Source organism: Giraffa tippelskirchi, chromosome 14 (genome assembly GCF_054371585.1).
Source record: "Giraffa tippelskirchi isolate mGirTip1 chromosome 14, T2T-mGirTip1v1.2.pri, whole genome shotgun sequence".
Classification (NCBI taxonomy): Eukaryota; Metazoa; Chordata; class Mammalia; order Artiodactyla; family Giraffidae; genus Giraffa; species Giraffa tippelskirchi.
The window spans coordinates 39,654,612-39,798,790 of record NC_137288.1 but is presented as its reverse complement, the minus strand read 5'-3'; positions in this window follow the sequence as shown (position 1 = coordinate 39,798,790).

Below are 144,179 nucleotides of genomic sequence, written 5' to 3'. Positions count from 1 at the left end.
GCTAAAAATTCTCCAAGCCAGGCTTCAACAGAACGTGAACCATGAAATTCCAGATGTTCAAGCTGGATTTAGAAAAGGCAGAGGAACCACAGATCAATTTGCCAACATCATTGGGTCATCAAAAAAGCAAGAGAGTTCCAGAAAAACATTGCTTTATTGACTATGCCAAAGCCTGTGTGTGGATCACAACAAACTGTGGAAAAATTCTTAATGAGATGTGAATACCAGACCACCTGACCTGCCTCTTGAGAAAACTGTATGCAGGTCAGGAAGCAACAGTTAGAACTGGACCTTGAACAACACACCGGTTCCAAATAAGGAAAAGTGTACGTCAAGGCCATATATTGTCATCCTGCTTATTTAACATATATGTAGAGTACATATTGTAAGGTGCTGGACTGGATGAAACACAAGATGGAAACAAGATTGCCGGGAGAAATATCAGATATGCAGATGACACCACCATAATGGCAGAAAGCGAAGAAGAACTAAAGAGCCTCTTGATGAAAGTGAAAGAGGAGAGTGAAAAAGTGGGCTTAAAGTTCAACATTCAGAAAACTAAGATCATGGCATCTGATCCCATCACTTCATGGCAAATAGATGGGGGTACAGTGAGAGACTTAATTTTGGGGGGCTTCAAAATCACTGCAGATGGTGACTGCAACCATGAAATTAAAAGACGCTTACTCCTTGGAAGAAAACTTATGACCAACCTAGACAGCATATTAAAATGCAGAGACATTTCTTTGCTAACAAAGGTCCATCTAGTCAAAGCTATGGTTTTTCCAGTAGTCATGTATGGATGTGAGAGCTAGACCATAAAGAAAGCTGAGCACCAAAGAATTGATCCTTTTGAGCTGTGGTGTTGGAGAAGACTCTTGAGAGTCCCCTGGATTGCAAGGAGATCCAACCAGTTCATCTTAAAGGAAATCAGTCCTAAATATTAATTGGAAGGACTGATGCTGAATCTGAAACTCCAATACTTTGGCCACCTGATGGGAATAACTGACTCATTTCAAAAGACCCTGACGCTGGAAAAGATTGAAGGAGGGAGGCGAAGGGGCCAACAGAGGATGAGGTGGTTGGATGGCATCACTGACTCAATGGACATAAGTTTGAGTAAACTCTAGGAGTTGGTAATGTACAGGGAGGCCTGGCGTGCTTCAGCCCGTGGGGTTGCAAAGAGTCAGACAAGACTAAGTGACTGAACTGAACTGAATGTGTTGTTACCTTTTAAACATTTAGAAAATTAATTTGGCACTATATCATCATCCCCCAGACATTTAAACAAACCTAAATTAACTACTACATTGTGGTTTGAATTTGTATCTCTGCCTCTGTGCTGGGGAAGGGAGCTGGGAAGGCCAAGGAGGTGGCAGATAGAAACTTGCTTTTCACTTTCCACATGCTACTATTATCACTGTAAAATTTCAGTGAATATTTGTTGAATGCAATGCATATTCAGAGGTTGTTTATAAATGAGGTTATTTTTATTAATTTTTTTTTTAATATTTCTGATTTATTTTTTAGATTCTCCCTCTCGTTCTCTCCTTGTCCCTCCCAGCTTTCCTTCCCTGCCTCTCTCTTTTCCTCCTCTTTCTCCCTGACTTTAATTTTTGCTACTGTAGGGCAGAAAAACATGTAGTGTATATCTATTGTCCAAAATTAATACAATTTCCTGGTTATAAATCTTATATAAATAAAACATGAACGTGAACAGAAACACTACTATGAAACAAATAATTTCAGTTATTTTCTCTTATAATAATCACCTCCTATTAGGAAAGAGACCTATCAGTTCAGTTCAGTTCAGTCACTCAGTCATGTCCGACTCTTTGTGACCCCATGAACTGCAGCACGCCAGGCCTCCCTGTCCATCACCAACTCCCGGAGTCTACCCAAACCCATGTCCATCGAATCAGTGATGCCATCCAGCCGTCTCATCCTCCGTTATCCCCTTCTCCTCCTGTCCCCAATCCTTCCCAGCATTAGGGTCTTTTCCAATGAGTCAACTCTTCACATGAGGTGGCCAAAGTATTGGGAGTTTCAGCTTCAACATCAGTCCTTCCAATGAACACCCAGGACTGACCCCCTTTAGGATGGACTGGTTGGATCTGGAAGTTCACAGTTCACATATTGCTGAAGCCTGGCTTGGAGAATTTTGAGCATTACTTTACTAGCGTGTGAGATGAGTGCAATTGTGTGGTAGTTTGAGCATTCTTTGGCATTGTCTTTCTTTGGGATTGGAATGAAAACTGACATTTTCCAGTCCCGTGGCCACTGCTGAGTTTTCCAGATTTGCTGGCAAAAGCAAAGCTGGCAAACAGACCTGTATGTGATATTAAATAAAAGTGGATGACAATGAAGTTTTATTTGCCATAAAATAGTGAAAATGTTAGTTGCTCAGTCGTGTCCAATTCTTGCTACCCCATGGAACGTAGCCCTCCAGGTATCTCTGTCCATGACATTCTCTGGGCAAGAATACTGGAGTCAGTAGCCTTTCCCTTCTCCAAGGGATCTTCCCAAACTAGGGAAGGAACCTGGGTCTCCTACATTATGGGCAGATTCTTTACCAGCTGAACCATCAGAGAAGCCCTTATTTGCTATATTATCCCCTAAATCTCAACTGTTATTGGTGCAGAAATATGCCAACTTTTCCTAGATAGTGTATAGCTACTAATGCAATTTCAATAGAATACTCTGGATCATGACTTCCAGCAAAGAGTTTAATATTACATTGGTTGTTCTCAAACAGTGAATTAGAAATGAGAAGCGCTTTAAGAAAAGTGAACCTAGGTGAGCATTTCAGGCTTCAGGTAATCCCTAGTTTCTCTTTGAAGGCAACCTGAGGAAATACTTGTCCCTTCCACTTTGCTGCATGTCTTCTTTTCCTATCAAGATTTATCATTTTGGTTTGCTGACATGACCTTTTGCTACTGAACTTAAGTTCATAGACAAAATAAATATTACATTTTTCACCTTCTTACTCTGTGTACATTATGTTTCTGAAGATACTTACAACTCAACAGCATGACGAAAAATAACATTTTTAGTGATGAAGAAAAATAGGTGACAGAGTACTCCAATATACCAATGCAAATTAAATGAAAATTGAAAGAGCTAGTTTTTTTTTTTTTCACATTAATAGATATTTTCTTACAGAATAAATACAGGGTTGCTTGAGTGAAAAAACTACTGATTGGCAAAAGACAGGAGGAAGGTTGTCCTATTTTATACATAAATGAAGCAGTGATTTAAAAAAAAAAATGTGTAAATATTTCTTTAAATACTTGGAACTTAGAAAGAACTCCCTAACCTCTCCCATCAAAAAGTCTACCAATCTAATTAATGAGAATATGTTTTCTACTTATTTGTGGAAACATGTTGAAAATAAATTTAAGCATTATCCTTCCTGTGAAAATAAGCAAGATAAGCAGTATAAATTAAAACTTTACCTTCAAAAAAGAATAATTAAAAAAAAAACAGTAGAAGTGTTATGATTAATATTTTCACCATCTAAATTACCTAAGTTCATATATCAAAGAGATGTATTTCATTGTAACTTTCTGTAGAAGCTTTCTATTTTTAGAGAAATACAATTTCACGTGGGCTTCCATTGTGGCTCAACTGATAAAGAATCTGCCTGCAATGCGAGAGACCTGGGTTCCATCCCTGGGTTGGAAAGATCCTCTGAAAAAGGGAAAGGTGACCCACTCCAGTATTCTGGCCTGGAAAATTCCGTGGCCTGTATATTCCATGGAGTTGCAAACATATTTGATATTTAATATAAAATAATGTTAGTATTCTAAAAATATATTTCATCTAAGGGCAGACATTAAAATTTCTCACCTTACAGGTTATATTGATGCATCTTAAATAGGAATTTTATAAATATATGTATACTTTAGCAATCTAGATTTGATAGTTACAGTTCATTTTTAAAGACTGTTGAATTTTTGTCATTTATTGCTGAAAAATTTCTGAATCTTGGCAGCTATCTTTTATTAATTTAATTTTAAACATATTTTAATCAGAAGCCTATGCTGACACATGTTTATTTTTATTAGAAACTGTACCCAAGTAAAATGTTCAGGAAGCCTATGAATTTCAAAATTGATATTTTGCAAAAAAAATATTTCTTCAGAAATTTAATTAAATGGTGTATTATCATGTATAGTAATTACTGATGAATGATATCAATATTGGTAGATACATAAATAGATAGACATAGATATAAGAGAGGTAACTGTTTAGTTTAGTTGCTCAGTCACGTCCAACTCTTTGTAACTCCATGGACTGTAGCCCGCCAGGCTCCTCTGTCCATGAGATTCTCCAGGCAAGAATAGATGTATATATTATGAGACCACTGTTATATCAAAATATTGCTGTATACTATTTATTATGCCACTAATTATTCTCTTAAGATGCTTAATGTAATGATGAATTGAGAGAGGGATGCACTTATTCCTAGAAATGGCACTGACGCTGTTGTTTGATTAAGGTAGACTGCACGCATGCAGGCTAAATTGCTTCAGTCGTGTCCAACTCCTTGCAATCCTATGGACTCTGTCCAGACTCCTCTGTCCGTGGGATTCTCCAGGCAAGAACACTGGAGTGGGTTGCTGTGCCCTCCTCCAAGGAATCTTCCCAACGCAGGGATCAAACTCTCATCTCTTAAGTCTACCTGCATTGGCAGGTGGATTCTTTACCACTAGCACCACCTAGGAAGCACTTAAGGGAGATTACGTTGCAGTAACTAGATGTATGTATTTTAAAGTCGTTCATTCATGTCAGCTTATTTTATCCCTCATCTCCTTCAATAAGGTTGTGGCATAATGTAAAATACTACTAATTATTTTCTTCCAGTCTTTGGTATGTCTTCTTATTCCTTTGGTGTTTTTTTACACAGAAGATGTTTTTAATTTTTATATATATATTTTTCTTTTCTCATCATGGGTCATGCTTTAGGGATTAGGGCTTCCATTGTGGCTCAGCTAGTAAAGAATCTGTCTCCAATGCAGGAGACCTGGGTTCGATTCCTGGATTGGGAAGATCTCCTGGAAAAGGGAAAGGCTACCCTCTCCACTATTCTGGCCCAGAGAATTCCATGGACTGTACAGTCCATGGAGTCACAAAGAGTCAGGCTTGACCGAGTAATTTTCACTTAGGGGTTATAGCTAAAAGCTTTCCAAAATTAAGGTCATATGGATTTTTCTCCTCTGTTTTACCCTGGAAATTTTATAGTCTTATATTTTACATTGAGGTCTATCACATATTTTGAGTTCACTTTATGTAAGGTATGAGATATGTATCCAGATTACTTTTTTACTTTATTTTACTTTATTTTTCATGTGGATACTCAATTGATCCAGCAGCACCAATCCTATTCCATTGGATTGATTCACATATTATCAAAAATCAGTTGACTACCTTTGTGCAGGTTTATTTCTGGACTCTTTATTCTAACTATTATGTCTATTTCTAATCTATTGCTTTGATCTTTGAAGGCTTATACTAGTCTTCAGGCTTCCAAGGTGGCTGAGATGGTAAAGAATGTGTGTGTTTGTAGATTCTTTGGAAGTTTTCTATGTAGACAATCATGTCATGTAGGAATAACCATAGCTTTATGGTTTTTTCCTTTCCAATCTGTATGCCTTGTTTTTCTTTGCTATTGCATTGGTTAGTACATCTAATACAACTAGTACATACACAACATACACAAACGAATATGTACTTCCCTTAAATAACACTTTACAAGTATAGGAACAACTTCTTTTTTTGGTATAATTCCCCTGCTCCTCTCACCAGGGTTTTTTGTTTGTTTATTAATACTCTATTTTCAAACTACAGCATCATTTTCTATCTGAACATGATTGCTTAGGAACACCTGATGTGTCATCATCAGGTGATCATCCAAGCCCACTTCTTCCCAATTCTTTTTTTCTTAAAATATGTTTTAAAAAGTCATTTTTGTAAGGTTAAATTTTTTCTTTACTATCTACTTTAAAAGTAAAGTGGAATACACCAAAGATAAAACCTTTTATTTTTAAATTAGTGTGAAATTTTTTATTAAGAAGTAATATTTTAACATTTTAATACTTGAAAATCAACCTGAATAGGCCTGCTCTTCATTCATTCATTCATTCACTATCTAGCTGAAATGTATCTACTCTGTCTCTAAAAGATTTAGATACTAATCCTAAAACTTGCTTTTTACATCTCAGCAAAACTTTTAAATTTATTATGCATTTAAAAAATTCAAATATGCAACTTAAATTTAAGACTATAGATAATAAGAATGTAATTTCTGTTCAAGTGCAACATATACTGAAATATTTGTTAACAAAGTGTGATGCTCAGTTCAGTTCAGTTGCTCAGTGTGTCCGACTCTTTGTGACCCCATGAACCACAGCATGCCAGGCCTCCCTGTCCATCACCAACTCCCAAAATTTACCCAAACTCACATCCATTGAGTCGGTGATGCCATCCAGCCATCTCATCCTCTGTCGTCCCCTACTTCTCCTGCCCTCAATCCTTCCCAGCATCAGGGTCTTTTCAAATGAGTCAGCTCTTCGCATCAGGTGGCCAAAGTATTGGAGTTTCAGCTTCAACATCAGTCCTTCCAATGCATGCCCAGGAGTGATCTCCTTTAGGATGGACTGGTTGGATCTCCTTGCAGTCAAAGGGACTCTAAGAGTCTTCTCCAACACCACAGTTCAAAAGCATCAATTCTTCGGCACTCAGCTTTCTTTATAACCCACCTCTCACATCCATATATGACTACTGGAAACACCATAGCCTTGACTAGATGGACCTTTGTTGACAAAGTAATGTCTCGGTTTTTTAATATGCTGTCTATGTTGGTCATAACTTTCCTTCCAAGGAGTAAGTGTTTTTCAATTTCATGGCTGCAGTCACCATCCGCGGTGATTTTGGAACCCAGAAAAATAAAGTCAGCCACTGTTTCCACTGTTTCCCCATCTATTTGCCATGAAGTGATGGGACCGGATGCCATGATCTTAGTTTTCTGAATGTTGAGCTTTAAGCCAACTTTTTCACTCTCCTCTTTCACTTTCATCAGGAGGCTCTTTAGTTCTTCTTCACTTTCTGCCATATGGGTTGTGTCATCTGCATATCTGAGGTTGTTGATATTTCTCCTGGCAATCATGATTCCAACCTGTGCTTCTTCCAGCCCAGCGTTTCTCATGATGTACGCTGCATATAAGTTAAATAAGCAGGATGACACTATGCAGACTTGACGTACTCCTTTTCCTATTTGGAACCAGTCTGTTGTTCCATGTCCAGTTCTAATTGTTGGTTCCTGACCTGCACATAGGTTTCTCAAGAGGCAGGTCAGGTGATCTGGTATTCCCATCTCTTTCAGAATTTTCCACAGTTTGTTGTGATCCACACAGTCAAAGGCTTTGATATAGTCAATAAAGAAGAAATAGATGTTTTTCTTGAACTATCTTGTTTTTTCTATGATCCAGCGGATGTTGGCAATTGGATCTGTGGTTCCTCTGCCTTTTCTAAAACCAGCATGAACATCTGGAAGTTCACGGTTCACGTATTGCTGAAGCCTGGCTTGGAGAATTTTGAGCATTACTCTACTAGCGTGTGAGATGAGTGCAACTGTGCGGTAGTTTGAGCATTCTTTGACATTGCCTTTCTTTGGAACTGGAATGAAAACTGACCGTTTCCAGTCCTGTGGCCACTGCTGAGTTTTCCAAATTTGCTGATATATTGAGTGTGGCACTTTTACAGCTTCGTCTTTTAGGATTTGAAATAGCTCAACTGGAATCCCATTACCTCCACTAGCTTTGTTTGTAGTGATGCTTCCTAAGGCCCACTTGACTTCGCATTCCAGGATGTCTGGCTCTAGGTGAGTGATCACAGCATCGTGATTATCTGGGTTGAAAAGATCTTTGTACAGTTCCTCTGTGTATTCTTGCCACTTTTTCTTAATACCTTCTGCTTCTGTGAGGTCCCTACCATTTCTGCCCTTTATCGAGCCCATCCTTGCATGACATGTCCCTTGGTCTCTCTCATTTTCCTGGAGGGATCCCTAGTCTTTCCCATTGTGTCATTTTCCTCTGTTTCTTTGCACTGATCGCTGAGGAGGACTTTCTTATCTCTCCTGCTACTCTTTGGAACTCTGCATTCAAATGGGTATATCTTTCCTTTTCTTCTTTGTTTTTCACTTCCCGTCTTTTCACAGCTATTTATAAGGCCTCCTCAGACAGCCCTTTTGCTTTTTTGCATTTCTTTTTCTTGGGGATGGTCTTGATCCCTGTCTCCTGTACAATGTCATGAACCTCCATCCATAGCTCCTGGGCCGGGCAGCCGCCAATGTGATGCTAGATCTATATTTTATTATGCTTTTGTACTTTATAGATGTTATCTGACATTGTTCTATTTCTTACATACTGAGTGTACATAATAGGCTTTAAATAATTTATTCTTATTAGGCACAAATGTACATTATTTACATTTCAATTTGAAGATTTGCTACTTTGTTTTTCTTGCTCTTTGAACTAATGTCAGTACTTTATGTTTTATAAATTAAATGATCAAATGATATATTATTGATCTTATTCTATTTGTCAAACATTTCCAAATAAACTTGTTTGGCAGTTTATAAAATCAATATTTGTGCTTATCATACTCATATTTTTTGATCACATGTAGCTTGGAAGCAATGGTTTCATCTAGCATAGGTAGCAATACTATTCTTATAGCCAAGACACAGTGTTTTGTTTTGTTTTTTACAGAAAAGTAAAGACCAAGTCATACTAAGTTACTTAGTTGTCTTCAACTCTTTGTGACCCTTTGGACGGACTGCAGCTTGCCAGGCTCTTCTGTCCATGGGAGTTTTTCCAGGCAAGAATACTGGAGTGGGTTGCCATTTCCCTCTCCAGTGGATCTCTTCCCAACTCAGGGATCAAATCCATGTCTCCTGTGTCTCCTGCATTGCAGGAAGATTCTTTACCTGCTGAGCCATAAAATAAAATATATCATTTTAACCATTTTAAGTGTGCAGTTTGAAAATGAAATGAATTGAAATGAAGTTGCTCAGTCATGTCCGACTCTTTGTGACCCCATGGACTGTAGCCTACCAGGCTCCTCCATCCATGGAATTTTCCAGTCAAGAGTACTGGAGTGGGTTGCCATTTCCTTTTCCAGGGGATCTTCCTGAACCAGGGGTGAAACCCAGGTCTCCCGCATTGCAGGCAGATGCTTACCATCTAAGCCACCAGAGTAGCCAGTTTAGTGGCATTTAAACACGTTCACATTTTATGTGTTTAGATTTTGTATGCAATTTTATTTACAGCATCTAAATACTCAATAAAATTAGATGTATTTATGTTCCTCATCTTTAGTTACAGAGTAACAAAAACCAAATGCTACTAAAATAAGACTGTAACTTTTCACACTGTTATATTGAATTTATTGCATGAATTCTAAAGCTTTGCTCTATCTTAAAATGCTTTTTTGTGAGTTACAAATGGAATTTTATTATACAAGTCTTTCTAGAGATATTGTAATAAAGCAACAAGCAATATTGACTTCAAAGATAATATACAATGCAGAAATATCAGGATCATAAGTAATTATATAAAGGTTACAGTATAAGATAAATAATATTTTCAATAGAGGTTTAAATCAAATTCTAGATATTATGTTAGAGTTTCCAAAGCCATTTTATGTAGGGCAGAATTTCATAGAAAATATTTTGAGTTTCCCAAAGCAAGGCTTGATTTTACAAAAGACGTTACATATTTCAAGACATAGTAGGTAAATAATGGTATTCTGGACTGCACAGAACCCATTTCACCCATGGAGAAAAGGCTGTGAACAGATACAGACAGGATACAGAGAAGTGCTCAGCTGCCAAAGCGTTTAGTTCAGATAATATTGACTCCAATGAGCAAAAATCTTATATCTCACTTGGATAAACACCATTTTCAAAGATAGACAAACTACAGAAACACTTTTCTAGTTTTAGGTTTTAAGATTACATTGTTTGAAATCTCTTGACTTCAAACAGAAACATTGAATTATTTAAAATACCTAAGGAAAACCATCAGATAAAGCATTTAACTGATTGTATTATCAGTTTCTCTTCTTCTCACCCAAGTTGGCCAAGTATGTTTTCTATTTCTTATCTCCTTCTAAAGAAACAGCTTGCAGGGAGTTGGGGGAGGGGGGGTGGTAAAATCTAGTTGAAGCTTTTACTGGAAGTCCTGAAGTTGTAATGATAGCCAGTAACTTGAATATCAAGAATAGCAATGCAGAAAATATAATCTAGAAGGCACTCTCCTCTATTCCTTTTGAGCATTTCAGTCACAACAGTTTCAAACTTTACTCCTTTTTTAAAGCTAGCCCATTCATGTCAGCAAAAATGTTAGTTCCACAACTGGAGAAAATGAATATAGTATGTATGATTTCCCTCAAGTTTCATCTCAACCTCCTTTAACTCTCTGTTTCACTCCCCCTTACATTTGTTACAGTTCCTTTAAATTCAGTAGAATGTGTCCTCAGGCACAAGGTTAATATCTTCCCTGTACTCAAGTCACCCCACTCTCTCCTTTCCCCTTGAATTATTTTTCAGATCATACTAGATCCGTGTGTGTGTGTGTGTGTGTGTGTGTGTGTGTGTGTGTGTGTGTTTATCCCCGCTCCATCCCCAGTGCCTCAATCAGTATCGGTATCCATGTCAGTACCGAAGTGCATGCCTGCTAAGTCGCCTCAGTAGGGTCTGACTCTGCGACCCCATGGACTGTTCGCCCACCAGGCTCCTCTCAGTCCATGGGAATCTCCAGGCAAGAATATGGAGTGGGTTGCCATGACTTCTTCCAGGGAATCTTCAAGACCCAGGAATCAAACCCTCATCTCTTGTGTCTCCTGCATTGGCAGGCGGGTTCTTTACCACTAGTGCCACCTTGGAAGCCCATATCAGTACCTGCATTATATGTATCCATATGTTTCCTTCTCTCTCCCATTTTTAATATAGCCCTTCTCAGATTTTTTAGTCTTCTTCATAAGGTCTTAACTTTCCCTCTTGCCTCTCTTTTCCAGTATCATCTCTTCATCTCTCTTTCTTATCACCTTCATCTTATTCCCTTCATTCTGCTGAAGTGTTTTTAAAGTTATCAATTACCTGACCTCCAAATGGCCACTTCATGTTTCCCCCTGCTTTTTTGTCTCTCCATAAACCTCAAACAATTTGTTCTTTATTTCTTAAACTCTTGATGTATAAAATATTAATCTCTCTTTATTCTTCTTCTACATATTGTATTGTTCTGTCTCATCTTCATTGACTTCCATCCTCCTATCAATCAAAGTTCCTCCCCAAAGTTCTCCCCTAAGTTTATTTTATTCTATTTATGTATTTTTTCTTGTGAAATTCCATCTACTTTCATAGCTTCAAATGTTTTAAAACTAGATGTTAATAGCTATTGCACTGAAGCCTGTACTAGAATGGTGTGTTTATCATCTCATATAATGCCTACACCATCTTACAACAGGAGCTGCTAATTTTCACATTTTAAAATAAAGGAAATGTTAATGCTCATATATATATATATATGGGTTTTTCTGGTGGCTCAGACGGTAAAATGGCAACCCACTCCAGTACTCTTGCCTGGAAAATCCCATGGACAGAGAAGCCTGATAGACTACAGTCCATGGGATTGCAAAGAGTCGGACACGACTGAGCGACTTCACTTTCACTTTCACAGACGGTAAAGAACCAGCCTGCAATGCAGAAGACCCAGCTTCTATCCCTGGGTCAGGAAGATCCCCTGGAGAAGGAAATGGCAATTCACCCCACTGTTCTTGCCTGGAGAATACTATGGACACATGAGCCTGACAGGCTACAGTCCATGGGGTCGCAAAGAGTCAGACATGACTGAGCACTTTGCATTTAAAGTACTTAGAAATGGGAATACCTTAGCTCCAAGGGAGAATTCTATCAGATGGGATAATACAGGAACCTTATAGGAAAGGAATGTTTATTTGTGTTTTGACCTGAGATCTAATTGGGAAACAGGCATAGAAATCAAAGACAGTTACATGTGTGAAAATCATCTTCTGAAATTAAATAATTTCTTATTGGTGACAACTACCTTCAGGACTCTCCAAAATACCACACAAGGTTATATGTGTTGAAAGTTCTGGGTAGTTGTTTCACATCCAGTATTCATTCTGAAAATAAATTTGCCATGTATCCATTGTTACCTTGTCTGTCAGAAATGAGTTTGGGTCTAGAGTTTTTAATAAAAATTCAGATGCCATATACGGTCAAAACTTGACCCTCAAGCGCTGATGACAAGCTCTCTTTGAGTCAAGAGAGCAAAAATACTGAATTTCAAATCTAAACATTTTCAGTGAAAGGTGTTATCTGATTCCCCTTATTAAATAGTTGATTTTGGGGAAATGGCTGATGCGGTTTCTTAGACAATAAATACACAGAACATCTAGCTGAGTAAATTGAATGGGGATAGGTCACCCTCAAGCACAGTTGTTCTCCAAACTCTTCATACTATTTATAATTTGTCTCTGAACAAACATCATATATTTGTATAAAGTGAAATGGAGCTATGAATTGAGATAAACAATAAGCATTTTTTATCTCCTCCTATTAATGTGCCTTATAATAATCAACACTGATACTGAGATTTGAGAGAAACTTTACAAAAAACAGCAAAATATTTTTTTTTTTTAAATCATCATTGAAGAAGTTTATTTCAAACACTCATTTTGAACATGTTATGGATATAAATAGCTAATATGCTTGCAAGGAGAAAGGCAGGTCAATAATGAAAAGCAAACCAGAAATCAATCATCTATATAATTATTAAGTTTTCTGGTATCTCAAAACCTTTGTGAATCTCACTGCTGAGTTGCTATGCTAATGTGTGAGTTTTCCTATCAAGTACAGAAAGAAAAGGTGCAGAATTATTTTGGTCCTCACAGAATCCAAGTCTTCACACATCTGACAACACTTTAATCAGGACACCAGAGCAAATGTAGAACTGTTTCCATTTTTAGTCTCACAACTCATTCCTTAGTGTTGCAAAAGAACAGAGTGTTATATGATATCCATTTGATGTTTATTTTAGGTGTGCATTATTCTTTATGTGAAAGTTTCCCTGATGCAAAACCTTCCTTATTCTTCATACCACCATCTGGTTGATGGTGCCTCAGTGGAAAGTTCCTGTAATCTGGCTTGAAGTCAGGAATATTGTTCCTAAAAGTTTCTTGTAGTTTAGCATCTAAAGATGTTATTCTGAATGTTTATTTTGGATACCTATATATCTAATAAGTTCAGGAACACCATCAAAGCCTTTAAAATTCAGTAATAAGGGAGAAAAAAGTAATTTTTCCTCTGGTTTTCTTTTAAGCCTTGGACTAGGATGTATTATAGCCAAATATTGGGCCAGATGCCTTAGAACTGAGAAATGAACATATTCCAGATGGTGATGACTTACCTCTCCTACTGGTAACATCCATTCTTCTTAATGTTATCACATCTCTAATCTCATCTGGCCACTAACTAAATCTCGTTTACTCCATTTTAAATAAAATTGTCTATATTCAAAATATACAATATGATGTTTTGAAATATATATATATATATATATATATATATATATATATATATATATAGTGAAATGACTACTACTCTGAAGTCAATTAATTATCTATTTCATCACATAGCTAACACATTTTTTGTGTGTGGTGAGAGCATCTGCGATCTACTCTCTGGAAATTTCCAGTATAGAATACAATATCATTAATTATACTTACTAGGCTTACACTTGAGCTCTAAAATTCATTCATCCTGAATAAATACAACTTTGTCCTTTAACCAATATCTCCCCATTTTCCCCACCTCCTCATGCATGGAAATCATCATTCCACTCTCTGCTCCTGTAAATTCATTTTCTTTTCCATATATAAGTGAGATCATGTAGCATTTTTCTTTCTGTGTCTGGTTTATTTCATTTAGCCTAATATCTTGCAGATTTATCCATGTCCTCCCAAAAGCCTATAAAGCTTATATACACATATGTATATAGGCTTCCCAGGTGGCTCAGTGGTGAACTCACCTGCCAGTGCAGGAAATGCAAGTTCAATGCACGAGTCAGGAAGTTCCCCTGGAGAAGGAAATGGCAACCCACTCCAGCATCCTTGCCTGGGAAATCCTATGGACAGAGGAACCTGTCAGGCTACATTCCATGCGGTGGCAAAGAGTCGGACCCCACAACTTAGTGACTGAACAACAAGAACAATAAAATATATATGTAATTAATAGCCAGTCAAAAAATAAAAGATAACTACAACACTGATAAACATCTTTTACTAGTGTGACTATGCAACTGTTACTCACTTAATACCATTATATCATGATTGGTCAACAAGTACCACACAAACTACCATTAAATAGAAAAACCAATAATTACTTTTTAAAATCCAGATGCATGTCAGAATTATTTGGAATTTTTTGAAAAATACAAATGCCCAGGTATTGTTTTTTTCACCAGAATTCCAGATTGTTTCTAGTGAGCAACTATGTTTAAAAACAACTGGGTTATGTGAGGATCTTTTACCTTCATCTAATTTGCTTCACTTTTTCTATTTCATATTCAGTGCTCCCATTTTATTTAGTTTATGTTTTCCGATATTTCCATCTCTTCTTTTTTTTTATGTTCCTTCTCAAGACTTTATCAAGCATTAGAAAGGTTTTTGTATACATATACATAAATAATATGTACAATATATATAATTTAGAAGACATGAATTTTTGGCTAACTAAAAAATATATGACGTTTGGATTCCATTTGTTTGACTTAGTACAAACAGAATGCTAGATTTCTAACTAAAAAAATAGATATGCAACAAGCAACAAAGGTTTACTGTATAGAACAGGGAACTATAGTCAATATCTTGTAATAACCTATAATGCAAAATAATTTCAAAAATAACATGTATATGTGTATAACTGAATCACAAAAAATCATTTTACTTTTTCAAATTTAGTAATGTTTATTTTTTTGCCAGATTTTCTAAATGTCCTATGAAAATCTAATAACAACATATAAGATACAAAATTTTAAATCTATTTGTGTAGCATATAAGATTAATATAAATTAATATAAATATAAATCTATTAGATTTAAATTATTAATGACATCGTTCAAGAGTCTCCTATTCTTATTTTTTATGCACTTGATAAAATTTTCTCAGAGAAACGTTAATATGTCTCACTATGATTGTATTTTTTTCCCTTATATTTCTTTTGATTTTTGCTTTATGTATCTTTATTTCATTATTGTTAGTTGTCTAATGGTTTATGATGTCTTATCTTCTTTGTGAATTGTAACTTTTATCATTAAAAAGATTCATCTTTGTTTCATTTAAAAAGAAATACATAAATATATAAAGTATGTTTGTGCGTGTGTGTGTGTGTGTGTGTGTGTGTGTATAAAACAATTATATTTAGCCATTAATCCATTGAAACATACTTAGGTTGTTGACAGATATTGGTTATTGTGAAGAATATTTCAGTGGACATAGGAGCATAGATCTTTTTGAGGTACTGATTTAATTTTCTTTGGATATATACCCAGAAGAAGGATTGCTGGATCAGATGATACTTTATCACTATCTTTTTAAAGATCCTCCATTCTCTTTTTCATGATGACTGTACCGATTTATATTCCCCAAACCAGTGAACAGGTGTTCCCTTTTCTCCACATTCTCATTGACACTTGTTGTGCTTTGTTTTTTGCTTTTTTTGATAATAACAGCAGTGCTAACAAGTGTGAGGTGATATCTCATTGTGGTGTTTTTTTTTCCTTTTCTTTTTTTCAGTCTTTAACCCTGTTTCAGGGCTTGCAGGATCATAGTTTCTCAACAGGAATTAACCCTCTGCAGTGAAAGCGTGGAGTTCTAACCACTGGACTGCCAGGGAGTTTCTCCTCGTTGTGGTATTGATTTGCACTTTCCTGAAGCTTAGTAATGCTGAGCATCTTTGAGTGACACCATTTTTAAGATACATTTTTTTTTCCCCTTGGGGCCTAAGTAAGGGATTTTTTGAAAGCTGAAAAGTTTTCAATTCTAAATAGTGATTCTGATGTGTGATATTTATGAAATTAGATGGAAAAAAAATATAATCCCTTCTGTATACACTCTTCTGAGGAAGGTTCAAATATCCTATTTGATCACAAGGAATATAATGACAGCATATTGGGTGACATGGGACAACCTCCACAGAGAGGAGATAGAAAGTAGGATTCTTTCCTTTTCCCAATACCTATCCAGCCAGGAGTCTGGACCTTAAGCATTATCTTCATTTCTGTGTTTCTTTATTTGTTTCTTAGGCAGGATATAGATTCTAAACAAAACAAGAACTAATAATAGCAAGTGGGATGTTTATTAACAAAATAAACCCTCATTGGATAAAATAGGCACAATGGATAAAATCTTTTGACTGAAATTAACTTGGCATATTGTTAGTTTTAAATTCTCACCCAGAAAACAAAGCCAAATGTCAACATTTTGTTATTCAAACTTTATTTTGAATCAGTGACTGTGTAGGTTTTGGGGGATATGGTTTTGGCTGGACCTGAAAGAGAATTAAGGTCAAATGAAATCATTAATGAAAGTGTTAGCCACTTAGTTGTATCTGACTCTTTGCAACCCCATGGGCTGCAGCACATCAGGCTCCTCTGTCCTCCATTATCTCCAGGAGTTTGTCAAACTCATGTTCATTGAGTCGGTGATGCCATCCAACCATCTCATCCTCTGCCGTCCCCTTCTTCTCCTCCTGCCCTCAGTCTTTCCCAGAATTAGATTCTTTTCCAATGAGTTGGCACTTCGCATCAGGTGGCCAACATATTGGAGCTTCAGTTTCAGCATCAGTCCTTCCAATGAATATTCAGGGTTGATTTCCTTTACAATTCAATGATTTGATCTCCTTTCTGTCCAAGGGACTCTCAAGAGTCTTCTCCAACACCACAGTTCAAAAGCATCACTTCTTTGGCACTCAGCCTTCCTTATGGTCCTACTCCCACATCTGTACATGACTACTGGAAAAACCATAGCTTTAACTAGATGGACCTTTGCTGGCAAAGTGATGTCTCTGTTTTTTAATATGCCATCTAGGTTGGTCATAGCTTTCCTTCCAAGGAGCTGCTGCTGCTGCTGCTGCTTCTAAGTCGCTTCAGTCGTGTCCGACTCTGTGCGACCCCATAGACGGCAGCCCACCAGACTCCGCCATCCCTAGGATTCTCCAGGCAAGAATACTGGAGTGGGTTGCCATTTCCTTCTCCAGTGTATGAAAGGGAAAAGTTAAAGTGAAGTCGCTCAGTCGTGTCCAACTCTTAGCGACCCCATGCTTCTAAGGAGCAACTGCCTTTTAATTTCATGGCTGCAGTCACCATCCACAGTGACTTTGGACCCAAGAAAATAAAATCTGTCACTGTTTCCAATTTTTCCCATTCTATTTGCTATGAAGTGATGGGACTGGATGCCAAGGTCTTAGTTTTTTGAATGTTGACTTTCAAGCCAGATTTTTCACTCTCCTCTTTCACCCTAGGAGACAGGGATCTTAATTTTGCCTACCACAGGAATTATGTTGAATTATTTTCTAACTCGGAACATGAGGATTTTCTTTTTCACTCCTAGAACATGCAACCTGACACAGTAAGATTATATAGGGGGGACCTTAGAGAGTTTATCTTTTAATTTCTGGATCACCCAGTCCCGGTTAAAAGAATTATGTAGTTCAAGAAGCAAAAAAAAAAAAATAATTTGACAAGCAATGCCTATTTTATTAGCACAAAATGTCATTTGGAGTTTACTTGCAATATAAAATTATTTGTAGAGCTGCTATATGTAGGAAAAGTAGGACTGACACTTTACTTTTAACTTGTAAAGTGAATTACTTCTTGTGCGAACAGTGTAATAATTTTATCCAGTAAAATTGGGTAGATGCCTTAGACCAGCATCTTTTGATTACAAACTAGAATGCTGATTATATCTTAAGAGACTTTCATTTAATTTGAAACTCACTTTCGAAGCAAGACAGATCAATTGCATAAATTAAGCTCTTTCCTTATATGGTTTACATAGTTAATTTTCCTGTTGATTTTCATTCCATGATTTGCAGCATTTTTTAAATTCTGCCTCAGAGGATGCTTGTGGTATTTCTTATCTATGCCTCAGTTACTTCCAAATTATTAGACTGCATTAACTTAAGAGGAAATTTTATTTGAAATAAAGCATTCCTAACATATTAAAAGCATTCCTCAGAAGTGAATTTCTTAAGTCACTCAAAATTAGTCTCTGACCCTCTGTCCAGTAGCCTTAAGACAGTTAAAACATGATTTAAGAGAAGTTGAGAGGGCATGGCAGTACATTCTCCCATTACTCTTCTTCCTTGCACCTAACTGTGCTTCTTTTCTGATTTTTTTTTAATTAACAGATCTATAGATTAGTGAAATTTAATATGTATTTGTTGAGTTCCTATCATACTTATCTGTGTATGATAAGTGTTGCTCAGTTGCTCAATCATGTCCAACTCTTTGCAACTCCATGGACTGCAACATGCCAGGCTTCCCTGTCCTTTGCCATCTCCCAGAGTTTGCTCAAACTCATGTCCATTGAGTCAGTGATGCCATCCAACCATCTCATCCTCTGTCATCTCCTTCTTCTCCTGCCTTCAATCTCTCCCAGCATCAAGGTCCTTTCCAGTATGATAAATACTTAATATTTATTAAATTTAATTTATTTTCTGTCTTCAGTTTTTAGGCTTTTTAACCCAGTTATGACTCATATTAAAAAGACTAAAATGTCTAGTTGGGAGAAAGAAAATGTAGATGGAACAATGCCAATTTGGGGTTATCAATGGGGTAAAATTTAAAAAAAAAAAGTTGGATTGGAAGAAAAGTAATTTTGATTTTTTTTCCCCTAACTGGTCAAAATGTTTCTGCTATCACAAACATCATCTTTTATTTGCCTTCACTTTGTACATTTTATTTTTTTTAATGTACCTCTTCTCCCTGAATACTATTTGCTCTTCTAATTCTAAAATGTATATTGTATATTTTTTATTTGACTGTGTGTATATTTTCTTTGTATATAATTTTTTTTTGTTATGGAGAGGACTTCTCCAAGAAAATACTTTCCTTAAAAGATTGTTTTAGTAATTGTTTTTACTTGTTGAGCCTCTCCAGTGGAAGTTTCTTTGAATTCAATGCCAATTCCTTTATAAAAAATACCACCGTAATACTAAAATTTAATAAGAGTAAAATAAAAGTAGAGTACACTTACAATTTTTAACCTGACAGATATAAGAGAAGTCTGGCAAAATGTAGAATTCTTTAAAAAAAAATTAAAATCTTCCTTATTTTGATTATTTGGTTAAGTTCAGTTCAGCCGCTCAGTCATGTCCAATTATTTATGGCCCCATGAACTGCAGCATGCCAGGCTTCCCTGTCCATAACCAGCTCCCAGAGCTTCCTCAAACTCATGCCCATCAAATCGGAGTGCCATCCAACCATCTCATCCTCTGTCATCCCCTTCTCCTCCTGCCTTCAGTCTTTCCCACCATCAGAGTCTTTTCCAATGAGTCATTTCTTCACATCAGATGGCCAAAGTATTGGAACTTCAGCTTCAGCATCAGTCTTTCCAATGAATATTTAGGACTGATTTCTTTTCAGCTTGACTGGTTTGATCTCGCAGTCCAAGGGACTCTCAAGAGTCTTCTCCAACACCACAGTTCAAAAGCATCAGTTCTTGGCGCTCAGCTTTCTTTATGGTCTAGCTCTCACATCCATACATGACTACTGGAAAAACCATAGCTTTGACTATATGGACCTTTGTCGGTAAAGCAGTATCTCTGCTTTTATTATGCTGTCTAGTTTTGTCATAGCTTTTCTTCCAAGGAGCAAGTGTCCTTTAATTTCATGGCTGCAGGCACTATCTGCAGTGATTTTGCAGCCAAAGAAAGAAGAAGAGGTGGCAAGAATACACAGAAGAACTATACAAAAAAGATCTTAAGACCCAGATAACCACAGTGATGTGATCACTCACCTAGAGCCAGACATCCTGAAGTGTGAAGTCAAGTGGGTCTTAGGAAGCATCACTTTGAACAAACTAGTTTAGGTGATGAAATTCCAGCTGAGCTATTTCATATCCTAAAAGATGATTTTAGGATTTTATTTTTGGCTGTGCTGGGTCTTTGTTGCCATGCGTGGGCTTTCTCCAGTTGCCTCCAGCAGTGGCCATACTCAAGTTGCTGTGCACAGGCTTCTCATTACAGTGACTTCTCTTGTTGCCGAGCATAGTCTCTAAAGTGTGCGAAATTCAGTAGTTGTGGCACCAGAATTTAGCTGCTTGCAGAATCTTCCCGGACCAGGGATCGAACCTGTGTCCATTGCATTCACAGGCAGATTCTTAACAAGTGGACCACCAGGGAAGTCCTGACTGTCTTTCAGTGCACTAATACAGTTCCTACTAATTAGTTATACCAAGAGACCATGGCATGCAGACAGTTGTAGCATAAAGCAAAACTAAATCCACTTTTCCATACTTCACCCCATTACTGTTTCTGGACAGCAATATATACAGATAAGTATGCAGTATATAAATTTCATGCTTAATAATATGAGTAATGTATTGGATTGGCCAAAAAATTTGTTCAGGTTTCTCCGTGGAAAAACCTGAACAAACTTTTTGGCCAACCCAATATAATCCAATTTTCTCCATTTCTATCCACCAATATTAAAATAATATTTATACAGCCTTACTATTGACCATCTTATTCTGATGTTTGTTTGAACCTCTTTTGTTTACATCTATAAATTCTACACATTGCAAAATTAGGTTTACAGTTCTAGTTCATGGATAAATTTTGAAATATGCAATTGGCAATAATTTAAAAAATATTTATAGCAACAAAATGCACATGAATCTATGAATTCACACAAAGCATAAGTTCTTATTAGATGTGCAGCAGTCAGTTCCCTTAGTCATTGGCTCTCTTTCTGCTTAACTGTGGTTGGTCAATCTATAGCACCCTAATGCTCTTTTTCATAATGTGAGTATTCCATATCTATCATACATGCATTTAACATCTTACCAGTGACATATAAAAGTGGAAAGAGAAGGCAAAAATAAATGATAATTTTCTGCTTGGGAAATCATGCCTTATTATTTTATTTGTGTGTGTTTATCTTAGTATTGCTCTGCTGTGCTCAGTGCTCAGTCATGTCTGACTCTATGTAAATCCACGGACTGTAGCCTGCCAGGCTCCTCTGTCTATTTTGCAGGCAAGAATACTGGAGTGGCTTGCCATTTCCTACTCCAGGGGATCTTCCTGTTCAGGGATCAAACCTGTGTCTCCTGCATTGGCAGGCGGATTATCCACCACTGTGCCACCTGGGAGCCCATTTTAGTATTACGTTGTTTAAAATCGAAATTATGGAAATTATTTCATGCTAACTTTTTCCAAAATATCACATAGATAGATATGTGTGTGCAGGGTCAGTTGCTCAGTTGTGTCTGACTCTTTGCAACCCCATGGACTGTGGTCCTCCAGGCTCCTCTCTATGGGATTCTCCAGGCAAGAATATTAGAGTGGGTTGCCATTTTCTCCTCCAGGGGATTTTCCCAACCCACTGATCCAATGTGTGTCTGTTGCATCTCCTATATTGGCAGGCAGATTCTTTACTACTGAGCCACCTGGGAAGTAGTGGCAAATATGTACATATATCACTGATATCTATTACCTCAATATTATTCATTAACATTCATTAAATAGACAGATTAACTGCAAATTTAGAGATTGGAGAGACACACTTTTACAATTAATTATCCTATGAAAGCAGTAATGAGCTAACAGAAATGATGAATTGCCAGCTTAATAATAATCATTTAGGTTAAAAAACAATTTGCCTATTAGTTACTGAAAATTTTAATAATCTAGTCCCTTGAGCCTCTTCCACATTCTTAACACTTATCATTACTTCTCAGTAAAGATATTTCATGGGGTCAAATTTTTTAACGCAAACAAAGCCATTCTGATTGTGAATAGAAGTAGATTTCCCCCTCCCTTAAAAGGCTATTTGAAATCATAAGAGAAGAAATGAAATGTGCTTGTAAAATCGAACAAATTGTCAATTGACCAGTAATACTGTGCTACTTTCCAGAGGGCAAAATGAAGAATTTTATAAGGTAGAAGAAGGGAAAAACACCATAAAATTGGCATGGATTCTTTCACTGGGTAGGGAAAAAAAAAGTGTCACAGACAAAGAAAAGAGACTTTGGACTTGATATATAATGAAAGTGATTTTTCTGAACAGATGAAGCAGATGGCATTTACAAAAGCAACTAAACTTTGTGAATAGTGTAGAGTTTTCTTTGGTTCTCTTCTTTTCAAAGAGCTAACACTTGAGAAACAGTGGGTCTAAAAGATGATTCCCAAGCCTTCACTCCTGTAGAACCAGCTCAAATTTAACCCTTGGTACTTCTAACTAACTGAATTCAATCAATAGCTAGTATTTCTTCTGAAAATAACATGGTGTATGTTTGGGGGACACTATTTTACATGGTTACCATTTGTTACTATTTTTATAAAATTCATGCTAAAACTAGGGCACCAGGTATAATAAATCAAGAAAAAAAAAAATGAAAACTCTGAAAATTTATACAATTGACCAGTCCTTCCAGAAAGTAAGGTATTTCAAGACTCCATTATCAGCATCCACCATAAAGCAGGTGATTGATAAATATTCTTTCCACATCATTTAAAGACCATCAGAGTAATTTGAATATCAACTATAGAGACTGGTAATAAATTTATATCAGTATTCCTCAGGCATAAATGCAATATATATTTAATATATATATGGGATTAGGAATATGAAATTCCTAGTTCATATAAAGACATGCCACTAAAAATATATGTATAACTTTTATCTTGTTCAACTAAGCTAATGCGCTAAAATCAAACAGGAAGGAAGAGTCTTGATTTCACTAAATTTTAGAATTTGATGTTCATATTGCTTAGACCCCTACATTTTACAGATAATAAAATTGAAGCTTTAGCAAGTCAAATATTTACATCTCATGGCTAATAACCACCATTCCTTGGAATAATAGCCAATTTATAATATCCTAAAATATAGGCATTCAAGTTTTTTATGTCTTGTTCTCTATTTCCTTCCATCAGTGGTTAACTTATTTGTTTCCATTGATGTATTTTCTATTTAAATGTTATTGACTCTAAATTTTTATGGCTTGCTCAGATATCTCCCCTCCCACTTAAACTCATATATCCATCTACTCTTCATGAGTTTTTACAAGCTCCTCAAAGTCACCTCGGAGAAGACAATGGCACCCCAATCCAGTACTCTTGCCTGGAAAATCCCATGGGCGGAGGATCCTGGTGGGTTGCAGTCCATGGGGTCGCGAAGAGTTGGACACGACTGAGCGACTTTACTTTCACTTTTCACTTTCGTGCATTGGAGAAGGAAATGGCAACTCACTCCAGTATTCTTGCCTGGAGAATCCCAGGGGTGGGGGAGCCTGGTGGACTGGCATCTATGGGGTCGCACCGAGTCGAGTCAGACACAACTGAAGCGACTTAGCAGCAGCAGCAGCAGCAGCAAAGTCACCTTACCCCAAAGGAAGCTCTTCCTCCTTATAAATTCAGCTTTTAAAGACAATATCTCTAACTGACTCAGCTTCCAAGCCAGAAAACTGGATGTCATCCTTGATGATGCCATTCCCTCTGCTCTTATATCTAGTCAATCATATACCCTTATTCTTTACCCTTAGTTTTATCCAACAACCTAGTAAGATAAAACTCTAGCAATCAGGCTAATTTGAATCCTCTAAATTAGTTTAACCAAACTATAATTTCTTGATCAAACTTTATCTGCCTGAATTAGATTCTTCTCTGTGTGCCTCTATATCTATCTGTCTTTTTTCTGATAGCATCTACCACATTGCCTTATATTTTATCTCTTCTTAAAATCATTCCTATCCACTTGCACTGCTCTGTAGTAAGGCAGGAATTATGTCTATCTTATTTACAATTGTATCTCTAAAGTCTGTTCTAAGACCAGAAAATTACTTGTCTTTCAGTAAATAATTATGAAATAAATATATTAGAAACTGAGCAAATGTCAAGGGGCCATCCTACAAAATCAAGGTAGACTATGAAAATTAAAGTTATATTTCTAAATAGCCCACACTTCTGTATGATTCAGTTAAAAATTAAAACATGCCCAACTCTTATTTAGTTCTTGATATTAAAGTAATATAATCCATAATATAACCTATTCCCTTGCACCATGATGTGTGAAGTTTGGCTAGATAATCCAATCCTTATAAATTAGGCCACCAAATGCTAAAATTTTTCCAGAGGAAATGCTTTAGATCTCTAGAACTAATTCATCCTGCAAAATTGTAAATTGTGTCCTTTAAGAATTTATATGTATATGATACTAATCATTTACTTTGGGTAATGATATATGAACAATTTTAAATATCTTTATTTTACATTTATTTATATGACCATTTAATCCCTTTTATTTATTACTGATCTTTCTGAAAAATGTTTTCAGTAGATACCGATCACCACACATCCTAGTTTAAGTAAGATTATAACAAAGCATAGCATATCACATCAATTTTTATATTGATTTTGAATTTAGTTGCATTCTGGGAAAACAATTTAAATTTTCTAGTTTCTCATTTAGTTTGAGATTACCCAGAAGCAGACTTGGAGACACATGGTACAAGTAATTTATTGCACAAGTATTCTATTAAGGAGATGATTCTACTAAACAGTGGCAAGAAAGTGAAGAAATGAGATTGGAAAAGGAAGGAAAAATAACACATAACTCAGAGGTCTCCCACCAGGGAGGTAATAGGGTTGAGATATTTGCATGGCTGAGGTACTTGTATGTCAGAGTTTCCCCTTAAGTTCTGAGGGGAATGGGGTCAGTGGTTAATGCAACTGCAAGGTAGAGAGAGAACAGATTTCACCAAAGAAATCACATACTGAAAGCTACAAGTCAGATCAACCCACACCAAGATATAAAAGCCAATGGGACATGGGTATTTGCTAAATTCATCATACAGTTCTTCAAGACAATACAAACTAAAATGCCATAATCCATTTCTAGGCTGCCTGGTGGCTCAGATGGTAAAAAATCTGCCTGCGATGCAGGACACCTGGGTTAGATCCCTGGGTCAGGAAAATTTCCTGAAGATGGGAATGGCTACCCACCCCAGTATTCTTGCCTGGAGAATTCTATGGACAGAGGAATCTGGTAGGCTATGGTCCATGGGGTCGCAAAAAGTCAGACACAACTAACTGACTAACACTTTATTTCTTTTTAGGAGGCACAAACTGAAAACTATAAATGGTAGCACAAAATACCAGACTTTCTCTTCAGGCATGATGGAATCTGTGACTGGATATACCCTCCTTCTGTGAAAAACTGAGAACTAGGACAAAGTATATGAAACAATTGTTTTTAGACACTGCACACCAGACTCTGCAGGAAGATGATCTCTGAAAGAAGAGAAACAAGGGAGTGAGCCCCCAAATAGCATAGGACCTCAGTGCAGAGAAAAACAAAATGAAAGTGTTAGTCACTCAGTTGTGTCTGACTCTTTGCTACCCCATGGACTGTAGCCCTCCAGGTTCCTCTGTCCATGGAATTCTCCAGGCCAGAATACTGGAGTGGGTTGCCATTCCCTTCTCCATGGAATCTTCCCCACCTAGGGATTAAACCCAAGTCTCCTGCAATGCAAGCTGATTCTTTACTCTGTGAGCCACCAGGGAAGCCCCCCAGTGCAGAGAAGCAGATTCTAAATACCACCACAATCTTATGGAGTTGAAGAAACTTCAGTTCAGGGAGACTGAGGTGTCTTTTATTTGCAGGACAATCTATCAGAAAGTTGGAATGTACTTAGAGAAATATGAAATTGGTTCTTCATTTTATGAGGCCAGAATTGCCCCATACCAATATTAGACAAATGTATGAGAAAATGAATCTACAGATCAGCAATCTTCATTAGCATAGATGCAAAAAAGCCTCCATAAAACTTTAGCAAGTCAAATCAAGCACTAAATAAAACACATGAGATGTTCTGACCATTATTACAGGAATGTAAGTATAGTATAATACTGAAAACCAAACCTGTGGAATGTTAACAGCAATAATCCTCTTGATATTTTTGTTAATAGACTAAAGAAGAATAAGCATGTAATTATCTCAATACAAACAGAAAGAAATAATTCCTGTCAAATGCTCTACACCTAAGCTGTTTTCCTTGGGATTCAGTTACTTTTTGTCACCATGTTTTCCCAACCATCCAGGAGTGAAATATAGCTAATGTCAAGTGGAGACCTGGGAAAATGTTTGATGGTAAAGCGAGGTTCTCATATTTTCTGAAAATAGCTAGAAACTGTTAACCTTGTGTCTTGAGTTAGTTTGGGCTGATATAATTGAATATGATAAACAATACAACTTGATTTCTTGCAGTTTTGGAGGCCTCACGTCCAGGATCAAGGTGCCAACATGGTCACATTCTTAGCGAAGGCCTCCTGGTTGGTTTGCAGATAGATGGCCGTCTTCTTCTCGTATCCTCACATAATGGTAAGGACAAGAGAGTTCTGTGGGAGTCTCTTCTGTAAGGAAACCAATCTCATTCATGAGATCTCTACCCTCATGAACAAAGCCCCCACCTCCTCAAACCTATTAGAGGTTAGAGTTTCAACCTATGAATTTTGGGGGACACAGATGTTTAGTCTGTAACACCTAGTCATGAGATACCACAGTGTGCAAACAGCTTGAGAAAGTCTGCTGAAGGGAAAGGTTGAATCCAGTGACTGATAGTCAGCTCAATGTCAATGTCTGAAGTTTTCTTTAGGTAAAAGGTAAATGACAGCAAGACCAGACTTGGCCATGGTGAGAGGAGAAATTGTCTTCCTCTCCCAGGTCACTACTCTTTGATTCTTTGTCTTCTGTCCATGCTTGTCCCTCACATGCCTCATCCCTCTCGCACCCAGCAGTGCCCCACAGCTGAGTGACAGTGATCTCTTATTGCCATGGACATGACTCTATCAGAGAAAGATGGGTGCATAGATGAGTCAATTTAGCTTGAAATTTTACTCCTTTCCTACCAACCTTCTATCATGCTAAATGAGATAGCCAGCATCCACTGAACATTAGTCCCTTATCCCAGTAGTATAAAGGAGGCAGAAGAGAAATGACAAAGGTCACAGATTGTTAAAATATAATAGTGAGTGTCACAAGGCTCATTGCTTTGAAATGCCAGCGCCTTTACATTTTTCAAAAGCCAGTTTAATGACCTGCCTAATTTTAAGAAGCAAAAGCGTCTAATTAAAAGAACTTGACAAAGATAAACTCTCACCAATAGATAAACTGCTATGTTACATGGAATGATCTGGTTGCCTTGAAGGCTCATTAATCTGTGTTACTCAAACTCACTGTGTATGGACAAAATACCTAACTTTAGTTTTGGGGAAGCACAATAGCTGCATAATCCCTGGTGTTCTTAGCTAACACCAGAGTTTACTTTTAAGATGTTAAAGTAAACTTAATTCTTAGGATAAATTTCACTTGGTCGTGGTGGGGTTCTAAGGCATTACTCTTGTCTTGAGCTAGACCATTCTTTATTGTGGGAGGCTGTTCTATGCATTGAAGGCTTTTAACCAGTATTATAGATGCTTTCCAACTATAAGCCAATAGCAAACCCAAAGTAATAGCAATTAAATATGTCTTGGGACATATCTTCTTTTTGGGTAAAACAAATAAGTGCTAAAGAATCCACTTGCCAATGCAAGAGACATAAGAGAAGTGGGTTCAATCCCTGGGTTGGGAAGATCCTCTGGAGTAGGAAAGAGCAACCCACTCCAGTATTCTTGCCTGTGAAATTCCATGGACAGAGGGGCCTGGCAAGTTCCGGTCTGAGGAATTGCAAACAGTTGGACATGACTGAGTTACTGAGCACAATAGCACACACATACATTTTCAGTTCAGTTCAGTTCAGTTCAGTCAGTCATTTGTGTCCAACTTGTTGTGACTTCATGGACTGCAGCACACCAGGCCTCCCTGTCCATCACCAGCCCCTGGAGCTCACTCAGACTCATGTCTATCTAGTCGATGATGCCATCCAACCATCTCATCCTCTGTCATACCCTTCTCCTCCTGCCTTCAATCTTTCCCAGCATCAGGGTCTTTTCAAATGAGTCAACTCTTTACATCAGGTTGCCAAAGTATTGGAGTTTCAGCTTCAGCATCAGTCCTTCCAATGAACACCCAGGACTTATCTCCTTTAGGATGGACTGGTTGGATCTCCTTGCAGTCCAAGGGACTCTCAGAGTCTTCTCCAACACCACAGTTCAAAAGCATCAATTTTTCTGCACTCAGCTTTCTTTATAGTCCATCTCTCACATCCATACATGACTACTGGAAAACCATGGCTTTGACTAGATGGACCTTTGTCAGCAAAGTAATGTCTCTGCTTTTTAATATGCTGTCTAGGTTGGTCATAGCTTTTCTTCCAAGGAGCAAGTGTTTTTTAATTTCATAGCTTCAGTCACCATCTGCAATGATTTTAGAGCCCAAGAAAATAAAGTCTTTCACTGTTTCCATTGTTTACCTATCTATTTGCCATGAAGTGATGGGACCATATGCCATGATCTTAGTTTTTGAATGTTGAGTTTTAAGCCAACTTTTTCACTCTCCTCTTTTGCTTTCATCAAGAGGCTCTTTAGTTATTCTTCGCTTTCTGCCATAAGGGTGGTGTCATCTGCATATTTGAGATTATTGATATTTCTCCCGGCAATCTTGATTCTACCTTGTGCTTCATCCAGCCCAGCATTTCTCATAATGTACTCTGCATAAAAGTTAAATAAGCAGGGTGACAATAAATAAGCAGAGTCAGAGCCTTGAAGTACTCGTTTCCCAATTTAGAACCAATCTGTTATTCCATGTCCAGTTCTAATTGTTGCTTCTTGGCTTGCATACAGATTTCTCAGGAGTCAGGTGGTCTGGCATTCCCATCTCTTGAGGAATTTTCCACAGTTTGTTGTTATCCACACAGTCAAAGGCTTTTACATAGTCAATAAAGCAGACGTAGTTTTTTTACATTTTAGTTTACCATTTTAATTCTGTTTATTTTTTTAGTGTTTATTGTTGAGTTTAAAATATTCATCTTAAATTATCACTCCTAACTTCAATTCAGTATAGGTTTAATATGGTAAAATAAAGCAACTTTGTCTCCATGTAGCTCCCCCTCCTTGGCAATATATATATACAGCATAAATTATATGTAAATAATATAAACATAATACAAATAAATATAAATACAAAAGTAATTACTAATTCACAAAATCTTATGAGTTTAAAGAAAATAAGAATAAGAAAGAGAAAGAACTACATATTTTCCCATTATGCAGATGCTTATCATTTCAAGTGCTTTTCATTTCTGTTTGTGATTTTAATTTACCATTTTTTCTATTTACTTTCTAGTCTGTAGGATGACCTTTACCATTTCTTGTTAGGCATATCTTCTAGCAATTAATTTTTTCAGTTTAATTTGTATTTTCTGAGAGTAATTTTTTCTGTCACTGTGTTATTCTTTATAATAGTCATGGTTGACTTATTTTCTGTCAGTATGTTTTTCTTTAATCTTCTGGAATATTGTTTACTCTTTCTGCTTTGGAAGGTTTCTGTTGACCAATCATCAGATTCACTGGTTCCTTCTTCTGCAATCTCAAATGTTCAGTTGACCCTAGGTAGCAATTTTCTTTTATTTTTTCTGTTTCAAGTCCAGAATTTCCATATGCACTTTTAATAATTTCTGTATTTTTATGAGGTTTCCTAAATGCTGAGTCATTGTGATATTAATAATACTTATTTTACTTGATCAAACTGAACTGATACTTATAATGGCTTATTCGATGTATTTTTCTTAATAAATACAACATAGGGCCCATTCAAAGTTAATGGCTAATGAATGCTTTTTTCCTATTTATGGGTCACAGTTTTCTGGATATCTGCATGATTTGTCATTTTTAGTTCAACATGAGTATTTTTCCAGATTCCAGTGTCATTTGTCCTTGTGTTTTCTATTCATGATTTACTCTACAGAATCTTTCTCCACTTGGATGTGCAGTAGCTGATGTGTCTGTTCAGATTTGTTTTTCACTACTTGTATTATTTTTTATTCTGAGTTCACAGGAGATAAAATGTGCTTCCACAGTCATAGGGCTTAGTGGTCAGCCAATGATTTGGACAGAACTTATGGTCTCTCTCTCTCTCTGCCAACAGATCCTTCTGCAGACTTGACCCATCTGGCTTCCACCATCTACAAAAGGATCTGTGGGCAGACAGGGGGTGCACAGTGTGGCCATTCCTCAAGCCTTTACTTTAGCTGGGCCCTCTTTTGTTTCTTCTTTGAATGGTTGTGGCTTCTCAGTCATCCAGGGAGCTTTGGAGAGTTTATCATTTCCATATGCAGGTTCTCATCATTAAATTCCTGGCTGGTTTACATGTTTGCCAATTTAGATTGTAAGCTCTGCTTAGCAGATCTGGGGGTCTGCTCTGCCTGTTCCTAATTAAGCTTGCGAATTACACTGCTTTGTGTGCTGGTCTCAGCCTGTCCATAACTGAGCGGCCCTCATGGTTCTTATGATTGAAAAACACCCTCGGCCTTAAACATCAAGAAATTTTGAGAAAAAAATGCTTATTACTTATCTGGAAATTACAGATATATCTGGGGACACAAAGAGATGTGAAGTGAGAGAGAGGGCAAGCAAGCAGGCCTAGGGTTCTGCTTTTATTGGAGTCAAAGCTGAGGTTCTGGGATTTCTGGCATCACTCTATTGGTAAATGTGAAACATAAGAGTAGGAATTTAAAGAGCAGGAGGAGAAAAAAGGCAATCCAAAAGGTCAGTTATCAAAATTAGCCACTACATCAGCAGATGCTTCCTTGAAGTGAATGTTTAAGCAATCAAAGTTTAAGTCAGGCACTTGCATTATAAAAGGAAAAGACAACCGTCTGGACTATATATACTACATAGGTAGATACCACCACCAATCATGGGCTTGTATTCCCCTCTCCAAGTCAATTCCATTCATTCTAGTAGCAAAGATTCTGGATTTACCAGGACAACTATACCCTGGTTAAACCCACTGGGCAACCTCAGCAGGGAATTCAGAAGTATCTCCTGGCAAGAAATCCTCAGACTAAGCTGTTCTTACCTAAGGTTTCAGCATTACTTTAATAAACACTTTTCAAGTGTTGGATGGGATATGAGACCTGAAAAGGTTCTGGTGTTAATGTAAAATTAGACAACAATATTGCAATTAGTTGGGGAAGGGAGCCAGGAAATAATTTGTAATGATAAAAATATTTTATATCCTGATGGTAGTGGTGGTTACATGAGAATATGCACTTGTTAAATCTTATTAAAAATTCTTTAAATGAGATCAGTTTATTTTTATGTAAATTAAAACTCACTACAATTGATTTAAAATTAAAGTTTTTCTTGAAGACAGTTTATAAGATCCTATTTATCAGACTGAAGATGCTCCCTTTTATTTTGCTAAGAATTTTAAATCATAAATGTGTATTTTTTAATTAATTGATTTATTTTAATTGGAGAAAAATTACTTTCCAATATTGTGATGGCTTTTGCTGTACAACAACATTAACCAGCCACATGTATACATGTGTCCCCCTCATCCTGAACCCTCTCCCACCTTCCCTCCCCACCCCGACCCTCTGGGTACTCTGCTTCATGTATCAAACTTGCACTGGTCAACTATTTTACGTATGGTAATGTACATGTTTCAAAGCTATTCTCTCAAATCATCTCACCCTCGTCTTCTTCCACTGAGTCCAGAAGTCTGTTCTTTACATCTGTGTCTCCTTTGCTGCCCTGCATGTAGGATCATAGATACCATTTTTCTAAATTCTATATATATGCATTAATATACAGTATTTGTCTTTCATAAATGTCTTAAATTTTATAAAATTCTTTTATTCTGGCTTTCTTGAAATCCCTTAATATAATAATGTGACTAATTACATATAAAGAATTTCTAAATTTTTAGTTGGAAATAACTACAAATCTACAGTGAAGCTTTAAGAATAGTACAGAGAATCTCACATAACCATTACCCACATCGTTTGTGGCTACTATTTTCCAAATCACTTTATCATGAACCATTTGAAAGTTAAGTATATTATAGCTCAGTTTTTCTAAATTCATCAAGGTATACTTCTGAAAAATAAAGTATCTTCTCCCATAATCTAGTACAGTTATCAGTTTCCATGTATTCCATTCATCTATTTTTATATTTATTTGTATAAAATGTGTGCTCTGCTTAGCTTCTCAGTCATGTCCTACTCTTTGCAACCCCATGGTCCATAGCCTGCCAGGCTCCCCTGTCCATGGAGATTCTCCAGGAAAGAATACTGGAGTGTGTTGCCATGCCCTCCTCCAGGGGATCTTCCCAACCCAGGATCAAACCCAGGTCTCCCACATTGTAGGCCAATTCTTTACGTCTGAACCATGAGAGAAGCCCTAAAAAAGTAAGTGTAGGTAAAAATCTAGTAATGAGAATGTTGATCTAAAATAAATAGATGCCAGATATTTTCCCAACAGACATGAATTTATTTGCGATCAGCAGAAAATTGTAAAGATCAACATCTACAAACATGGAGTTCCACGTGGAAGTCGCCACAGGTCAAGGGAAAGAGAATGCTTTTATAGAGAGGAGAAGAGAGTTGAAAGGCTGATAGAAAACAAAGTAAACCTTACTTTTTGTTGGCTGAGTACTTGCTAGGAAAGAAGTCTTTCTTCTTGTTGGGCTCTGCTGCTGTCAACAGGACATATGGACTTCTTGTTTCCCAGCTCTATTAACTGAAGTGTCTATTAGTTTTTTCATATATTTTCCTCTTTTGATCAAACTCTTTCTCTGAAAGCATCATTGATCAGCAGTCAGGTTTCCTAGTTTCAGCAGCTTTGTCTCTCAGTGCCAGAAAGGACCTTTCCTGGGTGCATTTCTAGTCAGAGGGAAAGTGCACGGGTTAAAAACTTATTGAGATCACATTTGAGTAACAAGGAAGGATAAGAGGGAGAACTTTCAGGTGCTTTTAATCTAGAGTTTATAGTTTTCAGAGAACAATGGGTCCATTGCTTAGAGTACATAGCCTATGAACACACCAAGTGCTTTTGATTAAAGTGGAAGCATGTTAGTTGTGACACCTAAGGAGACGGGGACATAGTTCTCAAAGCACTGTCTCCCTGAATAGTTGAATAGGGAGGGTTTTAAGCCTAGCTGTTGGTCAGTCGCTAAGTCGTGCCCCACTCTTTGCGACCCCATGGACTGCAGCACGCCTCGCTTCCCTGTCCTTCACCATCTCCCGGAGTTTGCTCAAACTCATGTTCATTGAGTTGTGATACCACCCAACCATCTCATCGCCTGTCGCTCCCTTTTCCTTCTGCTCGCAATCTTTCCCAGCATCAGAGTCTTTTCCAATGAGTCAGCTCTTCACATCAGGTGGCCAAAGTATTGGAACTTCAGCTTTAAGCCTATGTGGCATGCATATTCATGAAAGGGGAGACGGGTCATTATAATGAGACAAAAGTTATGCAAAGGTTACTCTAGGTTGCCAAAAACCACAAGCAAGTAGATGCTTGGTTTTCTGTGTGCTTTGTTTTATCTTGTTGACTGGAATATAATATAACTTTACAGAACGTCTAGTGTCTGGAACTTTCTGCAACTTAATGTTTAGTTTCTGCAAAACAATGCACACTTTGGTTTAACCCCCTTTTCCCCTTTTTCCTATACTGTTGCTTCACTAACAATATGTTGTCAAGGTCATAGACATTGAAGATCAGCTGCAGCTTTATGTCATTATGAAAGCTTTAGTGACAGACTTCCACTAAGCTTGATCCAGGTATCTTGGGAAAGCTGTCTCCTCAGATGTTATCTGCTTTAATTCCAGGAAATCATTGCTTTTTGGTTACCAGATAACATGCAAATCCAGTCAGGGTTTGATGCTTTCCTTAGATGTGTCTCATGTATCCAACGGTCCACTCCTTAGAGTTGGGCAGCCCGACATTTGGTTAGCAGTGTCTGATGGGGACTCTCCAGTGAGGATGAAGAGTTCTTTTGGAGGTGTCTTTTCTAATAGATGAAGCTTCCCAGGTGGCTCAGACTGTAAAGAATCTACCTGCAATATAGGAGACCTGGGTTCCATCCCTGGGTTGGGAAGATCCCCTGAAAAAGGAAATGGCAACCCAGTCCAGTATTCTCGCCTGGAGAATCCCCGTGGACAGAGGAGCCTGTCAGGCTGCAGTCTACTGGGTCACAAAGAGTTGGACACGACTGAGCGACTAACACTTTCATTTTCACTTTCTTTTTCTAATTGATGAAATCTTGCAATTATAAGGTGAGATGTTTAAGCTCTTTGTCTCCTATGAAAAGATCATTCTGCCAAAGTGTGGTTATTTTTAGTCGAAGCAATTAGACCTTTGCAATGTTGGAGTATCTCTCCTTTTATCAGTTGTGGATCAATACAAACAGAAACCAAGTTTGTTGTGCATTGTGTGACTATCTCAAAAGGTAAGAGTTTTCTGAGTTCCAAAAGGAATAGATCTGAGATTAAGAAGAACCAACAGCAATGCTTTTGGACAAGATACTAGGAAGGCCTCTACAAATTTTGCCAGTTGGTTCATAATAATGCCACTTGTGTTCAACTAAATGAGAAAACTGAGGGTAGTAAGCACAGTGAAATTGTAAAACCAGCCAAACAGCCCAGGCTTGTTGAAACACCTGGCTATTAAAATGGCTCCCTCAATCACTATGAAGTTTAAGAGGCATTCTCCAGGTAGGAGTTATCTTTCCTAAAAAGACTTTAGCCACAGAAGAAGCAATTGCCTGTCTACAAGAGAAGACTTCAGTCCAGTGTGAAAACATACAGATCATAACTAAACTATATTTATATCCATGAGATGGAGAAAGTTGTATGAAATACATTTCCAATTTCTGAGTCTTCAAATGGTCCATCAGACAATTTAAAATATCCAGGAGGTATAAAACTATGCTTTACTGAGTGGTACTTTGGAAAGTGGGACAAATATAGTAGGCATTCTGCTTATTAATTGTTAATGTTCGTTAACATTAACAAACCTTGCCTGTTATGTTTCTTATTAATGTTTCTCACCAATATTGGCTTATGAATGCTATTATTTTATCAGTATATCAATGGCTAGATGTATGTACGATGGAGAGGAGTGAGAACTTTACAGTCTCCCATGAGTTGTTCTTTGGTCCAAACCAGGACACTCTTTTTATCAAACCAGCCATTGTTGAATTAAAACTCTTACTTTTGCTTTTCTGAGACCAACTGCTGGGCTTTTCTAGTCAGTTTTTAGCATTTGGGAAAATATCTCTTTGGACCATGATGGAGATTTGGTTACTATTGATCCCTTTAAGGGCAGCATTTCTTGTGGAAATATTATTAGCAAGGTGACTTCCCTTAGTGTCAGAATCCAGTTTAGAGTTTAGAATGCCTCTGAATCTTTTCATTTATTTTTGGCTGCACTGGCTCTTTGTTGCCGCAGGCAAGCTTTCTCTACTTGTGATGAGTGGGGGCTACTCTTCATTGTGGTGCACAGGCTTCTCAGTGCAATGGCTTCTCTTATTGTTGAGCATGGGCTCTAGGCACATGGGCTTCAGTTGTCGGGGTGCATGGGCTTCATTGCTCCTCTGCATGTGGAATCTTCCCAGACCAGGGTTTAAAATGATATCCCCTGCATTGGCAGGTATATTCTTAACTACCAGGAAGTCCAGCTCGGAATCTTAATAATAGCCAAATAATAGCTAAACTGGCAGGTATTGCATCCAGTAATTCCTGAACATAGAGGCCATTTTTAATTTTATATCCACTGGATATAAGGTCCATAAACTTGGGTCAGGGTTGTTATAATTGAGTATAACATAGAAATTTGGCCATAAGAGAGAAATTTGGAATCCAATTTTGGCAGTAACCAAGTAACCCAAGAAAACCTTGCAGTTGGCACTTAGTTTTGGCTTTGGCGAAACTTAGGACACCGTGATGTAGATCTGGATCGAGGTGTCGCCTTGGCTCTGATTTTAGATGCCCTATACATCAAACCTGGGCAAACTGCGCTTTTTCTTTGGTGACCTTGTGTCCCTTTAAGGCTAGAAGCTTTAGCAAGTGGATGCCGTCTTCTGTGAGGAGACTTAAGAAGGAAGGCGAAGAAGCAAATCATCCCCTATTGCAACAAAGGAGAACCTCTAAGAAACTTTATATCAAGCAGATTAGTTTCCAGGATTTGAGAGGAATAAGAAGGTCTTTCAGTAAAACCCTGAGGCATTACTGTCCAGGTGAATTGTTTTTCTTCCCAAGTGAAGGCAGAAAGTATTGTCTGGTTTTATCACTGGAATTCTAGAGAATGTACTACCTAAATCAACTACAGTTAAAACGAAAATTGCTCCCAGGGGAATAGATGTTAGTAATGTACAAGGGTTACAAACAGTAGAGAGTCAGAGGATAACAATGTTGTTTATTGCTCAAGTGCGTGTGTGCTAAGTCACTTCAGTCATGTCCAACTCTTTGCAATCCCACAAACTGTAGCCCCCCAGGCTCCTCTGTCTGTGGGATTCTCTAGGCAAGATTACTGGAGTGGGTTGCCATTTCCTTCTGCAGGCGATCTCCCCAACACGGGGATCGAACCTGCATCTCCTGACTCCTGCATTCCAAGCAAATTCTTTACTGTTGAGCCACTGGGTATTGCTCAAACCTCACCCTCCACCCTTCTTGTTTCTCACTAGTAAAATAGGAGTGTTACAAGGAGTAGTACAAGACACAATGAAGCCTTGAGCCTTGTAATCTTGTCTTATAAGCTTCATGGCTTGAAGGAAGGACTTATTTACTTATTATATATTAATTAACAGACTGGTTCCAAATAGGAAAAGGAGTACGTCAAGGCTGTATATTGTCACCATGCTTATTTAACTTACATGCAGAGTACATCATGAGAAACGCTGGGCTGGAGGAAGCACAAGCTGGAATCAAGATTTCTGGGAGAAATATCAATAATCTCAAGTATGCTGATGACACCACCCTTATGGCAGAAAGTGAAGAAAAACTAAAGAGCCTCTTGATGAAAGTGAAAGAGGGAGTGAAAAAGTTGGCTTGAAGCTCAAGATTCAGAAAACTAAGATCATGGTGTCTGGTCTCATCACTTCATGACAAATAGATGGGGAAACAGTGGCAGACTTTATTTTTGAGGGCTGCAAAATCACAACAGATGGTGAATGCAGCCATGAAATCAAAAGATGCTTACTCCTTGGAACAACAGTTATGACCAACCTAGACAGCATATTAAAAAGCAGAGACATTACTTTGCCAATAAAGGTCTTTCTAGTCAAGGCTATGGTTTTTCCGGTAGTTATGTATGGATGTGAGAGTTGGACTACAAAGAAAGCTGAGCACTGAAGAATTGATGCTTTTGAACCATGGTGTTAGAGAAGACTCTTGAGAGTCCCTTGGACAGCAAGGAGATCCAACCAGTCCATCCAAAAGGAGATCAATCCTGAGTGTTCATTGGAAGGACTGATGTTGAAGCTGAAACTCCAATACTTTGGCCACCTGATGCGAAGAGCTGACTCATTTGAAAAGACCCTGATGCTGGGAAAGATTGAGGGCAGGAGGAGAAGGGGACAACAGAGGATGAGATGGTTGGATGGTATCACTGACTTAATGGACATGAGTGTGAGTAAACTCCAGGAGTTGGTGATGGACAAGGAGGCCTGGCGTGCTGCAGTCCATGGGGTCACAAAGAGTCAGACACGACTGAGCGACTGAACTGAATTGAACTAAACTATGGGAAGAAGTTTGAGGGATCTATTTCAATCTGGAAGAGAGGTGCACTGTGAATTTTGCCAATGTCAGTTGAAAATTTCACTCATAAGGAAGGTTGTAGTTGATTCAATAGGGACAAACAATCAGTGTTTCCAAATTCAGCTCTAGGACTGTCAGAGACAGAACAAAGTGTCATTTAATTCACATGGTCAGTTACTTTGATGACTGCTGTCAGTTTCTAGAATTCTTTCCTTTTGGGAGAAATAAATTATGCCATGATAATTCTCTAAGTAGTTTCATCCTAATAAGTGGATACTGGTGGGGGAATTATGAAGAAAAATCTTGTGTATGTTTCAAATAATCTAAAATATAGGGAGTAAGTTCAGATAAAAGAACCTCTTGAAGTTCATTGGAGATCCCCACTATTTGAACTGTTTTAGTACTTCGAGGTAGGAACTGCTTTATGGCAGAGGCACTAAGCACTGACAGTGTGGCTCGGGTGTCATTTCACACTGAAAGACATTCAGCCCCAGTCCACAGAAATATTTCTCCAAACCAATATTAGAGGTGGGGTTGAGAAGAGCCCCTGTAGTTCCTTAGAGCCCTGTCATTAAGAATTGTGGAAATATTGGACAAACTGGTTAGAGGGCTAAAGTTGCCTAAAGTGGTTAAATGTGTGACAATTTCTTTTCCAGTGTCATGGAGCTTTACAACAATAATAGAAACTAGGAATATTTTAGATTCCATTTAGGAGCCTTAGTTTGCTGGAGTTGACAATTAAGAAATTTTTAATCTCCTTTTGAGGAGACTCATCTAGAGTGTGAAAGAGATAGTTTGCTAGATGGACTAACTTTGCAGTACATACAACTTTCCATTTTATCTTAGCCCCTTTTATTAGAAGAGAAAAGTCCTGGTTCAGCATATTAATAAACAGAGTTAAAAGATAACTGGGTGAAACCCCACATCTAAAGAAAGACCAGAATTTTCTTTAAAAACAATCTCATTAATTGTAATAGTCATGAACAGATTCAGTGGATTTTTGTGATCAAGCTTGAATTTTTCTCTAATTAACAGTCTTTGGAAAAACCCTAGGAATTGTACAGTGAAGTCACCCAGAAATTTCCCAAGCCTGATCATATATAAGTTAGCAGGCTGGCTGGTCTCCCAGTTGTAATTCTATAGACCTTTCAGGATTCTCCCAATTAGCAGTTGTCATCCAATGCTGGGCCTGACCTTCATCAATAAGCATATGAACTAACCAATATGAGACAGAGAAACCAGATTAATAAGTTTGAATGACTATATTAAATTCTTCAGCAAATTTGAATGGATCTTTGATTACTTTGGGGAAATTTTTGATTATGAATCAGTTTAAGCTGTGACTAAAATGTAGATAATGACTAAAGTCCAAGGAATATAAGAATTTAATGGTTTCACCATTGGATCCTCAAACGCCTCCATTTTAAAGGGGCGAGGAGAGACTTTCAGAGAAAAGGAGTTTAGCGAGTACAGGGGAAGTGATAGTATAGAGAAGGAGAAGATGTTATAGAAGGAAAGGAAGAAGATGATGCCAAAGGCTGATTCTGATTACAGAGAGCCAAGGGAGAGATGGGTGACACTGTAGGTAGAATCTTAGACAGAGAAGCCAAGAAATAAGAGTGTTCAGGAGCCATTTTATCTTTCTGTAATGATTTGATTCCCTCAGTTAATTGTAAAATCTTATTTTACAAAGAGGTAATTTTAGGCTCCTGATAACACTGGAAAGTCTCAAAATACCAATTGAAATAGACATTCCACTCAGTTAAAAAAAATTTTTTTGGAGCTGTTGTACCCCATTATGGCTCTTAGAAAATTAAATTTAGGGATTTCAAAAGTTCCCCGTAATGGCCATTGATATTCTAAATTGCATTTGGTCAGGGCTGTTCAACTACTTATAAATGTGCTTGAGTAAGGACCATAGTTTTTAAACATAGAATCACCCAGAGTCCCTATAGAAGGGGAGTCCTCAAATATTTAGATAACTGGGATCCCATTTCTCAGAGGTTTATCTCTAGAGTAAAAGAATAATTTTCAAACAGCTCAAAAACCTCAATTCAAACAACTTGTAAGCTACCACCAACCAGTTCTAGGGGAGCAGCTTGGTTCTGGGGGAGCCAGGCCAAAGGCTTTTTGGCAGTTGCCAGAGAATAGCCCCTTCCAAAGGAGTGGACCAATGGCTGAACTGGCATCGTTTCAGTGAAGCTGGTCATTTCCAAAGGAATGGGCCAAAAGCCTTTAAGACAACTGTCTTAAATCAGTCTGACTTTAAAATCAGACCAAAGTATTAACAAGTACTCACATACAGAAAAAGGCCTTCTCCAGAAAGAACTAAACCTTAAAATAGGCCCCAAGTAAAGCCTGGCAAACTTCAAACACAATAAAGGGTAAGAGCTCTGGTCCGGGTGACATACCATATTTACTGGTCCTGCTCCAGTGTTAGTGACAAAAGTAGCAAGTACCATGGGCTCAATTGTCAGTACAGCACCTGTTTACTCACCAATCCTATAGCCTTTTGGGTTCTGGTTATTGTACAGGCCACTGAAATATTGACCTAAAACCAACAGACTGCCAGTTATGTCTCCAGCAAATAAAAATAAATGATCTATTCAGAAATTTAGGATTAGTGAAGATACTAAATTGAAGAGCTGCAATTCAGAGTCTGCACCCATGGGGAGCCCCATAGTAGTCCTGGCATGGCAAGGGAAGGAGAACACTTTTGTATAGAGGGGAAACAAATTTGGAAGGACTAGAGTGGAAAAAAAAAAAAAAAAAAGAGTCCACAGCTTCTCATTGGCTGAGTCCTCGCCCGGAAAGAAGAAGTACCTTGGTTTTTTTTAGGGGGGGCTCTACTATTGCCGCACAGCGAGAGAGCTCCCCTTTATGGTCTCCAAACTATTTAATTGAAGTTTTTGTTAATTAAATTTTCAACAGATTAAAGTTTTAACAGTGGTAACAATGTAAGCTGGCAGTCATTTGAAAATAAATGTCTAGTAATACCTATTAAAGATTAGTATATGCATATTTTAGTATTCTAGTTATTTTCTTGACACAAATGTATCTCCCAAAATACAGGTAGATATAAGGATGCTTGGTTGCTGTTGTTTTTGTTCAATTGCTAAGTCGTGTCTGTCATCCCCTTCTCCTGCTTCAGTCTTTCCCAGCATCAGGATCTTTTCCAAGGAGTTGGCTCATCTCATCAGGTGGCCAAAGTATCAGAGCTTCAGCTTCAGCATCAGTCCTTCCAGTGAATATTCAGGACTGATTTCCTTTACAATCAACTGTTTTGATTTCCTTGCTGTCCAAGGGCTCTCAAGAGTCTCCTCCAGCACCACAGTTCAAAAGCATCAATTTTTGGTGCCTCAGCCTTTGTTATGGTCCAACTCTCACATCCGTACTCACATGTCTACAGGGAAAACCATAGCTTTGACTATATGGACCTTTGTCAGCAAAGTGATGTCTCTGCTTTTTAATACACTATCTAGGTTTATCATAGCTTTTCTTCCAAGGAGCACACGTCTTTTAATTTCATGGCTGCAGTCACCATCCACAGTAATTTTGGGGCCCAAGAAAATAAAATCTGTCACTGTTTCCATCTTTTTCCCATCTATTTGCCATGAAATGATGGAAGCAGATGCCTTGAACTTAGTTTTTTGAATGTTGAGTTTTAAGTCAGCTTTTTCACTCTCCTCTTTCACCTTCATCAAATAACTCTAGATCCTGTTTGCTTTCTGCCGTTAATGTGGTTGCATGCTAAGTCACTTCAGTTGTGTCCAGCTCTTTGTGACCCTGTGGGCTCTAGCCCACTAGGCTTCCCTGTCCATGGGATTCTCCAGGCAAAAATACTGGAGTGGGTTGCCATGCCTTCCTCTAGGGGATCTTCCCTGACCTAGGGATCAAACTCGCCTCTCTTAAATTTTCTGTATTGGGAGGCAAGTTCTTTACCACTAGCTCTACCTGGGAAACACATCAGGGTGGTTATTGCAGTATTATTCATAACAACGCTAAATTGTAAACAACCCAAGTAGTCCAATGGACAAATAAATGGTGATGCATTCTTATCATCCACCAGTGAAAAGTGAGTGAACTTTATTAAACTATTATTGTAGAGCACTATTAGTTAAAATAAATAAACCTCTTCACCAAAGCAACAAAAAGATACAGAGTGTATCTCAAGCATATGTTAGATGAAAGAATCTAGACGTTGAAGTGTACATCCTGCATGAGGTCAGTCTAGGAATTTAGAAACTAAAATAGTAATTAACTTGTGTAGGAGGAATCAAGAGAGACTATGAAAGGACATGAAGGGACCTTTGTATTTTATGAATTTTTTTCTGGATATAGACAGTGATTACATTGTTGTGTTCATTTTATGCATATTCATCAAGCTGAATGCATGATTATTCACTTTTATGTTGGTATTATTATTAATAGTTCATTATTCATTACTCCAGTAAATAGTGTTTGCCATTTAATATTATTACTTCATGCACAAGAGAAAATTTTCTGTCCGGAGTCTGTAGTCTGTTTCCCAAACACCAATGAATTATCCATATACCACTTGCAAACCTGGGTATGAATGAGCCACTGGGATTAAAATCTATAGAAAATTAGGTGCAGGATCTTCTTTACCTTTACAAAGACTTCTGCTAGCTAAGCAACTGAAATGAAATTATTGGGTAATGTACAGAAAGTTCTTTATAAAATTGATCATTGGATTATGCCTAGTTTCTACGTGGGCTGTCAAATATTAAAAATGCTTTACCTTTTTCTTATATCTCTGTTTTCAAGTCACTTACACATTCATTGTCTTCAGTGATCCTCAAAGCATCTCTGTGGAAAGTGGGTAACTTTCTCAGTTGCAGAACTAGTAATTGGTTTTTTTAGATTAAAATTTGTTTCCTGTTTCCTATATTAGAATTTTTTCTGGACTTCCACTTTGCCACACTATCAGACCATTTCACTAATCATTGTTTTATACTCACCAAGAATATATAACACTCACCAAGTGAGTGCTTTATGCTCACTACTTCTCCATAATACAAATACATGTATTTTTTTTTTAATAAATTTATTTATTTTAGTTGGGGGATAATTACTTTACAATATTGTTGTGGTTATCGCCATACACTGACATGAATCAGCCATGGGTTTACATGTGTTCCCCCTCCTGAACCCCCCTCCCCAACCCATCCCTCTGGGTCATCCCATTGCCCCAGCCCTGAGCATTTGTCTCATGCATCGAACCTGGAATGGTGTTCTGTTTCACATATGATAATATACATGTTTCAATGCTATTCTCTGTATTTTATGTCATGTTCCGGGACCAAATTTGTTTTAAAACAACAAGTAAAACATCTGATATAGGTGAAAGTCCTCATACCTCAATTCATATTACACACTCTATAGATAATAGAGACCCTGGTCTAATTGCCAGATGTTTGAGGATATTAGTTTCAGAAAAAAATTGTTTCTTGACACACTAATTGGATTGGGAAAGTTAAACATGGTATGAGAAATACTTTCAACATTGCTCCCTACAATGTCACACGAACAATGTGAGATGAAATCTGTAATATTCAGGAAAGCATTACTGTTTTAGATAAGAATCTCCATTTTTAGTTTTCAAAAGTACTGTATGAAAAAAAAAATATGTTTTTGAAATTGTTGCATTTGAAGTGGATATCCTATTTAGAAAGAGTGAAATCATAGGCACATTACAAAATATTAATGCACTAAAAATAAAATACATACTAAGTTTCAGACTATTAATTTCTGTGATATAAAATATATAATTAAGGATTTTGTTTTTCAACCAGAATCTCTTCTGAAAAGGAGATAGATTTTTTGATAAGGTCTTTCACTAGACTCATGTACTCATTCTCATGAAATTTGTTATGTACTTTCTCAGCATTAGGGAATAAAGAATGACTCTTAGGGCTAAGATTTGCCATACACAGCCAGATGACAAAGTTCTCATTCATATATCGCATTTCAGAGTTTTCTTATAAACATCAATCATAAACTGACATTCATGTCCACAACAATCTGCCAAGGTGCTGTTCTAAACGCAGTATAAACCTCAAGGTTATTTTCTGCTAATTAAACTCTGTCCCTCAGAAACTTTTTTGAAATGTTTATTTTTCTCAAACTGAGACTTGCTGAATAGAACAATCACTCCTTTCAGGTCAAGCTTTGTGCTCTGTGACATATTTACTGATTCTTTGTTCTACAGCTGGCCTTTTCATTACCTAATGCAACGAGATGGGACTCAGATAATACGTTCGATACATCTAAATGTCCTTAAGTCTAGATTTGATTGTGAAAAATACAATAAAAGTATTCACTCTCCTTATGTACTATTGATTTTGTTTTCTTGGTTTTTCCAGCCCTCGCTAAATTGTCATATATTTCTCATCAAGATAGTCCTGACAATGTCTATAACAAGAATTTGTGATTTTTAAATAGTTTACCAGACATTTTTCTGAAAGTCAGTTGCCAAGAAAGAACTGTAAATATATGGAAGTGTCAAGCTACAGTAATTTTTAGAACATGAAAATAATTAAAGGGAGCAGTTGATGTCAGCAAGAACCTTATTGCCTAGTACACACGGTAAAGGGCTTCCATGGTTACTCATATGGTAAAGAATCTGCCTGCAATGCTGGAGACCCAGGTTCGATCCCTGGGCTATGATGACCTCTGGAGGAGGAAATGGCAACCCATTCCAGTATTCTTGCCTGGGAAATCTCATGGACAGGGAAGCCTGGCGTTTTACAGTCCATGGGTTGCAAAGTCAGACAAGACTGAGCTACTAACACACACATTAAAGTGATGTTATCAAATTAACTTTTAAATGCTTGGAATCATTTAGCCTAAATACATTTAACATAGGGTTTTATTTCTAAAAACAAAAGTTTATTCAGCATTGTAATTTGTGATGGTATCATTTATAGTTTGTGATGGTATAGTTATTTTATAAAGAGGAGTTAGCAGTCTTTAACAGAAACATTTCAAGAAAAGTTGGGGAAGCAAGAGAGAGAATAAATAAATGGTATGATCAGTGCAGTGTGAGAGGAAATGTATATCACTCTGGTCAGATTATTCTAATGATAAACTATGGAAAGAGGGGGATTGTCTTGTATTATAGTGTTTGCTCAGACTTGGGAATAAGCCAAAGTTCAAGGAGCAGTGGGGAAGAGAGAATTTTGCCTGATGTTTAGTCAAGACAAAGCAAAGTGTAAGAAATAGACAATTGTGAACACTTGGTCAATCAAAGGGTTTACAATATGATGCAGACTGCTCATTCACGTGTTAATTAAAAGAACTGGAAGTCAGTATTCTAAATATGTTAGTGTTCGGTCTTTTCCACTGAAAGGATGGGACCATAGCCAATCCAGATTTTATTTTTAATATAGCACCTCTCCTTTTATCTGTAATAGATACTCAGTATTTCATAAATAAAGCGTGTATATTATCATATGTGAAACAGATCGCCAGTCAAGGTTTGATGCATAAGACAGGGTGCTCGGGGCAGGTGCAATGGGATGACCTTGAGGGATGGGATGAGGAGGGAGGCGGGAGGGGGGTTCAGGATGGGGAACACATGTACACCCATCGCTGATTCATGTCAATGTATGGCAAAAACCACTACAATATTGTAAAGTAATTAGCCTCCAATTAAAATAAATTAAAAAAAAGAAATTTAAGGAAATTAAGGAACAGTTATTATTTAACAGTATCCTAACATCAAAATCGGAGAAGGCAATGGCACCCCACTCCAGTACTCTTGCCTGGAGAATCCCATGGATGGAGGAGCCTGGTGGGCTGCAGTCCATGGAGTTGCTAAGAGTCGGACACGACTGAGCAACTTCACTTTCACTTTTCCCTTTCACGCACTGGAGAAGGAAATGGCAACCCACTCCAGTATTCTTGCCTGGAGAATCCCAGGGACGGCGGAGCCTGGTGGGCTGCCGTCTATGGGGTCGCACAGAGTCGGACACGACTGAAGCGACTTAGCAGCAGCAACGTCAAAATGGTACTTGTCTACATAAAAAAGTTTCTGAGGTGTTTTCCAAGTAAATGTCAGTAAATCTCAGACAAAAGGAGAAAAGTCAATTAACAGACACTTTCTATCAAGAATGATAGAGTCTTCTTGACTCAGGAATCAGACTGGGGTCTCCTGCATTGCAGGTGGATTCTTCACCAACTGAGCTATGAGGGAAACATCAAGAATGATAGAGATAAAAATACAGTGTGCTACCTTTAACTCCAGGCTTCCCAGGTGACTCAGTGATAACGAATATACCTGTCAGTGCAGGTTCAATCCCTGGGTTGGGAAGATCCCCTGGAGAAGGAAATGGCAACCCACTCCATATTCTTGCCTGGGAAATCCCATGCACAGAGGATCCTGATGGGCTACAATCTTGGGGGTCTCAAGGGTCAAACATGACTGAGCAACTAAACAACAACATATTTTCTAAAATGCATAAGATCCTCTGTCTCCTTGGTGCTTTATATTCACAATTACAGATAATAATTTTAAAATTTGAAGCAAAGATAAATTTTGTACCGCATTTTACATAAAATGGTAATAAAATCAGTAGAACATGATAACTTGTCCATGGCTCCAGGGCTAAAAAGCAGCAGAGTAATGGCTAACACCAAGGGCGGAAGTCTAGATCTCTGCAGCCCCCATTACCTCACACTGCCTTGAATGTGAACATGGACTCTCGCAGAAAACACCAAAGTGAAACTCATTTTCAACATCAGATCATTTATCCGTTTTAAAAAAACTCCTGATTAAATAAACTTTGAAAGTCAAGTTCATCAGCCTACTGGTAGGCTTAGTATGTGTGCTGTGTGCTAAGTCAGTTCAGTTGTGTTCACTTTTTGCGACACTGTAGACTGTAGCTCCTCTGTCCATGGGATTTCCCAGGCAAGAATACTGGAATGGGTTGCCATTTCTTCCTCCAGGGGATCTTCCTGACCAGGGATTGAACCCAAGTCTCTTAAGTCTTCTGCATTGTTAGGCAAGTTCATTATCACTAGCGCCATCTGGAAAAACCATCCCAGTGTTAATACTGAAGGAATCGGTTTGATTTAATTTATGAGTTTAACTCACAGTTGTGGGTTGTCACTTCTCAATCTTTTTGATCTATAAATATGTTAAAATGGAACCAGAGGTGGATTAGATTTTTCAAAGTGATCATAACCTGTATATTTTAGTACATAGTAAGTAAAATCTCTGCACTTGATATCAGTTATTTAATTTAGTCAACATAGCTCTCTTCCAAATTATATTTTATCTTTTTAATGAAAAAGTCAAGATTCTAAGAATTTAAATTATTTTTCCAGAGCAACACAATAAATTTAATCTGATATAAAATACATTTTATACTATAATCTAAAATAGTGTATGTTTAACTCAAGAGACTGTGTTCTTTCCTTTCTGCAACACTGACTCAAAGCAAGCTTCAGAGATATCTATTTTGTAAAACACTTAGAATTTTAAATTGTTGCAGGCCATTATTATGTCTATATTTCTAGGGAAAGTCAAGTTACTCTCCTTGCCCCTGGTTAATATATGATGGGTTCAGGGTATTGAATGTACTTTCCTTATATTTCTTCCTGATTCATTTTTAAGAGCTTAAAAAAGTGATCATGAAAAATAAAGTAGGAAAATTATTTATAAAGAGTTATAGTACTACCAGTGGAGCTCTTCTTTCTAGTTTAACAAAATTGTGATTTATGAGATCAAGGGGCTTCCAGATAAAATGTAATTCTAATAAAACCCTTTCATGTTCTTTTATGTTCTTCTATTCAGCTATTTATTTATTTATTAACATTTAATATGAAAATTATTGTGAAAGAATATTCCTTTTAGTGTAAATGCCAACAATTATACGTTAGGATTTTTAAGTCACTAATACATAATAAAAGGCAAGGATGTTACTGTGAATTTAATTCATTCTTTCCTATATTTGGACAATCAAACTGTTCCAAATTTTAGAGTATACTACGGATGAATTTTCTTTTTCAATAAAGTCCTGATTGAAACTGAGACAGGAAAATCTAATAATTGACCAACTTTTCTCACCTGAAGAAAACAAGTTAGTAGGTTTAGTAAACCAACAACAATTGCTTGCTCCAGTGAACCAGTGCAGTTGCTCAGTAGTGTCCAACTCGTTGCAACCGCATGGACTGTAGCCTACCAGGCTCCTCCGTCCACGGAATTTTCCAGGCAAGAGTACTGGAGTGGGTTGCCGTTTCCTTCTCCAACTGGTTTAATTTAGCAATATTAAATAATGAACTTTAAAGTGTAGACTTATTTTCTTCAAATATACAATGATTTATAAGGAAATATGGGGAGGGGAAAGAAGAAAAATGAAAATGAGAGCTGAATATGTAGGAAATTTTAATTAACTCATTCAGCAAATAACATATGCTCAATATGCTACACATATTATATATTTTTGTAGAATATAGGAGGAAGGATTCATATTACTTTCAAAGCTCTAATAATATTTCCAGAAGCAAGGGACATTTTATCTGGATCATGATGCTTACTTTGTCCCTTAGAGAAGTCAGTTAACTGTATTCAGATTGAAGAAAGACTAGAAGTAAGAACCTCAGGAGGCCTTTCTTCAGGCAGGGTGTCTGTGTGTGTGTGTTTGTGTGTTTGTGTGTGTGTGCATGCATGCCTAGAGAAACACCTATGTAGCATTGAGGAAATGTATAGACATTGTTTTAATTTAAAAGTTGCAAGACATTATTGGCATTTGTTGATTGGGGGCCTAGGGTGACAAATGTTCTGTACATAAAGAATTGTGGTACTTCCCATGTGATTTGTGAGTGTCTTGTTGTATATTCAGGTAAAAGAAAATTTACATATATTTATCTGAAACTATGCATTTAGCATTTCACATGTGAACTCAAATAATTCTTGTTGTTGTTCAGTCACTAAATCATGTCTTACACTTGTGAACCCATGGACTAGGCATGCTAGGCTCCTCTGTACCCAAGCATGCTAGGCTCCTCTGTACTCCACTATCACCTGGAGTTTGCTCAGATTCATGTCCATTGAGTCAGTGATGCTATCTAACCATCTCATCCTTTGCCACCCCTTCTCCTTTTGCCTTCGATCTTTATATGGTTTTAAATTTTGTACAGTTTGAAATTTTAGAAAGGCAACTACCATGTAAACTAAAGGGAAATTATAATTTTTAAATTTCTAATTTTATCAAAAGTTCCTCAGAATTTTAGAAAACTGTTTCACTGAAAGCAGTGTAGCACATAGTATTTGAATAGCTAATATAACGTATTTATATCAGTTTACTTTTGTGGCTATTATACTTACAATGATCCTCTCTATACATGTGTGCAACTTATCTTTTGTTTTGCTTGAGTATTTATGTATGACAGCTATATATTTATTAGAAATGCATTATATTTTCTAGTTTTATATTTATGCCTTTAAATTATTCTTTTTTTTTTTTTTTCATTTCTTTTTCTTGGGTATGGTCTTAATTCCTGTCTCCTCTACAATGTCACGAACCTCCATCCATAGTTCATCAGGCACTCTGTCTATCAGATCTAGTCCCTTAAATCTATTTCTCACTTCCACTGTATAGTCATAAGGGATTTGATTTAGGTCATACCTGAGTGGTCTAGTGGTTTTCCCCACTTTCTTCAATTTCAGTCTGAATTGGCAATAAGGAGTTCATGATGAGCCACAGTGGTCATGTATGGATGTAAGAGTTGGACTATAAAGAAAGATGAGCACAGAAGAATTGATGTTTTTGAACTGTGGTGTTGGAGAAGACTCTTGAGAGTCCCATGGACTGCAAGGAGATCCAGCCAGTCCATCCTAATGGAGATCAGTCCTAGATGTTCATTGGAAGGACTGATGTGGAAGCTGAAACTCCAATACATTGGCCACCTCATGCGAAGAGCTGACTCATTGGAAAAGACCCTGATGCTGGGAAAGATTGAAAGCAGGAGGAGAAGGGGACGACAGAGGATGAGGTGGTTGGATGGCATCACGGACTCAATGGACATGAGTTTGAGTAAACTCTGGGAGTTGGTGATGGACAGGGAGGCCTGGCATGCTGCAGTCCATTGGGGTCGCAAAGAGTCGGACATGACTGAGTGACTGAACTGAACTATTCTTACTGAAATTATATATGTAAATTATATTATCTGTTAAATTAATTCTATGATAACAAAGAGATTGTTAAAAATGTTTATTATAGAGAGGTCGATTACCATTAACCTAGGACATTTGCAAAGCTAAGTGTAATTAGGCAGGTTTCTGTTAAAGATAAGATATCACAGTCTTTTAACTATTTTAGATAAGAATATATTTAAAATAATAAGTAGACATATGTAAAAATTATGAAGGTGGGAAAGCCTAAGGAAGTCTCACTGGAATCAGAAATATTGATTCCAGATCTATTCTGAGCCTGTTAAGTTTAAAAAAAAAAAAAAGGAAAGATGGGATTATATGTGCTTTTCACTCCTATAAAGCTCTATAAAATGGTTACAAGTACTAACAAGACCTCTCTTTTGCCACAGAAAAAAAATCCTAAACCCTAAAAAAAAGCATGAAAGAAGGAAAAGATACATACCCTTCCTTTCTTCTATCTTCCAAAACTCATGGCGGGAGGTAGTTGGTAGAATCTAAATCAGATCTGGAACCTTAGGAGCAAGGCCATTAGGGAAATACAGTTTTTATTCAAAATGTCTGTGGGTCCACCAAAATGTTAAGGCTATTATTACAAAAAAGTGGGGGAGGCAGATTAATATTATATTACCACTAGCTATCTCTACCACACTGAGCATCTAACAAAAAGCTGGGGCTTTATACTTGTAGATTATAAAGGCTACATATAGTATGTACACGGTTATGCACGAATGTTCTGTCCGGAGTGCCTAATAACTGTACATAAGGCAGTGATCAAAAGCATCCCAAAGAAAAAGAAATTCAAGAAAGTAAAATGGTTTTCTGAGAAGGCTGTACAAATAGCTGAGGAAAGAAGAGAAGTGAAAAACAAGGGAAAAAGGGAGAGGTATACCCAACTGAATGCAGAGTTCCAAAGAATAGTAAGGAGAGACAAGAAGGCCTTTTTCAATGAACAATGCAAAGAAATAGAGGGAAAAAGATAGAATGGGAAAGACTCGAGATTTCTTCAAGAAAACGGGAGATATCAAGGGAAAATTTCATGCAAGGGTGGGCACAATGAAGGACAGAAAAGGTAAGGATATAACAAAGGCAGAAGATTAAGATGGGGTGGTAAGAATACACAGAAGAACTGTATAGAAAAGGTCTTAATGACTGGGATAACCACGATGGTGTGGTCACTCATCTAGAGGCAGACATCCTGGAGTGTGAAATCAAGTGGGCCTTAGAAAGCATCGCTATGAACAAAGCTGGAAGAGGTGATGGAATTCCAGTTGAGCTATTTCAAATCCTAAAGGACGATGCTATTAAAGTGCTATATTCAATATGCCAGCAAATTTGGAAAACTCAGCAGTGGCCACAGGGCTAGAAAAGGTCACTTTTCATTCCAATCTCAAAGAAGGGCAATGGCAAATTGCCCTGCACAATTGCACTCATTTCACATGCTAGCAAAGTAATGCTCAAAATTCCCCAAACTAGACTTCAGCAGTACTTAAACCAAGAATGTTCAAGCTGCATTTAGAAAAGGCAGAGGAACCAGAGATCAAATTGCCAACATCCGTTGGATCACAGAAAAAGCAAGACAATTCCAGAAAAACATCTACTTAAAAGTGTTTATGTGTTTAAAAGAAAGATAATTATAAAAATTCTTTTTGTGAAAGTCTCATCTGACTCTTTGGAGAAGGCAATGGCAACCCACTCCAGTACTCGTGCCTGGCAAATCCCACGGACAGAGGAGCCTGGTAGGCTGCAGTCCATGGGGTCGGTAAGGGTCGGCACGACTGAGCGACTTCACTTTCACTTTTCACTTTCATGCAATGGAGAAGGAAATGGCAACCCATTCCAGTGTTCTTGCCTGGAGCATCCCAGGGACAGGGGAGCCTGGTGGGCTGCCATCTGTGGGGTCGCACAGAGTCGGACACGACTGAAGCGACTTAGCAGCAGCAGAGTCTGACTCTTTGCTGCAATCCCATGGCCTATACAGTCCATTGAATTCTCCAGGCCAGAATACTGAAGTGGGTACTCATTCCCTTCTCCAAGGGAATCTTCCCAACCCAGGAATCAAATCAGGGTGTCCTGCGTTGCAAGCGGATTCTTTGCCAGCTGAGCCACAAGGGAAGCCCAAGAATACTGCAGTGGGTAGCCTATCCCTTCTCCAGCTGACCTTCCTGACCCAGGAATCAAACTGGGGTCTCCTGAATTGTGGGTAGATTCTTTACCAACTGAGCTATCATGGAAGTCCGAAGTAATTCTGATTTGAATGAAATAAGAAATCTGACTTTTGTTATTTGTAACTCGGAATCTTGAGTTACTTACATCTGAAGGCTTCCTTCAATTATGTCTCTCAAATATAAACCAGAAGCTTTCTACTAAAATATTGGTTTATATCATTAAAAAAAATCATATTACTGAAATTAATTTCTTATCCCAAGAGAGCTTGGAAAAGTTAAAAAATGCTCATATTAACATTGAAAAACCACTACTGTAATGGAAATGATTATCAGTTAGATTTATCTGTTAGGTAATTATTGTTAGATTAGTCATAAATCATAGTAATGTTGTTAGTGTAATGAGTTTTAGTTGTTGCAGAATTGGTAATTTAAAAGTGTTTTAGAAAGAGGACTCAACATTTAGCCTATAGAATTTATACTTGTAAAGAACTTCAGCAATTTCCAAATGTATTAATTAATACATGAACAATTTGGTTTTTATTTCTAAAATAAAAATAAATAATTCACATTGAAACTTGTAAGCTAAATTTTAATTTAGATTATGTTTAAAAGACTTTCCCTCAAAGTAATGCCCTTCTGTTTGTTCCCATCTTATTAAATCCTAGAAACCAAGGAATACTTATTATTTTGTCTGAGAAAGATGAAGCAGGAGAATATCATGCTTACAGCTTGCTACACTACACAGAGGAGCAAGAAACAATGGCCTTGATACCCATTTTACATTCTGACCTTATATTCAAAGTAGCAGTTTTTTGACAGGACACAAGCCCTGCTGCAGAAGAGATTGCCACACTTCTTCCTGTAGGAGTGAGGAGTTTGAATACTTAGAAGTAAAACAATTCCTAAACATCCTTAACTAGATGTCAATAATGAATTTGCATCTTTGATTCCTTTGCATCTTTTTTTATTCATTTAACTTTAATATATTTATTTGATGCAAATTAAATCCACCTCTCTATTTTGCCTAGTGGTCTAACAATATCCTTCCCAAGATCCATTATAAGAGAAAACAATGCTGTTCAGTGTTGCCATCCCAGTATCCTTGAGGCATTCCATTTCAATACATGCAGAGGGAGGAATAATTAAAGATGGTGCAACAGTAAGGAGTAACAGGATAGAACAAAGTCAAGCTGCCATAGGAATCCTAAATGAGACATGTCTAATAATGAGTTGACTGTAAAATATACGATTCCATGAACTGATACCAGCTGACTTGGCCTCTGTTAATATGTAAGGTGGCAAGTTAAAGCATCTTTATGTGTGATTCTGTTAAAGCACACTGATGATTCATGTATTCCTACGATGTGAATTCTCATAGCATTTGAATGCCTAAAATCCAGATATAAACTCCCAATAGCAAGATGAAACACAGGATATTTACTACCTTGTTAAGAATTCTAGCTGTTGAGAACTATATTATTATAGTCTTTAGGTTACTTTTCTCCTGGTAGCTCAGCTGGTAAAGAATTCGCCCGCAATGCAGGAGACCCCAGTTCAATTCCTGGGTTGGGACGATCCACTAGAAAAGAAATATGCTATCCACGCCAGTATTCTTGTGCTTCCCTAGTGGTTCAGACCGTGAAGAATCTGTCTGCAATGCAGGAGACCTGGGTTAGATCTGTGAGTTAGGAAAAATCCCCTGGAGAAGAGAATGGCTACCCACTCCAGTGTTCTAAACTGGAGAATTCCATGGACAGAGGAGCCTGGCAGGCTAATGGTCCATGGGGTCACAAAGAGTCAGACACAGCTGAGTGGTTTTCACTTTCTCTTTCCTCCACTGAAAGGTAGAGTTTGTAATTGTAAAATACATCCACGTGGCCAAGAAAAGAGGATGGTCAAGTTGGTGACTACATTTCAACCAGAACTAACCTTCTACAAATGCTTTTTATTATGTACTGTATGAATCAGAGTATCTTCTAGTTTAGTGGGGAAAATGGACATATAATTTAAAACACTTGAATAAGAAAGATTTAGGTAGTATAATTATAGAGGAAAATGTGTGTATTTCACTAGTCCCTTAAAATGCACAGTTGACACATGAACAATATGGGTTTGAACTGAGTGAGTCCATTTATATGATTTTTTTTTCCAATAGTAAGACTAGAGTACTGCATGATCCACAGTTGGTTGAATCCATAGATGTGGAGTATCTGTGGATACTGACAGCAGGCTATAGAAGATTTTTAACCGTTCAGAGTTCAGCAACCCTAACATACACTCCCTGGTGCCTCTGTTGTTCAAAGGTCAACCACATTTAGTGAGGCTATTCTTCTGATGTCCTGGTTGAATTCAATAATTACTATCAGCCACAAAATACAGTGACCTTGGAACTTTAATTTCTGAAAAAAAAATTTTGATCTAAAATTTCTGATTTACCACTTTCTCTAATCTATCACATGGATATAAAAAAGCATAAAGTTCTTAGAAAAAAACACAGCATTGCCAACATGGATCTTTGCTGTCATTTGTACAGTTTTCCAAAGATAAACTATAAATGTGTTGTATTTTCCACAGAAAGACGAGGAGCCATTGAATGAAGATGCACTGGGTGCCAATGTAGAAGACACCAGCTGAGGCTTTAAGGAATAGAGGTAAAACAGAAGCAAATTCTTTTCTGAGAAAGACAGCAGTATAGGAGAAGAAATAACATATGTGCACTAGTAACTAAATATTCATCATCCTCTCTCATTAATTAATATAATTTACAGGAAATCAATAGATATATAGGATATCTGAAAAACACTTAGCAATCAACTTGATCCAATTGATATGTGTAAAATGCTCTACACAACAAAAATAGGACACACATTCCTGTCAAGATTCCACAAGATAGATCATGTTCTAGCCATAAAATAAACTTTGAGAAACGTTTTTTTGTAAAGAAATCATACAAAGCATATTGTTTATGATAATAATACTAGAAATCAACAGTAGAAAAATGTCCGGAGAATCCACAAATATTTGGAATCTAAATTACAAACGTGAAAAAAATCTCTAGTCAGAGAGTGTGTCTCAATAAAGATGATAAAGATTTTTATCTGAAAAAAAGTGAAAATGCATCATATCAAAATGTGTGAAAAGCACATAAGTAATACTTAGAGGACATTTGTAACATTTAAATGCCGTAGAAAGGTAGACAGGTCAAAGTATGTAATATTTCTCTATATGGCTCATGAAAAACAAGAATAAAGTTAATAAAGCAAGCCAAAGGAAGGAAATAGTAGATGTGTTATTTGTGGAGAAAGAAAAGACAGATAGAACAATGGAACATAACAGAATACAGAGCTCAGAAAGAAACCCATACAAATAAACTCATTTAGTTTTTGACAAAGGAGCAAAGACACCTCCAAAGACTGCTGCTGCTGCTGCTGCTGCTAAGTCGCTTCAGTCGTGTCTGACTCTGTGCAACACATGGTGGTTATTTCAGAAGATGGCACGAAGGGAGCTGGACATTGGCACACAGGTTAATAATGAGTATATCTAAACACAGACCTTACACCTTTCACAAAAAGCAACTCAAAATGCATTGCAGACCTGAATGTAAACAACAACAAAAACTATAAAATTTCTAGACGATCTCACAGGAGGAAATCTAGATGTTCTTAAATTTGGTGGTGTGAGGTGATACCTCATTGTAGTTTTGATTGACATTTCTCTAATAATTAGTGATGTTGATCATCTTTCCATATGCTTTTTTGGCCATCTGTATGTCTTCTTTGGAGAGATATCTATTTAGATTTTCTGCCCATTTTTTGATTGGGTTATTTCTTTTGTTTTTTTTGATATTGAGCTGTATGAGCTGTTTGTATATTTTGGAGACTAATCCCTTATCAGTTGCTTTCTTTGAAAATGTTTTTTCCCATTCTAAAGGTTGTCTTTTTGTTTTGTTTATGGTTTTCTTTGCTCTGCAAAAGCTTTTAACTAGATCTAAGCTTTTAACTAGATCTAAGATCTTTTAACTAGATCTAAGAGTGCTGTATGCCACTCCTGGACATACACCTGGAGAAAACCATAATTTCAAATGATAGATATATCTCAGTGCTCATTGAAGCACTCTTTGCAATAGCCATATATTGGAATATATATGTATATTGGAGTATTACTCAGCCATAAAAAGAACAAAATGATGCCATTTGCCACAATGTAGATGGACCTAGATATTTTCATACTGAGTGAAGTAAGCCAGACACAGAAAAACAAACATTATATGATGCTTCTTATATGTGGAGTCTAAACAAAAGGGATACAAATGAACTTATTTACAAATAGAAGTAGAGTTTTGAATGTAGAAAACAAATTTATGGTTACCATGGGATGGAGAAGGGATAAATTAAGAGATTGGGATTGATATTCGCACACTAATATATATATATATATATATATATATATATATATGTGTGTGTGTGTGTGTATGTGTGTGTGTGAGTGTGTGTATTTATATAAAATAGATAGCTAATAAGAACCTGCTTTATAGGACAAAGAACTCTACTCAATACTCTGTAAAGGCCTATATGGGAAAAGAATCCAAAAAAAAGAAAAGAGTGCATATGTGTGTATATACAACTGATTCACTTTGTTGTACGTCTGAAACTAACACAACATTGTAAATCAATTATACTGCAATAAAAATGAAGAAAAAAACAGGTAAAATATATTGAAAAAAAATTTCTAAAAATATTAGAACCCTACCAAGAAAGTTAGAATCTTAGAATTAGAATCAAGGAGCCTACATGAATTCCAGAGGGGCACACCTGGTATTTGGTATTATATTTAATTTAAAAATAATGCTTTCATCCCAAAACTATGAACATATACAGAGAAACTGAGAAAGCTTAACAAACTCACATGACTAGAGGAGGGAATAACATAGAATAGAAAAACAGCAACAACAAAGTCCTTCAAGTGCTAATGAGAAGGAGGTGCCTTGGTAAAAAGTGCAAGCTTTCACATGGGAGCTGAAATATAGATGAACTGACATAGATGGGCTGAAGCCAGCTTCAAAAACTTCAGTTACTGGGTAGGAAAAGAAGAACCAGTGCTTTCTAGTGGTCATGTATGGATGTGAGAGTTGGACTATGAAGAAAGCTGAGCGCCAAAGCCTTTGACTGTGTGGATCACAATAAACTGTGGAAAATTCTGAAAGAGATGGGAACACCAGACCATCTGACCTGTCTCTTGAGAAACCTGTATGCAGGACAGGAAGCAACAGTTAGAACTGGACATGGAACAACAGACTGGTTCCAAATAGGAAAAGGAGTACGTCAAGGCTGTATATTGTCACCCTGCCTATTTAACTTATATGCAGGTACATCATGAGAAACGCTGGGCTGGAAGAAACACAAGCTGGAATCAAGATTGCCGGGAGAAATATCAATAACCTCAGATATGCGGAAGACACCACCCTTATGGCAGAAAGTGAAGAAGAACTAAAGAGCCTCTTGATGAAGGTGAAGGAGGAGAGTGAAAAAGTTGGCTTAAAGCTCAACGTTCAGAAAACTAAGATCATGGCATCTGGTCCCATCACTCCATGGGAGATAGATGGGGAAACAGTGGAAACAGTGTCAGACTTTACTTTTTTGGGCTCCAGAATCACTGCTGATGGTGACTGCAGCCATGAAATTAAAAGACGCTTACTACTTGGAAGGAAGGTTATGGCCAACCTAGATAGCATGTTTAAAAGCAGAGACATTACTTTGCCAACAAAGGTCCATCTAGTCAAGACTATGGTTTTTCCAGTAGTCATGTATGGATGTGAGAGTTGGACGGTGAAGAAAGCTGAGCGCCGCAGAATTGATGCTTTTGAACTGTGGTGTTGGAGAAGACTCTTGAGAGTTTCTTGGACTGCAAGGAGATCCAATCAATCCATCCTAAAAGAGATCAATCCTGGGTGTTCATTGGAAGGTCTGATTTTGAAGCTGAAGCTCCAATACTTTGGCCACCTCATGCGAAGGGTTGACTCATTGGAAAAGACCCTAATGCTGCGTAGGATTGGGGGCGGGAGGAGAAGGGGACGACAGAGGATGAGATGGTTGGATGGCATCACCGACTCGATGAACATGGGTTTGGGTAGACTCCGGGAGTTGGTGATGGACAAAGAGGCCTGGCGTGCTGCAATTCATGGGGTCGCAGAGAGTCGGACACGACTGAGCGACTGAACTGAACTGATGAATTAAAGTAGAGACATTCATCACACTACTTAAAACTATTAAAGAATAAAATAAAAATTCTGGGACTAAAATAGAGTAACTAGAATTAAGAACTCAGTGATTGATTTTAACAGCAGAATAGTTGAAATTGAAATAAATGAATTGGAAGAGATGTTATAACAAGAACCATGAATTAGGGATATAATCAAAAGGTGTAAATACATAGGAATTCATTCTTAGAAAAAGAGGAGAGAAAATTAAGTAGAAATTCAACTTTTCAAGTAATTTTCTGAATTTTTCCAAGACTAAAAAATGAAACCAAGGCATAGAAGTAACTATGAGCCTGAAGTTAGATAAACAATGATTAAAATATCAAGAACTAATGATGTAATAAAACTCTGACAACCAAATAATATAATAATATCCTAAAAGCAGCTAGAGATTAAAAAGATACATTACTTTCAAGGAACAACAAAAACCTAAGAACTAACTTTTCAACAGAAATAATGGATGTCAGAAGACAAAGTAATGATATACTTCTTTATTGTTTCTGTTGAAATGTTAGTACTTAGGTTTTTGTTGTTCCTTAAGTAATGGAAACAGTGACAGATTTTATTTTCTTGGGTTCTAAAATCACTGCAGATGGTGACTGCAGTTATGAAATTAAAAGACACTTGCTCCTTGGAAGAAAAGCTGTGACCAACCTAAACAGTATATTATAAAGCAGAGACATTACTTTGCCCACAAACGTCCACCTAGTCAAAGCCATGGTTTTTCCAGTAGTCATGTATGGATGTGAGAGTTAGACTATAAAGAAAGCTGAGCACTGAAGAATTGATGCTTTTCAACTGTGGTGTTGAAGAAGACTCTTGAGAGTCCCTTGGACTACAAAGAGATCCAACCAGTCCATCCTAAAGGAAGTCAGTCCTGAATATTCATTGGAAGGACTAATGCTGAAGCTGAAACTCCAATACTTGGTCCACCTGATGCGAAGAACTGACTCACTGGAAAAGACCCTGATGCTGGGAAGGATTGAAGGCAGGAGGAGAAGGGGATGACAGAGGATGAGATGGTTGGATGCCATCACCGACTCAATGGAAAAGAGTTTGAGCAAACTCTGGGAGTCGGTGATGGACAGGGAAGGCTGACATGCTGCAGTCCATGGGGTTGCAAAGAGTCCGACATGACTGAGTGACTGAACTGAACTTTCATGATAATCTATAGAGAGAAAAATGTAATAAAAATCAATTAATTCAAAAGAAGAAGAAAGTAGTAGTTATCTTCACAAATGCCTCCCAGGGATTTTTGCCCTCCCTGCTCCTCACATCAAAAATGGAAGGTTATTCCTTTTGCCCTAGGAGTAGTGCTGCCTCTGTAATTGTTTTGACTAATAGGATGTAGTGGAGCAATATGGAAATTCTGAATTCAGACCTGAAGAATCCTCTCATCTCTTACTTCCTTCTTGTGTCACTTATACCTTTGATGCTCTCTCTTGGAACCAAGCTACCATATTTCAATCTCAAAACCGCATGGAGAGATCAGCTGAAGAAAAAGTGTGGTGCTCTAGTTGAAAGCCCTCTTGAGCTCCAAGGTGACTCCAAACCAAAACTGGCAGCCATGTAAATGGACCATCATGGATATACCAGGCCAAGCAAACCCTCAGATAACTGTAGCAGCATTGCTCCAGGTGATACTACAAAATACAGGAGGATCCCTCACAAAGCATAGTCCTCCCACCACAAAAATCACAAGAAATAATGAAATGATTGTTGTTTAAAACTGTTAACTTCCGTAGGAGGTATGTCACACAGTAATAGGTAATCAAGCAAGAGAGTTAAGAAAAAGTTATCGAAGAAGTGTGGTAAATAGAAAATAGCAACATTGTAGATTTGAATGCAGATGTCTTAGTAATTACATAAAATGCAAATGACCTAAGTATTCTAATTAACAGATAAATATTATATATTGAATTAAAATAAAGCAATACTTTTTTATGAGACAATTTAAATATAAGGATATAGAAAGACTGACAGTAAAATAATGGGAAATAAGGAGATGACTATGCAAAAACTAAGCTAGTATAACAACGCCGTTTGTCCAAGAAGGTTTCAAAGCAAGAAGCATTGGAAAAAATTCATTGCATAATAATACAGGATCAGTCTACTAGGAATATAAATTAATTCTCAATTTGGACACAGCTAATAATATAGTATGGACACAGTCCTATAGTATAGGACACAGCTAATAATATAATAACACAGGTAACAATATATACTAATCATAGTATGGGATTTTAACACTCAACAAAAGATAGAACATATAGGCAAAAACAATGAAGATGGATTTTTTTTTTACAATAAGAAATCACAGGAATTTTTTTAGTACACAGGAAACATTTATAAAAGGGATCATATGCTGAGTCATAAAAAAATGGTTCAAAACATTTGAAGTAAGTGTAATCATTTATAATATGTCCTTTGACCATAACCAAGTCAAAAACAAAATTTTAAAAATTTCACTAAAAATCTAAATATATTTTATTTTTTAATTAATTTATTTATTTTAGTTGGGGGCTAATTACTTTACAATATTGTAGTGGTTTTGCCATACATTGACATGAATCGGCCGTGGGTTTACATGTGTTCCCCATCCTGAACACCCCTCCCCCCTCCCTCCCCATCCCATCCCTCTGGGTCATCCCATTGCCCCAGCCCTGAGCATTTGTCTCATGCACTGAACTTGGAATGGCGTTCTGTTTCACATATGATAATATACATGTTTGAATGCTATTCTCTCAGATCATCCTACCCTCACCTTCTCCCACAGAGTCCATAAAACTGTTCTATGCATCTGTGTCTCTTTTTCTGTCTCGCATATAGGGTTATCATTACCATCTTTCAAATTCCATATATGTGCATTAGTATACTGTATTGGTGTTAAAAATTTCAATAATTTTTAAAGGGTTAGCTCCATTTATAGTTATTATAAAATATTGGCTATATCCCTTGTATTCAACAATACATCCTTGTAGCCTATCTTACACCCAAGTATTTATCTCCCACTTCCTCATTCCTTAGGCATTAGTGGTTGGGACATAGACTTGGGTTACTGTGATACTGAATGGTTTGCATTGGAAATGAACAGAGATCATTCTGTCGTTTTTGAGATTGCACCTAAGTACTGCATTTCAGACTCTTTTGTTGACTATGAGGGCTACTCCTTTTCTTCTAAGGGATTCTTGCCCACAATAGCAGATATAATGATCATATGAATTAAATTCGCCCATTCCAGTCCATTTTAGTTCAATGATTCCTAAAATGTAGATGTTCACTCTTGCCATCTCCTGTTTGACCACCTCCATTTTACCTTGATTATGGACTTAACATTCTAGGTTCCTATGCAATATTGTTCTTTACAGCATCGGACTTTACTTCCATCACTAGTCATATCCACAACTGGGAGTTGTTTTCGTTTTGACTCAGCCTCTTCATTCTTTCTGGAGCTATTTCTCCATTCTTCTCCACTGGCATATTGGGCACCTACCGACCTGGGGAGTTCATCTTTCAGTGTCACACCTTTTTGCCTTTTCATACTCTTCATGGGGTTCTCAAGCCAAGAATACTGAAGTGTTTTGCATTCCCTTCTCCAGTGGACCACATTTTGTCAGAATGCTCCACCATGACCCATCAGTCTTCGGTGGCCCTACATGGCATGGCTCATAGTTTCATTAAGTTAGACAAAACTGTGATCCAAGTGATCAGTTTGGTCAGTTTTCTGTAATTGTTTTTTTTTCCATTCTGTTTACCCTCTGATGAATAAGGATAAAAAGCTTGTGGAAGCTTCCTGATGGGAGATACTGGCTGTGGGGGAATCTATGTATTGCTCCGATAGACAGGACCATGCTCAGTAAATCTTTAACCCAATTTTCTGTTGATGGGTGGGGCTGTGTTCCTACCCTGTAGTTTGCCCTGAGGCCAAACTATAGTAGTGGTAATGGTGACCTCCTTCAAAAGAACTTATGCCAGGACTATTGTATTCAGTACCCCTGATGGCACAGCAAGCTGCTGTCGACCCACTCCTCCACCAGAGACTCACAGGCAAGTCTGGCTCAGTCTCTTGTTGGGTCACTGCTCCTTTCTCCAGTGTCCTGATGTGCACAAGGTTTTGCTTGTGCCCTCCAAGAGTCTGTTTCTCCAGGACTGTGGAAGTTCTGTGATCAAATCCCACTGGCCGTTACAGTCAAATTTCCTGGGGGTTCTCAGTTCCTTTGCCAGATCCCCAGGTTGAAAAATCTGTTGTGGGTCCTAGAACTTTCTTAACAGTGCAAGAGCTTATTTGGTGTAATTGTTCTCCAGGTTGTGGGTTGTCTGCTTGGTGGCTCTATGGTGGGGCTCACATGCCATGCCTCTCAGGTCTGCTGCAGCCAGAGCCCCTGTCCCCATGGCAGGCCACGGCTGACCCTTGCCTCCACAGGAGACACTCAAACACTTAAAGGCAAGTCTCGCTCAGTCTTTTGTGGGTTCCTGGGTTCTGGTGTGCAGGTTTTGTTTGAGCCCTCTGAGCATCTCTGTGGGTATGGGGTTTGATTCTAACTGTGATTTTGCCCCTCCTACCATCATGTTGGGGCTTCTCCTTTGTCCTTGGATGAGGGGTATCTTTTTCTGGTGGGATCCAACATTCTCCTGTCAATGATTGTTCAGCAGTTAGTTCCAATTTTGCAGTTCTCACAGGAGAAGAAAGCTAAGCACCGAAGAATTGATGCTTTTGAACTGTGGTGTTGGAGAAGACCCTTGAGAGTCCCTTGGACTGCAAGGAGATCCAACCAGTCAATCCTAAAGGAAATCAGTTCTGAATATTCTTTGGAAGGACTGCTGCTGAAGCTGAAGCTCCAATACTTTGGCCACCTGATGTGAAGAACTGACTCATTTGAAAAGACCCTGATGCTGGGAAAGATTGAAGGCAGGAGGAGAAGAGGACGACAGAGGATGAAATGGTTGGATGGCATCACTGACTTGATGGACATAAGTTTGAGCCAACTCCAGGAGTTGATGATGGACAGGGAAGCCTGGCATGCTTCAGTCCATAGGGTTGCAAAATTGGACACGTCTGAGCAACTGAACTGAACTGAACCCCACCCCCACACTGGCAAATAGTTTGTTCTCTATATGTGAGTCTGCTTCTTTTTTGTTATATTCACTAGCTTTATTTTTTAGATTCCACATATTAATGATATCATATAGCATCTATTGTTCTCTCTATGACTCATTTAACCTAGCATAGTGCCATTCAGGGCCATCAATGTTGCAGCAAATAGCAGAATTTCATTTTTCATGGCTGGGTGCGTGTGTGTGTGTGTGTGTGTGTGTGTGTGTGTGTGTTTCACATCTTCTTTATCAATTCATCTGTTATTGGACACAGGTTGTTTCTGTATCTTGGGAATTGTAAATAACCTGCTATGAACATTGGGTGCAGGTATCTTTTAAAATTAGTGTTTTTGTTATTTTCAGATATATACACAGGAATGGAATTGCTGGATCATATGGTAGTTAGCTTTTTAGTTTTTGGCAAAACCTTCATACTGTTTTCCACAGTAGCTGCACCAATTTACATTCCCGCCGATAGTGTATGAGGGTTACCTTTTCTCCACATTCTTACCAACATCTGTTATTTGTGTTCTTTTAGATGATAGCCATTGTGACAGGTGTTAGGTGATATATCATTGTGGTTTTTTTTAATTTATTTTTAACTGGAGAATAATTGCTTTATAATATTTCATTCAAATCTGTTGTACAACAACATGAATCAGTTCTAAGTATACATATATCCCCTCTCTATTGAGCCTCGTTCCCACCCCATCCCCCAATCCCACTCCTCTAGGTCATCTCAGAGCCCCAAGCTGAGGTCTCTGTGTTATACAGCAGCTTCCCATTAGCTATTTGTTTTACACATGGTAGTGAATACATGTCAGTGCAACTCTCTCAATTTGTCCCACCCTCTTCTTTCACTGCTGTGTCCACAAGTCCATTCTCTATGTCTGTGTCTTGCCTTGCCCTGGAAATAAGTTCATCAATACAATTTTTATAGATTCCATGTATATGATGTTTGCTTATGTATGATTAATATATTCATTTTTCTCTTTCTGACTTACTTCACTCTAACAGGCTCTAGATTCATTCACCTCACTATGACTGACTCAAATTCATTCCTTTTTATTGGTGAGTAATAATCCGTTATATATATGTACCACAACTTCTTTCTCTATTCATCTGTTGTTGGACATCTAGGTTGCTTCCATGTCCTGGCTATTGTAAAAAGTGCTGCAATGTAAATTGGGGTACATGTGACTTTTTGAATTATGGTTTTCTCAGGTATATGTCCAGTAGTGGGATTGCTGGAAGGTTTATTCCTAGTTTGTTAAGGAATATCCGTGCTGTTTTCCAAAATGGCTATATCAATTTGTATCCCCATCAACAGTGTAGGAGGGTTCCATATCCTCTAAAGCATTTATTGTTTGTAAATTTTTTTAATTTATTTATTTTTAATTGAAGGATAATTGCTTTACAGAATTTTGTTGTTTTCTGTCAGACATCGACAAGAATCACCCATAGGTATACATATGTCCTCTCCCTCTTGAACCTCCCTCCCAATTCCCTCTCCATTCCACCCCTCTAGATTGTTACAGAGCCCCGTTTGAGTTTCCTGAGACATACAGCAAATTCCTATTGGCTGTCTATTTTACATATGGTAATGTAAGTTTCCATGTTACTCTCTCCATACATCTCATGTTTGTAGATGTTTTGATGATGGCCATTCTGATTGGTGTGAGGTGATGCCTCATTATAATTTTGATTTTCTTTTCTCTAATAATGAGCAATGTTGAGCATCTATTCATGTGTTTGTTGGCCATCTATATGTCCTCTTTGGAGAAATGTCTATATAGGTCCTCCATACATCTTTTCATTGGGTTGTTTGCTTTTCTGACATTGATCTGCTTGAGCTGCTTTTATAGTTTGGAGATTAATCCTTTGTCAGTTGCTTCATTTGCATTTTTTTTTTCATTCTGAGGATTGTCTTTTCATCTAAATTATAGTTTTCTTTGCTGTACGAAAGTGTTTAAGTTTGATTAAGTTCCATTTGTTTATTTTTGTTTTTATATCCATTTCTGTAGGAGGTAGGTAAAAAAAAAAGATCTTGCTGTGATTTATGTCAAAGATTTATCTTCCTATATTTTTGTCTAAGACTATTATAGTTTCTGCTCTGACATTTAGGTCTTTAATCCATTTTGAGCTTATTTTTGTGTATGGCATTAGGAAGTGTTCTAATTTCATTATTTCACATGTAGCTGTCCAGTTTTCCCAGCACCACTTACTGAAGAGACTGCCTTTTCTCCATTGCATATTCTTGCTTTCTTTGGCAATTCTATGGTGCCCATTGGTATGTGGATTTATATCTGGGCTTTCTATCTTGTTCCATTAATCTATATTTCTGTTTTGTGCCAATACCATACTGTCTTGATGACTGTAGCTTTGTAATATAGTCTGAAGTCAGGAAGATTGACTCCTCTAGCTCCATTTTTCTTTTTCAAGATTGCTTTGGCTATTCAGGGTCTTTTGTGTTTCTATACAAATTGTGAATTTTTTTTTGTTCTAGTTCTGTGAAAAATGGCATTGGTCATTTGATAGGGATTTAATTGAATCTGTAGGTTGCTTTGGGTAATATAGTCATTTTCACAGCACTGTGATTTTTATTTGCATTTACTTGACAATTAGTCTTGGTGGTTTAGTCACTAAGTTGTGTCTGACTCTTGTGACCCCATGGACTGTAGACTTCCCGGCTCCTCTGTCCATGGGATTCTCCAGGCACGAATACTGGAGTGGGTTGCCATTTCCTTCTCTGGTGATCTTCCTGACCCAGAAATCGAACCTGGGTCTCCTGCATTGCAGGCGGATTCTTTGTTGACTGAGCTATGAGGGAGTTTTTGCAAACCCATAGACTGTAACCTGTCGAGAATAGATTGGCAAGCAGGGTTTCCTAAAGCACAATACGGCAGGAGAATGAGAAACAAGACACAAGAATTCTGTGAAAAGCAATGATCAGGGGACCAACACTGCTCTAAGGTGAAGGTGCCGAAACTGAATCCAAGCCAACTTTATTACACTTTCAGCCGTAAAGGAGAGAATGTGCAGGGAGTTAAGCTATAACTCATGTGGCCTTCAGGGCCAAAGAACAAGATGATAATTAACCACTGAGTAACCAAGAAACAGTAATCAATAACAAATCAGTAACTAAGACTAATATTCTTATCTATAGATTTTCCACCAGATATGTGAAACTTGTGACTCTGAGACTCCAGTTGGGAAACAGTCTCGGGTTGCTTTTCTGACCCCAGGATCATATCTTGTTTTCAAGACTATGAACTGTTCCCTCTGGACTTGTTCCAAGAGTCTCATGCCTTATAGCATCGAGTTCATCAATAATTATAAATTTATTTTGTGGCCCTTACTGGGCCCTGCTTTTCTTTTATTCTTCCTGTCTCCTATAGTAACCCACTAGGCTCCTCTGTCCATGGGATTCTCCAGACAATTAGTGATGATGACAGTCCTTTCATGTATTTGTTAGCCATCTGCATGTCCTCTTTTGAAAATGTCTCTTTAGTTCTTCTGTCCATTTTTAAATTGGGTTTCTTGGTTGAGTGATTTGAGCTGTTCATATATTAAAAATCAATCCCTTATTTGTCATATGATTTGCAAATATTTTCTCCCATTCAGTAGAATCTCCCTTTTCACTTTGTCAAATATTTTCTTTCCTGTGCAGGAACCTTTAAGTTTAATCTCATCCTACTTATTTATTTTTGATTTTATTTCCTTTACTTTAGGAGACAGAATTTTTTTAAAAAAATATTGCTGTGATTTATGTCAAAGAGTCTTCTGCCAATTTGTTCCTATAGGGATTTATAATATCCAATCTTACATGTAGGTCTTTTGGACCAATCCAGTTTGAGTTTATTTTTGTACACATGCTAGAGAACATTCTAATTTCATTCTTTTAATGTAGCTGCCCAGATTTCCCAGTGCTACTTATTGAAAAGACTGTCTTTTCTCCACTGTATAACCTACCTTTCTTTATAATAAAATCTACATATATTTTGAACTTCAGTATACTTCTAAATAATTGATATATTAAAGAAAAATCACAATGTTAATTTGAAAATATTAGAAATTAAATGATAATAAAAATACTATTTACCAAATGGTACAGGGCAGCTAAAGCCATTATTGAAAGAAAATATCATTTATTGTATGCTGCAGCTGCTGCTGCTAAATCGCTTCAGTCGTGTCCGACTCTGTGCGACCCCATAGACGGCAGCCCACCAGGGTCCACCATCCCTGGGATTCTCCAGGCAAGAGTACTGGAGTGGGGTGCCATTGCCTTCTCCTCATTTATTGTATATACATATAAATTTATTAGAATATAAAAGCAAGAAGTTGCTAATCATTATTGCTTCTAAAAAGTTAACAAAAGAACAGAAAATTAAGTCTAACAAGTAGAAGATAAGAAAATGGGCATAAATTAATGAACTTTATAGTGCTGTTGATCACTGTCCCTTCTCTTTGAGGAACATGAAAGAGATCCCCTCTTTCATCCAGTAATTGTAACTTTAAGAGAACCATATTTGAGGAGTGCAAATGCTTGACAGAAGAGAAGAGTTACATCATATTTTCTAGTCAGAAATATATTGAATGGTGCAATTGCTATCTTGCTATACAGCTATCTTCTGGCATGTCAGATTATTTCACTTTGCTGCTATTTATATTCTATGGAGAAAGGGTTAAATTAATTTAAATGCAATGCCTATTTGCTATTTTATAAGCATTATGCTAGACTACTTAAACTGCACACCAGTTACTTGATAATGCATTTATTTCCAATTTCCAACTAGAAGTTGGAGCTTAGGAAGGTTTAAACAATACATTTAAAGAATAAAATTAAGGTAGCATATCGGTTTCTTGGGGTTCCAGACTCATACCTGAATTCTCATGTCTTCAAGCTCAGACTGAAACCACCAGACTTCTTGATTTTTCAGCTTGCAAATAGCCAATTATGGGAATTTTTCATCTTCATAACTGTGTGAAGCTATTTCCATAAAAAATTTCACTTTATATCTTATATGTCTGTTATAATCTAATTGGTTCTGTTTTTCTGGAGATCACTGACTAATACAAGGTAAAACATTTTACATCAAAAATTTTCAGCTCAAAGTGCAAAAGGTAATAAGAAATCTGAATTTATTAAATACAATTAATTTTTTCATTGATTTTCAAATTTTAATTTTGATAACCTGAGAGGACTTCCCAGGTAGCTCAGTGGTCAAGAATCTGCCTGCCAGTACAGGAGATCCAGGAGCTGTGGGATCGATCCCTGGGTTGGGAAGATCACCTGGCGGAGAGCATGGCAACCCTCTCCAGTATTGTTGCCTGGAGAATCCCATGGACAGAGGAGCCTGGAGGGCCACAGTCTATGAGGTCGCAAAGAGTCTAACACAACTTAACACAGCACAACAACATGAGATGGTAATTTAACACTTTATGTTCACGAAGTCTTTTTTTTTTTTACTTATAGTAACAAGCTTTGTCCTAATATTGAAATTGTTTCCCTTCTCTTAAACAGTCAACCATCTGAAACCATCAAATAAAATGTGGACATATCAGCATGGACAGTAATTCTGGTATTGTGAAATCTTACCTTATAAAACATTGCAATTTGGTGAGGAAATTAAAACACGTGTTTGTATTTCAGTTAAATTAGAATTCAAGAGCCCGATTGGTACAAGAGCCCAATTAGAGCTAGGTGAAAAATTCTGGAATCACGTTCGAGCCAGGTGATGACATTCCAGGTGATGACAGTGTTTGGAATTTCTTCAGTGTAAGTTCAGAGGCACCCAGGAAATTTTTTTTTCCAAGAGTAAACCTTTTTGGTAAAAAAAACATAGCCCCTGGATTCTTGCTAGGGTTCCTGAATCACTTACTTCTCTGCTCTTAATTCCAGCTACAGAGCTCATCATTAGGACATTCAAAGCATCCTTGTACTTTGGATTATTTGTGTTCAATCTCCATCAATTCTTATGTTTTAAATATGTCTCTGTTTCCCTTTGTTGTTTAATCAGAATTGATGTGGCATATAAAGAAACAAAAACGTATCTGTTTCTTCATGATTTTATTTGATGTGTAGTTAAAACAGATCAGTGTGAATTTAGAATTTGAAAAATCAGATTGCCACTCTCAATCTCCAGTTTAACATTGAAAAATAAATTTCAATTCTTCCCCCACCTTTGAGTCAAATAAAAGACACGTTACTGCCTTTAACTTAAGGCAGTAAATACATAAGCATGTCTTTGACACTTTTCACTGCATGGTGATTATCTATAGTTTATTATTCAGGCCAGTTATTATGCTTTCATTGCCATGGGTTTCAATTAAGCCAGGTGCTTAAGAACATACACATTTGATGTGTTATTTCAGTGAGTGCAACACAGACTGTCAAGATGACAAAAAACTCCTGATTCCAAATTACCCAAGCTTTAGGTAATGTGATCTGTATTAACAGAGCAGCTCTTGTAGCAATATTTTATTCTGAATAGTATAATAAAAGGTAGCTGGCATCATCAAATATTGAGTTATTATGAATTTGAGGAGAGTTTTGAAACCTCAAGCTAGAGAGCAAGCAAAATTCCATTAAAATAAGGAATTGAATCAAAGAAGTTCTATCACCACTACACTGATACAACCAAATAAAACTGTGCTATTAATTCCTTGATGAATGGCTTTGTTCAGACAGACATGTTTCTAGAAAATATAAGCATGTGTATCTCACATGATTTAGCCAATTAGATAATGTGTATGGTTTGAAAGTCTTTCAACCTCACACAAAATTATTAAGAATATAATACACATATATGTAATATATGTATATACCATATATGGTGTATGTATATATATATACATATATTTTATACAAATATAAAATATGGCACACTACATAGTACATATATGTTATATAAAAACATAAACATATTAAGAATACTCCAATTATATAGTTTCTATATATTCTTCTATACGTACTACGCACATTAAACATACATATAGTATGTAATAATCATAGTTTCATGCAAGTAATGATCTAAATTAGGAATATTCCTCTAAAGTAACTTATGTCCTAGTATTTAGTGGTTAGGAAGGCAACTGTAAGTCTTTTAATATAATTTAGAGCTTATGGTTAAAAAATAGCAGAACAGACACAGAAATAACCTCCTGAATTTCTGAAGCCATACTGAAATTACACTAATTGGATATAAGTAAACAGGTAGAAATCCTCATGACCAAAACAATGAGAAAAGAGACAACAATAGCATTTGAAAACAGGAAGAAAGATGGGTGAATACTGACTGAACTAGTAGATTTGAGCCAGATAAAATCGAAGGCACCAAAAAGACCGGAAATAACTTTGAGACCAATTCTTAAAAGACTCAGAAATCAGTAGACGTAGGAAACTATGAAAGTGGAAGTGAATGGGTAGGGAAAGCAGAGAGATTCAGATTTATCTTCTTCAATCATCTCACAAGTGACTGTCCTGCCTTCTTCTGAAAGAAGAGAAAGGAATAATTTGGATAAAGTGAATCTGAGTAAGTCTAACTGGATTTCAGCATGTGTTCTGAAGTTGCTGGGGTTGTACTACAAAATGTATCTGCCTTGTATTCTTCTTTTGAAAACTACTGGGGGATGTTTTCCCCCCCAAACAACAGAGTAAGCAAAGAAGTAGAAGACCTAAGATACAAGGGATATAACAACCATCACAGAAAAGAGGGACAGGACACTTCAGGTTGATGTGAAATGGAGATGCTAGAATGACATTTGTTGATTAGGACTATCAGAAGGAAGCCAATCACCTTTGGAGGATGAAGAGAGGGGCCCTAGAAGATGTCCTGATGGTACGGGTGTTTTAATACTCTGAATGCAGGGTTATGCATCTAGAGAGAATCATGTGATAATTAATCATAGGCACATGGATTACTAATCACAATAGAAAAACACTAATTATTAACATCATGGAAACAAAAAGTTGTATAAGAAACAAATTGTAAATTTAGTATAATGCTTTAGCTATAACTTATATTTTCAGTCACAATAGTGTAAATATTTGTGTCTGTTTTCTGTTGCCATGTAATAAATTATCACCAGACTTAACATCTTAAACACACACACACACACACACACACACACACACACACACACACACACACACACACACACACACATCTATCTCCTAGTTTAACAAGTCAGGAGTCCAGCAAAGCATAGATGAGTTTTCTCATGAGATGTCAAGTAATGTGTTGAGGATGCTGTGTTTCTTTCTGGAACACATGGTCCTTTTCCAAATTTATGTAGTTGTTGGAAGGATTCAATTCCTTGTGGTTGTGTGATGATAGTCCTGTTGGCTGGAAGAAACCCTTAGCTTCTAGAGGCCATCTGCAGTTCCCTGCCATGTTCCCCTCTCACCACCTGACTGTTTGCTTCTTCAGGCCAAGCAAGAGGGTTTCTCTCACTACTCTGCTAATATAGAATTTTACAAGATAATCGAATTGAGAGTGGCAGCCTATTTATCACCTTTCCCCATACTGCACTGAAAAGAATAAAATCACACATTCTACCCACATTCAAGGGGAAGGGATTATATAGGATGAAGATCATGGTAGCCAATTTAGATTTTTGCTTAGCATGATATTTAATACAGATTTAAATAAAAGTTATGAAACGACTGTGGAAAAATGCATGTGAGAGTGCTCCGTCATGTCCGACTCTTTGCCATCCCTTAGACTGTAGTCCCACAGGCTTCTCTGTCCATGGAGTTTTAAAGGCAAGAATAATGGAGTAGGTTGCCATTTCTTTCTCCAGTGTTGGAAGATAGAGGAAGGCAAAGTAGATGAAGGTTTTATATATATATATATAAAATCTCATGGATTCTTCATACTGTAGCAGTTGATAGTATCTAAAACAAAACACTAAATATTATATTTTTAAGTTTTATTTTTATTAACACCAAAAGCATTTTGTATCGGGAAATAGCCAATTAACAATGTTGTGATAGTTTCAGGTGAACAGTAAATGGACTCAGCCATATGTGTACATGTATCTATTCTCCCCCAAAACCCTTCCCATCCAGGCTAGTATATAACATTAAGCAGAGTTCCATGTTGCTATGCAATAAGCTGTTGTTGGTTATCTCATAACACTAAATAACATTAGCCTGAGAAAATAACAAGGGAATATGGAGGAAAAATCAGGAAAATTGCATTTAATCCTTGTTATATATATATATATATAATATATATATATACACATATATGTTTGTGTATATATATTTGAAAAATGAAAACTGAATCAGAAAAATATATATTTAGCATATGAACTAAATAGCAGCTATAGGGTCTGAGAGAAGTAAATAGATATTAGAAATACTGTGGGAAAGGTGGGGGAGACAAAAAAGAGTCGATTTATGCTTTTATATTGAATTATAGAAACGGAGATGATTAAGCATTCCAGGGAATATTTCTGTAAAACTCAGGTAAACATAAGCAGATAATTTAATATGTGTTTCCATTGGTTTACTTTTAAGAATATTTTCTCCAGTATATGTTTTTCAAAAAATAAATAAAAATCAATAAGACAGTTTGTCAGAAAACCACACATAATTAGGTAGTAGTAGTTTAAGTGAAGCTTGTTGAATTAATTTTTCAATTGTGATTTTATTTGCTCAGTTACTCAATAAAGGAAAATTTAATATTTTAATTTGACGACCAATTGATATGAAAACAATATAAGAAAACAGAAAGATATGATGTAAAGGATTAATATTTACCTAAGAAGTTGATGTTAGTTATAGATATATCATTTGAAATATTTTTATTAGGAAGTTAAAGTCCAGCCACATGAAAAGCAAAAATATAATTCTGTAGTAGTTGGAAGAGGTCAACATTCCAAAATGATAGAATAAAATAATTTCAAAATAATAAAATTTTCCCCCTTTCTCTTGGAGTTTTATTTCATCATCTGTCTCAAGTAAGACAGCTAACATTTTCCCACATATTTTATCTTCACTTTATTTTTGCATAACAAATAGATCAATCAATAATAAATCATAACTGATACCAAAAAAGCAACATGAAATCATCATGTCTTCTAGACATTCATTTTATGAATAATGAAATGCCTCCTTAAATCTGTCAATAATGACAGGACAGAAGAATTGGAACAGAAGGTAAGGCAGTGAAAAAGGGTGACATAGAAGTAGGAAGAGTTTTCATTTAATTCACTAGTATACTAAGTGAAATACTAAGAAATAACATCAAATATCATAAATTTCCACATCAATGTCATCAATAAATCATGAAAGACAAGTGAATGGAACTGAAAATGAGTTGAAACCAAAACACCACACCCCCCAAAAAAAACACAAGCAAACAAAAAATATTGATGTAATGAAGAAAATGACTTTTAGGAAAAGCAAAACAAGAAAATGACAACATGACAATGGCAATACAGTCCACAGAGTATAACTGCTACATAGTTTTTTCTCTAATAAGATTAAATGTTACAGATATAAAAAACATTTCACTTCAATACCATATATAGACATTAGAATGTTAATGTTTGTGTTTCTTTTGGAGAACTCTGTTCCTTCTCAATGGATTCTAGTTTTCAAGCTCAATATATTCTAAACTGTGTATAAAACTAGAATTAAACTGTATTAATAAAGAATTATAAATGCTGAAATAAAATATATTTATACACAATATATATAATAAAATATTAGCTATCAATTCTAAGAGTGTTTTCAAATAAAATGAAACAACTTGGCTAATCTGAAAAGTATCAAGTGGTCAGATGCCCTGATACATTACCATACTTTTCAAATGCTGGTACTAGTCTTCCACCACTCAAAAATAGAATCATCCAAATGTCAATGCAAGATTTATGAATAAAATGATCAGGGAAGTTGATAGACTTATGAATAGTTTTGTAATTGGTTTTACTCGAATAGTTTGTTAGAAATGGCTTAAAATTCCCTTTTTTTTTTTACATCCTTTATTTACAATCTTTTCAGACTGTAAAGACTAATGGCAAAAGTATAGTCAGGAGGATCTGAAGATATTGGAAGTAAGATGGAACTCAGTAATTGTCTTTTTGGATATTAATGGAATATAAAGTATTGTGACCAATTGTGACCTCTCAGAACTGAAGGTCAAAGCTATCTTAATGTAGTTTTTTTAAGCACATAATTTTGAAAATAATCACATCTTTTTCCCACTGTTTTATGAGCAATAGTTGCTTATTTTCTAACTTATTTAATAAGTGCTCATGTTTCACTGCTGGGAAAAATATCAACAACCTCAGATGTGTAGATGACACCAATCTAATAGCAGAAAGTGAAGAGGAACTCAAGAGCCTAGAGATGAAAGTGAAAGAGGAGAGTGAAAAAGCAGGCTTAAAACTCAGCATTCAGGAAACTAAGATCATGGCACCGGTCCCATCATTTCATGGCAAAAAGATGGGGAAACAGTGGAAACAATGACAGACTTTATTTTCTTGGGCTCTAAAATCACTGAGTGTGATAGAATGAAGTAAATGAAAGTAAGCCATCTAAATACCTAACGCTTAGATACCAACATATCACTGATAAGTAAAATGGATGGAAATAAGTAAAATTTATGGAAGTAAAACATCCATGAAAAACTTATATAGTTTTATGGCAATTAAAACAAATTCACTTATAATATGGAATACCAGTGTTATGTCAGTAACACGATTAAAAAGTGAATTTAACTTCATGAATAATTTAATACATTAAGAAAATTATGGCATAGAAATAGACGCCTTCATTGCTGCTCATTCCAGAGATTCGATCATGAGTACACAGCTAGCCTGCTGGCTGAATCTATGGAACTTAAAATAAGCATTATTTTACTAAAATGAAAGCATTTTAGGAGTTTTCAGCATGTTTGCTATTTTTACTTAATTACAAATTTTTCATGTAAATGTAAACATTTTTAGACTACATTACACTTAAGAAAACTAAAATTAATATGCACCTAAATTATATTTATATATTTACTGAAAGCAAACTGACATATTGAGTTTTCATATTGAAAAATTGGAGTTTACATGTTTTTATGAAGCTTAACATTGTAGTAAAAATAACTATGTACAATTTCTGATTATGCTTACCTTCAACAATATTTGAACAATATTTGATCTTTTGCAACCTGAAATAAACATCAATCTGTAAGTAAAAATTGCTCATAAAAAAACTTCAGACAAAATGATGATTAGTACTTAAATCAAGGATATAATCAAGTTAAAGCTATTTAAACTAACAATCTAATACAAATACATGTCAAATACAAAGAGCTACTCATTTAAACCTTGGGCAAACATATTTGAAGTTATAAAAATATTAGCTTTCTAAGCTTTAGGCTGAACATCCCATTTTTTGAGTTGTATGCAAGTGTGCGGCACTAGCTAACCAATCAATTTAAATTGACACTTTTGTTAGAACAGGAGTATTTGGGGAATAAAAGATGAACACCTTTTCATCCTTCCTCATGAATCAATTCTATTCTGTGCACAAGACATAGAAAATCCTTTAGCTCAAGTTATTAAAATGCAATCTTAACAAAATAGCTGCATTGTTCTCTTGTCTAATATAAAATGTCCATAAAAAAGTGCACTCAAAGTACATACAAAAAATATTCCTCTAAATATACATATCTGCAATAGTAATGGCTGTAAAAATACCATTTTGCTATTAATACAAAAATATATAATTTTTTAGAAGATGTTCTTTATTTAATAAACAGAGCAAATGGGTGAATTGCAGGGAATTTAGAATGGTACATACGATGTTGAAGCTGAAGCTCCAATACTTTGGCCACCTCATGCGATGAGTTGACTCATTGGAAAAGACCCTAATGCTGGGAAGGATTGAGGGCAGGAGGAGAAGGGGACGACAGAGAATGAGATGGCTGGACGGTATCACCGACTCGATGGACATGGGTTTGGGTTGACTCTGGGAGTTGGTGATGGACAGGGAGGCCTGGCGTGCTGCAATTCACGGGGTCACAAAGAGTCGGACACGACTGAGCGACTGAACTGAACTGAACTGAACTGATACCTATGTTAATATAGAGCTTATTTTAATCACAATGTATCCAATCAGTCCTTGTGTAAAAAAAAAAAAGTCCAGAAAATCTCTTATGTGAGAAGGAAGAGGGTGATGTGATTTTCATTTATCTTGATGGTGTTTAGATGTGCTCAGCAGAAGGGTAGTGTGTGCTGGATACTAGCAAACTGTATGTTTGACCTTATTATAGGAAGTTTTGAACCTCTCAGAGCATTTCACTGCTTACCAAATGACATTCTTATGCTTAAATGCATAAAGGCTTCCCTGGTGGCTCAGATGGTAAAGCATCTGCCTGCAATGCTGGAGACCTGGGTTGGATTCCTGGGTTGGGAAGATCCCCTGGAGAAGGGAATGACAACCCACTCCAGTATTCTTGCCTGGAGAATTCCATGGACAGAGGAGCCTGGTGCAAAGCCATGGGGTCGCAAAGAGTCAGACAACACTTCACTTTTCCTGCTTAAAAGCTTTAGCTGTGTTTGTAGATAACCTCTTTTCAGTTTCCAACAGGTTGGTGTGGTGGTTTTAAAATTTATGTCAACATGGTATTTGATATTATTTTCCATCAAAAGGTGAAATCCAGGTCCCCTCCCCTTAAATGGGCATGTGTTCTAAGTTGCTTCAGGCATGTCTGACTCTTTGCAACCCCGGGAACTGTAGCCCACCAGGCTCCTCTGTCCATGGGATTCTCCAAGCAAGAATACTGGAGTGGGTTGCCATATCCTTCTCCAGGGGATCTCCCTACCCAGGGATCTAACCCATCATCTCTTATGGCTCCTGCACTGGCAAACATGTTCTTTACTACTAGGGCTACCTGGGAAGACCACTTAAATGTCACTTTATTTTTTGCTCCAAAATGTTTCTCTTGGTTTAGTTTTAAGTATTAATTTCACTCTGATGTGTTTGAGAATAATCTTTGAATTTATCCTATTGGGGTTCTTATGTTTTCTTAGTTTTGGGTATTTTCTTTTCAAACATTACTTTGCCTCCACTCATAGTCTTTCTGCCTATTTATACTAATATCCATATTTTATTTGACTTATATTCAAGATTGTTGTCTTTTCAGTTGTTTCTTATTATTAAATTCATACATTTAATGTTTAACTTCAATTATAGTATTTTTATCTCATGTCAAAAGTCTTACTTCACTTAAAGGTGTCTTTGATTGCTTTTTTTTGTAAACAAACTTATGGGTTTTTAGAGTAAGCAATGTTGCTCTTTCATTCAAAAACTTATATATGCTGTCAGGAAGTCATCATTATATTTAATTTAAATTTTGAAGTTTTAACATTTAATTCCCTAGAAATTGTTTGTTTCCCTGGAATGATGTGAGGTAAATGACCTGTTTAATTTTTTCACGTAGATAATTATATGTTACCTCCACTTATTGTAAATCTGCCTCTCTGGTCCGGCTTGCTAGTTCTATTATGGATCACCATTTCTTCTATACAAGTATCTCTTTCTGGGCTCACTGTTATATTGATCATTCAATCTATATCATTTTAGAAAACCCATTATCAATTTCATGGACCCTAATATCTTATAGATAGAATCCCCACTCTGTATTGTTCTTCTTCAGATGGCTTTTTCCTATTCTCGGTCCTCTCTAAGCTCAGATACACTTTATTTTTCATATTTATTTATTTGGCTGCACCAGTTCTTAGTTGTGGCATGCAGGATCTTCAATTTTTGTTGCAGCATGTGCGATCTTTAGTTTCTGCAGACTGGACTTTTATTTTCAGCATATGAGCTCTTAGTTGCAGTATGTAGGATCTAGTTTCCTGACTAGGGTATTGAGAGCACGGAGTCTTAGTCACTGGACCACCAGGGACCTCCCAGTTCAGATCACTTTAAAATTGCTTTAAACTTGGAGAGAATTTTACTGTTTACACTATTAAATTCTCCTGTCCATGAACATAGCATGCATGCACCTCTATTTCTTTAGTTCGCCCATGCTTTGGCAATATATTTCCATTTTTGTCTTTGTAAAAAAAAGTGAAATAAAAATTATTTTTCTCATTATAAAATAAATACATGTAGAAACATCTGCACTTAATGTCTTCATTCTCTTTTGAAGAATTATCTTTTACTCCTCAGAAACTTTCTTATTTTCAGTCTGGTACATTGTATTCTTCTCTAGGCGTTGGTGACTCTGGCAACAGTATAAAGAAACAGCTAAAGTGTTTATTTTATTCTAGATGAGTTCAAGGGGTAGTGTAAGGATTCATTCTATCAGGAAAAAACCTCATGCACTTAAGGGACAGTTTTGTCTTTGCTTTTTGGTGTGTGTGTATGTGTGGTTGGCAGTGGGTGGGGGGTGTAACTGTACTAAGCAATTCCTCAAGTGAAGACATCAGCTCAGCACCTGGAGAAAAAGCGGCATTGGTTACAGGCATTCTTTAAATCCTAATGTCAGCCTGAATCCAGAAGGAGAGGGGTGGACAACTGTTGCCCCAGTGGCAGTATTTTTACTGCATGTGTGCTAGTTGCTTCAGTTGTGTCCAACTCTTTGCCATCCTATGGACTGTCGCCCACCAGGCCCCTCTGTCCATGCAATACTCCAGGCAAGAATACTAGAGTAGGTTGCCATGCCCTTCACCAGGGATCTTACTGACTACCTGTTACTTTTTCTTTAATTTTCACAAAAGCGAAACTTTGGTGCTTTCCTGCTATTAACCCCAAAGGCAGGCCTTTGCAAAATATGTTCCCAGTAAAGAGTAGGCGATCAATGGCCAAGAATGATTGCTATGCTTTGTTATCATTAATGCAGTTAATAATTTTTCATGGGTATGGATCATTTTGTAGGTCTCTTTGTAAACATTAGAACAATTTAGAATGTTCTCAATTTATGAAGCATTTATTATAAGGTTACAAGTTAGAAGTCAATATCAAGGAACTTGAAATGCTTCGGAGTTAAATTAGATTTTGAACCAAGAGAATAATTTGTGGCATCTAGGTAATTTTGTACATTATTCCTTGGCAATTATGGTGATGTCTGTCTCTCTTGGAAAAGACCCTAATGCTGGGTAGGACTGGGGGCGGAAGGAGAAGGGGACGACAGAGGATGAGATGGTTGGATGGCATAACCGACTCGATGGACATGGGTTTGGGTGGACTCCGGGAGTTGGTGATGGACAGAGAGGCCTGGCGTGCTGCAATTCATGGGGTCACAGAGAGTCGGACACGACTGAGCGACTGAACTGAACTGAACTGTCTCTCTCAGTTTCTGTTTTTCATTATCACTTCTGGTAGACATACTTCAGCATACTTGGGTTCTTATCTTTATGTATCTTGTTTTAATATGCAATTATTTTTCTCTCGATAGTTTAAACATACCATATGCCTGTTAAACAATTGTACTTCCTCTTCTATAAACTATGTGTTGGTGTGTGCTTGTGTGCTAAGTCACTTCTGTCATGTTCGACTCTTTGCTGCCATGGGAACTGTAGTCCGCCAGGCTTTTCTGTCCATGGGATTCTCCAGACAAGAATATTGGATGGGTTGCCATGCCTTCTTCCAAGGGATCTTCCCCATCCAGGGATCAAACCTGGGTCTCCTGCATTGCAAGGCAGATTCTTTACCTTCTGAGCCACCAGGGAAGCCCATAGTTGTGTTTCTATTCTTCAAGTAATAGAACTCAGATTATTGTTTGTATTTAATTTTACCCATTGGTGATGGAACCATGCGAGTATGACCTACATTTCATTCTATCTTTGTGTTTCAAGTGATGAAATACCCTGGCTTGTTCCAGTAGCTGATGATGATCTATAGGGTTTCATTTTTAGTAATCATCCCTAATACCTATTCTTTTTTTTAATTCCAGAATATAATGTTGTAAACCATCTATGTTCAAGTCCAATATTATATATCTTCTGAAGATATTTACACTGTTCTCAATTCCTGTTTTGAACATTTGAATTTGAAACTCCTCACATATTCTTACTAGACCTTTGTTAATGCTATTTCTTCTTTTTCAAGTTCTAAATACAAATCCATAGCCTTTAAAAATCAAACTGGTATTCTGGTGATATATATAGATATATATTATATGTTATGTATATAATATATAAATATAAATAAATATATAATATATTATATATAAATAATATATAATTCCAAATTGGTGAATATATATATATATATATGTATTTGTATAGGGCTATTTTTTATCAGTGTATCCTTCTATTTTACCTTTTTTAACTTGTCTTATGGCTTAACATGACTAAAGTCATATTAGTTGCCACCACTTCTTTGCAAAACAGTCAAATAATGATGAGAACATGTTAGGCACTAAAAATATACTTACTGAGTAAGAGGATGAATGCACTTCCTCCATAAATGCTAGATTGTAATAGCCTGTGCTGAGCTTCTATGGTTTGAAAGCATATAAAATGCACTCATGCAAATTAAATATATTTTTAATGATGTTTGTAGAAAGCATGCTCATATCACTTGAGCAAAAATGCAAAATCTGTAAATCCTTCTTATAAAACTTGACTAGTTATATGTGTCTTAACTGTATAATGATTTTCCCACTCTAAAATAGATGCATTAATGGGCTGCCCAGCTCTATCTTATTTATTCATTTTTTTTTTCTGTTGAAGTAGAGAACACTCATTTTAATACTACTAAACACTGCAAACATGTATAATCCTGTGAATTGTCAGTTAGAAAATTATGAAATTAAGCCATTTTTTTGGTCTTCTTCTTCTCATTTTTCAAAGTTACCTTTGGTATATTGATAAGAGGCCTTTTTAACATTCAAAATAATAAACACATGAATTACTGTTAGTTGTAATACCTTCTTGGGTCTCTTTGCTTTTTATGTTTGTCATCATAAACTGAATATAATCTTGCCCACTTTTATTCTTTTGACATTTTGTCATTTGAAGCATATTTCAAGATATAAATATTTCTTCTTGCCCTGGAAAAGTTTTATAGTAAATACAATTGTTTTGACCTTTTCAGTATTCTACATTTTGATCGGTTGTCTGTTCTAATCATAGGGTCCTGGGGTGGTAAACAGGGAAAGTTGGCCATGGCAAGCGAATCAAATTACAGAATACTAAAAAGGTCATAGTAAGATGGTTTTAACTTCAAAGAACATAAGAAATAGGGGGAAATATTTGTAATATTTTTTAAATGAGTAAAGGTAATCTTAAGTGCATTTTTAACAAATGAGTAATGAAAGCCAATATTTACTATAATTTTTATATTATGTTTGGACTACATCTGAAAAGTCAGCATATTCTGTCTGCAAATTTAATAAAAATAATTATATTTTCCTTATAATTAATAATATATCAAATCCTCTTGAGAAGGGAACCTTTATTGCATTTCTGCAGATAGTATTTAACAAATGACAACTACATAATAGTGTGAATTTCAGTCTCTCCTTTCCATCCAAGATGGCTTAAAATATTGAATAAAAATCCCAGAAGAAGATGAACTTCATTGAGTTTTTCTGATGCACTGAATTTTCCCAATGGGTTATATTTTTCCCCTTGCTACATGAGGCTCAGAGGACTGATCTTTTCATTGTGTTGTTTCTTTCATTGATGGATAGCTCCTCAAATGTTAAATACCGTTAAACAAAAGTCAGTTGTACACATCAGTCAGAGAGGACACTTTCTCAAATCACACACAGTGATGTTTGGCTGAGTGTTTTCAGTAATGTGACTTTAAAGCATTATACAGATGTAAACTAACGTGAGTATCCGTGTGGCAAGCTGTCATCTAGACATGAAAGCACTGCTTGTCTTTTAAAACTATGGAAAAATGGGATAAAATTTGGCTGCTTTTTGGTTATTGAAAGTATTCATAGTCAAATGAATGATTCAGTTACTTAATTCTACTCAATTAGCTCTCAGCTCAGCACATTATCTCAGGAACACATGTTTGTTGTCTCGTTTTGTTTTGATTTTGGCTGCACCACTTGGCAGGCGTGTGGGTTCTTAGTTCCCAGACGAGGGATCAAACGCACATCCCTGCCTTGGAAGCATGGAGTCTTAACCACTGGACCAGCAGGGAGACCCCTAGGGACCACGTGTTGTTGGGGCCACCTCTGTTTCCAGTGTTGTTTGTGCCCACACCAAAGTTGGCTGGGGGGGGGGTGCGGAGGGGGTAAATGCTAGGCCCAGAAGCAAGCATGTCACTTTTAGCTACAATCCCTTAACCTGAACTAGTCAATGATTTACCTATTCACTCTTAAGAGAGACAAAAGGTGAAATACTACTGTATGGGTAAGATAGGAGCTATAAATGTTCTGTTTATGCTATGATGGTATATTTATGGTATTATGTTAATAACTACCTTAAGAAGCAATGTGAACTTGGGAAAATGTACTATGTCTTTAAATACATGTCCATTTCTTTTTAATCCAAAACATTAGAGCCAGATGAGTTTTGAAATTCACTTTTATCTTCTTTGGATTTTAGCAAACTTATATGGCATGTATAGCTGAAGGACTTATAGTAATTACAGCTCTTTCCACACTTACGATAGGATAACAACCTGAAAATACTGTAAGTAAAACATGTATTTAATACACTTAACCTATCAAATACCCCACTTTAGTCTAGTCTACATTAAACGTGCTCAGAATACTTACATTTGTCAACAGCTGGGCAAAGTCATCTAACAGAAAGACTTTTTTATAATGAAGTATTGAATATCTCAACTAATTTGTTGAACACGATACTGTAAGCGAAAAACAGAGTATTTGTCTGGGTACAGTTAGTGGACTTCCCAGGTGTCTCAGCAGTAAAGAATCTGCCTGTAGTGCGGGAGCTTCAGGAGATGCAGTTTTGATCCCTGGATTAGGAAGATCCCCTGGAGGAGGGCATGGCAACCTACTCCAGATTTCCTGCCTGGAGAATCCCCACGGACAGAGGAGCCTGGTGGGCTACAGTCCATAGGGTCGCAAAGAGTCAGACACGACTGAAGCGACAGCACACACAAACACACACACACACACACACACACACACACACACACACACACACAGTGGTTGTAACTGTATCAGTTGCTTACCCTCCTGATCATGGGGCTAACTGGGAGCTGCATTGCCTAACATCACCAGAGAACATCATAGGGCCTGTCACTAGTGATGGAAATGGTCAAAATTCAAAATGTACTTTCTATTGAATGCATAATGTGCCACTGTAAACTGGAAAAAATTGTAAGTCGAAGCATCACAAGTCAGAGACTGTCTGTATGTCTGAGTAGAGCCTTCCCTGAGTGTGGGCCTTTGTGATTAATTCATAGATGCATATTGCTGGATTGGGATTATCTGAATAGGCCCTGATTGCTCCTTAAGTGTAGCTTAAATTAACTTTCATACCTAATATTCCATCATGGGAAAGCCCCGAAGTGCATCACAAATATAATAATAGTTATTTGCACATCTGGCCTATATTACTTGGGAATCAATCCAGTAGAAGTCAGAGAAGCAGGACTCAACGATAGTTTAAGCAAAAAGGTTAATTTAGTAAAATGATATTTATGTGGCTTGAGGAATGAAAGGACAGTAATGAGGTCGAGGTTCAGGAAACATTACAGTCAGGGAAACAAATAACATCAAAATTAAGTGTCTTGTATTGTGGCTTGTCTTTGCAAATCATTTTTTTTTTTCACTATCTAATTGCACAGAGGCTTATTTTCCATTTCTGGTCAGTATGCTTAGATATACTTTTTTAAAAAAAGTTTAAACTTAGTTTCAAACTTAGTTTCAACACAGAGGCTTAGTTTTAAAACCAGTTTTCTTGAGTAAATGTCCTGAGGTAGATCCCTAAGCCTGGGCCAGCAGCCCATGCTGTGAGGAAGTAGGGTAAATCGGTGGTATTGTCCAGATGAGGAATTCAACTGGGATGACTAACCACATCACTGAAGATGGCCAGCTGGAATGGAGTTGGCCAACAAAGATACTGGAGTATGCTCACCGCAGTGATTTTACAGAAGATTTGAGTCTCAGATTAGTATCTTAAATACCATATTCTGCTGTGTACATTTTCTACTGCTCCTCTGATCTGTGCTAAGGTGTTATCTTTGATGGCCATTATCTATGAGCTCCCAACACATGTTAAGTGGCAAAAAATATATTTATTAAGCAAAGAGTAAAAAGTTAAACATCCCTGACAATATATTGCAATTATTTGCAAATGTCAGAAACTTATGAAATCTCTTTATTTCCACCCAAGTCGCTTTAATCAGTGTTTTCTTTACTACAAAGAACTAAAATTCCTTTTGAAGGAGATGTTATCACTTGCTAAACTGACAGTTAGTTTCCTCTCCTTCTTCTCAAAAGAATCTTGATTTCATCAATTGACCTTTCTTAGAGAAATCAAGGGAATTCCAGAAAGACATCAACTTCTACTTCATTGAATACACTAAAGCCTTTGACTGTGTGGATCACAACACACTGGAAAATTCTTAAAGAGATGAGAATACCAGACCACCTTACTTGCCACCTTAGAAATGGACACAGAACAGAAGACTGATTCAAAATTGGGAAAGGAATATTTCAAGGCTGTATATTGTCACCCTGCTTATTTAGCTTATATCCAGAATACACCATGTGAAATGCTGTACTGGATGACTCACAAGCTGGAATCAAGATTGCTGGGAGAAATATCAATAATCTCAGATATGCAGATGATACCACTCTAAGGGCAGAAAGTGAAGAGGAACTAAAGAGGCACTTGATGAGGATTAAATAAGAGAGTGAAAAAGCTGACTTAAAATTCAGTGTTAAAAAAGCTAAGATCATGACATCAGGTCTCATCACTTTGTGGCAAATGGAAAGGGAAAAAGTATAAGCAGTGACAGATTTTATTTTCTTAGTCTCCAAAATCACTATGGATGGTGACAGCAGCCATGCAATTAAATTATGCTTGCTCCTTGGAAGGACAGCTATGACAAACCTGCTGCTGCTGCTGCTAAGTCGCTTCCGTCGTGTCCGACTCTGTGCGACCCCTAGACAGCATATTAAAAAGCAGAGACATCGCTTTGCCAACAAAGTAGTCAAATCTATGTTTTTTTAATAGTCATGTACGGATGTGAGAGTTGGACCATAAAGAAAGCTGAGTGCCGAGGAAATGATGCTTTCAAATTTTGGTGCTACAGAAGACTCTTGAGAGTCCCTTGGACAGCAAGGAGATCAAACAAATCAACCCTGAATATTCACTGGAAAGAATGATGCTGAAGCTGAAGCTCCAGTACTTTAGCCACCTGATGTGAAGAGCCAACTCATGGAAAAACCCTGATGCTGGGAAAGATTGAAGGCAAAAAGAGGAGGGGGCAGCAGAGGATGAGATGGTTAGATAGTATCACTGACTCAATGGGCATGAATTTGATTAAACTCAGGAAGATAGTGAAGAACAGGGAAACCTGGTGTGCTTCAGTCCATGGGGTTGCAAGGAGTCAGACACGACTTAGCCACTGAACAACAATGATACAGACTCACTGTATATCATAGCATGCTAAAGTCATCCTCCAGTCCAGAGGCAGGTCCTGATCAGTCTATATACTTGTTTGTAATTAATGTAGAAAGAGGCCAAGTTGAATTAGGATATAGAATAGGGTATGCCAAAGATAAATATTACTAATTAAAGGTTGGTACAGATCTTATATTGATTTGATGCAAATGGAAAAAATAACTTTCATCTTATCGCTATAGATGTGAAAAAGAGCCAGTTGTCCTAGGTTATGATAATAGCCATCTTGCAAACATGAAAACAGTGAATCTGAGGCAGTGCTAGCATGATAAAACATGGTGAAATAGAGAATTACCAAGAAACAGGGTACCAGATTTACCATGTCAGATACTTGCCCTTCATTGGAACATCCTGCTATATGCAATAATGTTTCTATTTTACATCCATCTATTTGAAAAAGGCTTCTTGTTCTTCATAGCAGAAGGCAGGTAAAAGAGTGCATTATCCCTAAATATATCTTTGCCTTTGAATTATTTAAAAAAATAAAATGGCCTCAAATATATCAGTGTCTGAATATATGTATATTAGACTCTCCTGTTATTTATTCTGCTTAAATTAATTCATACATAAATTGTTATTTGCTTTACCATCGACTTTCAAAGTGTGCTGTGTATTAATATTATAAAATAAAAAAGACATGCTTACTTTTTACTTGAAACTTTACCTATGCAAATATTAAATAATCTTTATAATTGCAATATAACTGATCAGAATTTATTTAATTAGTCTTAGACTATCATATACATTTCAAAATAATTGATATCATTTTATGGAGCCTTAAATTCAGATTTTTATTATGTCAGACATCTGTTCTCCCTAGTCATTTCACTTTAATTGTCCACTCTTTTCTAGAAAAATATGCATCTTTCAGACATTTTTTGTATTTTCCCCATGACTCTCACAAGTGCATTTTATGACTTTTGTTTATAAAATTTTTTTTACAAAGAAATGGGCTATTTAGAAATGTTTTTATTTAATAAAAGTATGAGAGAGCTAATAACAAAAAGAAAATTTAATTCAGAATTGTCATTAAAATTGACTTTCTACCCTTCCATTGACTGATAGGCTAGAAGTGGGAACCAAGAGTTCTTTAACACAGTCCATTTTTAAAATCATGTTTAAATATGCCGCAGTGAAAACCTTTTCCTTAAAAGATGTTTTTGTGTGTTAGTCGGTCAGTCATGTTTAATTCTTTGTGACCCCATGGATTTTAGACTGCTAGCCTCCTCTGTCCATGGAAATCTCCAAGCAAGAATTCTGGAGTAGGTTGCCATTCCCTTCTCCAGGGGATCTTCCTGACCCAGGGATCAAACCTGGGCATTGCAGGAAAGTTCTTTACCATATGAGACTGGGAAGCAGAAGTTAACCAATAGCTATTTTAAAGAGTGAACAAAGAAATACTATAGGGCAGTTCTAAGTCTCTACAATGTTGCAGGGAAGAATGCAAAGCTTTAAAAAGAGCATGAAAATGGCAGTAAGAACTAAACAAGGGAGAAAGTAAGTGCCTATGTAAGAGTATAGCCAAGATCCTGAAGTTTATGTGCTCATGAGGACAGATCTTCAGTATTTGAGGTGAATCAGACAACACTTTCCCTCATTCAAGACATAGAACTTCTGTAATTAAAAAGGACATATGCATGTGTGCATGCTCATTCGTGTCCAACTCTTTGCGACCCCATGGACTGTAGCCCGTCAGGCTCTTCTATTCAAGGGATTTCCCAGGCAAGAATACTGGAGTGGGTTGCCATGCCCTCCTCCAGGGGATCTTCCTTACCCAGAGATTGAACCTGTGTCTATTTCATCTCCTGCATTGGTAGGTGGGTTTTTTACCCTTGTACCACCTGAGAAGCCGAAAGGACTTATGCTGCTGCTGCTGCTAAGTCGCTTCAGTTGTGTCTGACTCTGTGCGACCCCATAGATGGCAGCCCACCAGGCTCCTCTGTCCCTGGGATTCTCCAGGCGAGAACACTGGAGTGGGTTGCCATTTCCTTCTCCAGTGCATGAAAGTGAAAAGTGAAAGTGAAGTCGCTCAGTCGTGTCCGACTCTTCATAACTATACTTTAAAACGTGATTTAATTTAAGTATAAAGTAAATAAAATAAAGTTCGTAATGTTTCTTCCAAAGGAAGAACTTATATATAACAAGAAAATCATTTTTAAAAGTCTTTAGACACTATATGGCTAATATTAGCTAAATTTAGGCCTTCTAAAATAACTGGATATATTAGATAATCTGAAGTGAACTTTTATTTTTCATGTTGTGTCTTCAGTTTTATTGAGATATAATTGACATGTAACACTATGTAGGTTTAAGGTGTATAGTATAATGATTTGACATACATTGTGAAATGATTACCATAGTAAGTTTAGGGAGCATCCATCATCCCACATTGTTCAATCACTCAGTCGTGTCTGATTCTTTGCAGCCCCATGAGCTGCAGCACAACAGGCTTCACTGTCTTTCACTATCTCCCAGAGTTTGCTCAAACTTACATTCATTTAGTCAGTGATGCCATCCAACCATTTCATTCCCTGTTGTCCCCTTCTCCTCCTGCCCTCAGTCTTTCCCAGCATCAGGGTCTTTTCCAGTGAGTCAAGCTCTTTCCATCAGGTGGCCAAAGTATTGGAGCTTCTGTTTCAGCATCAGTCCTTCCAATGAATATTCAGGGTCGATTTCCTTTAAGATTGACTGGTTTGATCTTCTTGCTGTCCACGGGACTCTCAAGAGTCTTCTCCAGCAGCACAGTTTGAAAGCATCAGTTTGGTGCTCAGCCTTCTGTAGGATCCAACTCTCACAACTGTACATGACTCCTGGAAAAACCATAGCTTTGACTATATGGACCTTTGTTGGCAAAGTGCTATCTCTGCTTTCTAATATCCTGTCTAGGCTTGTTGTAGCTTTTCTTCCAAGGATCAAGCATCTTTTAATTTCATGGCTTGCAGTCACCGTCCACAGTAATTTTTGAGCCCAAGAAAATAAAGTTTGTTACTGTTTCCATTTTTGCCCATCTATTTGCCATGAAGTAATGGCACCTGTAGGGAAAGAACAAATTAGCGAAGATGGTGCAGTCAGGCTCTCTCACCCCACAGGCTGTCACTCTTGCCCCCTGTTTTATAAATTATGATTATGTAACAGCTGAGATCATTATAGCACTGTGCATGTGCATCATGTGGTATTTGCTTGGTCACGGGCTTTGTGCAGTACACCTGTATGAGCTTCATCATGAAAGCCCTGGCGTCTGCTACATTGGGGCTACATTGGAGCAATATCATGGTTCTGTCATGTGAGATTATGTCATGGCTCCATTATGGCTCCTTTATGGCTCCGTTTTGGTTATGTTGTGGCTGCTACTCTGGCTGCTGTGTCAGCCAGGAGAGAGGCTGTGTTATGGGTACCATTCCAGCCAGGAGAGAATAAACATGCCTGCAGTTCCTATGGCTCCCCGCATCTTCTTCCAGCCTCTTGGCTCCCACCTTGCCTACCCTGGTTCAGCGAACAGGGCAGACAGTGTGAACAGCAAGATGATTGGCTCTGTGAGCTGGATCAGCAACACAAGACTGGATACCACGAACTTATTAACATTGCATTTTAAATGAGCTTTTTCACTCTCCTCTTTCACCTTCATCAAGAAGCTCTTTAGTTCTTCTTTGCTTTCTGCCATTAGGGTAGTACCATCTGCATATCTGAGATTATGGTAATTCTCTCAGCAATCTTGATTCCAACTTGTGATTCATTCAGCCCAGCATTTAGCATGATGTACTCTGCATGTACATTAAATAAACAGGATGACAATATACAACCTTGAAGTACTCCTTTCCCAATTTTGAACGTCTGTTGTTCCATGACCAGTTCTAACTGTTGCTTCTTGACCAGCATAAAGGTTTCCCAGGAGGCAGGTAGGTGGTCTGGTATTACCATCTCTTTAAGAATTTTTTAGTTTGTTGTGATCCACAAAGTCAAAGACTTTAGCGTAGTCAATGAGGCACAAGTAGATAATTTTCTGAAATAATCTTTCCTTTTCTATGATCCAAAGGATGTTGGCAATTTGATATGTGTGTGTGTGTGTATACACATATCTTCTTTATCCATCATTCTATTGATAGGTTGCTTCCATTTTTTTGCTCTTGTGATTAAAGCTGCAGTGAACAGAGGAGTCCATATATCTCTTCAAATTAGTGTTTATGTTTTCTTTTGATAAGATATTTTTATGTTTCAAAGTGCTGAAATAAAATCATATCATTATATATAAAATTTAGATAATCACTTAACTCTTTTCTCTCATATTAAGATATAACCTAAATGCTTACACTTCATTTTTTCCAGTGAAATACTATTTTTAAATATTATTTATATACTTACTCTTACATATGTATATTTTTTACTAGGATGTACTTTCTATACAAAATACTTACATTTTCATAATAATGATAACCTAACCCTTTACATTTATTGTTCAATCAGTACATTCTCCATACTTAACTAGGTGGGAGAAAAAATAATTGGGAATTGATGAAATGGAACTGATATAATTTTCCTTTGGAACAATCAGCTTTTTTACTTTCCACTTACCAAATAAATTGACCATAATTTTGTCAGACAAGAATGTTGTTCCCAGGTTATTTTTATACTCGAATATCCATCAAAATCCAGTTGTAGTAAGTTGGCTCGAAAGATATGCTGAGTTGTTTCTTTAGAACAAGAGTTAAGTGTTCAGAAGAAAAAAACAATATAATAGAGTGCATAAATGCTTGCCAAATGTAGACAAGTAATGATATAAAATCTGATACACTGTCAATTTTATCATTTTTGGAATGCCTGTGATATGGCTTATTATTTTTAAAAAATGCTGAGGTTTTCTCTCTTCATTCCAACTATTTAGCAAACTGGTTCTATTATCAAGGGAAAAGTTAATTTATGAAAAACAAGCCTGGGATAAGCATAATTAATTTTATCACATTAAGGAAAGATTTATCTTGATCCTAATTAAGGTATAGTCACTAGTTGAACTCCTCATTTCATAAAACTTTTCTATAACCAGAGTTAAGAACTTTAAGCTTCCCTTCTTTGACACAAATCTCTGACCTCCCAGACTTTATACCGCTTTACCCTATTTTATTTGCACTGCATCATTATATTTAATTTCTCTTTCTATCTCCTTTAAATTTTTAAAGATCCTCTATTACTTTAGTTTATATTATTCAGTGTTTTACTGTTAGATTATTCTTTCTAGTGAAAAATTTGTATTTATCCTACTTTCCCCTTATTTTGCTTTCATTTGTTTGACTTTTGTATATTGAAATGTACTTGACATAATATTGTGTAATTGCAACTTTCGCTCACTTAGGTGTAGAGCATGTTGACTGATACATTTATATATTCTAATATTATTTGTGTTTCTATCATATCACATAATTATTTCTTCTTGTGGTTGGAATAAGTATGTTCTAGTCTCTTTTTTTAAATTTTGGCATATTTAACTGAAAATCTTAATTGAAATGAAGATGGTTGATTGACGTGCACATAAGAGTTACTGGAAACTGAAGTTTATGCTTAGTTGGATGTCAACTGTGCTGAAAGAGCTGTGTATGGACTTGTATTTTTCTGACGTCTTTCAAGTAGTTATCATATTACTTGGCACATAATAACACTTAATAAATATTCAGTGATCAAATGAAGTCAAGAACAAAAGTGACTGAGTGAATGAAAATTTATAAACATGTAGGCATCTGGATATTTTCAAGGTGTGATTAGTGATTTTTTTTCTGCAATTCTATCCATCAGTACATTTTTTATACATTTTAACATAACATAATAGTAGCAACTTTGAACAAAGGTCACATTCAAACAACCTACAATAACATTTTATTTCACAACAAAGGAAAATATAAAGGATTTCATTATAAATGTAATCTCTGTAAGTGAAATTTGTTGCATGAATCTTAAAATTATTTCACAATGACATTTAGCATGCATATGTAGTAGTTGGAATTATGAAGGAATTTATTTTCTAAATTGAAACAAATTTTTCTCCTGGCTATATGTCTACATTGTATGCTTTCCTGGATCTATATTGAACAGGCAGGTTGGCTTCTCATTTAAATGACTTTTTAATAAGTTTTAAAATTTCATTTTTATTGAAGCATATTGATTTATAGTGTATATAATAATTCTTCTCAGAGCAAGAATTGAGGTGGGATTGGGGAGGGTAGAGATAATAATAGAATAACAGAGGGTAAGTAGAAAAGGCAGAGGAACCAGAGATCAAATTGCCAATATCCGCTAGATCATCGAAAAAGCAAGAGAGTTCCAGAAAAACATCTATTTCTGCTTTATTGACTATGCCAAAGCCTTTGACTGTGTGGATCACAATAAACTGTGGAAAATTCTGAAAGAGATGGGAACACCAGACCATCTGACCTGTCTCTTGAGAAACCTGTATGCAGGTCAGGAAGCAACAGTTAGAACTGGACATGGAACAACAGACTGGTTCCAAATAGGAAAAGGAGTACGTCAAGGCTGTATATTGTCACCCTGCTTATTTAACTTCTACGCAGAGTACATCATGAGAAAAGCTGGGCTGGAAGAAACACAAGCTGGAATCAAGATTGCCGGGAGAAATATCAATAACCTCAGATATGCGGATGACACCATCCTTATGGCAGAAAGTGAAGAAGAGCTAAAGAGCCTCTTGATGAAGGTGAAGGAGGAGAGTGAAAAAGTTGGCTTAAAACTCAACGTTCAGAAAACTAAGATCATGGCATCTGGTCCCATCACTCCATGGGAAATAGATGGGGAAACAGTGGAAACAGTGTCAGACTTTATTTTTTGGGGCTCCAGAATCACTGCTGATGGTGACTGCAGCCATGAAATTAAAAGACGCTTACTCCTTGGAAGGAAGGTTATGGCCAACCTAGATAGCATGTTTAAAAGCAGAGACATTACTTTGCCAACAAAAGTCCGTCTAGTCAAGGCTATGGTTTTTCCAGTGGTCATGTATGGATGTGAGAGTTGGACGGTGAAGAAAGCTGAGCGCCACAGAATTGATGCTTTTGAACTGTGGTGTTGGAGAAGACTCTTGAGAGTCCCTTGGACTGCAAGGAGATCCAATCAATCCATCCTAAAAGAGATCAATCCTGGGTGTTCATTGGAAGGTCTGATGTTGAAGCTGAAGCTCCAATACTTTGGCCACCTCATGAGAAGGGTTGACTCACTGGAAAAGACCCTAATGCTAGGTAGGATTGGGGGCGGGAGGAGAAGGGGACGACAGAGGATGAGATGGTTGGATGGCATCACCGACTCGATGAACATGGGTTTGGGTGGACTCTGGGAGTTGGTGATGGACAGAGAGGCCTGGCGTGCTGCAATTCATGGGGTCGCAGAGAGTCGGACACGACTGAGCGACTGAACTGAACTGAACTGAAGTAGTAACTGATTATATAGCAGACATTAACACATCAAAAATGAGTTGCATGATCAAGGAATTGAAAATGGATCATTCTTTGGATGCAATAGTCTTATTGATGAAATCTTCCTGTTTTGTCCAGTTTGTCAAATTTGTCTGTATTTTTAATCTTCTATGAGAATAAGATCACATAGAAAATACACTGAAACAAAGACTTTGTCATTATAAAAAATGATTACAAGTGTTTGCAGTGCTATTTTCATTCCAAAGAAACCATTTATTCTAAGAACATGAAAGAAATTCACATGTCTAATTTGCTAGCTATGTTCTGTGCTACTCCGAGGGAACTTTGGTAGTTCCTATCCTCTTCCTCAAAGTATTTTATTTCACTGCTTCTTTTGACAGTATTGTCTCCTACATTTAGTTCAGCTATTAAGTTATTAAGAAGAATTAAATAAGTTAATTTTGAAATATTGATAGAGGACAAAGCACTATAAATGTGAGGGGGAAAAGTAGAGATATCAAGAGGCTGAGGTAGGAGAGACAGCTAACTTCAGCCCAGTACATTCCATTCCCTGCCAGCTCCTGGTGAAACTTGACATTCACTCATAATTGAGAGCCAGTCTTTATAACATTCCTGCTTTCAATGCCAGGTCTGCTGTAATAATGTTGCCATACTAGTGTTTCTGGGATCAAACTTCATATAAATTTGAACAGGGAATACCCTGGCAGTCTGGTGGTGAAGACTCTGTGCTTTTACTGCCGAAGGCAGGGAACTAAGATCTTACAAGCCACATGGCACAGCCAAAAATGAAAATAAATAAATTTAAACAAACAGGCAGAAAAGATTGGATATATTTGCTAGTATCTGGCATGTGGCCATATTTATTTAATTTAAAAATATTTGTATTTATTACTTACTTTTGACATCTATTCTACCAGTGGTTATGATGAGAAAAAATTAAGCAATATTTGTTAATCATAGAATATAATTTAAAATAATATAAACATTAAAATTATCACTGTAGTAAACTGTATTCAACTGAGTAAAAAATCAACTGGGTGACGGATTCATGAAGATCATTGCTGATGACTTTCTTTAACAAACACACAAACACCCTTTGTCTCCCATGTGCCTTTCTATTCTATGAGAAATATGTATATATTATTTTATTCATATAATAAAAAGATACATCAAAACAAATCCTGTAATATATTTTAAAAACCTGAACTTGGGAACATCGTCTTGAATCCCTCAGTTGGAAAATGCTACCCATAATGAATGAGTGTACAGGAAAAATGATAAATAGAATGGTATTTGAGTAAAAAAGCAGTTCCAGAATGTATTAGCTGTGTGACTGGGCAGTTCTTAACTTGAATTTCTCAACTCTAAGATAGTCACATTGATAATATCTATTTTACTAGGTTATTAGTAAATATTGAGATAATATATAAGGTATTTAATAAATACCTATTCTAGTGAACTTTTGATAAATAGCTATAGCTGCCATTATTCTAATAATTATTCATTTTAATATCATTATTAATAGAGTATAGGTTAGAAATCAAGGAAAGAAGTTTAATCACCTCACTATTGTGGAATATAAAATATAGAAGCCAGAGAGAAGTTTTAAATTCCTAAGCCAATACAAACCCGAGAATTGCATTTATTCAATTTGAATCCAGGCACTGTGAAAAGCACACAATGTACACAGAAGGAATTCAGTAGATTTAGGGCAAAGCAACACATGTCCTCTGGGGAAGACAGGGCATATCAACTCTCTGTGCTCCAATTCTGTGTGGTATATGCTACTAAAACATAGAAATATATTTTGGCACACATCTATCCATAATATAGTGATCCTTCAGTTGTCTTACAATTTTACTGTTGGATTTAAAATTCAACCACTGTTTACATTCAAATAATTCCCATCATTCATAAGTTCTTGAAGGTCATTAACTACAATTGTGTAGTAATGGGTGCTTTATGTCATAATTATTGTCATATATATAAAAACTCTAAGCTTTAACAAGATTTAGACAACAGAACTAGGAGACCATCACCATAATGTTTCTCAGCTGAGATACTAATGCAAAATTAGTGTCTCTCAGACATCTTTAATAGTGGCCCAGAGTTACTTATAAAATCTGGACATCATTCCCCCTTAAGCTGCAAAGGAAAGGTTTCCCAAATAATATAGTGATTTTAGAGCAGTGCCCTAGAATTGGACAATCTAGGTTCAAATTATATTCTTATTTATTAGTATAATCATTTCCTTGACTTTGGTCAAGTTTTGTAACTGCCCTGAGCTTTGGTCTTCTTATCTATAAAATTAGAATGTTAATACTATTTACTTTTAAAAGCTGTTATGATTTTATGCATCTATGTTTGTGTGAGTATATACACACACACACACATGCATATGTGCGTGCCAAGTCGCTTCAATGGGTCTGACTGTGACCCTATGGATCATAGCCTGCCAAGCTCCTCTGTCCATAGGATTCTCTGGGCAAGAATACTGGAGTGGGTTGCCATGCCCTCCTTCAGGAGATCTTCCCAACCCAAGGATCGAACCTGAGTCTCTTCAATCTCTTGCATTAGCAGGCAGGTTCTTTGCCACTAGTGCTTGGGAAGCCAGATGTGTATATATATACGTGTGTGTGTGTGTGTGTGTGTGTGTGTGTGTGTGTGTGTGTGTTTGTGTGTGTGTGTATACCTGTATATTTGAGATATACATATATATATATATATTTGAGAATGAGTGATACAGATATATGTTGGAAGGAGTCGGGCACTGATTCAACAGAGCTATTTTTGTTGGATATTTCGATCAGTTTTTTAGCTTTCTTATTAAAATAATTTCAACTGAATAGTTACAGTTCTAGAAATTACGAATAACTTTTTTTTTTATATTTAGCCATGTAACCCAGTCAGGAATTCTGGAGTGCATGAACACTGAATGATTAAAATTAAAATGATAGAAGCATATTTTTATCATTAAAAACATACTCAAAAATTATATCCAGTGTACCTATAATTGAAAATCAGTGATATACTGTGTGTGGATAAGTGTATTTTGTTCTGTAATGTACCAAATTAAAAATAAGTCCCTTCATGTGGGGCTAGAACATTGGCTTTTAAAACTAAAGTTATTGTACTGCATTTTAATGTTATTCATCGGAGTTTGGAGACTTTAATTCATTCTAAAATGCTAGGTGCTCTCTTGCTGAAAAGAGTGCTTAATTTAATTACTCAGCTTCCAAAAATAGTCAAAATATTTATATTGAATTTTACTGGAGTATGAAATTCTCATTCTGATTACTCCTTGTAGAAACCACATTTTATAACTTTTAAATTCATCATTCTTCCAACAGCAGAACATGGCAAGCACTCTTCTGTTGCCTGTCAAATAGTTCCCAACTGTTTTGATAAATTTAATTTCAAAATTTGCAGATCGATGTCTAGCTGCTGCTGCTGCTAAATTGCTTCAGTCGTGTCCGACTCTGTGCGACCCCATAGACGGCAGCCCACCGGGCTCCCCCGTCCCTGGGATTCTCCAGGCAAGAACACTGGAGTGGGGTGCCATTTCCTCCTCCAATGCATGAAAGTGAAGTCGCTCAGTCGTGTCTGACTCTTCGCGACCCCATGGACTGCAGCCTACTAGGCTCCTCGGTCCAGGGGATTTTCCAGGCAAGAGTACTGGAGTGGGTTGCCATTGCCTTCTCTGATCGATGTCTAGAAAAGTTTCTAAATGAACAGTTAGTGAATTTATGCAAAGGAGTCTATGGGAGTAGCAAAAATATGTTGAATAAAATAGCTTATGAGAATGTTGTTCAGCATTATGTCAAAATCACATGTTCAACTCAGCCTTAGTTCTGTTTTCTGTGAGATGTATGTGTGAAGAGGCACTTGTATGTTGGTCTGCTTTCCATGTCTGTGCTGACCAAGATTTCCAATTCAAAAACCAACCATTGTAATCACAGCTCTGATTCATAACTATAAATTACACTTATGCTTTTGATATTAAACTTTTCTTATTTAAAATGTATTTTATTTAGACTGATTTTAAGAATAGAATGATTGGATCATTTCTGTGACAGAGTTGATCCTAAAACACAAGATGGAATTTCTCCCACCTCAGCTGTAAGACAGAATGTATGAGAGCAGAAAGCACAGACTGTGATTCTGGGTACCATCTGAATGCCTCTGAAAATGTGAATGGTGCAATTAAAACAGATGCTTTAGGCTTCTGATCATTTGGATTAAATGTCATTTGGATCTCTGACTTTTATTTATCTACTGGACCATTCAGATCACAAATGATTTTTTATCTCAATTGAAAATATAGTCTCTATGAAAAAGACCCACTCCTCTGAGTGTAACTTGATACTTTATTAAAAACAAAACAAAACAAAACAAATACAACTTCAAAAGACAATGACTAAAGCTGACAGATATTTTCTACATTGTCACATATAATCACCTAGTTTCTCACATTGATTTTTATTTTCCTGTGGACCATGCCAACAGATGTTAATGTGGTATAAATGAACATGTCAATTTTCTCATACCTATGTTGACAAGTGTTGAAGAATTCAGCTAAAAGGGACATGCTATCTGACCATTACCTGTCTTCATCTTTTATATCAAGTTATGGTGTTGCCCATCCAGTGTTTGGTTTCCTATCATAAGGTAGCGTTTAGCACAGAATGCAAAAGCCAGATATATTATTTTATCCACACCAGCTCTGAAACAGCACTTTCTGTCCTCCTTTTGAATGACTGGCAGACTAATGAACCGCCTCTCCTCAAAAGCAAAGGGGAAGGAGGCAGAAGGATCTGTTCTCTAGGTGTAGAATTCTCATCTATTTTGATTTATCAGAAGACCTTTTTTTTTTTTAACTGCTTTAGTACTTCATCATTATTTGCAGGAATCTTTTTTTAGAAATGAGGCATAATTAAAGCTGTCAAAATATCACCACTACAACATACATCACATTTTAATTCACAGCATGTATTTAGGTTGATTTTGGCAAACTGAATGTGTTATATACCTGACTGACCCTTATTCAGCGGCATCACAAAGTGATCATTCCATGGAATTATTTTCTGGGGTAACTGCTACAGGATTTGAACTGCATTTTCAGGACAGAACTGAAGAAAAGAAAATCATCAGTATTCAAAATGCATATTCCGATGTCACAGAGCTCTTATTTTCCTGTGTGTATTAATCCAAGGCACTTTGAAAACCAGCTGGCTGTGAGACAATGTAGATACCATTCCAGGTTGGCATAGTGCACTACACACTGTAGAATGTGAAATGAAATTAAAGTCACTCAGTTGTGTCCAACTCTTTGTGACCCCATGGAACTGTAGCCCACCACACTCCTCTCTCTATGGAATTCTCCGGGCAAGAATACTGAAGTGGGTAGCTACTCCCTTCTCCAGGGGTCTTCAAGACCTAGGGATTGAACCCCGGTCTCTTGCATTGTAGGCAAATTCTTTGTCATTTGAACTACCAGGGAAGCCCCTACGGCATTTTTTTTTTTAACCTCCCTATGGACTTCAGTGTTTATGGAATAGCATTATTTATCACAAGATGAATAGGTGTTTCTGTACTTTTATCTTGCTCTTAGAATGTTACAAACAGGACTATTTTTGGATCTATGAATGCATTACATTTTTAGTAAAAATCCCTTCTGAGCTGTTTTAGATGCATGCAGTAAAATTTATTAGGCAAAATGTGAGCAGTTTTAGCTTTTTTAACATATGTGTTTGTTCTCTGGAAAGAGTGAAACAAATTTCAGTGTCATCAGTAATCTTGGCATTGTTGGTGCTTATCACTTTCATTTACTTTAGCTGCTTTAATGCATTTTTTAACTGTCCTGGGGAAGTCTCTTGTATTTCTATAATTGTTACTAAATTTATATATTAATTTAAAATTTGTAATTTGTGACATATCTAGCTATTTCTTTCTCTTTCCTCCCCTATAAAATATTTGTATAAACTTCTTTTTTAAAATAATTTACTAAGACTGTACAATTCTGTAGGTATAAATCAAAACATATTAAATCAATTAATAATACATATTATATTGTCTTGTTTCATCTAAATGCATATTAAATAATGTCACTTAGTCCCCTATAAATTCTCCTCCTCAGAGGTACTTTTGAGAGTCATCAGAAAGGAGTCTTACAAGTGTCTTAAGATTTACTGCAGGTCCACACGGCACCTTGGTCTCCATTGCTCCCACATCTCTAATGTACTGGGTGCACAGAACCAAACATGAAAAGTAGATTCTGGCCAAGTAGGAGGGCCTCCCTCTCTCATTCTGTTTTGTGTTACTGTACCTTAAAGGAGAACTTCAGCAAGACTGCTGCTGCTGCTGCTAAGTCGCTTCAGTCGTGTCCTACTCTTAGTGACCCCCTGGACTGCAGCCCACCAGGCTCCTCCGTCCATGGGGTTTTCCAGGCAAGAGTACTGGAGTGGGGTGTCAGCAAGACTAGTTTTGCTTTTATTCATTATAACTGTAATTCCTTTGGTCAGTTTTTTTTAAAAAATTCATTTTATTTTACACTCACCATGCTACATATAACATTTTCCAGGTGGCGACAGTGGTAAAGAACCCACCTGTCAATGCAAGAGACATAAGAGATGCCAATTAGATCCCTGGGTCAGGAAGATCCCCTAGAGAAGGACATGATAACCCACTCCAGTATTCTTGTCTGGAGAATCCCATGGACAGGTGAGCCTGGCAAACTATAGACTCTAGGGTTGCAAAGAGTCTGACACAACTGAAGTGACTTAACATGCACACACACACAACTGCTACATATAAAACTAACCAATATTCGAAAAGAATATGAAATCCATATTATCTCGTTCAAGAAACAGCCTGTTTACTGGGTCTGTGTCACCATGCCTCCCTCTGAAAAAAGAAATATGCCAAGAAGTTCCCCAGACCATGTGTAAACAGAGTATTTGGTGGCAGTAGAAAAAGTGTTTCTCCTTAACTTTATCCTCATGTCCATACAAATCGAAAGCTTACTTGAAATAGAAAACTACAGATGATGTCATGTGCAGATCAGCATTTCATCAAGTTACTACTTGATTGTGTAGTTTCTAAAGTATCTCTCTAATTTTGATATACAAAATTTATTTTTATACATTTACATCTATCTTGTGTGACTAAAAACCACATCCACTATTTCTTCAGTTTCTCTCTATATACCAGGATATATATCCATGTTCTAGATTTTAAAATACATACAATTGTTTGATCTGTCTGAAATTGGGTTTTTTTGCGAGGAATATTCTTTTATACAACTCCTGAGCTCTGATGGCTCAGAGGACTTCCTTGGTGGCTCAGATGGTAAAGAATCCACCTGCCATTCAGGGGACTCGGGTTTGATCCCTGGGTCAGGAAGATCCCCTGGAGAAGGGAATGGCTACCCACTACAGTATTGCCTGGAGAATTGCATGGACAAGGGAGCCTGGCAGGCTACAATCCATAGGGTCGCAAAGAGTCAGACACGACTGATTGACTAACACTTTGACTTTGATTTTATATATTAAGTTAGTCATATGCACGTTAGCTACATATTTTTGTTTTGACATATTCCTAGTTCTGTCAATACTTAGAAATATTTAAATTACAACCTTATTTTAATTTATTAATTTTTGTTTAAATCTATATTCTATTACTTTACTTAATAGTCATCCTATTTATAGATTGTTATGAATATTCTTGTTTTACAATTGAGACACTGACATCTAGGAAGATTAATTACTTAGTTAAACAGATTCATTTTTTCATCATTTCAAACCCAAGTTGCTAGCCTTTATTTTATGCTACATCCTTTTGTCAAATCTTTATTAAATATTACTGTATACTATAAAATTTTGCTAATTTTTGTCTATGTATAAAAAGGAATAATAGAAATTTTCTGGAACATGTAAGTGAATATAGCATTTATAGTACTTTAACAAGTTTTCAGGTTAGAGGTTAATATTACAAAAGTTAATTGATTTCCTATATACCAATAATAATCAAATGAAATTTAAAATAAAAAATACCATTTATAGTAACACCAGAAAATGATATCTCACTAAATACCTGATGCAAAAATCTTCAGAACCTATACGAGTAATTAAGATCCAAATAAATGAAAAAAATAATCTACGTGGATTGGAAGATCTAATATTTTTAAGATGTCAGTTCTTCCCAACTTGATCTGTAGATTTAATACAATCCCTGCAAGATATTTTCTAGATATGAACTAAATGATTCGTAGTTTATGTAGAAAAGCAAAATACTCAGAATCACTATCAAAACATTTGAAAAGAAAAACTGGAAGACTTGCATTATTTGACTTCAAGACCAAATATAAATCTACAGTAATCAAGAACATGTGGTATTAGAGAAAGATTAGACACATAGACCAATGGAACAAAATAGAGTCCCAAGAAATACACCTACACAGTATATACCCAAATGATCTTTGACAAAAGGGTAAAAGCAATTCAACAGAAAAAGTACAGTCTTTTGAACAAATGGTGCTGGACAAATTGGACAGTATTATGCAAAAAAACCCTTATATGCATAACTTATATAGTTTTAGAAAAATTAGCAAAATGGGCCATAGAGATACATATAAAGCAAAACTATAAAACTTATAGAAGAAAACTTAGAGGAAAATCAATCTATGTGACTTTGAATTTGATAATTAGTTTTCAGATACAATACTGAAAGCATGATTCATAAAAAAACAAGTGGATGTATTAAAATTAAAAATATGTTCTCTGATAAAGTTACTGTTATGAGAATAACAATTCAAGCCACAGACAGGACAAAATATGCAAAACACATATCTCATAAATGACTTGTGTTAAAATACAGAAAGAACTCTTAAAACTCACCATAAATGGACAAAACCCCAATTTAAAAATGAGTAAAGTATATGAACAGATATCTCACCAAAGAAGATATACAGAAGAAAAAAAAAGAATATAAGATAGTCAATATAATTTTTCATTGTTGTTTAGCCTCTAAGTCACGTCCAACTCTTTTGCTACCCCATGGACTGTTGCCCGCCAGGCTCCTCTGTCCATGGGATTTCTGAGGCAAGAATACTGAAGTGGGTACCATTTCCTTCACCAAAGACATCTTCCCGACCCAAAGCTCAAAACCACCTCGCCTGTATTGGCAGATGAATCCTTTACTGCTGAGCCATTAGAGAAATACAAATTCAAACAATGAGATGCCACTATAAACTTACCAGAATGGTTAAAATTCACTCCTCCCAATTTATTTTAACCCACAGAGGATGACAATAGCAATTGCATTTGAGTATGCAGAACAATCGCACCTCTTGTTTATTGAAGGTGGAAGTGTAAAAGGGTACAAGCAGTTTGGAAGACAGTTTGGCATCTTTTTACAGAGTTAAACATAGTTTTTCCGTGTAATTCAGCACTGAGCTCCAAGACATTTACACCATTGATTTTACAACTTACATTCACACAAAATCTTGCATGTGAATGCTTATAGCAGCTTTATTCATGATTGCTACAAACTGGAACCACTGCAATCTCCTTAATATATGAATACATAATAGTACATGAAGTATAGTCTGTATAATGGAATATTATTCAGTGATTTTTAAAAATGAATTATAAAGACACAAGAATATAGATAAATCTTAAACACATATTGCTAGGTGAATAAAGCCACATTCTATATCATATCAATTATAAGATATTCTGGAAGAGGCAAAGCTATAAAGATAGTAAAAAGATTAGTGGATGGATGCAGTTCAGAGGGAGTAGAAAAAAGGAGGTTTAAAGTTAAGTGACACTGTCTTTACCAGCCTAGTAATCCCAGTTTGATAACAAGTTGCAAAGTGCTTGTATAACAACATCATTAGCATTCCCTAACATGGAAATAGGGTTTAGAAAATCATAATTCATGAATTATTTTCATGCGAATTAGCAACATTATGTCAGCCAGATATGAAATAAATTCAGTTTACATATAGTTGAATTTGAGTGCAATTTTTAAATAAAATTTAAAATAAAGCACAGTATAGTTATTTAGGACAGTTAACTTACCTAAAATTGTCGTTGTTCAGTTGCTAAGTCATGTCCGACTTTATGTGACTCCATGAACTGCAGCACACCAGGCATCCATATAAGTTGCTTAGAAAATGAAAAAGCCATTATGAAAACACCAGAGTAGATTACACACACACACACAAAAGAGGAAATAAGACTATTAAAAGAAAGTCTGAACCATAAGAACCAGAAAGTAGATGTGAGAATGAATAGAGTTTAAGATATGGAAAGATTCAATAAATTGTCACAAAAATCAGAATAATATAATTTGAGTAAGTAGAGCAAATAATTTCTTCACAATGCATAACTTGAGAAGAGTTAAAGAAGAAGAGTTAAAACTATAAATCCTTTAGCAGAAAACATTGGAATAAATTTTCATGACGTTGGATTTGGCAATAGATGTTTATATATGGCTCCAAACCTAATTGACAAAAATGATTAAAAGGAAAAGTTGAGATTCATCAAAATTGAAAAACTTCCATATTTCAAAAATATTATAAAGAAACTGAAAAAACAACCCACAGATTGAGAGAAAATACTTGCAAATCATGTATTAATATATTGTGAATTATACCTGTTATAAAAAGAAATTCACTAAAAAAGACTAGTTTTGTATATTTATACTCCTTATCAAAATTAGAATTTTCATTATGCTTTGACTGAATTCAAAGAAACTCTTTATAATATACTATGAGAAACTTTAAACACATAGTCTTGTCAATTCAACTTTTGACTCTTTAAGACTGAGGGTAACTTTTAAATTTTTGCCCACCTATATTCCATCCAACATGAATCCCTGCTGATACCACACAATAGAGTAGTTTGAAGAGTTTTAGATTTTAGGAGAAAGCATCTTATCCCAATTGCCAGAAGGAGAGGCAGTGAGCACTCTGATGCAGAGTGAAAGTGAAGAACTAAAGAGGCTCTTGATGAAAGTGAAAGAGGAGAGTGAAAAAGTTGGCTTAAAACTCAACAGTCAGAAAACTAAGATCATGGCATCTGGTCCCATCACTTCATGGCAAATAGATGGGGAAACAGTGCAAACAGTGGCTGACTTTATTTTTCTGGGCTCCAAAATCACTTCAGATGGTGATTGCAACAATGAAATTAAAAGACACTTACTCCTTGGAAGGAAAGTTATGACCAACCTAGACAGCATATTAAAAAGCAGAGACATTACTTTGCCAACAAAGGTCCGTCTAGTCAAGGCTATGGTTTTTCCAGTAGTTATGTATGGATGTGAGAGTTGGAATATAAAGAAAGCTGAGCACCAAAGAATTGATGCTTTTGAACTGTGGTGTTGGAGAAGACTCTTGAGAGTCCCTTGGACTGCCAGGAGATCCAACCAGTCCATCCTAAAGGAGATCAGTCCTGGATGTTCACTGGAAGGACTGATGTTGAAGCTGAAACTCCACTACTTTGGCCACCTGATGCGAAGAGCTGACTCATTTGAAAAGACCCTGATGCTGGGAAAGATTGAGGGCAGGAGGAGAAGGGGACAACAGAGGATGAGATGGTTGGATGGCATCACCGTCTCGATGGACTTGGGTTTGGGTGGACTCCGGGAGTTGGTGATGGACAGGGAGGCCTGGCGTGCTGCAGTTCATGGGGTCGCCAAGAGTTGGACATGACTGAGAGACTGAACTGACTGAACTGAACTGAATGTTATTATGATCACACTGTTTTTAGCTGAGAGTTAGAAACTCTCTCCCCATTATCCAAGTTTTATGGATAGAATCCTACTTATTATATGTCACTAGCTCATGGAACTTAGAGAATTCCAGGTCTACTGTAATTTAATAGAAGTATGAAAAGTCTTTGTCTTGCTTGTTTGAAGATGTTAGTCACCATTAAGAACAAGCTCCAGAGAACAAGAAGGCAGAGGAGTAGGTGGACATGGACTACGTCTCTCTCCATGGATACATCAGGAATACACATTCAGACACAAAAGTGCATGCAGAACACCAGCTGAGAATGGACAGGGATACCTCATCAGTGGAAAAGAATATATAGAGCTGCACAAAACTCGGTAGGATGAAGGAACTAGGGGGAAAAACAGGAGTGTTAGTAGGGCTGGACCTGCCCTGGTGGGTGGGCGAACTGAAGCAGGAGTCCGATCCCCACAGCAAGGCAATTGTCTGAGTCAGAGGAGAAACATTTAAGTCTGAGAGTGAAACAGCTGATCTGTGGCAACCTAAATGGGATGAGAATTAGACAGTCCTTGCCACAGCCATACATACCCTTGACAGGAATGCTGGTCTTCTGGAATGTGCAGCGTCTGGGAGCTGGAGTTTAGGGATTGTGGAGCAATCCCAGGGCAAGGGCTGCTGTTGACTGCACAAAGATGGATTGAGGGGATGTGAGGGAGGAGATCGCGGTGGGAAATGCCGGTGGAGGAAAGCCAGGCAGCCATGGACAAGGCGATAGTGCTGAGTCACATGTAGGGGGTGGAGCCATCACGTGCTCTCTCTCCACACTTCAGCCTTGGCAGCTGAACAATAGAGAGGCTGGCCCATCAAACGCCTGAGGCACTGAACTACAGAGCAGGACCCCACCCTGGGTGCCCCTTTAAGTGCCTGAGGCGCCCATCTACAGAGTAGGACCCCAGCCGGGGAGGGGCTGTCTATGTGCCTGAAGCACTGAACAGGGAAGGGACCCAGACAAGGGAACCCTCTTAAGTGCCTGAATGGGCAGGGCTACAGAGAAAGACTGGCCAAAGAGGCCTTCTGATCACCAGCTACAAGAGGCTTGAAAGAAACTGATAGGGCCATAACTCCTGCAGCGGAGGCAGTCCGTGTCCCTGCACACTTGGAGCCACCATGGTCCCCACAAGACAAGCAGCAACGCCACCTTCACACTCAACGCTCACTGGGGCAGAGCTGCCACGGGCAGAAAAAGGTTTTGCTTCTATGCCCGCAGGATTGCTTCCGTAGTGTCCGACTCTTTGCTGCCCTGTAGACTGTGGTCTGCCATGCTTCTCGGTCAGAGTGGGGGTTCTCCAGGCAAGAATACTGGAGTGTATTGGCCAATACTGGTTGCCATACCCTTCTAGAGCACTGTATTTCCTGCTGCCCTAGCTCCCAACTCCCCCGAGTGCCTGATGCTGCCAGAACCCCTGCAACCCAAGCAGCTGCACCATCTCCACACCTGGCCCTCTCAGGGGCAAACCCAAGTCCTCCAGGGCAGCCTCAGGAACAAACCCCAGTGGACCACCCACATGCAGAGGTGGAAATAAAACCATAATTGAAACCCAGGGGCAGTGTGGCTAAGGAAGAAGACTCAAAACCTTCCCACCAGCTATACAAACTGCAGATTAAATCCACGTGATCAACTAAGCCAACTCCATGTTTGTGGAATATATTAAAGCCCATTGAGAGCTCCCACGAAAGAAAATGCACTAGCTCTGATAGCTGTGGATATTGGAGTCAGGAACACAGGAGAAGGACCAGATTAGAATCTGAGCTGCCCCCACAGCCGGTTCAGAGAGCAGCACAGGGCATCCTAGGGAGGTAAGGTGGACTGTGACCCCCAGCAAGGGAAAGGACTCTCAAGAAAAGCATTTATTATTCTTATTATTTGACATGTTCTATAGATACTTTGGGATTTTTTTCTTCTTTCTGTTTCCCCCCCACCCACCTCTGTTGTAGTGGCCTATTTTATTGGCACTAAGTAATCTAATTAAGCTTTTGAGCTGGTTTGGGGTTTGTTTGTTTTTTTTTTGTCTCAGTCGCATTTTTTATTGTTGTCATAAACCTCTGCCTCTACCTTGGACTTTTGCTCTTCTGTGGAGTTTTCCTCTTTTTTTTCTCTCTCTTTTTAAAATTTTAATTTTTAAAACCTATTATATTTTTTCAACATTTATTCCTTTGTTTGCCTTTCCTACTGTTCTTTTCTCCTCGCAGTTAATCTTTAATGTATATAGATCTTCTTTGTCTACCTCTATTTAACTTTGCATATCAATTCTTTCTTTCTTTTCCTCTCAGCATATTTGTTAGTTTTGTTTTCATTGCTTTATTTCCCACTTGGCACCTTGCTTTAGTTTTTTTTCCCAGTTTGTGCTTAAGTTAGTTTTGTTCTTAACTGGCAAATATAATTTTTGATTTCCTTTGTTTGCTGGGTCAATCTCTTGTACTTTATTTTTGTTGGACTGTTTTGACTTTGCTCATGGGTGTATATGTATATATGTATATTTCATTATTTTAGTTATTATTTGCCTGATTTTTTAACTGCCATCTTTCTGGAGTTTATCTTTGGCTTCTCATTTTTGGATATTTGTTTTAATCTCACTTAATGCCATAACAAACCACTGTGGAATCTTTGTTCCCGATCAGAGCTCAAGCCCTGAGCCTTTGGAGTGGGAGTGCAGACTCCAAGACCCTATACTACTAGAGAACTAACCCCAGGGAGTATCAAATTTTGAGAACTCACAAAGGAAACCACTTGAAAACAAGACCCAGGATCACCCAACCACCAGTAGCACCATATGCAGGACACCTCATCTAAACAACAAACAAAACAAAAACACAAACCCAATCATCAGCAAGCAGGATTGCCACCTCACTCAGCCTTGCCTATCAGAGGAAAAACAAACAAACTCAGCACAGTTCTCACCCTACACAAAGCTTACACAAACCACTGGACCAAACTTAGAAGGGAAGAAGCCAAAAGGAAGAAAGAATTCAACCCTCTTCAAGGAAAGAATTCAACTTTCCCTGAAGCCTGGGAAAAGGAGACCTCAAACATAAAGACTTAAAAAAAATAATGAAAAGGAAGAGAGATACTGCACAAATGAAGGAACAAACGAGAAACACAGAAGTCCAAATAAAGAAGAGGAAATAGGCAAATTATCGGAGAAAGAATTCAGAATAATGATATGAAGATGATCAAAAACCTTTAAAAAAAAATGAAGAAAATGCAAGAATCAATTAACAAAAACCTAGAATAATTAAAGAATAAACATACAGAGACAAACAACACAATTACTGAAATTAAAAATACTTTAGAAGAAATCAATAGTAGAAAATCTGAAGCAGAAGAACAAATCATTGAGCTGGAAGACAAAATGGTGGAAATAACTTATGAAGAGCACAATAAAGTAAAAAGAATGAAAAGAGCTGAGGACAGTCTCAGAGACCTCTGGGACCATATCAAACACACCAACATTTGAATTATAGGGGTCTCAGAAGAAGAAGAGAAAAAAAAAAGGGTATGAGAAAATTTTTGAAGAGACTATAGTTAAAAATTTCCCCAATAAGGAAAGGAAATAGTTAATCAAGTCCAAGAGGCACAAAGAGTCCGCTACGGGATAAACCCAAGGAAAACATGCCAAGATGTATACTAATCAGACTAACAAAGACTAAATACAAAGAAAGAATATTAAAAGCAACAAGGGAGAAGCAACAAGTAACATACAAGGGAAACCCCACACGTTTAACAGCGGATCTTTCAGCAGAAACTCTGCAGCCTGGAAGGGAATGACAGGATATATTTCAAATAATGAAAGGGAAAAATCTACAACCAAGATTACTGTACCCAGCAAGGAACTCATTCAAAATTCATGGAGAATAAAAAGCTTTTCAGATAAGCAAAAGTTAAGAGAATTCAGTACCACCAAACAAGCTTTACAACAAATGTTAAAGGGACTTATATAGTCAAGAAATAAAACAGAGGAAAAAAGATCTACAAAATCAACCCCAAGCAATTAAGAAAATGGCAATAGGAACATATATATCAATAATTACTTTCAATGTAAATGGATTAATGCTTGAACCAAAAGACACAGACTGGGTGAATGGATACAAAAAGAAGACCTACATATATGCTATCTACAAAAAACCCACTTCAGACCTCAAGACACATAGACTGAAAGTGAGAGGATGAAAAAATATATTCCATGCAAATGGGAAGCAAAAGAAAGCTAGAGTAGCAATCTTCATATAAGACAAAATATATGTTAAAATAAAGAAGATTACAAAAGATTAAGAAAGGACACTACATAATGATGAAGAGATCAATCCAAGAGGAAGATATAACAATTGTAAATATGTATGCACCCAACAAGAAAAAGAAATGCAAAAGGCAAAATGGCTGCCTGATGAGGCCTTACAAATAGCTGTGAAAAGAATAGAAGCAAAAATAAAGGAGAAAAGGAAAGATATACCCATTTGAATGCAGAGTTCCAAAGAATAGCAAGGAGAGATAAGAAAGCCTTCCTCAGTGATCAGTGCAAAGAAACCGAGGAAAACAATAGAATGGGAAAGACTAGAGATCTCTTCAAGAAAATTAGAGCTACCAAGGGAACACTTCATGCAAAGATGGCACAATTAAGGACAGAAATGGTATGGACCTAACAGAAGCAGAAGATATTAAGAAGAGCTGGCAAGAATACACAGAAGAACTATACAAAAAAGATCTTCACAACCCAGATAATCACAATGATGTGATCACTCACCTAGAGCCAGACATCCTGGAATATGAAGTCAAGTAGGCCTTAGGAAGCATCACTATGAAAAAAACTAGTGGAGGTGATGAAATTCCAGTTGAGCTATTTCAAATCCTAAAAGATGATGCTGTGAAAGTGCTGCACTCCATACGCCAGCAAATTTGGAAAACTCAGCAGTGGCCACAGGACTGGAAAAGATCAGTTTTCATTCCAATCCCTAAGAAAGGCAAGGCCAAAGAATGCTCAAAGTACTGCACAATTGCACTCGTCTCACATGCTAATAAAGTAATGCTCAAAATTCTCCAAGCCAGGCTTCAGCAATACATGAACCGTGAACTTCCAGATGTTCAAGCTGGATTTAGAAAAGGCAGAGGAACCAGAGATCAAATTGTCACTATCTGTTGGATCACCAAAAAAGCAAGAGAGTTCCAGAAAAAAACATCTATTTCTGCTTTAGTGATTATTACAAAGCCTTTGACTGTGTGTATCACAACAAACTGTGGAAAATTCTTAAAGAGATGGGAATATCAGACCATCTGACCAGCCTCTTGAGAAACCTGTATGCAGGTCAGGATGCAACAGTTAGAACTGGACATGGAACAAGAGACTGGTTCCAAATCAGGAAAGGAGTACATCAAGGCTGTCTATTGTCATTAACTTATATGCAGAGTACATCATGAGAAATGCTGGGCTGGAGGAAGCACAAGCTGGAATCAAGATTGCCAGGAGAAATATCAATAACCTCAGATATGCACATGACACCACCCTTATGTCAGAAAGTGAAGAAGAACTAAAGAGCCTCTTGATAAAAGTGAAAGAGGAGAGTGAAAAAGTTGGCTTAAAACTCAACATTCAGAAAACTAAGATCATGGCATCCGGTCCCATCACTTCATGGTAAATAGATGGGAAAACAGTGGAAATAGTGACAGAATTTATGTTTTTGGGCCCCAAAATCACTGCAGATGGTGACTTCAGCAATGAAATTAAAAGATGCTCACTCCTTGGAAGAAAAGTTATGACCAACCTAGATAGCATATTAAAAAGCAGAGACCTTGCTTTGCCAACAAAGGTCCATCTAGTCAAGGCTATGGTTTTTCCAGTAGTCATGTATGGGTGTGAGAGTTGGACTATAAAGAAAGCTGAGTGCCAAAGAATTGATGCTTTTGAACTGTGGTGTTGGAGAAGACTCTTGAGAGTCCCTTGGACTGCAAGGAGATCCAACCAGTCCATCCTAAAGGAAATCAGTCCTGGGTGTTCATTGGAAGGACTGATGTTGAAGCTGAAACTCCAATATTTTGGCCACTTGATGGAAAGAGCTGACTCATTTGGAAAGACCCTGATGTGGGAAAGATCGAAGGCAGGAGGAGAAGGGGATGACAGAGGATGAGATTGTTGGATGGCATCATCGACTCAATGGATGTGAGTTTGAATAAACTGTGGGTGTTGGTGATGGACAGGTAAGCCTGGTGTGCTGCAGTCCGTGTCGCAAAGAGCCAGACACGACCGAGTCACTGGACTGAACTGACTGAACTTATGCACCCAATGTCAGAGCATCTCAATACATAAGACAAACACTAACAGTCATAAAAGAAGACACAATAATAGTAGGAGACTTTAACACCCTACTCACACAAATGGGCAGATCATCAAAACAGAAATTTAATAAAGAAACACAAGTCTTAAATGATACATTAGATGAGATAGATTTCATTGATACCTTCAGCACATTCTGTCCAAATGCAGAAAATACACCTTCTCAAGTGCACATGGAACATTCTCCAGGATTGACCACTCTTTGGGTCACAAATGAAACCTCAGTATGGTTAAGAAAATTGAAATCGTTATCAAGCATCTTGTCCGACCACAATGCTATGAGACTAGATATCAATTACAAGAAAAAAAGTGTAAGAAAAACAAACGCATGGAGACTAAACAAGTTTTCTAAATAACCAACTTGTTACTGAAGAAATCAAGAAGAAAATCGAAAAATTTCTAGAAATAGATGACAATGAAAACACAACTCAAAACCTATGCGATGCAGCAAAAGCAGTTCTAAGAGGGAAGTTTATAGAAATGCAATCCTACCTCAAGAAACAAGGAAAACATTCAATGGACAATATAACTTTATACCTAAAACAACTGGAAAAAGAAGAAGAACAACAACAACAACAACAAAACTGCCCAAAATTAGTAGAAGGAAATAAATCATAAAGAGCTGAGCAGAAATAAATGAAAAAGAAGTCACAGAAACAATAGTAAATATTAATAAAACTGAAAGCTGGTTCTTTAAAAAGCCAAAAAAAAAAAAAAAAAAAACCTGACAAACCTTTAGCCAGACAAAAGAGAGAAGAATCAAATCAACAAAATTAGAAATGAAAAAGGAGCAGTTGCAACAGACAATGCATAAATACAAAGGATTATAAGAGACTATTATGAACAATTATATTGCAATAAAATAGATAGAAATGGACAGAGTCTTAGAAAAGTTCAATCTTCCAAGACTGAGTCAAGAAGAAATAGAAATTATGAACAACCCAATTACAAGCAGTGAAATTGAAGCTGTGATCAAAAATCTCCCCCAAAAACAAAAGCCCATGACCAGATGGCTTCGCAGGAGAATTCAGAAATTCACAGGAGAAAACATTTAGAGAAGAGCTAATGCCTATCCTTCTAAAACTCTTTCAAAAAATTGCAGAGGAAGGAACACTTTCAAATTCATTCTGTGAGGCCACCATCACCCTGATACCAAAACCAGACAAAGAGAACACAAAAAAAGAAAACTACAGGCCAATATCACTGATGATCATAGATGCAAAAATCCTCAACAAAATTTTAGCAAACAGAATTCAGCAACACATCAAAAAACTCATAATACCATGATCAATTTGGGTTTGTTCCAGGGATGCAAGGATTCTTCAATATATGCAAATCAGTCAATGTGATACACCATATTAACAAATTGAAAGATAAAAACCATATGATCATCTCAACAAATGCAGAAAAAGCCTTTGACAAAATTCAATACCCTTTTATGATTAAAACTCTTCAAAAAGTGGGCATAGAAGGAACCTACCTCAGCATAGTAAATTCCATATATGATAAGCCTACAGCAAACATTATTCTCCATGGTGAAAAACTGAAAGCATTCCCTCTAAGATCAGGAACAAGAAAGGGTATCCACTTTCACCACTATTATTCAACATAGTTCTGGAAGTACTAGCTACAGCAATCAGAGAATAAAAAGAAAGAAAAGGAATCCAGATCGAAAAAGAAGAATTAAAGCTCTCACTGTTTGCAGACAGCATGCTACTGTACACAGTTCAGTTCAGTTGCTCAGTCGTGTCCGACTCTTTGTGACCCCATGAATTGCAGCACGCCAGGCCTCTCTGTCCACCACCAACTCCCGGAGTCCACCCAAACCCATGTCCATCGAGTCGGTGATGCCATCCAACCATCTCATCCTCTGTCGTCCCCTTCTCCTCCCGCCCCCAATCCTACCCAGCATTAGGGTCTTTTCCAATGAGTCAACCCTTCTCATGAGGTGGCCAAAGTATTGGAGTTTCAGCTTCAACATCAGACCTCCCAATGAACACCCAGGATTGATCTCTTTTAGGATGGATTGATTGGATCTCCTTGCAGTCCAGCAAATCAAAACTACAATGAGATATCACCTCACACCGGTCAGAATGGCCCTCATCAAAAAGTCTACAAACAATAAATGCTGAAGAGGTTTGTGGAGAAAAGGGAAGGCTCTTGAACTCTTTGTGGGAATGTAATTTGATACAGCCATTGTGGAAAATGGTATGGAGATTCATTTAAAAACTAGGAATAAAACCACCATATGACCCAGAAATCCCACTCCTAGGGCATATACCCTGAGGAAATCAAAATTGAAAGAGACACATGTATCCCATTGTTCTTTGCAGCACTATTTACAATAGCTAGAATATGGAAGCAACCTAGGTGTCCATCAACAGATGAATGGATAAAGAAGTTGTGGTTACATATACACAATGGAATATTAATCAGCCATAAAAAGGAACACATTTGAGTCAGTTATAATGAGGTGGATGAACCTAGAACCTATTATACTGAGTGAAGTGATTCTGAAAGAGAAAGATAAAGACCCTATTCTAACACATATATACGGTATCTAGAAAAATGGTACTGAAGAATTTATTTAGAGGGCAACAATGGAGAAACAGACATACAGAATAGACTTATGGACGTGGGGAGAGGGGAGGAGAGGGTAAAATGTATGGAAAGAGTAACATGGACACTTACATTACCATATGTAAAATAGATAGCCAATGAGAATTTGCTGTATGGCTCAGGAAACTCAAACAACGGCTCTGTATCAAGGGGAGGGAGATGCGAGGGAGTTTCAAAAGGGAGAGCATATATTTATACTTATGGCTGATTCATGTTGAGGTTTGACAGAAAACAGCAAAATTCTATAAAGCAATTATCCTTCAATAAAAAATAAAAATAAATAAATAAAATTTTCCTTAAAAAAAAAAAAAGAACAAGCTTCAAGGCATAAGCAGTTCCCATATGACTATTGTAGAGTCAGGTTGGTACAATTATGAGAAAGGAAGTCATGCAAAACTTAACCTTACAAAATTGAGTGTTCCAGGTTGATTGACTCTGAAACATCAAAAATAATAATAAAAATTTTTGTCACAGTAGGAACTTGTTTACGAAAATGTCAGTGTATGTCCCATATTGCTTTTGCATAATTGTTGCATTTCAGATTTGTTCACTGAACAAGCTAATTCAACAGACAAGTTGTCATTAAATTTCACTGGTGGGAGGCATGTAAGACTTGCAGGGTTTTAATAGTTCAAACATTTCATCAGCCATCATTTTAAAACTTTACCACATGTATTAGTCATTTACAATATAAAAGCAATATCAGTACAATTATTTTGAAATCTGTTTCTTAACCCTTCATTCACAGGTAAAATTTTAGAGAAGGCTTTGAGAGCATTTCAATTGTGATTTCTTATTATTATTACTCTAGTATTTGCTCTAAAATATAATTCTCCTGCTGCTGCTGCTAAGTCACTTCAGTTGTGTCCGACTCTGTGCGATCCCATAGATGGCAGCCCACCAGGATATAATTCTAGTAGATACTAAATAAGCATTAAGCCAAGATAATTCTACTGTTGCTATGTACATAAAAATTCTAGATCAAAGCAGAATAAAGAACTTAATATAAAGTACCATGTTTTGATTTTATTTTCTAACATCTTAAAAATGAAATGTATATTATTACCATTTACTTTTTTGTGTCTTTTTTTAACACCCTAAAATATAATAAAATGCATTCTTTCAACACACATATTTCTTAGTAATGATTAGCATTAATTCCCAAAATTTAGAGAGAATGCTATAGAAAATATGTTTAGAAAAGCTCTCTTAACATGTAACCAGCAAGTGCATGGCTTATTATTTTTGAATGAATGATGTCCATGTATATATCATCTTGTTTAAAGGGGTCTTAATAATTATTATTCCCTTTAAAAATACTTCACCAGGAAAAAAATGTCATTTTTCAATAGCTAATCTTGGAATATGGCAACCAGACTACTGTTGTTCACCCTCCCTTCAACTTCCAAATCTAAAGTGTCACTAAGCCGAGCAGTAGTGGTGAACATAAGGTTACTGGATGAGAGTTCAAAGTTGTTTGGGCTCTTGAGATAGAATTGTAGCGCAGCTTCCTTCTATGTGAAACTTATGTTTGTGGTCACATTTATGTCAATTTAACATAAGAGAATAAGGTATAAATACTTATTCATATTTAACCTTCATCCCATTGGACTTCTGCTTGTCATTGAACTTGTTTTATCCAGTGAAGTTTGTGTGGAAGTGATTTCTTTTCCTTCAAAAAAGAAACCTTTAGATCCAGAGCATATTTTGACGGTTTTCTTTTTTTTTCACTCTTCCAAAATTTCATATACATATTTTCAGTCAGTCGAAGCCCCCAGGTAAAGTCAAAGTGGAGAAAAAGATGAAGCCAACCCTCAGTGGAGGTTTACATGAGTGAGAAAGAAACTTTTTGCCTTTCCAAACTAAATCAGTTTTCAGACCAATAAAGTGAAATATGTCATCAATCTCTAGGAACTATATTTCTGGAGTTTCTTTTTATTTTATCCCTAATTTTGGCCACTGGTAAGACTATTTGCAACCTCAAAGTACTCTAACTGCTAGAATCTTCAGTGGAAAAATGGATCCTACCCATTGTGACCTGGAACCAGACAAATGCTGAAAATACCTCAAAATTTGAATCTATGAGATTAAAAATGTAAAGGACTCTTAAAACTGCAGGAAAGAGTTCATTAAGATTGTTCAAACAAATTGCTAGGACTATCAAAGTATGTTCCATCTCTACTAAAAATGCAAATTATTTATTTAAGCATTGTCTTTAACTTTCTCTGAACTTGTCTTAAATATTTATGCTGTCATCTGGTCCAACAGTCTATTCTAATGCTCTCCCTTAAATGAATCTATGACAATCTCTGTACTATCTGCATAGCCCTAAGTTTCAGAATTTAATTGGATTGGGTTAGTCTCTGACACTGTGTGTGTCTACATAAAGACTATATTCACTTCTGCTTGCCCTGTGTTATAGATGACAGTATGCTGGACAGCACAGAGGCAATTATGGGACCTTTGCTTACCCACACTTATCAGCCACATTTCTATCCATAACTTTGTGGCTTTGAGGTCAGAATATTTGTAACAACTGGGAGAATTTTTAAGAAATCTCTTCCAAATATTCTGACTGTTTTGATTTCCAGCTATATTTTTAAATAAGAAAGTATTGTTTGGCTTACCTTTTCCCCATCAATTTATAATCTCCATAGATGTTTACCAATACATTCATATGCTTAAGACAGAATAGTACATTATTTTTATCACGAAGATTATTTTAGAATTAATTGTTTCAAACCACAAAATAGACTATTGAAATACAATAAACTGTGATTCATCTACTAGAGTCTGCTCATATCTATACAATCTTATGAGCTATTCTATAATTTAATAAAAATAGCATTAATTTGAATTGATTATTATTCATCCATTGTGTTCATCTGGAGGGGCTATCTCAAAGACATTAAATTAGAGACTTATATTTTATCAATTAAAGACATCTTAGAAACTGGCTTTTCTTGCAGAATATCTTGGCTGAGTTCCTACAGAGGAGAATTTACAAAAAGACCAAGTTACTTAAAGAAAAAGTATTATTTTTAACTAAAGACATCTGTCCACAAAAAAAATAAGTAAATGAGTGTATATATCTATAAGCGTGCATACATATATAAAATCATGCTAACATACATTTTAGTTGTGATATGCTAAAAAGATATTCAGTATTCCAATAGAAACCATTATTTCCTTATCACTTCTGAAAAGGGTGCAGAATTATAAAACCAATTTACAGATTATGACCAGTAAAATGAGTTGACAGGCTCCTGTGTGTCAGAGTAAGGAAAGAATATGTAGTCAGTCACTAGCTTTGGGAGCTCAGAAGGTGATTTTGATTGTTGTTTCCTTTGTTTGGATAATGGGAGAAAGGACAGTTTAATGGTCTCTGCAAAATGGAAAGATAACTCTCAAAAGATCCCGTGGCCCTTTATTCACTGCTGTATCTCAGCATGTAGTACAAATGTTTCCTTGAAATTCTGATACATTAAGAATAAGCTATTCTAATATATTCAAGCACTAGAGAACCCTGGGATTTGCTGCCACCGTTGTCTGCTGGTTGTCAGTACAAGCATGCGTAAGAAAGATGTGGCACTCAAGACAGAATTCTGGAGGAACAATAACAATTCTGGTTTATTTTTTGATTGCTTTATCTCATTAGCTACAAAAAATAACCAACTTTGTATGAGCACATCATGGACATGGGCATCTAATCTTCAATATTAAACGTTCTGTCCTCAACAGATATGTTTTTGTTTTGTTTTTTGTTTTGCTCTGATTCTTCCCTGAAGGCTCCTGCCATCAACTCAGGCCAGGGAACTTTGTTGTCAATAAAGCTGGAGTGTTGCATAACCGTATGGGAAAGGTCTGTGCCAGGTGCTTTTGGCTCCAGCCTCCAGAGGACAACACTTCACCAACTTTGAGTTGAGGTTATCCATGTGGACTGAGTCAGGAAATTCAGAATGCTAATCTAGAAGCAGGCAGGTTCATGAGACTGCTCACCCAAGAGCAGTGAGGTGAGAACCAATGACATAGGACCAAATAAATTGGTGAGGGATTATTGTGGTTTGTGTTTAGAATACTGTTGATGTTTAATGTTTCATTTCTGGATATCAAAGGAAGCTGTTTCTCTTTACTTATAAATTACGTATAACTCATAACAATTTAGCTGACAATAACTGACCCATGGGGATGGAAGTTCAGTTTCCCCATTAGCCTTTATTGATAACTTAGGTAAGATATTTCTCATGACCATTGTGCTGACCTGGGAGTTCAAACTCTCCAGATGGCCTACTTTGATACAACTCTGGTTAGAAAAGGAAAGAGCTCCTGTTTACTGCTCTCTGCTATGCCTCTACTGACACCAGCCCAGTATGGGGAAAGAGAGGTGCCTTTTTACCTATAATGTGAATAGTGAGATTTGAAAGCAGAAATGTTTAAGAAGAAATTGAAAAAGAAACCTCTGAATTCTATATAAGAAATATGACGTAGACATATTTTTTTCCTATTTCTACTATTAATTAAAAGTAAAATCCCTGAATATTGTATAATAAAATGAACATAAAGGGACTCTGAAAGGTTAGGAAAAGAAGACAGGCTGGCTAGGGACTTCCAGACCAAAGTGAAATAAAGTGAAGTGTTAGTTGCTCAGTTGTGTCCAGCTCTCTGTGACCCAGTGGAATGTAGTTACTTAAATGAAAAGACTGAGTGCCTAAGAATTGATGGCTTCAAACTGTGGTGCTGGAGAAGACTCTTGAGAGTAACCTGGACTGCAAGGCGATCAAATCAGTTAATCCTAGAGGAAATCAACCCTGAATACTCATTGGAAGGACTGATGCTGAAGCTGAAGCTCCAGTATTTTGGCCACTGATGTGAAGAGCAGACTTGTTGGGAAAGACCCTGATGATGGGAAAGATTGAAGGCAGGAGGAGAAAGGGACGACCAAGGATGAGATGGTTGGATGACATCACCGACTCAACGGACATGAGTTTGAGCAAACTCCAGGAGATGGTGAAAGACAGGGAAGCCTGGCGTGCTTCAGTCCGTGGGGTGACAGATTTGGACACAACCTAGCAACTGAACAACAACAGTCACATCAACTGTTAATCATTCCCAAAGACCCATTTTTGTCATATAGATTCCCCTAACTCTACTCTCTTTCTTCTCAGCCCTTGATAACATTTCTATCTGTAGCATCGCAATCTCTTTTTTTATGTAAATTAACTTGTCTAGATTTATTCTCACTTTCTTCTTCACCATCAACAACAGAATACGTTACATCACTTACAAACCTGATAACACAAATCTCATAAGCAATCACACAGTCCTTTTTTAGAAGACAGAGGGGAAAAGGTAGTGAAATCTCATGCATTAAAATTTTTTACTGATTGGGCTTCATTTTTAATTAATTCAAAAAAATGAAAAATTATTAATTTTTCTTCAATGTATCATAACCAAATTTAAACATAGAGAGCAGAATTAGGTACTGTTTGCAACTATTTTTGTGTACATTTTGGTTAAAGTGTGTAAATATTTTCTGGGTTACCAAAATTCAGATTTAGATGTTGAAACCAATGTATACCAATAGAAGAGATTTTTAAGTGAGAAGCAGGCCAATTTTACCTCAAGAATCTTGGCCTTCTGTTTTGCAGGGTAGAGAGAGCTATTATTTAAACAGTTTTTCTGCTAGGGAGTGCAGTCCCTACTGACTTAAATTATTTTTATTCTTCTTGGGATGTGGATGACTGTGCTGAACCGTGGATTATTAAAGGAGCATACTCAAAAGGGTTAATATGATTTTTAAATCTGCTTAACTTTCTCATACAGTGAAGTAGCTTATGCTACTATACTCATTTAAGGCAGAAAAATATCAGCTATATTTAAAATAATATGCAAAAATTTTATTAGAGTAAGATTACTTCTATTGTTAGAAATGCCCTCTATGATTCCATATTAAGAATTCACACTAAGCTAATATCAGAGAGAAAAAAAAATGAGTAAGATATAGTCCCTACCGTAGACAAATGAAAATTAAACAGTGAGTATAATCTATTTGAGGCTTCTCACAAATATGTTTTATTCAAATCCTTTGGATACATTTTTGGGTGATTTCTTAAGCTGCTACATTGTTAATATCTACGTACAGAGAAAGCAACTCAAATTTGAATAAAAATAAACATGCCTTCTACTCATATTTTAAATCTTAACTTTTTAACATTTTCTTAAATTTTTTTAGTATTTTCCCTAAAAAGATTAAATAAAGCACATGGAATGTCTACTTCAGACTGTTTCATAGATATGCATTTTTCTTTTCTTTTATACCAACCTGTTATATATATATATATAAATATATATATATGTGTGTGTGTGTGTGTGTGTGTGTGTGTGCGCGCGTGTGTGTGTGTGTGTATACAGGCTTCCCAAGTGGCTCAGTGATGAAGAATCCACCTGCCAATGCAGGAGATACAGAGATACAGGTTTCATCCCTGGGTGGGGAAGATTTCCTGGAGAAAGAAATGGCAACCCACTCTAGTATTCTTGCCTGGGAAATCCTATGGACAGAGGAGCCTGGCAGGCTCCAGTCCATAAGGTCGCAAAGAATTGGACATGGCTACATGACTGAACACACACACAATATATACACACACATACACAAACACACACACACACATATATATATAGTTTTAGTTTTTCTCCTGTATCAGTTTTTATTTTTATTATATATCTCCATTGGACCATAAGTGGGAGATCCAGTGCCTAATTCTTTTATAGCTGTATCCTCAAAGCCTTGAACAGGGTTTTAAGGATTTAAAGCAATCTAGCTTTAAGGATTCAATAAATAGATTACAATGTCAAAAAAGCAGGGAAAATGTTTCTTTAATTTTTATCTTAAGCAGATTAAATTACTTTGTTTTTTTTTTTAAATTCAATTACCAGTATGATTCTGTGCCAAAGATAATAAAATTTGGGAGAAAATGGATTATAATCGTGAAACATACTCTACAAAGAAAAAACATAATAGTAGTATATCTTGTATGGATCACCTAAAGCTTCCATTGAATAGTTTATTTTATCTTCAGTAAGTATTTTTGTGTCTGAAGGAATAAGGGCCAAAAGACAAAATGCAAATATGTTTTTAATATTGATCTGAAGACAACAAAATTTTATGCTAGAAGTGCTAAATCAACTGCTTCTCTTATCTTGACTTACTTCTGTTTTGGCTAAAGTAGGTCCCTTCCATATCTTAATGTTTCATTAAAGTAGTTAACTATTGCAAGAATAAAGATTAATTGTATTGCTGAAAGTTTTATAAAATAATATTTCAACATAAATTAGTATTATGTCAACATATCAACTGTAATTTTAGGTTAATTTTTACAATAAGACTTGTATTCTGCATTGAAATCAGGTTTCACAGTTTGTTCACTTAACAACTGATGCAGATTCTTGTCCTACCTTTGTCTGCTAATGTCAACACCGTATGCAGTAGACTTAGTTCAAGAGTCACATTGCTGGATAAATGTTTATCTCTTTATGCATTATTGACAAGTGGTTTATTTGTAAATTGGGTTCAAAGGAGTCATAGGTCATACTAAGGTTTACTAATAATTCAAAAGACACAATAACTTGGGTCAGCAGAAATATTGTTTTCTTCGAGAAGTCTTAGGCTAGTAAATGCAGTTCTTAAAAATAAATAAATAAATCCCAGATTCACACATATATTGCTTTCAGATTTAAGAGACACATTTCTTTTTGAGCAGCATGTACTGATATATGCAGAGACATTGGTCTTATGGAGGAAGCTCTTTAGATTTTGGAACATTCCTCTTATATAACTCATTAATTGCCCAGGTTACATAACTAGCTCCTGTTCTCCAACCAACCATAAATTCCTGATTTGTTTACAAATTAAGTATGTAATCATATCTGCTAAATCTTGCTAAAACTATTTCATAGATAGCAACTCTGTTTCTTTTTCACTAGTAACTAATATTGATGCTTCTATTAGAAGGTCTGTAAGAAAGGAGGGTTGTCAACACATTAGCATGTTAGTTTATAAGAAGATTTACTTGTGGTCCTTTATTCTTTCTAATTGTCCAGTTCTAAGTACAGAGCAAATGTGTTACAGGGCTGCTACTAGTTATTTCCTTCACACTAAGAAAAGCACTGGTAACTATCGGGCCAGGTCTGAGGACTTTTGTTTTCCTAATTTCTTGAAAAAAACCAACATATAAAGTATGACTCAGAATTGCCTACTTCTGTTGGGTACTCCATAAAACTCCGAATTCCTGTTCTTGAAAACACATATGTAGCAATTTCATCTTGTCTTCTAAGAGAGATTAAGGTTTTCTCCACAATACCAAAACAATATGCTGAACAGCAGTCTCCAGGCCCCAGGTTTGTTCTTCCTAAATAATGCTAAATAATCATATTTTATTGAGCTGTTTGTAATTCTAATTATTGATTTATATATTGATATATAAATATATCTATAATTCTGTATTTATATATCTATATCTATCTTAAATGCCTTCACTTGTATATCTTCAGATAATATCTTTAGCTATCTTTAGATAATCCTTGAGAAAAACATTAGCAAATATTTAATGGAATCAGTGCCATTGGGAGTATGAGTGCTTCTATAAAATTTCAGAAATAAGGAAATACCGTTTTTGGTTTTTTTTGCAATTTTACTCCTATCAACATCATTAAAAACTTTCACATGACAGCTAAGATGCCAACTCCACCATTTTACCCTATGCTGTTATTATAAATAGATAATGGGTTTATCACAAGTTATTGTTCCTGTTCTTGTCTTCAGTTTGCAAGGACTTCTTTCATGTAATTACTTGCTTCTCAGCCCGTGTACAGGTTCAACAAGAAGAGTTAATACAATACTGTCATCTTGATTTAATATCAAATTACTTTCATGCCATTTGTTTCTCTTTTTTATTATTTTAAAGAAAAAAAATGCAGTCCTTGCTTCTCCTATATGCCTCATTTCTAGTGTACTGGCAACCCATATGAGAAGCAACCCTAGGGGGTTGACTTCAGAGAAGATTATTTCCTGTTCTTGGTCGCTTGTGTGATAGAATATGTCAATCTAAACAGCAAGTGACTTTTTATAGTATGTTTTCAAGGCTGCCCTTGAAGGATGGCTTGCATCAGAAGGTTTCAAGACAAGACAGTTTTAGGACAGGGCAGCTTTTTAGGAGGCTTATTTATTTGTTTATTTGATTTATTCAATTTGATCTTAAAAAAAAAAATCCCAGCATAACTGCTGGCTAGGAATTTGAACAACAACAGAAAAAGAATTGCTAGAAGGAATTGGTTTGCGCAAGAAGAAATTCTGCATGTAATTTTTACTAAGTCGAGAAATGAAAAGTAGTCACTTGGAAATAACCTTCTTTAACCTTGGAATTAACTTCCAAGTCTGCATTTTTATTGAGAATGCGATTACTGAAATCAAAGTTTGCCAGTAATTCCATTCATTGGGAATAGCAATATTGGAATTGAGGTATACCAGTAGTTCTTTATTACTTTAAATAGCATGATCAAATAGGAAATAATATAAAGGCAGGGAAGTCTGGGACCTCACAGATACAAAAACAATAACTAGCCCTTTTTTTCAGTGCTTTCTTCTCTATTACCATCTGATTCTATTTCAATGTATATTTGAAACTACTATTCAAACCTGAATTGAATATAAAAGTATCTAGTCACACACATGGCTAATAGTAATAAGAAAACTATTGTCCCCATCCCATACAAAGATACTAAATGAGTTTATACTTTAAGTTTGCAATCAGTGGATAATTGGATTTATTTGTATTATTTTGACTGGCTATTCACTTCTAGATAAACACAGGTTTTATTAGAATGAACATTCCTCATTAAACTCAATTAGCTATATATTGTCAGATGAATAGTAGATACTGATTATGGCCAAAATATCTTTACATACCTTAGCTCAATCTTCTTTGGTAGTTTTAAAATGTGTGTAAAAATTCTTTGACATTTCTCACAGTGAGTGGCAAGGACTTCATCATCTTTCCTTACAGTAGGACTGGATATTTGTGACTTTTAAAATAAATATAGTGTCCTATAACTGAAACTACATGAGTTCTGAGCTTGATCATGAAAAAATGATGCAGCTTTCACCTTGCTTACTATAATACTACTTCTTGAAGTCTTAGGCCACTAGGTAAGCGCTGCCACTGCCCTGAGACCATCATGTTGTGAAGAAACCCAAAGGCTCCATTAGGAGGGACAATAATAGAGTCGTGGGTTCAATCCCTGGGTAGGGAATATCCCCTGGAGAAGAGAAAGGCTACCCACTCCAGTATTCTGGCCTGGAGAGTTCCATGGACTATGCAGTCCATGGGATCACAAAGAGTCTGACACAACTGAGTGACTTTCACTTTCACTTTCAAGACTAAATAAGAGTAGAGGACAAGGCAGAAACAGAGAGAGAGAGAGAAGACACACACACACACACACACACACACACACATAGATGCTTACAAGCTTGCAGCTGCTCAGGTCCTCTTCAGTTCAAGACAGTCACCATTTCACTGAAGAGTTACTCTTAGTCATAATAACCTAGTGCAGTAGACTAACTGCATATGTTGTCTCTAAATGTATATATTGAAATCCCAAACCCTAAAGTGATAATATTAGGAGGTGGGACTTCAGGGAGGTAATTAGATCACGAGGACAGAAACCTCATGAGTATGAATAGTACCCTATGAAAGAGACCCCAGAGAGACCGCTTGCTCTGTCTGCCACATGAGGTTACAAATAAAAGATAGCCATTTAGGAAGTGAGATCTCACCGGACACTTAATCTACCAATGGTTTGATCTTGGACTTCCAACCTCCAGAACTGTAAAAAATAAATTTCTGTTGTTTGTAAGCCACCTGGCCTATGCTATTAAGACACCTAGTAAGTCTCTTTCTAAATTCCAGACCCACAAAAGCATTAGAGATAGAAAGCGATTATTTTTGTTTTCAGCTGTCATATATGGGGGTGATTATTCACCTTTAAAAAATCAGAAGATGCATTTAGTGTATTTGTGGAAAAGAGGAGACAAGGAGACAAGGAGACAAGCCTAAAATAAATTTAGGTGTAAAAATAATAACTCATTGAATCTACTAAATGAGTAATTATTGAGTACCTACAAGAAATGTGCCAAGTACTATTAGTATTCAGGGTTAAACAGTAAATATATAGACTGATTTCTTCATCATGAAACATATGATTTAATAGAGAGTAATTTTCCCAAAGAAACACAGAGGAAAGGTCAAAGAATGGGATAAACCATTTTCTTTAATGTGTCAGTAATTACTTGTAACAAGATGACACATTGATTTAAAGATGATTTCAAAAGCACTTCAAGTTTTTTTTACAATATAGCAAATAATATCAAATGTATATAAAAAGCCCAAAATTAGAGTCGACAGACTCTAATTCTTTTTTTTTTTTTTATAAATTTATTTATTTTAGTTGGGGGCTAATTACTTTACAATATTGTAATAGTTTTTGCCATACATTGACATGAATCAGCCATGGGTTTACATGTGTTCCCCTTCCTGGACCCCCTACCCACCTCCCTCCCCATCCCATCCCTCTGGGTCATCCCATTGCCCCGGCCCTGAGCTCTTGTCTCATGCATCGAACATGGAATGGTGTTCTGTTTCACATACGATAATATACATGTTTCAATGCTATTCTCCCAGAATGTCCCACCCTCACCTTCTCCCTCAGAGTCTATAAAATTGTTCTATGCATCTGTGTCTCTTATTCTGTCTCGCATATAGGGTTATCGTTACCATCTTTCAGATTCCATATATATGCATTAGTATACTGTATTGTTGTTTTTCTTTCTGGCTTACTTCACTCTGTATAATGGGCTCCAGTTTCATCCAGTGTGGAGATTCCTTAAAAAACTGGGAATAGAACTGCCATATGACCCAGCAATCCCACTGCTGGGCATATACACCGAGGAAACCAGAATTGAAAGAGACGCATGTACCCCAATGTTCATCGCAGCACTGTTTACAATAGCCAGGACATGGAAGCAACCTAGATGTCCATCAGCAGACGAATGGATAAGGAAGCTGTGGTACATATACACAATGGAATATTACTCAGCCATTAAAGAAATGCATTTGAATCGGTTCTACTGAGATGGATGAAACAGACTCTAATTCTTATAACTACGACTTTAAATTCTCTGTGGGACTAATTGTTCTTTATTTTACATAGTTTTAAATTTACAAAGAAATGAAAGTTGAACAACAGATAATTCATTTTGATGTTTTCAAAGGCCAGGTGCTGCCTCTCTTGCATTATCAAATGCTTTTTAAGAAGTTTAAGTACATTAAATTTTTAATATCTTGTTTAGTCTTGAATTGAAAGCAAAATCATGTCAGGTAGCACATGAGCTGTACTTGGCTGTCTAGGTATTAGCAAGTCAAGAGGCAGTGATTATTAAGTGCAAAAGAGATGGCAGCAGTTCAAATGGAACACTGACAGTCCTCTTAATACATCTACCAACCTACTTGCATTAATCTAGAAAAAGACTGTGTACTTATCTCTGACTTAAATTACAAAAAACGTGTTCAAAATCATGTTAAAGACAATAATTACATGCACAACACTTGAGTTGCTGAAGAACTTTTCCCTCATTCAGAAAATTATTACCAATTGCCACTTTTGCTTTTACATTCTCTCCAACTCGTTAAACTGCAAAGCTGCAACTGACAGTTAAAATAGATTTCAGTAGCGTTAGCTCCAATTTCAGAAGATTAAATGCTGAGTATCAGAGAGTGGAATGTTCTGATTAGGTATATTTACCAGACTCTTTTAGAAGATGAAATGTGGGCACTTAAAAACTAGAGACTAAAATATGTGTTTACTTTTAGATCTTATAGGGTCTTAATAGTAGGTCATGTTTCTAACATGAAATTGCTTATATTGCTACCTAAATGAAAAAAAAAAAGCAACTTTCTTATTTCTGTTTTCATATGAAAAATTAACTCCAGTGGTTGAATGTCTACAAAATGAGTTAGACTGAACCATGCCTTTCAGAAGGTCATAGCTCAGTGGTGGATACATGTATAAATATCTATAAGGAAGGACTCCAATAACTAGAAATGGTTACACAGGTGACCAAGAAATGTCTACAAAAGGTGGTGCTTATATAGTCACAGAATATCAAGTACTCTATGGGTTATGGTGGTGGGCAGAGGGTTACTCTCATGGAATATTAGGTTAGAAAAATGTGCAAGATTTAATTTATTTACATACATGTATTTACTGGAGAAGCTTTATCTTTATCTCTGTGGACTGGTTGCATGATTTTTTACACTTGGCCAAGTAAAAGACAAGAAGCATTATGGTATCCTATTTATGGTACGAAACTTTACAAAGTCAGTTTGTGGTCTGAATGTTCTTCCCACCTGCCTCTGATCTCTCATCTCTTTGTACTTCATAGACAGTCCTCCAATAAATGTTTTACATATTTTATTTTTTATTGATATCTACTCCTCAAAGGACTTAGGGACACACACACACACACACACACGTACATACACACACTCTAATAGAACTATATGATAGATTAAATGGAGATATTTATACCTGGTTGTACTCTTATTTTTCAAATATCAGAAAGTTCCTACAATTATAAGAGAACATTTGAATTTTAAAGCAATTAGATGTCTTCTCAGTATACTTTTTGTAATGCAAAGGAAAAGTAATTCCAGCATAAATCTTACCAAATGTTGACTCATTTTGAAATATGTTTTTACTCATTTGTTAATAAGTATGTATCGAATATAGGATCAGGCTCTAAAAATAACAACAATAAGTAAAAATTGTCAAATTTGTCCTCAAATAATATAGTCTAATGGAACATAGACATCAGAAAGGAATATTATAATCCTAGAAAGAAATACAAAAGTAGGAAAAGTGCCAGATATTATGGAAGTACTTAAGAAAGGCATTCAACCTATGGACAGTCTGGGATAGCTTTCTCACAAAGGCAACGAAGTCTTGGTGGACTGAAAAACAGTGTATGAAAACTCAGAGTCTAGATAGAATGTAATGATTCTGACAGTCTGAAAAATATGTACCTTGTTTGGAATTAAAAGAATAGCATAAGACTGACAATAGTTGATGCTGAAAAATAAGCAGTTTGGTCCCATATTCCTACATTCCATATAATTTGGTAAAAAACCAAAAACAAGAAGAAGCCATATAAGGATATTAAGCATATATGTTCAACATCTTTTATGTTTTAACTCACTTTTGTTCCAGTAGTAAGATGGGTTTGAGAGCACAGCTTGGGGTAATATGGGTATTAAATACCCTAAAAAAACAAAACTTTTTTTGTGAAACCAATAAACATGTTGGACAATATATACTAAACATTTTAAATGCATAGCATAGCAAGAACTATGAATGAATATGCAAAATCTTAACTATCCAAAGTAACAAAAGGAAGCTTAAAACAATCTAGATATTTGATTGACACAAAAATAGTAAAATAAAATAAACCTAATAGATTTATTAGGAGAATATTAAGAATTTGTGTACTTATATTAATCCCAGAAACAAATCAGTTTTATTAGGGGGAAAAAGCAGTTTACCAAAGAGATAAAACTAAACTTATATATACATCAATTAAAGTTGCTTTGATTTATATATAAAACACAAATGGATTTATATACAAGGAGAGAGTGAAAAATCCATAATGAAGAGCTACAGAATAATTTAACATTTTTATCCCAATAATTAAAACATAAAGTAAACCAAAATGTTAAGTGTTCAAAGAAATTATCATCATAATTAGTAACTTGAAGTGATAACCAACTTGTGTACACACAAAAACCTGAGTTCAATGCTAATAGAATCTATGTTGTTTTAAAGCACATAAGTGACATGAATAATTTGACAGTATATTAGATTGCAAATAAAATTTCAACAAACTTTAAAAAGTATAATAATATTCTACAGACACTATTTTTGTTACAATCAATTTACAACCAATTTACAATCAAATAATCAAAATATTAATGTAAAATGATGAATGAAATTAGAGAATTCACTTCTAAATATTTCAAGGCTTAAAGAAAAATTAATAAACATATATATCTGAACAAATTTGAAAATACTATTATATAAAAGTGACATACATCTTAAGCAATATTTAGAAATGAAGTTTATTTACTTACTGTTATTAGAATATCAGAACAACTGATAAATAGCAACCTAAGCATCCATTGAAGAAGTGAGAAAATGAACAAATAATTAAACCAAAAACAGAAAGTTAAAATAGTTTAATCATAAATATATTATTAAATGAAAAATACATAAAAGATATAAAAGAGGGGAATAATAAAGCAAATAATGGCTCTTAGAAAAAATATACACACAATTTGGGCAAGAATGACTAAGAGAAAAGAAAAGTTTGAAAGAGGGATCTTAATTTAGAACAATAGAGATTAAAATGGATAAAAGAACACTATAAATGACTTCATAATAAAGTTTAAAATTTTGTATAAAAAAATTTTTTGGAATCATATACCATCCAAACTGCCTCGAGACAGAAATTCTCAACTGTCATTATGAAATTGATTTAGCTGTTAAACATGATGCCACCATATAACCACCAGTCTGCAAAAGCTTTATGGCTTGGGTCTGCCCATCACTATAGTCATAGAGAATCTGATATCATACAAATAAAAATTTCTTATAAAGTTAGACATATAGTTAGCATAAAACCCAACATATCCACTCCTAGGTATTTACAGAAGAGAAATTAAAACATATAGATAGGCATATAAAATATTTTACTCAAATCTTCCCTGCAGATTTAAAAATAATGGTTAAAAATGAGATAACCCAATTGCCTATCAACTGAAAAAATAGATCAAAAGATTGTAGAATAATCATGCAATGGCACAGTACTCAGCAGTATAAACAAACTACCGGTACATTCAACAACATGGGTTTATTTAAAAAATATAAGTAAAAAGCCATAAACAGAAGAGTACATATTTCATGATGCCCTTTGTATGAAACTTTAGAAGAGACAAAAACTGTTGTGACCAAGATAAGTCAGTGGTTATCAGAGACTTGACACTGGTGGAGTAACTAACTGACAAGAGTCATGAAGGAACTTTTGATTAATGGAGATTTTTTTATGTCATGATTATTATGGTCATTGCATAACTGGATTTGGATTTGTCAAAATTCATCTAGTTGTACATATAAAACTGTTGACTTCTTGTATGTAAATCTGATTATTTTTAATCTTAATTTTGAGGAGTGACAGTATTATATAAATCATTACAAATAGTTGAATTGGAGAAAATTTTCCTATTTCCTATTGCTTTAAAAACTGAAACATAAAAATTTTTAAAGATGGCCCAATAAACTTTAGAAACAAACATAAATATTCAAGCATATAAAATTTTTATTCTTAAAATAATAGAGATAACATTATTGAAGATGCCAAACACCAGCAGTTTTTAATGAAGATTGGAACATTGCTGAGGAACTCTACTTAATGTTCTATTTTGACCTATATGGGCAAAAAATCTAAAAAAAAGAGTGAATATATGTTTATGTATAACTGAATCACTTTGGTGTACATGTGACTAACACAGCATTGTAAATCAACTATGCTCCAATAAAAATGTTTGAAGAATGTTGCTAATTGGTTGAATTTTGAAAAAAAAAATGCATGAAGGGGCATAGGAATCACATCAGCAAACTTTAAAAAGATTTAATCATGAAAGAAAACTTACTATAAAAAAAACTAAAGAATACATCATCATTTTTCAGCTATCTACATTAAAGGAGGTGAAATAACTTGCACTTATTCAATTATTGATTATTCTTCAGAAGTAAATGGCATCTTATTGATTCTGTGGTCAACACTAACTGATTCTCTGTGACAAGTTTTATTTAAATGCTGTACATAAAATTTAAATAAATGCAGAGGTGATCTGTATTTCTTTTTTACAAATAAACTCCAAAGATAATAAGCAACTCCCAGTGAATTTAGATATACTTGTCCACTAAGCACTCATGATTTATTCACAAGGAACCTACTTTCTTCACTATTTTTGAAACTAATCTATTGTGAAAATTTCTCTATCAGAGAATTTCAAAAATTATGCAATTTTTTGTAACCATCTCTACCTGCCATATTCAAGAATATATGTATCACATGGCCTTTTAGTATATTTGCATTGAACACTTTTGAGCACTTAAATACTGTTTTACGCTTTGGAATATTCATGTGAAGAAGTTGCCCCAAATCTATAGTCTTAAGAGGTTTTAGTTCTAATTAGAATAGGGAAAAATTAAAAATAAATGAACAAATCCACATGCCAATAAGTGCTCTCAAGAGCATAAGAATAAATAAAGCAGTACACCAGTGGCTTCCAGGAGCAATAGTGGTAAAGAATACGCCTGCCAAGGCAGGAGACTCAAAATCCCTGAGTCAGGAAGATCCCCTGGAATAGGAGATGACATCCCACTCCAGTATTCTTGCCTGGGAAATCCCATGCACAGGGGAGCCTGGCAGGCTACAGTCCATGGAGTCACAAAGAGTCATACATGACTGAGCATGCATTCCCAACAATGTGGTACACCAGTACATCTCAGATTCTCACTGTTCCCCAAAGCCATTGCAGATCAGTATTTTCATACAATACCACTTATAGCAATATCAAGTTGCCATAAAATTTGCTCAGGACATATTCTGTACTTTCTGTACTTACCTTTCTGTTGACTGAATACACACAGTTTTTGAACTGGCATCAGATAATGCTTTTCTTTTTGGATTCACAGAGAAGATATTTGCGGAAGGACTCTTTTTGTTGAGATAATAGAGGAAAGCCACTCTGAGGAGATATATTAAAGTCAGAACTTGAATGATGAAAGGTGATAAGCCGGCAATACCTATACACAAATATTCAAACTTTAGAAACATCTGGTAAAGGCCGTAGTGTGTAGACATATCAAAGGTGCTTGAGAAAGTGAGAGGAGAGTACAGCCAAAGCATAGGAAGCAAAGCATAGAGAGGATTAGAAGCTTATGGATTAGGAAAGGGCTAGTCCTTAGAAAGTGAGTCAAAATTGGCAGTTTCGGTTTTATTTTAAACTAGCATTTTATTATCTTTAGAATAATGCATAATGTTATTGTATATTTATAATAATATTCTAGAAAATGAAAAAAAAAGGTTTCCTAGTTTCATATAACCTTTATTTTCAAAAAGTTTAAGATTTCATAGTATTCTTGAAAGAGCTTGTCATTGGAGGAAGACAGAAATAAGGAGGAGATATTAGGATTTTTCACTCTTGGGAAGAAGGTGAAATAGTTTATGTGTAGGAAAAATATTCTATGTGTGGTAAACTTGGAAATTTAGGAGGCCAAAGAGGATGGTGGGAACAGCAACTGATATTTGACCCTCAGACATTAATTTTCTCTTCTCTTTGGTAATAGAATTTACAACTGGTCTTGTTTCTCACCTTTTAGAAAGGTGTGATTGTATAGCTAAGTTCTAGGGAACAGGACGTAAGCAGAGAGGCTTCCATGCCCTTAAGAATCAAATGGAGTGGGCTGCTTTTCTCCCTGCTCCTTTTTCTCCTTCCTCCAGCCCTTCTGGTTGGAAGGCCAACACACTATATGGGCCTGAAATATCCTCCTTGGAACTTGAAATGATCTTGAGATATGGACCACATGTATATGTATATAAAACATACATGTACCTGTGTCCTTATAGCCTAGAATATCTGCCATGGACCACCTCCATTCAATATTTTTCCACAAGAGAAAAGTAAACTTTTAACTATTTGAAAGTGAAAGTCGCATCCAACTCTTTGCACCCCGTGGCCTATACAGTCCATGGAATTCTCCAGGCCAGAATACTGGAGTAGGTAGCCTTTCTCTTCTCCAGGGGATCTTCACAACCCAGGGATCCAACCCAGGTCTCCTGCATTGAGGGCTGATTCTTTACTAGCTGAGCCACAAGGGGAAGCCCAAGAATATTGGAGTGAGTAGCCTTTCCCTTCCCCAGGGGATCTTCCTGACCCAGGAATCGAACTGGGGGTCTCCTGCATTGCAGGCGATTTCTTTACCAACTGAGCTATCAGGGAAGCTCTACAATTGCAATTAAGAGTTTTATTTCCCTCATAGCCAATAGTAATATAAAAACTATTTTATTTAAAAATTTAACAAATATAAATGAAATGTGATGCAATTAGGAATGTTTGCATCTTCAAGCAACAGAAAACTCAAGTAATAGCATATTAACTGTAAGAGGATTTTCTTTGCTTTTTTTTCATGAAACAATTCCAAATAGTAGACAATTTGTTTAGACTCAAGGACCTATTCTCTATTTATTTCTGTTCTTTTATCCTCAGTGTGTTGGCATTTTTGACTTATGTTTGTACTTCAGAGTTACAGGAAGTCTATCTCTGTTCCAGATCTCATAATTCTTTTGAGGCAGAAGGGAAGATGGAAAAAAAAAAAAAAACACATTAGTTTTGTTTGGTCCTTTTATCAGGCAAGCAGAATGTCAGCAAGCTTTTCATGAGATTTTCTTGGTTTGACCTGGGTGTCACCATGACCCTAGGAAGTATAGAAAATCAGAAGAGCTTGGAGCTCCAGCCTCCACAGTGGGAGGACTTCAGGGAAAAATGGTACAGGAATGTTTGCTCCTACTGTGTGCCAGTTTGTTTCAATATGCCAGTTCTCCAACTGAAAGAGGAGACGTTACTCAGACTTGTTTCATTTATCTCTTGTAAGTAAGTTAGATGACTTAAAGAAATGTCATTCAAAATATGTACTATATGTATGGTTAATTAGATGAACAAAATTAAAAATACTGAGAGTATTAAAACATGTTGTTTCATAATTCAGACAAATCATCATAGCCATATAGAAGAACTCAAATTAGGTAGCACTATGCAATAATGGCCCCTGAGGAGGGTATGGCAACCCACTCCAGTATTCTTTCCTGGAGAATCCTATGGGCAGAGAAGCCTGGTGGGCTACAGTCCATAGGGTTGCAAAGAGTCGGTCATGACTGAAGCAACTTAGCATGCACACATACAATAATGGACCGGTTCATTAGTGCAAAGCAAAAGTAGAAATTATATAAAAGTATGGGCTTCCCTGGTGGATCAGACACTAAAGAATATGACTGCAATACAGATGCTTGTGTTCGACCTAGGTTGGGAAGATCCCCAGGAGAAGTGAATGGCTGTTGTTTGTTGTTCAGTTGCCAAATCATGTCTGACTCTTCACAGCCCCATGGACTGCAGCACACCAGGCTTCCCTGTCCCTCACCATCTCCTGGAGTTTGTTCAAGTTCATGTCCATTGCATCAACACTGCCATCCAACCACCCCACGCTCTCTCGCCCTCTTCTCCTTCTGCCTTCAATTTCCCTAGCATCAGGGTCTTTCCCAATCAGTTGGCTATTTGCATCAAATGGCCAAATTATTGAAGCTTCAGCATCAAGTCCTTCCGATGAGTACTCAGGGTTGATTTCCTTTACAAATGACTGGTTTGATCTCCTTGCTGTCCGAGGGACTTTTAAGAGTCCACTCCAGCACCACAGTTCGAAAGCATCAAGCCTTCAGCGTTCTGACTTTTTTATGGTCCAGTTCTCACAACTGTACTTGACTACTGGAAAGACCATAGCCTTGACTATAAGGACCTCTGTTGGCGAAGTGATGTCTTTGCTTTTTAACACACTGTCTAGGTTTGTCATAGTTTTTCTGTCAAGCAGCAATCGTCTTCTAATTTCATGGCTGCAGTCACCATCCACAGTGATTTTAGAGCCCAAGAAGAGGAAATCTGTCACTGCTTTCACCTTTTCCCCTTCTATTTGCCATGAAATGAGTGAGCTGGCCATGACCTTACTTGTTGTTGTTTTTTTTAATATTTAGTCTTAAGCTGAGTTTTTCACTTTCCTCCTTCACTCTCATCAAGAGGTTCTTTAGTTGCTCTTCACTTTCTGCCTTTACAGTGGTATCATACACATAGCTGAGGGTGTTTATATTTCTCCTGGAAATATTGATTCAAGCTTGTAACTCACCAGCCCAGCATTTCTCATGATGTGCTCTGCATATAACTTAAATAAACAGGGTGACAATAAACAGCCTTGTAGAACTCCTTTCCCAGTCCTGTTTGTTATGATCCACACAGTCAAAGGCTTTAGTGTAGTCAGTGAAACAGGTAGGTGTTTTTCTGTAATTCCCTTGCTTTCTCTATGACCCAACGAATGTTACAATTTGATCTCTGGCTCCTCTGCCTTTTCTAAACCCATCTTGGACATCTAGAAGTTCTTGGTTCATGTAATACTGAAGCCTGGCATGCAGAATTTTGAGCATAACCTTACTAGCATGAGAGATGAGTGCAATTGTCCAGTGGTTTGAACATTATTTAGAACTGCCCTTCTTAGGAATTGGGATAAGGATTGACCTTTTCCATTCCTGTGGCCACTGCTAGTTTTCCAAATTTGCTGACATACTGAGTGTAGCACTTTGATAGCATCATCTTTTAAGATTTTTAAATAGTGGGAATGCTACCCACTCCAGTATTCTTGCCTAGAGAATTCTATGGATAGAGGAACCTAGCAGGCTGTAGTCCATGGGTCACAAAGAGTTGGACACGACTAAATGACTAACGTTTTCACTTTCATATTCAATAGTCACATCAATTATATTGAAGTGTGACCAATATTGTTAATGTAATTATTGAGAGATGACTTTTGGGTAGTTTTTATGCTATAACAACATGCTTTTGCTTTATTTTAAGAGGAAATGTCATTAATTTTGCATTAAAACATGGAAACCTTTTCAGTGGCTCTCACGTTTATCCATAAGAATGTTTTCCAAGGAAATAGTTTCCATCATTCACTATTTATTGAGTATTAGGAAATTCACTCTTTATTTTCTTTTCCTTGGGAGATCAAATACTTGAATACTTTTTCAGTTTAGATTAGATACATTCTACTTGGTTTAGTAGCAAGAGAGGTTTCTTGGAGTAACAAAAATTCATGAAAATGTAAAGCCTTTTATGTTCACATTTACTTAAACTTTGTGCATGTTTTGTTATATAAATCTTTTTAAAAAATTCTTTAAGTAAATATATAATTTTGGCAGCAGTTGTCTACTTGGGAGATGTTGACAGTGTTTAGAATATCCTGGCATAATCATAGATAGTCATGATGGACAGACTCGAGAAACAACTGTTGTTCAAACAGGTGGTTCATGTTTTCCATCAGATAGCCCCTCTGATTTTTTTCTTATGTGAATCATATTTATGACCTGTGAGGGGATTATGTGTATGTGCGATCCCTCAGAATTTTACTCTACTTTCTAGTCTTCATTAGTTGTGCAAGAAAATACATTTCTAGCTGGGGGAAAATGATGAGTCTTTCTCATCTGAATTTCTTTACCTGGTAGTCGAGAGAAGCCATATATTTTGCTAACACTGAAAGTGATGCTCAATATTAGGTATTCATTAAATATTATCCTATTAACTGTCTTCTAAAATTTATAAGACATTTATATTGTTAAAATAGTTAGAAAGAGCCAGAGAAAACTTTATCTTCTCCTTTCGTATTTTTGTCTGGTAAAATTAGTCAAATTCATATAAAAAAGCAAATATTAATTATTTCCTGCCCATAGCTTTGAAGCAATGAAACAAATACAAAATCCAAAGAAGAAATGGGAGATTTGTTTAACTCAACTGGCTTACTCTTGTCATTCTATTAAACACTAAAGTTGCTGAATAGAGATTTTGCATTTCCATTGCTACAGTGTTCCTCAGAGGACAGGCAGAATATGAAATGAAGGGGAAAAGGAAAAGGAAGAGAAAAATTTCTCAAGTAGATATTTTTTACTTGCATTTCTGCAAGTGAAATGTAAAGTGATCAAGTGACCCAGTTTCAAAAAAAAAAAAATCAGACTTGCAGGAATACAATAACATGAAATACCACCAAAGGACAAAATTCTGAATTTGCAGATATTTTTACTTTAATAGGGAAGAAACATGTAGAAAAGATTTCTAAAATTTCTCAAGATTAGACTGAAGAAATGCTAAAAATGTCATACCATCCTTCAATTGTCCACTGGGCATCTCTCACTTCAGTCTCACTTTTAAGGATTACCATAACAATCTAAGGAATTTAGAATTAAATAGGATGCCTCCCTTGCTCAGTCGACACCAGTAGTGCCATGGACAATGGATTTCATAATTATGGATAAATAGTGAACTAGCTTTTGCTTGTCCATCATATTATTAATATGGAATGGCTAGCACCATCTAGCTGCAATACACATAGGATAAGGTTAACCTTGAGTTCTTGCCCCAGTGTAGACATTCAAATAACATTCAAAGAGACATGGGGGCATCCTAGCATTAACACAAGAACAGCCCCATGATATTGTATGTAAATATATATAATGTTAGCTTTAATGATATTACAAGTTTTGCTTTTTTTTATTTTTAAATTTTCTGAAGTCTTAGTGAGCATGGGGAACATAGCATCCACTGTATATCTTGCCTCAAGCTGAGCAATAAATCATTTTGTTATAAATGCAATCTTTCTTCCATGAACTATTGTTTATGACTACATGCCCACAAATACAACTGCTCTATAATCTTGAAATTCTCCTGGTTACAGTAAATGTATTTTTCCTAGGCTAATATTTCCAGAATACCTCCTAAATCTTTTCAAACTGTTACAATGTTTTCTGCTTTAACATTGTGTAAATTTTTGTGTCTTTAGAAAAACTAAGACTCTTGAGGTTCTCCTGTATAACTGGAAGAAGAATAAGTTACAAAAAATATATGGCAGGTGAATTCCTTTGAATCAGCCATTTAATGACAATTTCCCATAAATTTCAACTGCATATAATATTACATTTTCTACTCTTCTAAGATTGAAATATTTGTTTTCATTATAAGCCTACTGGCAATATCAAAGTAAAGCAGAAATACAGGAGACAACATATACAGACTGTTTCTCTTAGGTAAAATGAAATCTAACACAGATATCCAGTGGTTGCTTTTATTCAGGACATAGGAATGCAGTGATACTGATAATTCACGTGAAAAGACATGGTGTAGGAAAGGATTGCATTTCTCTCAGATAAATAGGCTACCTCAGGTGAATAGAAAAAAATCCCACAACAGAAACTTGGCAAGGATTTGCCAGTAATGAGTTAGTTCAATTGAGAGAGAGAGATTTAGCACTGTTTCTTTTCCAAGAGATGAATGATTAAAAATACTCCCTGTACCAGGTGCTCTATGATGCTCTTGACCTTCATCTCCATCTATGTTTGCAGGTGTTCCTCCAGTTTTACAGGGATAAACACTGTCTTTATATGTCTCCATGAGGTGTAATTTTAGTGGCATGCATTGTGGATGAGTGCAGTCACTTCTCTTGCCGTTACAGCTAAATTTTCAACAAGAGGCTCCAAAATCTCATCCATAAAATTTGCATATGTATCAAGGGAACTGAAAGAGATGCCAGCATTTGTGTATACTGTGCATTGTGAGATTGGGGCTATAACTTGATATTTGCATTCAAATGGATTTAAAGAGAGAATTTAAATTTTATGGGGCATGTAAATATTGTACCCAAATTCTTATAATGAGTTTTAAAATAATGGGAAAATAGGACAATTTTATTTGAACAACATTGCATTCAGCTAATATATCATTAGAAAATCAATTAAATTTGTAAGCTCATATGTTGATAAACTAAAAAGATATAACCCAATATGTTTTCCATTGTGCCACAGAAGATGTAGGATAGTAGAGAGAGACCAGATTATCTACAAAGAAACACAAAGTGACTTTACCACTGCTGCTGGGAACAGGTGAAGGCTACTGACCAGCGAGTAATGGGGAAAATATATTGCAGACAGAGTAAACCCAAAACTGTTTTTTTGTCCTTCTTATTCACCTATTATCTATCTATTTTATCTGTCTATCTATCATCTATCTATCTATCTATCTATATATCCATCTATCCATCTATTTGTCTAACTATCTGGGCTTCCCTGGTGGCTCAGCAGTAAAGAATTCACCTGCCAATTCAGGAAACATGAGTTCAATCCCTGGTTCAGGAAGATCCCCTGAAGAAGGAAATGGCAACCCACTCCAGTATTCTTGCCTGGGAAATTTCACGGACAGAGGAGACTGACGAACTACAGTCCATGGGGGTCACAAAAGAGTCAAACACGACTTAGCAACTATACAACAACAATAAAATCTATCTATCTGTGATTTATCTATCTACCTATTTATCATCGATCTATCATTTATCCATTAGTCTTAAGAAAACTCTTATATTCTAAAATATTGGTTAGTATTAGGCAGGGAATGTGAATTTACAGAAGCTAAAATACACTAATTTTCTGAGTTGTGACGTTCACATTTGTTCTTCCATATCTGACTTAGCTAATTATGGATGTTAATTCTGATGGGTTTTTATCGAATCATTTATTTAACTTGGGGACTTGAAATAGAACAATATCATGATAACAAGAATATAGAGGGACCCTTGTGATATTGTACCCAAGGACTTAAAAGCATATGCTATAAATCAAATGACACTATTAAAGCAACAATATAAAGGGTAAAGAAATGTAGTTAGTGGGGTCCAAACACAAAAGGTTAAAAGATGTTAAGCCAAACTTTGAAAAACAACATTTAAAAAAATATTATTTATGTTGACTTATAATTGAGATGCAATAGTATATTACTCTCAAGTGTACAGCATTGTGATTCATTAATTTTGTACACTGTGAAACGATCACAATGATAATTCTAGTAACCGTCTGTAAGCATGTGTCTTTTTTAAAATTATTGTGTCTTGTGAATGTATTGGGTCTCTGTTTTTGATACAATATTCGGTGTTTGGGGGGATTACTTTACTCTTCAAATGGTTGGTGTCCTAATGATACTGAAAATAGGATCTTCTTGAAACTGCATGATTTGGACTCCCTTTTAGCATTCCAAAAAGGAATCAGTCCAAAGGACCAGAACAAAACATGAAATGGACAATTTGAAATTCAAGTAAAATAAAATATGAAATTTAGAAACTAAGGAGTAAATTTAATTACCAACATTGATTTATGATATAAGAAAAAAGAAAACTATTTTATCATCTAAAGGGACTAATCTTTATTATTTCTTCTACTTATCAGCATGCATCCTTGGCTTCCAGAGAATAGGTGATTTTACATATAGAGCCAACAAAGAAAATAATAAATATATTGAATCTGAAATATGTTGTTCAAAGAAAGCGAGAATGCTCTCAGATATTACTTGAAATTACTAAAGAGGACAAATAGGTCAACCTGAAGAGAGTTATGCTAATGGACAAATATGAATGATTTGTCCATCCAAAAAGGATAGTAACATTTACAATCAATAAGAATAAGTTGAGTCTTTTGAAACATTCATGAAGGTGTAATAATGCAAGAGAAAAGTACTGTCTTAATTAAAAGTAACTGATATCCATATATAAATTTCCTGATCAATACAAACTATGAGTCTTACACTGAAATTTTAAAAATGTAAATGACTTAACATATAAACTTGGCTCTTGTTTTCTAAATGGAGATAAAATAAGTAAAGGGATTTATGTGAAATGTTAAAGAGGGATGGTTATTATTAATTTTTTTTTTTTTGTCATTCCCCTGTTTTTTTAGTATCAAACTACTTTACAATCTTCTACTTTGGTCACTCAGCCTGCAAAACTTTGAAAATCCCATTTGGATCAATGTTAGTGCTTTGGATAGTCACTCCGGCTTTTGCCAGACTATCTGAGCCCCAGTTCTGGACTAAAAGGATTGTGCTTGAAGAGAAGAGCATGTAAGATATGATCTGGCTCTAAGTGCAGTTATCGGGGATATGGAATTATGTCTTATGTTCATCTGGAGGAAAAGGAAATTTTTCTAAATTTTGTATTGGAAAGTAGAGAAGAGGCCCTGAGAAACTCCTCTGGTTTCACTCAAGAACATGGACCATGCAAAACGCATCACGGAAGACTTTTGGCCTACAAGTTAAATTAGAGTGTCACAGGGTGGAAGAAGCACTGTGGTTATGGCATAAGAGGAAATCATGCAATCCTTTGGTGTTTATTGCAAGAGCCATGAAAAATCATGAGTAGCAATGTGTAGCAATTATAGTGTTTGGTAACATGGCAGTGCTGTGCTGTGTTTAGTTGCTCAGTCATGTCTGACTCCTCTGCCCCACAAACTGTAGCCTGCCAGGCTCCTCTGTCCATGGGAATTCTCCAGGCAAGAATACTGTAGTCATTTGCCATGCCCTCCTCCAGGGGATCTTTCCAACCCAGAGACTGAACCCAGGTCTAATGCATTATAGGTGGATTCTTTACTGTCTGAGCACCAAGGAAGCAAAGGGAACAATGAAATTGATTAGAATTTTCTGAAGTATTGCAATGCTGTTATTCCTGAATGCAGCAGCAGTGTCCATTGTGAGGACACCACTCTACAGGAGAAATTGAGGCTGTAGAAGTCTATATAACAGTAGCTAGCAAAGAAGAATTATAGTAAAAATGATAGTGGAGTCTAAAAAACAGAGTGTGACTCAAGTTTAATGGTTAAAGTTGAGACCTGCAGTCCCAGGAGGGTGAAGTGAGGAGAGAAGCAAAAGAAACACAGATTTTCCTAGATGGTGGATAAGGAATTAGTGAAGATCTCTGTAGAAGATACATAAAATCACGGTCTCATGAAAGACCTGGGGGAGGAAAGGACAAGGTGGCCAAACCCAATCCCAAGAATTGTCAAACTCTGGTATACAGGGATTGTATTACCTTTCCCCTCCATTCAGCTGCCTCGGAAGTTGAAGCTTATAGAACTCTTGTCCAATTGGACTCTGCTTGGACTGCAGGGAACCTTGCCTGGGAGGCATGATGGAAAACCTGCTACACCACAGGCTGCACACCTGACAGGCCGAGCTGGTCTGTGTACTAAGAGTTGAAGCAAGAGGGACAACACTTACCCCTTCGTGACCATGCAAAACAGTCCCTTTTAAGTCCCAAAGCAAGGAAAATGGCTGGGTCTAAAAGGCATATGTAATCAGGAAGATCTGGGATGTTGTTAAGGTTGGTTCCATAAATGGGGAATCATTATCCTTTGTCAGTGTAATCTGTAATAAAGAAATAAAATGAAAGAAGAAAAAAGAAATTAAATATTAAATGATTAACAAATGTACTTTTAGGGAGATATAAATATTTAGAAAGAGACATATTAGGCGGGTAGTCTTGATTAAAAAGTGAGTCTATTATATAATAAAAGAGAAATGAAGCATTTACTTTTAAAAATAAATGAAATTATGTAGTAAATTTAAGAGAATTAAATCACACTGTCAATTCTTTACAAGAATGTGAGCCTCAAAGAGCTTGGAGTTATGATAACCCTGTAGATAGAAGGGCATTTTATGCTTTTGAATTAAGGTAATAAATTCAAGAAAAATTATACAGGTCAACCAGATAATTAAGGAGACAAAAAAGCAAGGCTAAAAAGCAATTTCACCAAATTGTAAAATGATCTGGACTCTTATTGATCACCAAAAGATTTAAGTAGACAAAACAGAGGGCATCTGATTGATGAGTTCAGGTCTGTAATAAGACTGAAGTTGGGTGAATGCCACTCCCTGTGGTCCTGGCATAGAACCTTCAAGCTAATAACATTAGCATGAGGAAAATATCATGTAAATGAAATAAAGAGCAGTTAGAAGCTTTTTAGCTCAACCTGGGGTAAGAACTGGGGAGGAAGTTGCTTTAAGTTGTCCTCCTGGCAAAGAATAGATTCAGGCTAAGGAAGAATTTGAGTTGCTTATAACGGAGTGGTTGAATTCACTTCTGGAGACTTCTGGTTATTACCTGAGCGTGGTCAGGCCATTATGTGCAACAAATCATACAGGTTAATATCTGTAGTGCATCATCAGTACTTTCCATTGGCTTTGCTGCCAAGAGGAACTATGTATTGGGAAAAAGCTCATTTTTATTTTTTCCTGGAAGCAGAGAAATCATTACAAACTCTAATTGTACATTCTCCCAGAGTACTGGGCCTGCCTAGCATAGGAATTGAACTTAGTATCAAAATGGACACTTCACCTACTCCATCAGGAGGCCTGAGAATTTCTTTTCTAGTCTTTTTTACACCTTCACTATCAAAAATATAATACTTATGAACATGTAGAACTAGTCTCCTTTGAATAAAATGAAATGGCCAAGAGAATAAAAACCTTATTGAGCTTCAATTAGAAAAGCATGAGCCACAGTTATGATGACCTTGAGCCATTTTCCTTATAGATCTGTATAATTATACAGTGCCCTGATTTCTACTATATCAGTGTAGAGATTTTTTCAGTTTCAGGAGGTATAGTTTTAATGCCTGTTCACTTATTGGGAATTTACAGCTCCCCATTATAGCATTCTGTCCCAATAAAAATGGATAAATTCTTGTGTAAAAATAATTCTGGTCAAAATCAGGTCATAGAAATCTATTCTATAATACCAATAATAAGCAGTGAAATACTATTTCCATCTGAGATTTTGAGCAGAACCATGGTGTGAAGTGATTGATTGAGGACGTATGGTTAGCATTGTAATCAAAGCAGCTATGATCCAAATATGATGTACTGAGAAGCTCTCCATTT